The sequence below is a fragment of the Neomonachus schauinslandi genome, chromosome 6 (genome assembly GCF_002201575.2).
Source record: "Neomonachus schauinslandi chromosome 6, ASM220157v2, whole genome shotgun sequence".
NCBI lineage: Eukaryota > Metazoa > Chordata > Mammalia > Carnivora > Phocidae > Neomonachus > Neomonachus schauinslandi.
Window position 1 is genome coordinate 68,337,720 of NC_058408.1, and position 144,179 is coordinate 68,481,898.

General features: G+C 45.4%; 1 protein-coding gene and 2 non-coding genes across 6 annotated transcripts; 2 read left to right on the forward strand and 1 right to left on the reverse strand.

Moving 5' to 3' along the window:
- Positions 1–15,213: 15,213 nt before the first annotated feature.
- On the reverse strand, positions 15,214–116,374 carry DISP1 (dispatched RND transporter family member 1). 4 transcript variants are annotated; one of them, XM_021679480.1, is made up of 9 exons: positions 116,311–116,374; positions 68,472–68,648; positions 59,390–59,918; positions 34,974–35,003; positions 29,571–29,694; positions 28,684–28,811; positions 28,082–28,179; positions 25,513–25,610; positions 15,214–18,818 (listed from the first exon to the last, which is right to left on the reverse strand). In XM_021679480.1, exons 3-9 carry the CDS (start codon positions 59,899–59,901, stop codon positions 15,228–15,230), a joined length of 4,581 nt encoding a protein of 1,526 aa, XP_021535155.1. In that variant the 5' UTR covers positions 59,902–59,918; positions 68,472–68,648; positions 116,311–116,374; the 3' UTR covers positions 15,214–15,227. The 4 variants fall into 4 exon arrangements, with proteins under 4 accessions (XP_021535155.1, XP_021535154.1, XP_021535157.1 ...); XM_021679479.1 differs by lacking the exon at positions 116,311–116,374 and adding an exon at positions 87,337–87,401; XM_021679482.1 differs by lacking the exons at positions 59,390–59,918; positions 116,311–116,374 and adding an exon at positions 87,337–87,401.
- A 13,646-nt stretch (positions 116,375–130,020) lies between these two features.
- Positions 130,021–130,126, forward strand: LOC123325185. The gene has a single exon (XR_006540290.1). It is a non-coding gene; the product is annotated as a U6 spliceosomal RNA (small nuclear RNA).
- A 4,345-nt stretch (positions 130,127–134,471) lies between these two features.
- LOC123325268 lies at positions 134,472–134,614 on the forward strand. The gene has a single exon (XR_006540347.1). It is a non-coding gene; the product is annotated as a U4 spliceosomal RNA (small nuclear RNA).
- Positions 134,615–144,179: the final 9,565 nt, after the last annotated feature.

Here is a 144,179-nt window from a genome sequence, read left to right on the forward strand (position 1 = left end):
TTGGGCAGGAGGCACTCCGGGACGGACAGGGCAGGACGGGAGAGGACAGGACTGGGTAGAAATGTCCATGGAGACCTAGCTGTTTGCTTGCCCAGAGCATATTCACACCCGCAGAAGCTTCCAGAACACAGAATTTACTCTACGGAAGCACGTGGCTCAGCCGCACAACAAAACCAGAAGAGAAGGAATTTTGCAAAAGTCAAGGAAAGACCCATCTGCCATCAAAAGGGCCTGGAGAGTGCTGGTGGGAATGGACAAGACTCGGCACACGAGGACAGAGATGCCTGAAGTTTCTGGACTTCACGGGCAGGCGGTGTCCCTGTGGGTGTCCAGGTCGAGAGCCAACGATGACAAGATGTCCTCCACAGAAACCACATGTAGGGGCACGTGGGTGGCTCAGTCGGTGAAGCGTCTGCCTTCGGCTCAGGTCATGATCCCAGGGTCCTGGGATCGAGCCCCGCGTCGGGCTTCCTGCTCAGTGGGGGGGTCTCTTTCTTCCTCTCCCACTCCCCCTGCTGTTTCCCTCTCTCTCTGATAAATAAATAAATAAAATCCTAAAAATAGAAAGAAGCCACACATGTTTGCAGCCGACTTCCCGCCCGACTGGACGCATCGTCCTCATGTTTTCTTAGGGAAACGATTTCGCCCCCGGAATTGAATACCTGCCCGCAGCCATCATTGTGCAAGACGAAAGCATCGTTAGTCAAAGACTCAGAAAGTCTTTTAGTGGGAACGTAATGTTTCTGGAAGAGATTACAAGAGAATGTCCTTCAAAATACTGACAAGTGGACACAAAGTAGAGCAGTGAGATCTAGGAGCAGTATGCGGTGAAGACATGGTGGCTCGGGCAGAGCTCACAGGGACATGGGATTAGGTCACGTAACATGACTGGTACAAGGAGAAACATAAAGTAAAAACAAAATGATGAAGACACAGAGGGAAACATGTAAATAACTGACACATGACTCAGCCACTGAACGGAACGCGCTCGATGGCAGGAAAGCGTGTGAAAGTCTCAGAGGGACCTGCTCTTTCAAGCATGGAAGCGGTGGATCAAGCATCTAAGAGCATGTGGTTTTCAGTTCAGCACCGAATTTCCCAATACAGCCCCAAACAGGATGGTTTTCTTATTAGATTTCAAGGATCCATCCAAGCGAGGCCTCCAACTGCACATTTTGGAAACACTGAATGTTAAGGAAAACCCAATAAATGGTTTTCTTGCAGTAGTGGCAGAGAGAGTGACCCCCAGAGGCCCCGCCGGAGTTCTCGTTGCTGTTCCTCTCCTGGGCTGTCTTCAGAGGGCACAGGCGCACAGCACACACACCGCGGCCTTGCCCCGGTCCCCCGGACTCCTCCTCTCTGTGAAAATGTCCAGCCACAGGGGGGTGGTCGCCTTCCACAAAGACAGCTGCTGACTGCCCCCGGAGGGTTAGCCGGAGCCCTGAAGCGCGCTCTCCTCTGTGGGCGGAGCAGACATGGGCTGGAGGGCAACACTGGCTGCTTCACCGGTGGGGGAGGCGTCTCAACACGTCATGGAGCTCTACATTCAAGATGCATGCACTTGACGTGCGTGAACATCTCCAAAAAGAAGTCAGAAAATGAAAAAGAAAGGGCCTGGGAGATTCTGTTACAGGAAGTGAAGAAACGGCTTCGTGGCTGGAGGCAGATGTGGGGTCAAGGCCCAGGTGTTTATGGTGTGTTTCTTACAATGGGGAGGCCCCAGAGGGGAGGGGGTGTTGATGATACGAGCAGGGTGGGCTCAGCTGCTGAGAAGGGGACCCAGACAGGGTCTGGCCTGGAGGCACTTGGGGGGCCCAACACCCGGGCCTCACTCGGACCCTACCCTCCACGCCCCTGCTCTGTTCCTACAGCTCTGGAGGTCAGTGCCAGCCCCCAGGCCCTTGGAGGAAGACAGCAGTGATGATGAGCCCCGTGAGCCACCGGAGAAGCAGACTCCATCACCCGACACCCCTCAGGTGTTTGGCATCGAGTCATGAGAACACCCGCGTTAGAACCCTGCTTGGAGTCGGGCCCTGGGCGCCCACTGCCCTCCCTGTGGCTCCTCCGTATGGCCCAGTTGCTGCGTTCCCAGTTGGTGAGCGTGGATGCTAGGAGTTGGCCAGAGTCCCAGCTGGGGCATCTCTGTGGGGTGTGCCACTTGGGGCAGGCCGCCAGTGCCCCCCAGAGACCACACCCGCCACGTGTAATAACTAGTTGGTAAATTAAGAGCAGGGACAGAGCGAGACGCTGGCTGACCGGCTGGCTGACGTGTCGGGGCCTGAGCCGCGGGAGAGGGAGGCCGGCGGCTCTGGGGAACACAGGAGCTGCCAGGCAGAGAGGAAGGGTGGAGAGAACCTACATGGGGCTTTCTTGGGCGTTGGGCTGTTTTTGTCTGGGGTGTCATCATAAATTAACCCCACATGTAGGTGTTCCCAAAGACAGAACCGAGGAAAAATATTTCAGTTTTCAGGAATGGAATCAATGTCCTCCAGGTTCCCTCCCAGGCCCTGCAAGCTTGCCTCCCCCGGCCACCCAGACGCTCAGACCCAGAGCCACCAGGCCCTGGACGGGACGGGACAGGTGGTGGGAGTGCAGAGGGCACCCTGCCTGGCGGGCCAGGAGAAGCTCCCCGGCCTGCAGCCCCTCCCAGCCCAACAGCACCCAACCAGGCCTACTTGGGTTGGTGACACCGTCCCCAGCTGGGGGCTGCGTCTGCCCCCATGGAAATGCTCCACGGGGACATCAGCCACGGCTCACATGACAGCCACGTTCTCCTTGTGCCAGATGAGGCCCAGAGACCCCACTGCCCCAACACCCACACTTCAGGGGGCCCCTTGGACGCAGGCCTTCCCAGGGGGCAGGGTCCACAGGATCAGCCCACGCCCTGCCTTACAGGAACTGGACTGTGCTCAGCGGACCCCAGACCCCAGACTCCCTCCATGATGGCCCTGAGCTGCTTGCGGGACTAGTGTGGGACCCCTCCCCAGGACGGTCTCTCTCAGCGGACGGCCACCACACAGCTCTCTGCAGGAGGGGGACCAGAATGAAGGCCCGTGGGCTGCAGGTCCATGGGGTGCACACGAGGACCAGGCAACCATGCTGGTAGGGGAGGGGACCGCAGCCAGCTCTCCCTGCACCCCCACCTTCTGCAGCACAGAACTCAAAAATTCTCAATTCAACATGGCCTTCCAGTTGCTGTGAGGGCACATTTGTCAAGGCTGGAGAGTAGAACGCGTCATGTTTATGGCTTCTTGCAACAGATGTTAGACGTGGGCTCTTACCTCGGGTCCAACCGGGGAAGGAGGCTGCTCCCAGAGCCCACCCCCAGCTCTGGGTGCTGCTCGAGCTCAGTTGAGGTGTCGGATCTGAGGAAGTATGTCATTCCCGCATTGGTTTGTGCTGGCCACGAGTGCTGTGGCGCCCTTGGCCCCGATGAAAGGCTCTGGTGTGACCCTCGGGCCCTCCCCGGGCCCCCAGTGTCCTCCTCCCTCTTCCTTCCATTCCCGCCTGTGGGTCCTCCTCCTGCTTCGCGGCCTGGCCCCTGTCCTTGCTGACCCGGCTGAAATGCTGCCTCCACCAGTAAGCCTCCTTGGGTGGGCGCCCGCTCGGGCTCCTGCTGCACCTCTCACCCGGCCCCCGTGGGTTCTTGGTGTCCCTCTTGCCCCAGAGACCCCGTGGCTGCCCCTGTGTGGGGAGGGCGTGGACGGACGAGCGCAGGCGGACACCAGTGTCTGGGGTGCTGTTACGGAGGCTGGGGGTCAGCGCTTGGTTCTAGACCTGTTAGCGGAGAGTCCTCTCTCCCGGGGGTACTGTCCACACCTTCACAGTGGCCACAGAGGCATGGAAGTGGCTGCCACTCCCCCTCCCGCCCCCGCCCCCCGCGACGAGCCTGCGGCCCCTCCTTCACCCCAGAATGCAGCACGAGGGCCAGTGTGAGGACAACACCGGCAAAAACCAGACGTCACACCAACCTGCCGAAACGCCCCACAGGATGGTCCCAGGGGATCGTGGGCTTCTTCCCGCAGTGTCTGACCATGAGGGTTTTCCAGGGAAAAAATGCACAGAAAGGGGCCGAACTGAGAGTTGGGGTTTCTAGAATGTTCTTGGGCTCCCTCTGAGGGACCCTACAGTTGTAAGTCGTGAACGACCTGCACTGGCTGGTGTCAGTGGCTACGCTGGTAAGTGCCATCCATCCTGCCCACTGGAGCCCCGAAAACCCCAGGGCACCGCGCCCAGAGGTGTCCATCTGCTTGCGCCTCACCAGACCCCACATGAGCTCCGTCTTGACCTAACTGCCTCTCCAAATGGGGCCGTGTTCGGAGGGACTGGTGGTAACACTTCAACACCGTTACCCCTGCCACCAGAACTCCCCTGGGAGCCCCCCACCCCCGTCACCGTACCCCGTTCCAACACATGAGGAAGCTCACGCCTTCCTTCATGTTTCTGAGAAACGTTAAGGCATCAAGTGCCCACCCAGAGCACGTCTGACCTGTCCAGGGTCGGCTCCTGGCTCAAAACAACCTTTTACTCAGGACGAGCCGGACAGCAGCGAGGGTACCGGGCCGACCAGGGCTTCTCAGGGTCGACCTCGCCGTCACGGCAGCCGCGGCAGGACCACAGTCATGCCGACGCCCTGCAGACCGAAAGCGGGACATCGGAGCAGCCGGGCGGGACCAAGTGGCTGTGGGGCATCCAGGCCCCAGGCTGTTTGGGTCTTTGCTAAAAGGAGAATCTGTATGTTTAAGGTGGGTTTGTTCCTGTTGAGCGTTTGCCTAAAGACGGGAGGCTGGGAGGACAGATGTCGGCACCCAAGCTCGGCGAGTCCTTGCTCAGCCCCACATTCGGGGTGGGAAGCTCACTACCTGTCCGCTGTACCCCTGACACCCTCGCCCGTGGCCGGGATGCTGCTCCCGTTGTTCTCCCCACGTGGCGCCAAGAGTGCGGCGAGAACAGATACTGTCTTGTGTCCTGTCCGCCAGGGCCGCTGGGCGAGTCCTTCCCGTGAGGACGTGGACGCCCTTCAGAGCAGGACAGAGAGCTCCTCACGCTCAGTCAGATGCCGGCAGCAGAAAGGCCTCTGGGCTGGAAGCGAGCCGGGCCTTTCTCACAAAAGCCAGGAGCGTGAGGGGGACCAACCCTCAGCCCCCCCGCCCCCAATAGGTAAAGGCCTCTCGAGAAAACTGCTAAGGAAATAAAAAATCTCCCGTTTTTCTGTGTGGCTCTCTTCCTGTCCACGTTTTAGTGACATCTGGACCTTCCCAAGGTAGGAGCTCAGCCAAGTGTCCTCGTTCCCTCTGTCCTGCGTCCCACGTCCAAGCCCTGCAGGTCCCATGGGATCCGTGCTCCCCGCCCCTCCCCCCCGCCAGCCGTGGCATCGATCCCCCGCCAACAGACCGAGGAAGCTGTGAACCTGAATCAGAGGTCACTCTCCTGCCACGGACCCTCTGGGAGCTCCCCCAGACCCCCAGCACCAAACCTAACTTCGCTCGTGCCCCGAGATCTGCCCCGGCTGCCTCCCTGCCCCCACAGCACTGCCGGCCTTGTGTTGCCGCGGGTGCTCAGCGTGAGTCCCAGACAGTGGGATCCTGCCCTCGCCCACTGTCCACCACGACCCCTCGCCACTGGGGCAGGACTGGCGTCTGCGCTGGACCCGGACAGCCTCTGAGCAGAGCTGACCGGGCGAGGCCAAGGCTGATCAGGGCAAGCAGCTTCATCACCCGCCGTCCCGGTTGATGTTACCACCGAGCGGCTGCTCAGCATAGAGGAAGTCATGTGCTGGTTCTGGAAGCTTCTGCCTGAGGCGGAACTTGTCACCACCACCCACATTCGTTGGCTCAAGGAAGTCACACGGCCGAGCCTGACCCTCATGGGGCCCAAATGAGCGAGGCTCCTCCAGTTACTCTGTACTTCCCTGTACCGGCAAGCAGGCCTCGAGGAGAGCCCTCGAGGCGTGGGCTTGGCCTTCGTGCTGTCTCCATGGCAGGAGCCTGCCCCACACACCCTCAAGCAGGGGCGAAAAAAGAGAGGCCTCCAGCCCCATTTCCCCCGACACCCATGTGTTGGTCGGCATCAGGCCTGGAGCCCCGGATGGAGCCTGTGGGGGCCCCAGCCGACCTTGTGTCTTCCAGCCCGGAGGCCTCGGGGAAGCAATTCAATGGACCTCAGGGCAAACCCTCTCTGAGGGCATCCTTGCGGGGTCCTGGCCCCACTCTGCTGCGGGTCACAGCTGGCTGGCTGTGTGGGAAGCCCAGATGCCCCAGGACTGTTTGCCCGGTCTGTTCGCCCCGGGACCGCACGAGGGCTCTGTGGTGGTGCCTCCCTGCTGACCCGCTGAGCACCACCTCTCTCCCTAACGCCCTGCCGGCCGGCTCTTGTTGATGGCAGCTCCCCTTGAAATGCTTCGTTATTATGTTCTTCTGAAACACGGAAACACATCTTCCCAGCCAGCCAAGCTCCCGGGGAAGAAAGGAGAGGCCCACAGTTTGTACCATGAGCCTGGGTCCTGGGAAGGCTGCCCGGGCTAGGAGGAGAGCTGGCTGCCTGCTCGAAGCCGCAGGCAGGCTCGGTCCTGGGGACACGGCTTCCCTTCACTTCTCCCGGCACCCACTCCTGGCGGGGAGGGCACAGGACGCTTCCTATGTTCTTCCATCTGTCATATGTCACAATGGGCTAATTCCCGCCCTGGAGCCACTATTTGCTGGGCTCTGAGCAGGTGCGCTCTTGCCTCTGACCCTGCACGAGTGAAGGGCAGAGATGTGCTCAGAGCAGCCATCCAGTAGTGCGGGGGGCCCCGCACAGACTTGGGGACTGCGGTCCCTTCATCGTTGTTCCCGCCAAACAAAGTGCGCCGGGTGTGGGGCTCCACCCAAAGAAGCAAGCCCGTGGCTTCCAGCCGGGGGTCCCATGGGGCAGTGCCACCTGGCGCCCACTGCACACACGCCCACGACGCTTGCTTCAAGACCCATCCACCCTGACTTTCCTCCAGACCCTCAGCCCATAGAGCCTGCACAGCGCTGGGGGTGCTAACATTTCTGTGAATTGTGCCATGAAATCCATACAGAGCTCGGTTCTCCAGTGGCTGCTGGCTGTGCTTGGGTCGAGTGCCTGAGTCGTAAAGGGCAGGCATCGTGGTCTGCCCTCCAATCTGCTGGAGGCTCCATCCTGGCTGTGGTTCCAATGAAGGGCGGAGAGCGTGAGGAGTCAGCAAGCGTCAAGTCAGACCATCAGATATTTGAAGACGCAGGTGCCCAGGCCACATCCTGACCAGCGAAATCAGAATCTGTGCAGGAGGGACCCGGCGTGAGTACGTTTTCAAGCTCCCCGGGGATGTGGAGAACCTGAGCCGCACACCACGTGCATGCGCATCATGCGGGGTCCTGCCCAAGGGCAGGCTCTCCTCCCGCAGGGATTCTGGATTTCAAACCGGCACGAAGTTGCACTGCCGCCCATCCACACACCTCACCTTGTATTATAAGGCACTCGATGACATTTGGAACTTTCTGGAACTGCCCCACGCACATGCTTTGTGACTGTTGGCCACAGGCTCACGACACCCGAGACCCCCGTGATGCACAGGCCGTGTTCAAGTGCGTGCGCGTGAATGTGCGGAGAGAACAGGATGCATTTCAAAGCACCTGAGCATCCGGTCCTTCAGATGCGCCCGGGCTCAGGCCCCGGTGCCTGCCGCCTGCTGACAGTACCCGCTGTCTCTGCAGGGACAGCCCAGAGCCCACCTCCAAGGGCACCCGCCCTGGAGCCGTGTAAGCCCAGAGCTCACATCCTGCACTGGTGTGTGCGGGGAGTCGGGGGAAGGGCAGGGCATCGGGGGAAGGGCAGGGCTGGGGCCGCCCCGGCGGGGACAGAGAAAAGCCCTGGTGGCGGCCTCCCCTCCTGCTAGTCTGAAACCCTAACAGTGTGACCGCCTCGGCTCCAGCTGTTTTTCAGGCCAAGCCCTGTCCCAGCCCCCACTCAGTCCCTGCAGGATGCGGGGAGGGTCACCCCCAGCCCCCTCCTGCCCCGGGGACTCCCTGTCCCGCCTCCCTGCCCTTGGGAGTCTCATGGGGCCGACGGGCAGAGGGACGGGAGTACCTGCCTCCCTGGGTAGTGGGAGCTGGGCGCTCAGCCGCTGGGGCCGCGTGACGGAGGCAGCAGGGGTGCAGCCACCGTGGATCCCTGCCAGCCCTGTGGGGGGCCCGCCCTGGGGTTCCGTGGGGCACCTCAGTTCCCGCCGTGTTTGCACTGGACGGGCCAGGCTGTGGGAGAAGGGCCAGGGACACCCAGCCTCCGCGCCTGGACAGTGGCCTCTCTGCACGAGGTCCAGGAGCCGGGGACATGGCTTTGGCTCTGACCCAAGGGGCGTCCGGGTCCTGTGATGTCTGCAGGTTGCGCTGTCCCTCAGGAGCCCACTGCCCGTGGCCCGAGGACAGACATCAGGAGCAATCGCACTGACCCTGGAATGGCCCAGTGTCCAGGGCCCAGGAAAGGCAGCTGCATCATTTGAACACAAACACAGTCGGGGTGGTAAGACCCGCCTGAGAACATGGGGAAGCTCATACTTTATTGGGGTGAGCGTGGCGGACAGAAGCCAGGAGCCTTCGCCCAGACCGATGGGTCAGTCTCCTCTTGGCCAGTGAGAATTCCCACTCAGCATTCAATTGCTGGTCTTTCTGTCTTTATTTTTGCTTTAACAAAAGAAACTTCACTCAGCACAGAAGGAAAAATAATTCTGCCTCTAACTCCAACGAGGACACAGATCCAGAGCAGCCTTGGCCCTGCACTGGCCTTGGTCCCTCTGGGCCCAGCCCTACCCTCCCAGCAGGCCGGCTGGGTGCTCCCAGCTTGTCCTGGGTGGACAGGAGTCTGTCTTCCCTCGTGTGACAGCAACCGCGACACCCGGAATGTTCTCTCTACGTCAGACCTCCAGATCCACCCCATGTCCCATGTGGACAAAGAGCCAGCGAGGTCCAGCTGATGCTATTCTCAGCTCTTGCATTAGCGGATGAGTGAATCGACATGTGGGTGGCAGACTAATGGAGGGAAAGTCAGTATGCATTAGGGAAAACTCTACATTAGGAGATTGTGAAATAAAATATATATTCCGGGAACTGTCACTCTGGTCCGTCCATTTTACGAAAGATTCATCTTCAGTTCAGGGACACCTCGGTGGCTCAGTTGGTTAAGCGTCTGCATTCGACTCAGGTCATGATCCCAGGGTCCTGGGATCGAGCCATGTATTGGGCTTCCTGCTCAGCGGGGAGTCTGCTTGTCCTTCTCCCTCTGTCACTCCGCCTGCTTATGCTCTCTCTCTAGTAACTAAAATCTTCAAAAAAAAGATTCTTCAGTTCAGATCATTGCAGAAAAACCACTGTGGGTCTTGGGTATTGTTTTTCAATTCCTGAGCATTATGAGACCCTCAGAATGAATATGAAACACACATGCGGCAGCATTCATATATGCAAATAGCAAATACAGGACTATAAAAATGTGTATCTACTTTGATTAAGAACTAAACAAAGGTTAACAGGCTAGTAAGTAATTATGTCATGAGAGGTCATACAGACTGCTAAAATCAACACAATAGCAAGGAATCATTATACATATTTTTTAAAATGACTTTGTAATGGTGGGTTTATATCCTGGAAAAAACCCTGGACTCCTAGCTGGGCACTTTGAACTGAATGACCAAGTTAAGTCCCTCAACCTGGGTTTCATCATCTGTGAACAGGGGAAAATATCTGCCCAGATTACGTCAACGATTCGTTGTCCTTTTGTCCACTCACTCACTCAACACTTAGCAGACATATGACAGTGCATTTCATTTAATTTAAATGAATTTAAGTTGACTCCAAGAACATCCCCAGAATATAGTGGATGAAAATGGTGATGTGGGAGACTTCTGGAACATAAGTAAATACCACTTATTTAAAGCACAGCGATGTCCAGGGAGACAGACTAGAGCAGGATGAAGCACAAATGCCTGCACTGGAGACCGGCATGTACACACCCACGTTCTCTACACCACACACACCTGCTGCCCAGTGACAGACAGACAGATGGCCTCAGTGTGGTGTGAGGCCAGCAAACAGCCCCGTTGGGGCTGAGCTCTCTGCACAGGAGCATCTCACATGTCCTGTCCACCGCGTCCTCGCTGCCCTGGGAGGACGGCATCACCAGCTTCAGTTGATAGACGTGGAAGCTGAGGTCCTGCTATTCAGCCCGGGGCTTCCACATCACTCCATCTTTTGTTCATACCAGGAGATTCTAAAATGCTCAAGACATAGAACCCTCATCCCAACACCTTCATGTCTCCCATTTGAACAGTCTTCTTGTGCAGTTCCCTGCTTTGCAAATCCCTTTTCCTTGGAGGGCTTCAACTCTGCTTCTTAAGGGCGGAAGCTTCCTGAAGGCGGGGGCTGTACATCGTCAGAGGCGCTCCTCCACGCCCTGCATGCCACGGCGCTCAGTAGGTGTGTGTTGCCAGCATGGCAAGGTGCCCCTCTGGAGTGCCACAGGGCCTCTGTCTCTCAAGGACATAGTCTAGTGAGGGAGACAGGTATTCAGGCGATTGCAACACCGGGTGGAGGACCGCAAGCTGGTGCCAGAGGGACCCAAGGGCAGTTTCCTGTGGTCTCTCAGGACAGTGCACTGCATGAAGGACCCATCCACCTGATTCTCCCAAGACCCAAGTATGACACCAAAACACAATGAACAGAAAGCCCTCCCTCCTCCTCTGAAGGGGCTCAAGAATCCGGATGAGCTCTCCCACCCTGGATGCCGTGTAACAATCAATCCACAGTTTTTGTTTCCAGGGCAGGATCTGTCCCTAAATTGTTTTTTTTGAGTCACAGTAATTTAGAGGCGGGACTGAATTTTGTCCCAGTTTGCTTTTCTAACCTCTGCTTTCTCTTGGATGGTAAAGTGCCGTGTGATTTGTTATGACTGGCGGCGAAGCGTCCACGGAAGGGAAGGCCCCCTGCCTGCCATTCGAAGCCTGGGCTCTGTGATAGAAATACCCCAATGCTCAAGGTCATCCAGTCCATCGCTCTCCCCATCCGGCACACACACTCTTCCAGAAACTGAAAGCTGAGGTCTAGCTACAGGAAGGAGCAGACACCTGGACGTCAGTCTGAGTGAGGGCGTCCCAGAGATTTCGTGCTCCCAAAGCCTTCTCCAGATCTCCGCATGAGCAGCTTTGCTCCACACGTCCTCCCCCTGGAGGCACCACTGTGCACAGCCCGTGATTGCTGCTCGGATGCGGGGAACCAGAGGTCACCAGTGGACCTCAGAGCTGCCCAAGGCGGGTAATGACCCTGGGTGGGAAGCAGCCCACAAAGTTCACATTTAGGACCCTTTAAAAATAGATGCTGTCTTACTATTCTCAACCAGTATTTAAACATCTGGGCAGGTCTTGCCTTGAGACACTCCAGCTGGACCGCTTGGCGTGGAGTGAGGTGGGGGCTCGTAGTGGAGTCTCAGACTCTGGAGCTTGGCTTCCTCGGCAGGCTAAGAGGCTCTTATAACCGCTTTCAGATAGATTTACTCAGCAAATCCTTTCCCCTTTAAATGCAGAAAGTTAAGTCAAATTCACTGATCAAAAATGTCCAATTAGTGGATAAAGGCTGAGCTGCCACTTTGTCACAAATTAAAACCAGATCTTGAAGGAATCTTGCTGGGCTCCAAAGAAAAACATCTCTTGCTGAAAACAGTCCGCCCTTCATGTTTTAGGATGGCGTAGATCACATTCTATAGAGTTACAAGGAAAAAATACAAGTAGGAGGGCAAACATCAAAGTTTAACTATTCTGGTTGATTTGAGCAAGGAAGTGTAGCCCCTGTGTCACTGAGAGTCCCCGGCGGGGCTCCCACCCTCACCCACAACAGGCACCGAAGTCAAGATTTGCATCCCGTTTCTGGCGCCTGGTGGGAACAGTGGGGGCGTTGACTGGTAAAAGCCAAAGTTGGCTTAAATCCCGGAACACAGCTCCTCGTAACCGCCTGGGCCACTGACTGACCTTCTTACTCAAAAGTAGATGGTTCTCAAGGTTACCGAATGTCCCGGCCAGGAAGAGCGCTCCTGAGTGCAGAACATCACTGCTTTGCACCCTACTCTCCCCCACACTGCTAGCTGCCCCAGATCTCAGGGGGGCCTTGCTGACGTGCCACGCTCACCCGCACTGAGTGCTCAGGGGAGTGGAGGGCACCACGCTGACCCTCGCCATATGCTGTGCTTTCTAAAGCTCATGAGAGCAGAAGTTATACTCTTGGGTTGTTCTTTTTTTTTCATGAAAAATCCAAAATTTGGGCAGTTAAAGCATTAAGAACAAAAGACACAAAATTCTACTAAACAACCATGGATATTCATTACTCATCTTTTCCCTGTATATTTATAGGAAATATAATGTATATTTATGGGGAATCAAACATTGAAGAAAGTGGTTATTTTACAAAAAACACTGCAGATTAATATGACAATTGGACATAACAAACTAAATGTCAGCAAACATTCTGGAAAGATCCATGATGGTATAAAGGGTATTTGAACATGATAGTTTCTTCTGCATTTAAAAAAAAAAAATCCCCTCATGATTTCAACAAATTTCTATGTTCACAGCTGTGTCTGAATCTTATGAAAAAAATCCAGTTGAGTCTTTGGGATCTTTTTTTACATGGACTTAATTTTTTTCTTCTAAAATGACTCTCCTTGTTACAGAGAAAAGACAGCTGTTTTCAGTCATGGTTTCCTCAAATTTCCTTCAGAAACTGTCCTAACTGCCGGTAGAAAGATGGTTTCCATGTGAGAGCAGGGGAATCAGGAACATCTCCCGACAGGCTGTAAGACCCCATCTTCAAACCACCCACTACAATCATTTCACACTGAGAACCATGCAACATGCATCATCAAGAAATTTAACATAACAAGAACTCAGTGTCACCTCAGAGAACAGTGGATACAGCCCTGCAGCTCTTCTCTGACACGCTTTGTGCTTGCGGCCTGTCCCACTTTTCCATCAACTAGAGATGTAAGAAGTGACCTTGTAGGGAAGAAGTCATGGATGGATCTGGGAACACAGGCTTGAACCTGAAAGTACGTTCTGTCGCAAATACCCCCCGAACTACAAGTATTTCACAGTGAAAGGGCTCTTTCCCCACATGTAACTAGACCTCTTATCTGCTTTGCAATTCTCTACAAGAGGACTGAGGATGGAATTTCTTTGTGAGACAAAACTAGAAATAGGGACCCTTTGTTGTCCGGTAATGAATTAAAAAAAAAAAAAAAAAGATTTCTAGTTCCAGCTACCAAATTCTTTAAGAAATTCCTGCATGAAAAATATAGTCAGTTCAAAGCCCAAAGCCGGCAGATGTAATCCACGTGGGTTTACGGCCACACTCAAGGTTTGGGGTATTGAGGCAGAAGGGCGGAAAGATGGGTCCTCTGTTCCCAGAACAGGTACAGGTGCAGCGGGCCTACCGCCAAGCTGGCTGAGGTCCCGGGTGGACAGAGGACCCCTCCCTCCTCAGCTCGCTCTCTCTTGATTTTAGTTTCTCAGCCCCCGACAGTCTTTCAGGGGAGACTGTTCGGAAGTGTGTCTCGGATCATCCTTAAACTCAGTCTGTGTCCATGCCACAGCATAAAGCTGCTTTGGGTCGCCAGACTTTCACTAGCCAACCTAACGGTTACAGGTCTCAGGAAAAACAAGTCCTATTTTCAAGTGTTCTCTCTCCTGCGCTATTCCTGTAACAGAGCCGAGTGCACCGGGGATGGACACGGGGTCCTCAGCCTCAGGGTGGAGGACTAACCCGCTCCCACACGCGGCTCAGCAGCAGTCCGCGCCAGGCCTAGCGGTGGGCCTTCTCCATGCTGCGTGAGGCTTGGCAGTGATGTCGCGCCCACGCCTTACTTCCGTCCCCAAGAGAACAGACAGGAGCACCGTCCCGTCCCCGCTTCAGGGCCTCCACGCAGGCAGGTGTTGTCCGGAGGCGCTCAGTCAGCATCTGAATGGCTTACAACCCAGCAGAGGAAGAGCAGTGGAGAGAGCGGGACGTTCGTGGGAGATTAGAGGCATGTGTTTTTGCTTCAGAGAACAGAAGGGCCAACGGGTAGAAAAGCTATAGGACAACAGACTGCGGTCAGCAAGGGAGTCAGGGAGTGAGTCCCCGAACAACGAAGCCGGAAAGCTACTTAACAGAAACGTGGGTTGGAGTCAGGGAACCATAAGGTCCCTTCCAACTCCTGACTTCAGGCCCTAGAAAAATATTCGGTTCCAATTTGGAAACCTGTTCTCAGAAAATAAGCAATACCGCTTTTGGAAAGAACACTGTATTTAAAAACATTTCCACCCGCTCTCTTGGGAGGACCAAACTAGAGGCAGAATGGGAGGGACACGAGTGCAGCAGTCGGGGTATTAGCGGCACCAGGAGCGCCGCCCCCCCACCTAGGGCCCCAGTCTGATGGCAGAGGGAACGGAGCTCCATGGGACACCCTCAACCAGAAAGCTTCCAGGGCCCACTGGCCGTCTCCCCCACGTCTGTCCACGCACGCCCAACCCCAGCAAGTGCGGTGCTGTTCTCTCTGGCACTAACATACGTGTGGCCTGACACGGGACGGCGCCCTCATCTTCTGGGTGATCAGATGTGAGACCTGAATGTCCGTGGGTTTTGGCTAGTGTGGAAAAGACCCCGATTTGGATCTAAATGAGTCACTGGCTTCATGTAAGTTCTACTCCCGCAGAGGGGCAGAAAGCACCATTAATATGTGTGGAAATTAATATAAATTTTAATGTTGTGTAGTTCCTGGATCCCAACTCAAGTGTCTCTATCACAGTCAGTGTTTACGTTGGGCGATCAGAAGTCCTGCTCACTGCACCCAAGTCAGGGTATCAGGTGAGCAGCACGGCCAGAGAGACCCGACGCTTCCGGAAGCTTCCGACTCTGCACCTGGGGCTCACTGTTACCGCACAGCAGACGCCCACCAGTGCTGGTCAAGCCGGGTATCAAAGTAAACATAACACCTGTTTGAACTTTGTACTTTTTGAAAATATAAAATCCAATCATCAGCCAACACTCATGAGACATGTGAGTTTGTTGACTGTTCATAAAGAATATGAAAATACCCCATGATTTTTAACAAAGTAAAGCCTGTTCCTGCATTTTGGGGCTCCCTTTCCAATTTCACTTCCATTTCAAAGGAACAATTGAGAGGCACTGCTTCTGAATTTAACACTATATTTATTAAAGTGTTTTTATTAACAAACTTTCACCAGAAAGTTCTGAGTGTGTCAGCGCAGGGGGCCCACTGGCTTCAAGCTCTGGCATCTGACGGCCCGCAGAACCGCACGTCAGCCGGACCCCTCGGCCACAGCTCTGGGGGTCATTAGGGCAGCACCGGGTGTCCCCCGTGCCACGGTTAAATAGGGGTTTCGGTTCCTTCTGATTTGAATGTTCCGAGTCCTGTGACAGGCACGGCTCTGCTTTCCTATCTGCCTCGTCCGCCTGAGCCCCCAGCCCCGAGCCCTTGTTCCAGGCCCCTCCGCTGCCCTCCATGTTCCCGAGCTCTCTGTTTCTGGAGAGTCCCCTTTGGCTGTTTTCGGGATCACAGCAGTTCGGTTTTCGCAAGGACCCAGGGCTTCTGTGGACAAAGGACGGTGGCTCTGGCGTCTGTGGACTGGGCTCTCCCGTGCCCTGGGCGCCGTGGGCGCTGGCCTTGCCGCCTTTCTCCTGGGCCTGTCCGTGCTGCACCGGGTGGAGGAAGAGGCCTGTGGGCAGAGGACTCTGTGCTCCCGGCCGTCTGGCTCTGCCCTGCAGGCAGGCACAGTGGCGGATGTGTGGGACGGCGCACATGAAGCCTTCGGGGGCCTGCTGTGCGGCCTGCAGGGGCGCCACGCCCTTCTGCACGTGCACTAAGCTGCTGGTGGTGGCGGCGGCGGCGCATCGGGGGCACAGGCCGTCACCTGCCTGCTGGCACACGTGCGGGCCGGGGCTCAGGTGTCTGTAGGCGTTTGGGCAACCACACCTCTGACTGAGAGAGAAGAAGTGACACAGGGCGTGCTGCTCGAGAGCGGGCGGGAAGGAGGCGGAGCTGGCTTCGTGTCTGGAGCTTGGACTGTAAGCGGCGTGCACGGGCAGCCCCAGACTCTTGGCCTGGCCGCCGAAAAACTCAGAGCACATGTGGGTCTCCTCATAAGCCGCCTTCCCAGATGCGGTGCAGCTGTGGGATGTCAGAGGCTCTAATTCATAAAACTCGTGCTCCACATCGGGTTTCTGGGCCCTGGGGTCTAAATGATATGTATTCACGGCATGTGTTTTGCTCTGCCCCTTGTCGACAGGGGTCGTGGACAGGGCGTGGGAGAAGGCACTGCACCGGAGCTTCCTGGGGAGTGGAATCTGCCCACAGGTGCCCTGTGGCCCAAGGCAGCGGCACATGCACTGGAAAAAGAAGGTGGCAAAGGCCCAGCTGACGCACATGATGAGCATCATGAAGGTGCCCAGCTGGGTGTATGCCAGAACCGTGGATGGCATCATCATGGCCCCGGCCACAAAGGTGGTCAGGGCGGCCATGGCAATGGCGGAGCCCATGCGGCTCAGGGAGAAGATCACCTTCCCCTCCCGGTCGGCATCGGGGGCCAGGCGGTAAGCAACCCCGTAGTGGACGGCAAAGTCCACGGACAGGCCAACGGCCACAGAAATGATGACAGACTCCAGGACGTTCAGCTCCCAGCCCAGCAGGACGAGGGCGCCGACGGTGACAAATATGGTCCCAGCGATAGACATGATGGCATACAGGCTTACGATGACATTCCAGGTGGTAAGCAGCATAACACTGAAGGCCACGGCCACGGACAGCCCCATGGCGACGAGCGTGCCGTTGGACAGGCTATCCTGGAGGTCGTAGAACTCCAGATTGCTGACGAACCAGCCGTTGCTGAGGCCCTCGGGGGCAGAGCTCAGCTCCCGGGAGATCCAGGCGTCCACCTCCTCATAGAACTGGTGCATCTTCTCGTAGGCCAGCGTGAAGAGGTAGGTGCTCTGGAACTCCAGCACCACCGCCCGGATGGTGTCGTTGACATCGAACCGCGGCCCCGGGGTCTTGCTGTCCAGATGGTAGCCCGTACCCCTCTCCAGCTCCATGATGGCCCTCTTGATGCACAGCTCGAAGACCTCCTGCTTGTAGGGGAAGCTCCAGCGCCGGCAGCACAGGTACAGGGCGGGCTCGTCGCAGTCCTGGTTCTCCATCCACTGCTTGAACGTCTCGATGAAGCAGCTGGTGAAGTCCTGTTCCCCCGTCTGGTAGAAGAAAGTCTGGTTTCTCAGTTTCTGACAGAAGTGCAAGATCCAGACCTGGGAAGCCGGGCTTGCGATGTTAAAGCTGCCGTCCAACGCCAGCTTCCCTTTACTCTTGGGGTTCAGGGGATCACCGTTGTCTTCTGGGGACACGCCCCAGACCACAGTGATGGGCATGTGCAGCTCCTCGCCACGGTGGACGCGCTCAAACATGAAGAGCTTCTTGTACTCGGCGTCGTAGCGCTCAAAGGGGTGGGAAGGCCTGAACAGCTGAAACTCAGACAGCTCCAGGGAAGGCAGCTTCATCTTGGGGTTCACGCATACGACATAGGCCCCGCCCACAGTCAGAGCCAGGAACCACAGCAGCCAAAGGTAGCGGAACTTAATAACGATGCACGGCAACACCTTCTCAAAAAAAATGCGCGATGCTTCTGAAACGGCAAACAGCGCTCTGTGGCACGTCCGGCGGGCCACAGTCCAGCAGCTCTTGCCCTCGCAGACCTGCTGCGGTGGCTTCTTGAAGCAGCTGAACATGTTGAGGAGGTATCGCTCGTGCAGGACGACAACGGCCGGGAGCCACGTAACCATCAGCACATAGTTCACCAGGATGGCGGTCCCCGCGTACACGCCGAAGCAGCGGATGGCGGTGATGTTGCTCACGTAGTTGGCATAGAAGGCGGCGGCCGTGGTGAAGCTGGTGACGAACATGGACAGCGCCGCGTGCTGCAGAGTGACACCCACCGTCTCCGTGGTCGCCGCGTGCGGCCGGTCGAACTTGGTGTAGCTCCACACGTCACACAGGACAAATGCGTCATCAGCGCCAATTCCAACCAGAATAACAAGTGCGGTGAGGTTCATGAAAGGGAAGAACTCAAAGTTGAACACCACGCGGTAGAGAAAATAGGAGACGATGAGGGAGCTGATGACAGCGAACATGGTCATCAGCGTGATGAACAGGGACCTGGTGTAGGCGCACATGACCAAGAGGACCAGCAGGACCGCGATGGCCGGGTACGCGGTGTCCGTGAGGAGGTAGTCCTGGAACAGGCTGTGTTTGATGCCGAACTCGATGCCGGCGACAGTGGTGACGCCATCTGAGCCGTTCCAGGGCTCGAAGTTGTCCAGGTAAATGTCCATCATGCTCTCCCCCTTCTCCGTGGGAGAGAACAGCATGCTGTACTTGAGTGCCGGCGCGGCAGGGTCAGGTGCCTTCAGGGGCAGGAAGTCCTTGTCCACCAAGTAGTGCAGGATCTGATACACGGCATTGTACCTGGTGCACTTGCGTGGCACGCCCGTGCACTTGAGCTGCCCCTTCCTCCTGGCGCCCGCGTCCCAGCAGTCGGGCTCCAGGGTGCCGTTGTGGTAGTGCCTGGCGCATGCGCGCAGCAGCTTCAGGGTGTGAGACACGTCTCGCTCCACGATCTTCTGGCAGGACGACCTGTTGTTGAGGACGGCGATATAATTCCCCAGTGTCCAGCTGGGGCAGCAGGACGTGGCCGTGGCCCTCTGGCACAGGTCGCCAAACTGCGGGTGGGATCTAATCTGTGGAGAGAGACACGCGGAGACTGGCGTTTAGAACCGCTTCACCCAGAGGCCTGAATTAAGGCAGCCTTGAGGGACAGGTTAAATAGCCATCCTCCTAGTTAGGTGTCAGCTGGGACACGGGTGGCCACCCCCCAGAGCCTGCCCCGCGAAACACCCGCCGGGCGCTTCCCTCTGGACAGAAAACTGCTCAGCGTGCGGGGAACACATGGGCATGTAACCACCAGTGCTGGTTCGGTTTTAAGAAGGACACAGCATTAGCAGCTCTTTAGGAGACAGGCCTTTTCCAAGTTACTTTAAAAGGCAATGAAAAGGACAGGCCGTGGGCTCATGTACGGAATCTATAGGATTAATTTAAGAGAACAGTTGTCCAATTGATAGAGGAAACAAACTGGTGGCTTTGCCTAAAACTTCTGGTTATCGGCATGAAATTTTTGGTGACAAAGGTACTACATATCTCAACCAACCTAGCTGGAAGCAAAGATAATATTCTGCCAGAAAACTGTCAGCGAGCCCCAAGGTGACATGGGGAGCACTGATGACAGGGGTGCACGAGAGACCGGGGGTGAAACGGTTTCCTGAGAAGCAAGCACAGTCTGCATATCTGATTAACAAATACTTCAGTAGGAGCTGATGTCTTCCACACTTCCGTCAAAGCTTCCTGGAGCTGGCTGAAACTCTCTGGGTTTTGGTGACGTGGGGTCTGCTGTGTGGTGGCCGTAGGACAGCTCTGGGTGTGCTGTGGACAGTGCCTTACTTACAGCTGTTCCCGCAGGCCTTTCTTCTCTGGCTGCTCTTGTTACAGCACACTGAAAAAATCCTCCACTGCCAAGGGTGGGGTTGCTAGAATACGGCGGAGCCTTTGCAATTCCATACAAATCTGTCAACTGTGTGAGTGGCCCCTCTTTCCTGAGGCTGAGCTTAGGAACCATGCCCTTCTCTCGAGCCTGCCCAGAGCTTGTCTGTAGAAGGCGACCCACTCACTTCTACTTACCAAAGGCTGCTCCAGGAGGAGACTCCAAAGTCCAGAAAGGACAATTAAACTACTCTCTGCCTTTATTAATAGTTGACTCTACCAATCACAGGGACCGTTGGCACAAATCGTCTGTTTGGAACTTAGAATGATCCCAGAACCCCGCTCCCCATACCACTTGAAGGCCTAGCCATCAAGATGCTTTGGTGGGACCAGTCCTGGGGCGGGGTGCAGAGGACACAACACTGCCCATGTACCCCAAGTGTCAGAGCTGGGCAACCCACATGTGGGGGTTCAGTACACTAGCCTACTTCTGCATACATTTAAAAATTTCCATAATAGGGGCATCTGGGTGGCTCAGTCGGTTAAGCGGCTGCCTTCGGCTCAGGTCATGATCCCAGGGTCCTGGGATCGAGCCCCACGTCTGGCTCCCTGCTCAGGGGAGAGCCTGCTTCTCCCTCTCTCTCTGCCTGCCGCTCTGCCTACTTGTGCTCTCTGTCAAATAAATAAAATCTTAAAAAAAAATTTTTTCCATAATAAAGCATTTTTATTTATTTTTTTAAAGATTTTTATTTATTTGTTTAACACAGAGAGAGCACAAGTAGGCAGAGCAGCAGACAGAGGGAGAGGGAGAAGCAGGCTCTCCGCTGAGCAGGGAGCCCGATGCGGGGCTCGATCCCAGGACCCTGGGATCATGACCCAAGCCGAAGGCAGCCGCCTAACGACTGAGCCACCCAGGCGCCCCCATAATAAAGCATTTTTAAAGGGCCCTCTATTGAAGGTAAAGACAAATGAGCCAAAAGGGTTATTATTCAAGTGTACTAAAATGTCTACTTTAACAAAGGCTTAATTTTTCCGCTCATTTCTAAAGAGTAATAATTATTCAACATTTTATAACATAGGATAATTAGTATTTAATTGTTTCTAGGTAAAAGCATTCACACATGCTATGTCAGGGGAAACGGAACCACCTAATAAATAACAGGAAACCCTGGGATAGCACTGCTCTGGGTGTTGTGGCAGATAACCAGTTCCCATCCCACGAAGAAGTATCACACAAGCCCGTGGAGTCGGCCTGGTGAGAAGAAAGGGGGTATAGCCCCAGTGTTGGACAGTCTCAGATGGAGGAAAACTGCATCATTATGAAGCCCACCACCAGCTTCACACTTGTGCTAACGATGAAGGGAACAGGGTTGCCAGCCAAAGCCTGAAAAGAAATGACCTTGAATAAGCTTTCCCAATAGTAGCAGGGTTTGCATGTGTATGACCAAAGATTAAAAAGTTAGACAAGATAAATGCAGATCAAAGGCACTATCAAAACTAGAGACTAGTAAGCTGCTGAGAGCCAGTCCTCTAATTCACAGATGGAGTTGGCTGATGTACAACCTTCCACACAGTCCTCGAGGACTCTGACAGGGTCAGAAATAAGGAAAGAGAAAAGATGTCATGACTGATACTCTTTACCCCAAGCTGGATGCCAGCGCCCTGAATCTAACAGCATGGAGCCCAAGAGACCGTGTAGGCTTTCAGGGAGGAAAGCCCTGTGCTCCCATCCACTGGTCCGTCCATCCATCCATCCATCCATCCATCCACCCATCCAAAAGAGAAAACAATATTTACTGAGCACCTACACTCATAGAATAGGAGGGTACAGGGGTCCTTGCCCCGGAGCTGCTCACAGTGAGACAGAGAAATCAGGGTTCAGCTTGGGAAGGAGCATACTGAACGTCAGGGTCCGTGCAAAGCTGCAGGGGGGGTGCCCAAGTCTGAAGGGCGGTGGGATGGCGACACCAGCCTGGCAGTACGTGACAGGGTGGTGAGATACTCAGGCATTTGTTACATCGTGGGGCTGGAAGAGACTGCAAGCAGGTGCATCTTCACACAAAAGGCAGGTGTACTTTCTGCCATGTTTTTGGGAAAGAGATTCATTGGAATGATTTCAACATCTTTTAAGTTTCAAACTAAGAACAGTTAGTGGAAGTAATTTCTTGTAGCTCATGAGAAAGTGGTCCTTTTCATTCTAGTCAGTCACAGATTGGATGTTTTAGGGAATTATCTTGCTTCTGCGGCTATAATATGTCCATGCACACATCTGTTGCCAGACTGCAGCAGGGGTGAGGTTGATTTAGAATTGGGGGAAGCAAGAGAAGACAGAAAAAGGAGAGTTTTAAATGACACCTTAACTTTTAAAACTACTGGCGAGGTTGGGGATATTGTAAAAGGCTAAGAACAGAATAAGAATAAAGAATGGGCCCTACTACGGGATCCCATCCACTCTCCTCCCACGTGACAAACCCCTCCAGTCCTCTTTAAAACAAGCATCAGGAGGCACATTTCTGGGTCCACTAAGCTCCAGGGGGTCTCATGTGTCCACAAAACCTACGCAGTAAATAGTGTTAGGCACTAAATTTCAAATCTCCTTTACAGAGCTATTCCTCGAGCTCTAACTTCCATGAAGTGCAAAGACTAAGGAAGAGGGAGAAGGGTTTCCAGCAGTCAAGATCCAAGAAACACACTGTGGCTACGGATGGACGGTCTGCCAGGGCGTCCCTGGGGATGGAGATCCGGGGAGTTGTCTGAGGCTCCTTCTGAAAGTGTCTAAGAAAACAAGCATTCTGTGAGGACATGACGATGGCATCAGAAACAGGAGCCCTTTGTTCTGGAAACCAAAGCCTGTCGGAATCATGAACTGAAATGGACTCAGGTTGGAGCTCCATGTGCTGGAAACACAGGCAGGTGACAACGGCCACGTCTGGCTTAAGATGCTGTGCCCATTGCCGGCCATCTCCCAGAGTCATCACCCCACAGGTAAGCTCTGCTCAGCATCATTTGCTGTATGTCCCACCCATTGATGGCTGCTGATAGCCAAGTGCTAAAGCAGGACAGTGGGGAAGTCAGGGGAGGGGAAGGGAGAGGGGACACAACTTACTCGCGTCACCACCAGGACTGACAGCACTCTGCAAAGCCTCTCGAGCTGGGAGACCCGAAAAGGGTACAGTAATAATCTGCAGGCTGAACTGCCACGAAACAGTTATCACTTAGGGTGTCACCGGACATGTTATCTCTGTGACTAAGGTTTATCATTGTGCATTCACTGCAGAGGCCAAGACTGGAATACGAAGGTGTGTGCAACTGGTAAAAATAGTATTTAACAAGTAAAATGATAACCTGCTCTGTGAGGCAGAATTCTGGGGCCCTGACCCTCTGTTTATTCATTTGTCATTGTGGATCTGTGACTGGCTTGACCATTCATGCAGACACGTCTTGGGTCTGTTCCTCAACGTTTCAGAAAAGGACCATGTGCCCACCATGTTTTTGCCAGGAATCACACGCTCAAACTCAGGGCCATCTGGGCCTGACTATGAGTCCACAGAGGGAAATACTCAGACAAGGAGGCACACGCCTCCTTCCACAGTCTATACACTTTGCAAATGCCGTCAAGCTAGGCCACTGGGAAGCCACACACTTAGACTTCATTGCTTTAATTTCTTGTAGAAATAGCTTTTGCCATAATGTTCTCCTGTTACCAGTCTGAGCATGGCTTAGAAATCAGCTCAGATTCATGACTGCGCATCTCGTGAACATGCTGCTAACTAAGAATTGTATGAATGACATTACACTTCTACAGAGGCCACGGAGACGGTGCTCCCCCACTTAGTGTGAGGGAAGGCCGGCTTCTTCTAAAACCCCAGCTTGTTGCCCTCTTTGTGACTTTTGCCACCGACTGCGAATTCCAAGTTGCTCTGGCGGCCAGGGAAGGAGGAGACAGGTGTGCAGCCACCACCGGTGAGCGTGGGGGACTGTGGGCATGCATCGCTGCATACAAATCACACCTGTGGCTTTACCTTTTCCTCCCACGATTTTCCCTTCAATTTAGTTATATTACCCTCTCTGTATGCCTTTTTGTGAGCTACCTCCTCATGCTGATTTTTATCATCTGATAGCATCTGATACATACTCACATGTGTACGAAATAATATCCTGCTTCCATTCATGAAAGCATTGCTTATGGGCTTGAGAGTCCCAGTGGCACTCATAGAATCAGCTGTTGCTGGTTCAAGGCCATGAGGACTCTGTAAATCCTATTATTTGCCTGTGTTCTGGACGGGGGAGTCCACGTCGAGGGTAAGAGGTGGATGTGGGATTTGAACCCAGTCTCCCTTGAGTCTCTTTCCCACCATGCATCATGTGCAGAAGACAACCACCCTTTTTCCCTTGTCTTGTTGTATCCTATATGCTATTTCCCACTCAGGATCCTCAATTCGTTAACACTGTCACAAGGACTAAATGAAATAACCTGGTCAAGTGTTTGGGACACCCTGACAAATTAATCAGCTGTGTGGATCTGCTCACGTGAGAATCTTCAGGGGAGGGAAGGTCTAAAGGTCAACAGCAAAGGTAGAGAATCGAGGCCTAGAAAGTGTGGAGTTACTGAACTGTTCTGTGAGTATGTCTGTGAAGACGGGTCACAAGTGCCAAGGCCAGGTGCTGACTGCGGGGAGGGATGGAGAGTGCCAAGCAGGAAGTCCTGCACATACTAAGTACTGTAAGTATTTACTCCTCTAAAGTTAACTTTCTACACAGGGAGGGTTGTAACACGTTCACAGCCTCTGAATAATGAACTGATAGCTGTAGAGAGAAGACAATAAGGCAGATATAAATTGACCAGTGGTTAAGAACCTTCGTTTGTGTGGAGAGGTTGGTGACTTTGGTCTGTTTGAGCTGGGTGGAGAAAAGATGGTGCTCACAGAAAATCCTGCTAGCTGAACTGGCAGACAACACACACCATCTTTCAGAATGAAGACTAAAGTTGGGAGACCTGGGACCCAAGAGGGGAAGGTGTGTGCGTGAGCACGATGAGAGATGACCCGGTGACCACCAGGAGCCCGGTCTGCTTCCCCGAGAAGCCCTATGGCCAGCGCAGGCACCTGCACCAGGGATCAGGCTAGCTCTTAGGAGGGCGTATGATTACACTTCCTTCTAGTAGTGAGTTCCGCATTATAGTTACGCTAGGCATACAATGAGCTCCTTTTCCACCTGGTTCCTGGCCTTGGGCAGGTGCAGCAGTGACCGCAGACAGCAGTCTCTCCTGGGATAATCTGCCTCTGAGCACACAGAACTGACAGATCTTCCGAGCCCAGAGGTAGATGTCACAGTTTCTGGGGCTGACATCTTTCAGCTCCAGAGACTGAGAGCAGAGGGCTTTTTGTCTCGAATCCTCTGTGTTCAAGGTGTTCAGAGTTCAGGGCAATCTGGGCTGGATTCCTCATCATTTACACAGACACTTGCACCCCTGGGTGTCCCCTTTCCCAGCCTGTGCCCTAAATCTGCCCTAGAGACCCACTGGTTGCCAGAGAGGCAGGCTGTTCACTGCAGAGTTGAGATGCTGACAGTGGCTTCAGGAGGAAACAACCAGCTTAGGAGAGAGACCATCCAAGAAAAGGAGAGACAAAGTCTGAGCTGTGAAACACCAGAGGATGGGGCAGCAGCAAGGAAAGAGCTCTTCTCTGGAGAAGGTGGCGGGTGTCAAAGATGGGGCCACGCAGAAGCGCTCAGATCCTGGGGTCTACAAGCATGCGAGCCGGGCTCGGGCATGCGGTCCCCAGGAGTAAGGCCCAAGTAAGTACAGTCATCCCATGAGTCACCAGGGTCAGCAGGGAATGGACTGGCTAAAATACAACCTTGTTTGTTCTCAACACATTTCAGTTTTTCTTTACATACCCTTGAATTATCTACATTGCACATTGATTTAATGGCAGGTAAATTCCATAGTGTCTCCCCTCCAGCTGAAGTAAATACTACTCTGGAATATCGGTCACCTGGTGACATGAAAAAGAAAAGAAAAAGGTTTATAATTGTCCATTTCTTTCATCAGACTCAGCATTCAGGAGCAAGTCAAACTGGGGAAGCATAGGGACAAGTCATTAGCAGCAGGGAGCCTTTCCTTGATAAATTCCAGGAGAAAAAAAATAAAGCAATGCTATAATACTGTTTCTGCTCAAACAACATCTGAAAACTCATAGGAGTTATATAACAAATCTATTTCTGATCAGACTGTGTTTAGGAACAGTAATCTGTAAGAATGCTCAGCACAAAATAAACTGAATGCCTCCCTCTTAATTTTGAAACACATTATCAGAATGGTGTGTAAAACCCAAGAAGGATCCATTAGGGAATATCAAGAGTGGGTGTTCTCTTTGGCAGCACACTAGGGAGGAAAGATGGCAGGTGATCAATTTAAAAGCACTAAAAACAGTCAACCAGGTACCGAATGTGGGCCAGGGTCGCAGATACACTACACATTCTGGCTGGGTCCGTGGTCTCTCTGGTCCACCAGAGTCTAGAATAAATACTGTGGTAATCAGGGGCGCCTGGGTGGCTCAGTTGTTAAGCGTCTGCCTTCGGCTCAGGTCATGATCCCAGGGTCCTGGGATCGAGCCCTGCATCGGGCTCCCTGCTCAGCGGCAAGCCTGCTTCTCCCTCTCCCACTCCCCCTGCTTGTGTTCCCTCTCTCGCTGTGTCTCTCTCTGTCAAATAAATAAATAAAATCTTAAAAAAAAAAAAATACTGTGGTAATCACACTAACACAGGCCAGCTGCAGGACAGGCGAGCCCGGCCCTGGTCTCAGAAGCAGTGGAACCAGGTCCTGCCTTGCCCCAGCTGTGGGGATGAACAGCTCCTCTGAGCCTTGGACCCTCATCTGTAAACACGTCTTTCTCAAACAGGTGTGAGAACTAAAGGAAAAACAGTGGGTGAGTTAGTGCTGTTTTAGCTCCCTCCGCCATTAGAAGAACTTCATATAATAAAACAGAGTGGACTCACTTTCTGTTATCTAAAATGCCTAATTGTGTTGACAAAGAAAACCAATCGGCAAATTTATGAATAAAGCTTTAATACATGAGCTTTTATTCATGATTATGAAATTTTCTCTAGTAAACCCTTTTCTTCACCAAATGGCCATTATCTTATGTTGACTGACTTATAAGAATAAGACAAGCCCATGGAAACAAACATTTCCTCCTCAGAGCAGGACTGGGATGGCCTTCCTCAAGGTGGAGCCATGGCCGAGGGGACGAGTGTTGTGTGTGGGCTGTTGGGACAGACGTGGCCACATTTCATGAATTTGCTAATGTTCATCCCGGTTCAGATATTAACCAACAGATGTTGGTTCAGAAATCTATAGTGTCACTCTGAGAGAGAGAAACCAACCAGAACATTCAACTAGAGTCCAATTTTCTAAGACGACACAGAAAAAGACATGTGTGCTCCTTCCTGGGACCAGGACAAAATTCTCCCTAATCTCCTATTTTCCATCTCTCAGTTACTGTAGAGTGAAAGAGTGTCCCAAGTAAAGACCTTCAGGCTTGGCTAGATCTAGAAACATCAGAGGTCTGGTGAGGTCCTTTAACAAGACAGGAAAATACACATTTTAGGGGGATTTTCAACAACAATTTTAAAAAGCTGAATTCAAAAGAGCATTGGTGTGAAGATTCACTGAAGGAGAAGCTGTAGGTCCTCATGCCTGCTCTCCATGGCTAAGCAGCGACCTCCAGGTGCACTGGTGTCCCCGAGGCCATGCTCTACACCCCAGCAGAGGCCGGTTAGTGAATCTGCTGCCAGCATCTGGAGACCTGGTGATGCTACATTCAACTCTGGGTTCCTGACCTCAGGGAAGTTCCTACACATCTGGGCCCTCATTTCTTCAAGGCCACATTCTGTGGAGCTAAGTGGCAGCTCTTCGCGCTCTGTGACAAGTCACGTCCTGCTGCCTGATGTGTTCACGTGTTGGGCTGGCCCCCAAGGCACTCCAGCCGTGGGCTTCTGGACCGTATTCTGTTCATCTTTCTATCTCTAATGCCTAACAACAAGGCAGGCACAGGGAAGGCTATTATTTATGCTTTCTGAATGAAACAAAACTTAAAAAGTATAATTCTGATAATATAGATTATTTTAGGGTTCAATCCAAAAATATGTACTTGTTCACTGGGAATATTTTTTAAAATAATGTAAGAAATTTAAAATGACTTAAAATTTGGAGCAAGGTCAAGATTTTTTTTCAATATTTTTATCTTCCTTAAAACTGAATCTAACTCAATAATCTCATTAATTTTTATTATAGGTAAATAAATTCAGATTAGTGGTTGACTGACCTTGAGAAGTAAAACTACAAGTTAATTCAGCTAAAATCTGTGTCAGTGCCCAGCATATCCTCCCACCAGTCTCAATTTACTTGTGCTCCATCTCGAGCACAAGGAGCCCCGAGGGGCTGTTTACCTAGGATGCCACTCACTCGGAATGTCGCAGAAAAAGCTGTCTTTGTGGAAGTTCCAGTCAATTTCTCTTTTCTCTCTTTCATAGTGATCATCTGACCATCTATCATCCCGATGGCTGAAATGGAACGACAATGTGATCCTCAATAAAGCACTTGGACAGCACAGGGAATGTAGTCAATAGTCTGTAACAGTGTTGCACGGCGGCATATGGAGGCGAGCATGGTGTAGGGTACAGACTTCTCCAGTTGCTCTTATACACCCGAAACTAAACCATGTGTGTCAAGCATAATGCAATCATAAAAACGTAAAAATAAAGTACAGCTATTTCAAGTCCAATAAGCATACCAGTAACGGTATACTTTAGCCATGACCTACCTGAAATTAAAAGGATTAATATAAGAAACCAACATTAATTTTCTCACTTCTGTGAAAGAAAAAAACCCCAAACCCCCACTTTTTTACCTTAATACAACAAAATCTTAAAAGACAACGAGAATGTAAGCAAATTCAGTGGCAAAGATTTTGAGCCACACACTTGCATTTAGTCATCTTGCTCAGGCAATCCTTAATAGTGGAATTCATCAAGCAATGTTTTGTGTAAAAGTTAATAAACAATTACCTTTTGGCTTGTTCATCTGCATATTTAAAAGGATAATTTGCTAATGTTGCTTTGTATCCCGTATTTTTCACCATGTTATTCCACGTGACCAGTCTCTGGCCTATCGCAGTCCCTCTTGGCTCAAAACCCTGAGACAAAATATTACAAATTCCCATTAGTGCACTTTTCTTCAGGCTATGAATTGTTACAGCAGGTTGGGAAAGCAATGCTGGGGCGCCATGTGGCTTTCAACAGGAAGCACAGATGCTGCTCGCAGCTACCCCGGGAATGAACAGCACTGAATAAGATGGCGGCCACCATTCACTACGACAAGGCAGTTTGGTTCTCTGGTGTGTGACCTGTTTCAGCAAGGAAGAGTAACTGTGTCTGAAGCTTCGCTTTCAAAATCATACCTAAGCAATTAGCAAATACTTACTTTGATGTTATAAAAAATTATGGTGAAATCAAATTATGTCATGTATGTTATACTGTTTTATGGGAACATTTACTTAAAAATAGACCCTGCTATCTCTTAGTAAAACTGAAATTCCTTTCACTTCTCTGCGGGGGGGGGGGGGGGGCGGGAAGACATTCAGTCTTAAAGACTTTATGAAAATATTTTTATAGAATGCAGATTCTCCATTTTATTGCTTTTTAGCTTAAATGTGGGAGCCAGGAAGCAAAATTTCCAGGTCTGTAATGGCAAACAAGTTCCTTGACCTTTTAAGAATCTGAAAATAGGATGACAAGTGTTTACTTTTCAGAAAGAGAGCTGCATACTCCTGTTGGGTTGAGAAGGTTTTGAAAGAAACAGGATACTAAATTACATAATTTGACACGTATTAAAATACTGAATTTCTTGAGATAATTTTGGGCTACAGAAATTTGATGGGCTGAATTTTCCTTACCAGCAGTGGATCAGAGAAGTCGGGAAGCTCGGGCACTAACACCCCAACCAAGGCGCAGACAACGATGAACATGGTGCACATGCCCAGCACCACCACGGGCCAGTCCGCTATCAGGGATGCATAGCTGCAGGGCAGAGAGGAGCACACAGGAGGCCGCTTAGAAGCAACATGAGGCTTTGCTGCCCAAGAGAGCAATGTGTTAAATCCTCCTAGTTCAGACCTAGTCCAGTTTATCAATCAAAGATGCAGTGAGATGATAAGACAGATAGCATTTCACATCTACATCTGTTCCTGGAGAGATCTACAATCTACACCCTCACGTGGGGAGAAAATGTACTTGAACAGAGGACCCATCCTCCTGCAGTCTCGTCTGGAACTTGTTTCTCCATCCTTGTACTCTGGCAGTTCTTGGAGAAGAACTCAGCCCAGAAACAGGCTCATGTATCCATCTTAAGAATAACCAAATCAAACCAAAACTTCCCACAAACCTGCCACTTTCCTTCCGGCTGAAACTATAATGAATGCATCAGCCTGAGTTCCAGGAGAGAGAGAGATGCTTGTTTTCTAGATTCGTTTAGTGCAGTTTTAGTTCATTTAGTACACCTTTCAGAAGGTGCCCTGTGCGTACCCGCCCCTCCCTTCACTCTCCAACCAACCTCAGCAGCTGGGCCTCGGTTTCCCCTCACTGTTACCAACCCCGCCCCAGGTTGGAGTCATTTCTTCCGGGAGCCCCTCCCTTCTGTAAGATCCTGGGTCTTACTGTCATGACACTTGCAGATCTTGATGTGAACTCTGTGCTCAACAGGAGTTGACTGAACAGAATTCTTCTAAAATTCAAAAATGTATCTTGCCAACTTCAGGTTTCTTGAATTCATATTGGAGAAAAAAGGAGCATTTCGCTTGTGGACCATTACTCTCAAATCCTCCACAGTGTTAGCTTGACAGCTGTGATGGCTGGTTCTGGCTCCTTACTCCTGTGTTTGTGGGTTATTTCTTCAAAGTCAGACCAGGGGCTTAATGAAGCTGGTGGCCCTAAATGTCGCTCAGAGAAGCTGCTGTTTGTCTCCAAGACAAGGCTGCTCATGTTTCCATTCTGATGGCGCAACGCCACAGATCTGGCTTTCTGGGGGTATTTACTTCACATGAAATTTTAATATGGAAATTAAAATACAACATAATTATGCTTTAAGGGAACACCTGCCAGGGATTTTTCAGTGTTGTTCTTCTCAAGGTGATCTCAGGAGGAAGAATGATCGCTTGCACTTACCAGTGGTTCCTACGCATTACATACCTCACTTAATTCTCACGGCTTTCTGAGATGCACTGTGGCACAGTTTGATCTGTGCTCTGCACCACGGAGCAGGGACAGCCGGTGTCCTGGGCATGCAGCATGCTGACTACAGTTGGCAACACTGGACTGCACATGTGAAAGTGTCTGATAGAGTAAATCTTCACAGATCTCATCACAAGAAAACAAAATTCTATACCTCTGTGTGGTGGCGGATACTACGCAGACTTGCTGTGGTGGTCATTTCACAATATATACGAATACCGAATCATCATGTGCTGTGCCCGAAACTAACATAATGCTGTATGTCAGTTATAGCTCAATAAAAAAGTCACAAATAGGAACCCCGGTCATCTGGCTCTAGAGTGGGGCCTCCTAACCACTGTGATATCATATCTTGCTCTGAACATGAGAGAAACAAAAGACATCAGGACTAAGTCTACTTGCCACAAGTGTACGCTCCCCCAAATTCACACTGTACACTGAATTCCCAAGCCACACTAACGGTTCATTTCACAATGCAAAACCACCGAGGTCCACAGGTCTCCAAGCCCAGGCATTACTCAAAAGCCTGCAAATTCTGAATTAACAACTCACTCAGGAAAAATTATGCTAGATAAGATGGAACGATCCTTGGAACATAATTCTGAATGTAATGAAAACATATCAATCACAGACGCTGATTGGGCTTGTTCAAATGTACACACTGTTTCGGAACACGCCCAGTGCTGACAGTCTCCCCTGGACTCTGTTTCCTCCTCCACCAAATGCAAACTCAGGATGAAAGCAACGAGTGTAAAAGCAATCTAGTCCTTTGTCAACAGCACACTTGAGACTTTCTGTTCCCGGCTTCAGCCTTAAAAAGAGTCCTTTACATTTTAGACCTTTAAAACATCAGTCCTGTGCAATGAAAATGGCCCCAGGCTTAGACAATCCCTATACTTTATTTTAAATGGATCAATTTTCTTGCAAATGGACCACAAGTTCTGTGTTCTTACCTACAAACCTCTTATCAACAGGGGGCACTGGGTCCCCAAGTGCTTTAATTTCCCCAGATAATGACTTTTTGTTTTGTGTTCTTAAAAAATCTGCAGGCACATGCAACCTTAACACCCCCTTCAATCATTGCTTTTCTTCCCTTGAGCATATTTGGCTTCGATATTATAGCCCTGCCCTAGGCCATGTGCGTGCCCAGACTCACTCCATATGGAGACTTCACGGTGTTAGCGATCGCCGCTCGCTTCTTCCACATCCGCTGAGCGTCACGGTGCTATGACTCCCTCCTCCCGCAGCGCGTGTCTCAGGGGCGAACCCCTCCCAGAGACAATGTTCACACTTGGTGGAGTCACTGCACTGAGCACCGTGGGGGGAAGTCCGCAAGGGTCTCTCCTCGTTACCGCATTACTGCTGCCTACACTGGATATGGCTCAGCCATGGGCACCACGTGGGAAACAGAAGTCTCATGTACATTATGAAACCCAGACAATGTTGTAACATTAAGATAAAAATCTAATAAAGCAGGAAAACCGGAGAAGCAAAGGAAATTAAATATAGCCTGTAAATGTCACTGCTACATCTTTCACTAATTCCACTCCTGGTGAGTCTGGGTTCAAGGCCTATAATGTATCTAAGTGAAAAGAATAAAGTATCTGCGCATTCGTTTCTGAGAAGTGAACCACGTGTGCAGGAGCAGATGCGGCAAAAGGCCCACTGCTCTGTGATTCGTCCTCCTACATGTCACGTAGTCCCGTCCTTCTTGTGCCCGCTCTCATTCTGGAAACCTCTAGACAACACCACAGCCTAACTGCAAATGCTGTCGACCTCTGTACCACAGCACTTCCCAGCCAGCAACCAGGAGGACTTCTCCCTGAGGCCCTTCAGGGAGCTAAGTCTCAGAGAGGACACGGATCGGAGGCACTCGTCCCTCCACGGGACGGGGACACAAGTTGCAGCTGAGCCAGGGATCGGCGCGGGCATGCGGCCGGTGTCCTGCTCAGGCTGTTGGCACGCTGCAGTTTTCATGAGTGTCCCTCCCGCACCCTCAGAGGTCCCAGCCACCTTATTGCTGGGCTTACCCTGGGATGAGAGCAGAAGTAACTGTCCAAACAAATGCACCAAGCGTCTTTCCGGGTTAACTTTTGCTCGGGCGCCACTGTGTGTGGGTCACCACTGTGTGGGGGCCGGTTCTAAATAGGCCATTTGTACCACAATGGGCCTCCACAGGGCATTTTCCTCTCTCAGCTCACATAGCTGTTTTCCTCTGCCCTTCCTGGCCTCTCTGGAAACAGGCTCTCCTTTCTCCCTTCCCTCTGAGCAGAGAGCCGGGCTTCACACAGTGTGAGTGCCCTGGAACCAGGCCCCCCTTCCCAACCAAACACCCAACCCGTAACCCCTTGTAGCCGGGCTGTGCTCTCTCGAACCTGCCAAAGCCAACAGACTAGTTTTCTTGGTTTTCATTCTCCCTCAACTGAGCAGTATTTAACACTTTAGTTACTACCCCTTTCCTCCCGAAAATCTTTTTCCCTTGTTCTTTCCCCCTTCTATTTCTCTTAACCGTTCCTTATTCCTCTTTGTCCTTTAAAGGCAAGCATTTCAAAATGTTGTTAATCAGAATTTTCCCAGTGGCATCGGCTATCAATTTAGTGGGAGGACTGACTGAGCTTGCAGAATTTCCCAGAACACAGGATACAGAACTCTTTCTTTGTTTGGAAGTAATAAAGTCAATGCGGTTAACGTCACAGAATAAGGGTGCAGGCGTCTGGGAGTAAGAACACGGCAGACACAAATGTTGCCCTTCTGGGACGTGGAACCTGATACAGAGAATCAGACAACTTTATAAATACTTACAAAACCAGGTAAAGAAATGTGTGTTTTTAGAGGGATACAGATATTTTGTGAATTCAACAGAGATTACTTCCAGCTAGGGGAAGGGAATCAGGAAAGGCTTTTTTTGAAGAAGTTGTATTTGTATGTGTACGTACTGAAAAGAAGACACTAGGACTTGTAAAAATACCAATGTAATAACAGAAAAAATATGAAAGAATGTCTTCAAAATGCAGAAGTCTTAGTCATTAGAGAGGGTTGTATTATTTGTAGAAAAATGGAAATTCATTTTCCTCACATGCCATAGTTACTTGTATAACCTCTTCCTTTATCTCTTGCCATAAACACAGTCTATCCAGACAACGGACTGTCATTCAGACTTCGAAAGGAAGGACGTTCTGCCACCACATGGAGGAGCCTGGAGGGCATCCTGCTGCGTGACATGGGCCAGTGCACTCACGGGAGGCGTCTGTGGAAAGTAGAGGGTGGCGCCGGGGGCTGGGAGCAGGAGGAACGAGCAGCGGCAGTTTAACGGGGAGAGTCTCTGTTCTGTAGGATGAAGGCAGTTCTGGAGGTGACCGTGGCCATTCCCCACAGTAACCTGAACTTGGCGCCGCAGAGCCGTGAACTTACACTCGGTTAAAATGGCGGATTTTATGCTCTATTTTAGCACAATTTTTAAAAATAAATAATCTTTAAATGGAGAAGGAATTTACGAATGAAAGTTTATGTAGTAATTATACTGTAAAGAGAGGATAAGCCTTCTCTAGGAGGTGAGATTCAAGGATCGTTTAGTCGCCAACATCTGGAACTGCCACCTACAAGCACATCACCGAGGAGACCAGGCTTTTTTTTAAGAAACACTTATCCCTTTAAAATTCTGCTTTTTGACTGAAAAGATAAAACTTCAAAATTTCCACATAAAAGACTACCTCCATTTTAATACGGTAACCACATTTTGGAGAAGAAACACAGACAACCCCCGAAACAAAGGGCTACAAACCCAACTCATGGCAGATGGCAGAGGAGTGACTTGTCCTCCGCAAATAAGACAAGAAGGAAGGGATCCACTGCAGGAAGGAGCCAATGTGAACGATGAAACACAAACAGAATCTAGGTCACCCACTTTGGGAGAGGGCGTTACTCAAGCAGCCAAGTCAGGGGAAATGTACTTTTCCTTCATAAAAATACGAATGAGGAAGGCAGGAATAGCAACAAATGTGACCCAAGTGCCAAAGAGGACAGGGCGCAGGTAACTTCATTATCTAATGAGATGATACAGATTACTTTACCTTTTTGGCAACTTGAAAGGTCTGCGTGGTCTGAAAAAAAGCAAAAGAAAACCAATCAGAAACAAGGCATCACAACACAACATTTTTATGTGCACTTAGCACTGTCCTCGGTACCGCTCCTGCGTGGGCGCACACGGCGGGGGGTGCCCGGCAGGCCAGGGTGGGGGTGTCAGAGCGGCTGCCCAGGACGTGGACATATAAATGGATTGTTTTTAAATTGAATTAAATGACACAATTACCCAAACAGGCAGCCGGCATGCACAGGCTTGATAAACACACTCGTCAGACTCCAGGGGCAGAGGCGCATGGATGCCGTGGACCCTCGCACACAGGCCGGCGGGGCGCCAAGGGCACGGCGGGAAGGAGTGACACCACGGAGTTGGTGAAGGGCTCAAAAGGGGCTTTCATTAAAAATGGCAACTACTCAAGTAGTTATGAAGAATATTTAATTTGGGGGGTAAATCTATCCGAAAACCAAAACATTGTATTTTCAATATAATTACGTACTTGTTTTTTAAATTTTATTAGTATACAATTCACAAACCATACAATTAATCCATTTACAGTGTACGGGTTGGTGGTTCTTAGTGCCTCCACATACTGGTTTTTAAAGAATATGCTACCTGACCCCCAGTGATGAAGCTACTAATGAGCTTGAAGAGAAAACCTACTTTTACAGAGTGGGAGAGTAAGGCGCTGAACAAAGAAGCAGATCATTTAACTGGTACACGAACCCTTAATATTTTACTCACAGTGTTCAAGTCAGACATCCTCAAAACCACCTCCTGATTTTCCGTAAGAACCTAACAGACCTTGTTGTCTTTAGGTCTAACGTGAACCCTCAGAGCCACGACTCTCGGGCAGAGCGTACTCAGCAGTTGCAAAGAAATGATATTTTATTATATACATTTTGGGGTGTAACAAATGTAAATATTCTCTTTCCCCTACTCACCCCCACTAACATTTTTTTTTAATCAGATAAATTTATGGATCTATGACTAGTTGACTCCCTAGAGGCAGAAACACCCACAGACTCATCACATTCTTTTGGCTCGAATAAAGACTTCATTCTGTGTTATATTTGGGAAAGTAGAGATGGTCACATCCGTTGCATAAGGAAAATGGGTTACCACCAAGATACTTCTTGGGAACACATGAAATCCCTTTGACATGACAAACAGATGTGTGAAACGATATGACGACAGGTGGATACGAGACCCGTCCGACTGGACATCGGTGATGATGCCGGGCCACCTCTCACCCCAGAGGAGGCCAGCAAGGCGCCCCCCACACTTCCATCCACCAGAAGCTGTCCTCCACCATTTGTAAAATCCTTCCGAATTGCTGCTTTTAATCTCTATCTAATAGAACCCGCAGCATGATTTTTCACCTAACCTTAGTCTTGGGTTGATAAAGAACTCTAAAAACAAACAATCTAATCTCTATTACAGAGCAAAATAGTCTTTTCCAGAGTTCATTCACCTTGAATACCATATAAACTCATGCCCAAAACCAAACAAACAGAAATAATCTCAGGTGATTAACATAAGAATAAAAAAATAAATAAATAAATTTAAAAAAAGAAAAAAGAAAAAAAAGAAATAATCTCAGGTGGGAACATCTGCCCGTTCTTTGGTTAGGTTTTCAGCCTCTTAATGGAGGAAAAAACCCCAAAGCAGACGGCATTTGCTCCGTGACACCGTTCAAGGGATGAGCTTGAGTTGTGCACCGTTCCCAGAGGACTAGCTCCAGAACGCATTTCTGTGCTCGAGTGGGTGACAGCAACACCATTATAGGCAAATCTCCAATCTGCGTAAGAAAGCACTTTGTAAATTTGCAACTCGGGTCCTCACACATAGGAGTAAGCTGCCCGGCACCTCACACCTGAAAACAAGAACAGTTGGGGACCGTGGCTCCGGGACCCCGAGGGATAGTGAACTGTGCCGTGTGCACATCCCTCGGTCAAGAGCACAACTAATGAGCCCACAAAGTTCTCAGGACAGGAGGAGGGAGGTACAGAGCGGAGGAATCCCCATGACGGGCTCAAGGCAGATACAGAGGCAAGGGAAGTCTTTAAAAACTGAAAAACAAACTGAGGGTTCTAGAGGGGAGGGGGGTGGGAGGATGGGTTAGCCTGGTGATGGGTATTGAGGAGGGCACGTTCGGCATGGAGCACTGGGTGTTATGTACAAACAATGAATCATGGAACACTACACCTAAAGCTAATGATGTAATGTATGGTGATTAACATAACAATAAAAAATTTTAAAAAATGTAATAGAAAAAAAGAAGTATGAGAGGAAAGTTAACAAGAAAGAAAAAATCTGGAAAAGCTACAAATGGTATTTCTTTGTTTCCCTTGCGTTTTCTCTCTTGTAACAGTGTTTGGGAGAGAGTGGGGGATTGCAGGGTGAGGGAAAGAAGATGAGGAAACCAGGAATACGCCCCCCAGCCACCTAGAGCTCCCTTGTTGACATAGCTGCAGAATCAATATCACAACTTACAAAGAGACAGTGTCAGCTTCACAAATTCCAAGTCATTCTTTTTAGCAGTTGGGAAAATCAAAACCATGAGGGAAAACTGTATTTCTTTTTATTTTTTATTATTTATTTTTTTAAACTGAAGTATAGCCGACACAGGCTGCGACGTTCGTGTCCGACGCACAGCACGGTGACACGGCAAGAGTGTGTCACACTGCGGTCTCATGAGTGTGGCTGCCGTCCGTCACCACACTTCCCTGGGGCAACACCACTGTGTTCCCTGTGCCGTGCTGCTCCTCCCGGGACTTACCCATCCCATTCCTGGAAGCTGGACCTCCCTCTGCCCTTCACCTGTCCCTCCCCTCCCTCTGCAACCACCAGTCTGTTCTCTGTATTCAGGGCTCTGTTTCTGCTCTTGTTTTGTGCTTTAGATTCCACATATGAGTGAAATCGTGTATTTGTCCTTCTTTGATTGAGTTATGTCACTTAATATAATACCCTCTAGCTCCATCCATGTCGTTGCAAGTGGCAAGATTTCACCCTTTTTTATAGCTAAGTAACATTCCAGTGTGTGTGTGTACTGCATCTTTTTTAAATTGTTTTTTTAAACTGCAATATTTTATTTATTTTTTTGAGTAATCTCTACACCCAATATGGAGCTTGAATTCACAACCCTGAGATCATATGCCCTACTGACTAAGCCAGCCAGGAGCCCCACTACCACATCTTCTTCATCCATTCACCACTCGATGGACACCTGGGCTGCTTCCATATCTTGGCTGCTACAAACATGGGGTGAATGTTTCCCTTCAAATCAGTGTTTTCATTTGCTTTGGGTAAATACCCAGCAGTGCGATTACTGGATTGTAGGGTAGTTCTATGTTTAACTTTTTGAGGTGCCTCCATACTGTTCTCCAGAGTGGTTGCACCAGTTTGCATTCCCACCAACAGTGCACGAGGATTCCCCTTTCTTTGCATTCTCGCCAACACCTGTTGTTTCTTGTACTGCTGATTTTAGCCATTCTGACAGGTGTGAGGTGGGATCTCTTTGTGGTTTTGATTTGCATTTCCCTGATGATCAGTGATGTTGAGCATCTTCTCATGAGTCTGTTGGCCACTTCGATGTCTTCTTTGGAGAAATGTCTGTTCATGTCTTCTGCCCATTTTTTAATTGGATTGTTTGGGATTTTCTTGGTATTGAGTTATATAAGTTCCTCGTATATTTTGGATATTAACCCCTTATCAGATGTATCATTTGTGAATATCTTCTCCCATTCAGTAGATCGCCTTGTCATTTTGTTGATGCCTTTGCTGTTGCCCTTTGCTGGGCAAAAGCTTTTTATCTTGGTGTAATCCTAATAGTTTACTTTTGCTTTTGTTTCCCTTGCCTCAGGAGACATATCTAGAAAAATGTTGCTAACGCCAATGTCAAAGAGTTTACTGCTAATGGTTTCTTTTAGGATTTTTATGGTTTCAGGTCTCACACTCAGGTCTTGAATCCATTTTGAGTTTATTTTTGTGTATGGTGTAAGAAAGTTGTCCAGTTCCATTCTTCTGCATGTAGCTGACCAGTTTTCCCAACACCATTTGTTGAAGAGAAGTCTTTTCCCCATTGGATGTTCTTGTCTCCTTTGTCAAAGACTAATTAACCATATAAGCCTCTCCATTCTGTTCCATTCCTTCTTTTTTTAAAAAAACTGAGGTATAACTGACATACAATACTAGTTTCAGGAGTACAACCTAATGATCAATATTTAGATTCACTTGTACAATGATCATAAGTCTGGTTAACATTGACATAGCTTTGTATATTTCTGAACAATGAAAATGCTTTGAAGGAAATATATTTTCTGCTTCATGGGCTGTAGCCAAATTTAAGTAAGAAAGTGCCTAAAGTAGCACATTTTTGTCTCAATTGTCCCACGGGATTGTGCCATATTGCCTTTTTGTAAAAGGGCAGTCTGCAAATAATAACTTTTCAGTTCAGTGCTGGTATGTGAGGAAGAAAGTATCTGAAAGTAAAGAATCCACACCCTGATGAACATTCTTAAGACTTCCAACAAAAACCAAAGCATTCTTTGTCCTCCAGTATTTGCATGGATCATCATAGGGACCCTGGGGTGCTGTTGAGAAGATGAAATGAGCAACCTGTAGGCCAGCCTTTGATCCACCGTTCACACACCAGAGCTGGGTGTGCTCGGGTGATGCATTTCCTGAACACTCGCAGGACGTCCCTCCATGCGGGTCATTTCACGTCTGGAGCTGTTACCACTGAGGAGCCCCAACTACCACAAGAAGTACAAAATGAAGCAGGCGGGTGGACGAAAGGGCTGGCAATGTTAGTTTAAACTAACATTTAAAGAGAATCTCACAAACATCAAGCACTTTATACACATTAACAACGACATTTAGCATATATTAAATGCTTGAGTATGAGGAAATTGTCTTTTTTAAAAAAGATTTTTTCTTTCTTTCTTTCTTTCTTTCAGAGAGAGCAGGTGGGGAGGGGCAGAGGGAGAGAAGCTCAAGCAGACTCCGTGCTGAGTGCGGAGCCCAACACAGGACTCGATCTCACGACCCTGAGATCACGACCTGAGCTGAAACCAAGAGTCTGATACTCAACCAACTGAGCCACACAGACTCAGTCCTCTAAAGACGTAAATGTATTAAAAAAATTTGGAGGGGAACTCGGCATATCAATAACCCTCTTTACCCTGGGAGGAAAGAATCAAGGATGAGTTTCACTTTATATTTTTGAATACATGAGAATGTACTGTGAATTAGTTGTATAATTAAAAAGAAGTGAAAGAATTTTTATAAAGGAGAATTGTGTACAAATTATTCACTTAAGTACATGTGAGCCAAGTATTTTATTTGAAAATTTCTCTCACTGATACAGAATCCTAACTATAAACTAGATGAAGTTAACACTATACACAGATCATAATTTTCAAAGAACTTAAAATCCATTTAATACAAAATTAATAGTTTGGAAATTCAAACATTTACTGTACAGTTTAAGTGACGAGTAATCTGATCATCACTGGAATGAATTCCCTGGAGGCTTAATGGAAACAGGGTCCTGGGCTCCTCACCAGAGATCAGCTTCAGTAGCCTCAGAGCAGGACCTCAATGGTCCGAGCTGGGGCCACCGCTCTGGACAGTTGCCAGGAAAATGTGACATTCAAACAAAAACAGTGAGAGAATACTACAAGAAAAGAAGCAGAACTTAAAAGTATGGTGCAAACATGGAGTAGACAGGGAACAGGGAGATAAGATGAGGACAGAGTAATCCAGAGAGTAGCACTGAACTAGGTGTGAGAAGCAGAATGTGAGGGAGGCCTTGGAGGGCAGGCAGGGCTTGGACAGATGAACAGGAGGCAGACGGATAGCAAACTTCACACATCATGCAGGACCTTCCCGAGCAGACTGAGCCGCATCACAGGGACACTGCGGGGGCGGCCTAATGAGGCAGGGGCTGCTGGGGCTGAAAACTTGATTTTAGGATGAATGATCTGGGGCCAGTGTGCAGGGTGAACCCCAAGGAGAAGCACTAAAGACACAGGGAGCCCAGGCTGGGAGCTAGTGCGTGGTCCAGGAGCACAGTGCTGGGAGGAAGAAATGGAATGACTTCAATCTTCCTTTAATGAACCAGAAAACCTCTGAGAATCTTATGAATAACGGAACAAAAACTATTACTATATATTTTCATAAATATATATGGTACGACCAGAAAACATTCTGGTGAAATGTTGAATAAAGCAGGTTGATCTGTCCTATGTACCTTAGAACACACTTCCATACTCACTGGTGTTCAGGATTGATACATGATGATGTACTTTAAGGTCAATCAGAAATGCCTAAAACTACATTGAACATCTTTATCAAATGAACTAAAAATAGCAGCAGGGCCCAAGGAAGTGAAGTTAGTGACAATGTGGACGAAGAGGTTGTCCGAAAGATTGGTCTGGAGGTTGAGGGTACAGTTTTGTAAGCACGTTTTTGAGACTGACATTAAGCCTGGCTCAACAAATATATTTCATTACTCTCATTAAGAAAGACATACAAACACTTCTCACTTTCAAAATTTTATGGATCTCATCTACAAAAAAGCAAAACCATTTTGCATTTTCACTACAAACTATACAAATTATATAAATAAGAGTGTGTATGTTAATCACGACCTCAGTGAAGGGACATCTGAATTTTAAGTCAAAGTCACCAGGTTTACTGCAAGGACAGGGCCCTCCTTGGTGAGACTGAGAGCACAGCAGAAGCACAAACGTCTTTCACTAACCTGTCGGTCACCTTCTCCCTCCAAGTTCTCCTGGTCTCCAGTTTTTAGTTTGACTTGCCCATATTTGGTTCACCATAAAAACGATTATTTGAGTTCAAAACTATAAGAGACATCATTAACCTTTCTTAAAATTCATTTCCCACATATTTTGGATTACATTGCCCCTACAAAATTACTCAGTATCACACAAGTTTGAGTGTGGAAGGTTAAAAGTCACACCTGCTATAAAAAAACAAAACAAAAACAAACAACTTTGAGGGGGAGTTACAGAACTAATAAAAATCCACTGTATCAAATGAATTGCAACAGTGTAGCCAATCTCCCCCCCCCCCCCAGCCGCAGCTGTTGTGACGTCTTCATCGTGTTGGCCAGGAGGACAGGCTAGTCCCCACCATCCACAGAAAGTCTTTAGTTATGGTTTAAGAACAACAGTATATAGAGAAACAGAGTTTTCTTAACTAAATTTGTTCATACTTATCCTTTAACTTAGAAACTAAATTTACATAACTCCACTGCCAAAAGATCAAATAAATAAAGATCAAAGCAAAACTCGAACAAGGTCAGCTTTTGTAAAAATAATACTGATAGAAAAGAGATTTCTTCTCAGCTGGAAGTCCAAGGTTAAAAAAAATCAACTAAGCTGAAAAGAATCTGATGAGAACAAATGGGAATTTTCTGAGAAAACAGGAGGAAGACCCCGGCGTGGTGGGACCCACCTGTTCTCAGGCCGCAGTGAGAGGCTCCATGGCAGCTAGGCAGAAGCTTCTAGGCCACCGTGTTCAGCTTGCGGTGGAGTAGACTCTATGTCAACAGAGTTTGGATGCGTATTCTGAGGACGACGTAACAAGAAGACCACGATGACAGGTCAGGAAGCCTGTGACTAATGGGGTGCTAACCGTGGGCCCCAAGCTCTCTGGCTTCACCCTCTTCATATGTACAATAAACAGAGTTGGATTAAATGATTTCTAAGGTCCTTCCCTGCTTTGAAATTCTACTGTATTCTGTGGAGCTTTAGATCATTCAGATCACCACCTGGGTATCTGAACACCAAGCCAAGGCACCAGCTGGAAAGCCAGGCACCCTAATCAAAATTCTAGGCTGAAATACTTCATGTGAATAATCAATGGAAACGATCCTCCACAAGGGAGGGAAGAACTTATGTTTTAAACTGTTTTGAAAAATAACGCTGACTCTTTATGTGAACGGCGAGAGAGATAGTATTTTTGAATGGCTAAATAAATGGTTTAATGAAAAAAGTGCTAAAAAGGGCTTGGTAGGAGGGCTCCCCACATGTTGGCTTCAGATGAGCGTGCAGACGTGAACCCTGAGGTCAGCAGCACGCTGGAGCAGGCGCGTGTCACAGGGAGACTACAGGGACCCCAGACGCTTGAAGGCAGTGGTGTCCCCAAGGCGGCAGACCTGCAAGAGCGCTCAGGCTTTCCAGAACCTCTCACCTGAGTCTCCCACCTACTATTACAGAAAGGCAGCATAAAATCTTCATTTTTTATTTAAAAAATTTACCTTTGGGGCACCTGGGTGGCTCAGTCGGTTAAGTGTCTGCCTTCAGCTCAGGTCATGATCCCAGAGTCCTGGGATAGAGTCCCACATCAGGCTCCTTGCTCTGCAGGGAGCCCACTTCTCCCTCTCCCTCTCCTCCCCGCTTGTACTCTCTCACTGTCTCTCCTCTCTCTCAAATAAATAACTAAATAAAATCTTAAAAAAAATAAAAATAAAATAGAAACTTTATTTTTTTAAGATTTTATTTTATTTATTTGAGAGAGACAGAGAGAGCACAAGCAGGGGGAGGAGCAGAGGGAGAGGGAGAAGCAGGCTCCCCGCTGAGCAGGGAGCCCAATGTGGGACTCGATCCCAGGACCCTGGGGTCATGACCTGAAGGTAGCCACTTAACCGACTGAACCACCCAGGTGCCCCGGAACTTTAACTTTCAAAGGAGGAGCAAAGCTTTGAGGGGAGATATATTTTGTTTTAATGTTAGTTTTGTTTTCCAATTATAAAACTAACACATTTTATTTTTTTAAAGCCAGAAAATGCAGGAAATGATGCAGGAAAAGCCATTATCCACACTCTCACTACAAAGATCTAACCTCTATATTCTTTTCGATCTATTTCCTTTCAATATATTCCCCTTTGTGCCTAAATCTACACATTGAACACACACACAGGGCACACTGGATGTGTAAAGTGTCATCACCTTGGATTATGAGCTTTTCCCAAGTAATTAAAATCTTCTGAAAACATGACATTTCATAGCCATATAGCGTGCCATTGCATTTATCATCATTTAATATACACACAGAGTTGTAATCACAAACTCCACTCTTTTGTGTGTCCACATGCATGTGTGTTCATGTGTGTGCACACGCATCTCTCCTACTCACAAATGAGAGAGAACCTGTTGATGGCTATGAAACATCACAGTTGTGGAAACTTTTTCCTACTTGTGATCTGGTCTGTTTTTAACATGATTTTTGGCCATGCATCTTAAAATTTCCATAGTTGCAATTTTCCTTTGTAATTTCAGGAACTACTTTTACCACTGAAGAGTGACCTTTGACCCAGAGGTCAGTTTTCTTCCCAATTTCCCCTGAATAACGGAGGCCAGCCCTATCACTTTGTGATGCTTTGGCTGTCATCTTCTGCAAAACCCTGCTTTCGGGGGAAACGAGGGTCTAAACGTTCATTTTCATAAAACATGTGTGACGACAGCGAGCTGATCACGCAGCGCCCCTTGACACCCCCAGACCCACTGGGCACCATCTGTGCAGTTGTTCTTGGGGGTTCATCGTCAGTGGGGACAGCAGTGGCTCCTGACCGATGGCCTTCGTAGGCTACACTGGTGGTGAAGAATCTCGCAGCGAGTTGGCACCCACCCTTAGCCAGGGATGCTGGGCTGTGAAACCGCCTCCCACTTCCTCCAGGCTTTTGTCAGAAGCAAATGTTTGGCACATTTGAGAATGGGAGCTGGGCAGAAGTGAGGAGCCCACGGAGTCATCAAGAGGTTTTCCTTTAGTGAGATTTTATGTATACTGAGGTTTGTCTCATCTGTCCTGGTGGATCCACGCATTCATTGCGTTTCACAGAATCCTGTGGTTTTCATTATTTTGGCTTCAGGACAGGCAAGAGCTGGGACAGAGTGCACTTAGGAAATCCTACTCCCTTTCGAGAACTAGTGGGTTTACAGTGTTACTGCTGCATCTGTGACTTCACAACGGCTCTGGTGAGTGAGAGAACAGCAGGAATAACTAGAGGACCTCAGTTCTCCAGTGATGTGCACATCCTAGATTACAGCCCAGAACTAAGTTCCTGAAGGAGATACCAAAGCCTTTAGCTCATTCAGAACAACTTCCTAACAGGACAACGGCATGAGCCCCAAAGGCAGAATTACAGCCACACTCCCGTATGCTTTCCCCAAACAGAGATATTTCTCACAAAGTAAACTCACATTCCGTTCTAAGTCAACTGAGCACAGTAAGTTGCCCCGAACCTGACTTATGTCATAGGATGAGGTATTCTGGAAGAAAAGGCTTACATATGGAGACTCTCTCATGTCAGAAATAATAGAAACACCCTCTCTGTTCCTCCTTCCTGGCCCTAAATCTGGCTCTTCCATATGGAAAACTGAAATCTTTTTATAACGTTGGCTTACTTCTATCGTAAGACCTTTGGCAGAGGGGTGGAAAAGATGTGTTACTGTCTCCCCACGGATGGCTCTTTATTTTCTCTGTATTATTAAATCCTTCCTTTGTCATCTCTTCTCCACCCTAGAAACCCCAATTCACTACCTACTTGTTGAGTAGGAAAAGGTAGAAGATGGTTTCTACTCTCAAGCACCACAATGGGAAGATGGGCGGATGACAGACGCCAGTGGGAAAGCAAACCAGGCAAGAATGTGATCGTGTCACAAAAGACTCTACGCTTCAGCTTCCGAATAAAAACACAGCTGTTGACATGTGGTATGCTCTCTTCATATCCAGGAAAACATTTATCTACACACACAGCAAGGGGATGACTCAGGGGGGAGCTGGGAGGAGGACAAAGTCCTGGGGGCAAGCACCCCACGCCTTTCTCCTGCCTCCCACCCTCTCCCACTGCATAACCAGGAACATAAGAACGAATGGAATACTGTCCCTGTGTTCCAAAACGAGGAAAGGACATTTTAGTTTTTTAAACCCCTTACTCATTCCTATTTCACCCAGCTCATCAGGAAGAGGCACAAAGTGTAAGTGTTCAACTTGATGGATTATCATACACGTGCATGTCCATGTACCTACCACTCAGGTCAGGATACAGGACCTCCCCAGCAGCCCAGGAGGCTCACGGTGCCCCCTCCAATCAATCATCATATCCTGCCCCCACAGGTAAACAACATTCAGGCTTCTGTCACCATATGTGAGTTTTGCCTAAAGGACCGCCTTTTTTTAAAGACAGCCAAAGAGAAAAGTTTAAGGACAAACTTAGAATAAAATTCAGGTTAGCTTAACTTAGGAAAATATGTAAAAATGAAGCCCTAGTAACATTTAAATGGGTGGTTCATATATGAGTCTTCACTTGTCCTTTGCCTCTGATGAGCAACACAACTTCATTGATCAAGGCTACTCTTGGTTCAGTTTTCTGTCATTATGCTACTTTTGAATAAGCTATTTAAAAAGATGCATATTGTTCTGTTTCCTTACATTTTAGTTTCTTCACGATCTTGCCCGAGTTGACAATATCTAGTTACAATAAGCTATGCTTACTTGTGTCTAATTAACAAAGGTACATGGGCGTCCGTCTAAGGGTTTCAAAGTGCTCCCTGATACTCTGGCAAATATTCAAAGGAAATTGTCCTACACGCTACTGTGAATACACATGTCACATGAGAGATATGGGCAGGAAACGGGGATCTGAATTTTGTTTTTAAAGATTTTATTTATTTATTTGAGACAGAGAGAGCACAAGCGGGGGGGGGTGGGGCAGAGGGAGAAGCAGACCCCCCGCTGAGCAGGGAGCCCAACTCCCAGGACACCGGGATCAGGACCTGAGCTGAAGGCAGACGCTTCACCGACTGAGCCCCCAGGTGCCTCCAGGATCTGAAATCTTTTACAGGCAAGATGGGGAAGGAAAAACACAGGGACAAGGTAGGAGAGATGGAAGAGGGGCTCGGTGAGCAGTGCGAGGGCAACAAGGCCACAACACTGGGGAGAGAGGAAGCACAGGGCTGCGGCTACGGAGAGGAAGCTGTGTACGAAGGGGTCATAAGCGGGGACTGCAAGCCACAGAACTCAGGAGGAGAAAGGAGACGGGTTTGTCAGAAGAGGTCACCGATCTGGGTATCACCAGGAGAGGGGGAGGGTGGAGTCAGCCTGCAGGTCATACAGAGTCCAGGCATGAAGTATAATTACGTATTAGAGATAGCAAGAGTCAACACGTAGAGAACTTCACTACGTGCCAAACACGACGTCCTAAGCACTTGGCATAGTAAACATTTAATTCTGAAAACAATCCTGAAAGGTAGGTGGAGATTTTATAGATGAGGAACCGAGACACAGAAAGGATAAAGAACCCCCCCAAATTGCACAGAAGAGGGTGTGAGGGCAGGGTTCAGATCCAGGACTCCCTGCGGCTGGCGGCAAACGCCTCGGCTGTTCTCTCAAGAAGCAGGTGAGCTGTCCGCGTCCAGCGGCTGAGCCTAAGTCCCGCTGGGGGAAACTGGACAGAGAGGCGCACAAGGAAGCGTGCTCAGGGGTTTGCAATGAGGACGCGCTTCTCCCAGGAGGCAGAGCAGGAGCGCCAGAACCCTTGGGGGGTCGGGGGCAGCCTGACATCTAAAGCAGAGGGTCCCGTCTGGACAGCTCTTCCAAAAAGGGCGTATTGCACTTAAAACCTGCGAGATCTACTCCTTACCACTGGCATTTCCAACAACACTGTTGGAGCGCAGTGCGGACATGACACAGACAGTGGGGAAATCGGGTGGACTCTCCCTCCGGTCTGTGCGAGAGGCGTGTGAGGAGCTGCCTCTGCCTCCCGGCCTGGAAATCTTCCTGCAGCCCGAGGCCCATCGTCTGCATGTGATCTGTGACCTCAAGGGCCTGCCGTGCTTCCAACACAGCAGTAACGGACTCCTGAACCTCTGCTGACACTAAGACGCCTCGTTCTCTGATGCCGGAGCCGCACATGCAGGCGAAAGACCAGGACTCACCCCAAGCCCGTCTTTGTAAGCCCCTAGTCTCCGAAAGGGCACTTCATCGCTTCATCTAGCGATGGAGATGAGCAACAGCTCTGAATTCCGGGCTATTTAGGATTAAATCAGAGAGCGTATGTAAAATAGAGCACAAGGTCTGGTATATAGGAAGGGTTCGGTAAAACCACTAATATTGTTATAAATTTGAGACTTTATGCCATTGAAATCCAGTTTCTTGGCTAAAGACACAACCAAGTCCCATCTCATAATTCCGAAGGAATTTTACTCATTCATACATTTACTCAAGCTTATTATTCATTATTTTGGAATACCTTAGAATATTTGTGGTAGTGATGAAGCTTACTGTTAAAATTCTTAGAAAGATAATTTTGTTATGACATTATGTAAAGGAGATAGTCATGTGATAGCAGAATAAAAATAATTTAAATGTTACATAATCTAAATTGCAATGCTGATGGAAAACTAAATTTTCTCAATTGTGTACATGACCAGACGTATTCAAGGACGCCATTAACACAGAAGCCACTGGTAGCTGACCATATTTCCACACAGAGCCTGCATCTCCAGATGAGAGAAGGGGAGACACGGCTCCTACCGACCGTCTCATCACTTCCCTTCTTCACACCTTGGTGCACACATGAAATGCACGTGAGTGTGCTCTACGTTTTACAGACTTGATTCACAATGACAGAGAACTGCTTTTCTTTTAAATCATGATTTTTAAGCAGAATGTCTTAGGTTGGTTATTTTAACTAATGAAAAATAAGATATTTAACTTGCAAATTACGTGACACTAAAATCCTATTTCAAACCATGTTGAATTTACATCCAAGATACATCTAGACTCCTGATTATGACCGTTTCTACCTTCAGTAATCAATGTCTACACTTTTAACATACAAGTTTTATATTCTCTTTATGACTGATAGGAAACTCTATGGGAGAAAATAAAGCATATTTTCCGAAATGACCGAACTGCTAAGATGTCTGGTTATGGGCAATCCTGCTGCTGAATCTCCTTTGCTGTCTTTCACTTCTACCCACTTGGAAGCCCAGGTGAGCATCCAGTGGCTACTGATCAGCTGAGAAAATCCCAGCTCCAGTTGAGCTGTGATTTGCAGTTTTCCCCCTGGAGACATTAAGAATTTTGCAGAGATGTAATGAAAGATTCAGCAGACACAATGACAGGAACATGCATTTTGAACGTATTTAAGGATCCCTGAGCCAATTTAATTGAAACTGGCAGAAGAGGAACAAGCTGACACTGAAGGACATATGTCCAGTGGGGACACGGAGGGAAGAGCGAGAACAGTGGCCCCCACTAGTAACCGAGCCTGGGGACCCGTGGAGGCATCTCTATGTGATGTTCCAAAAGGGAAGTATGTTTGTGCATGATATACGTGATTCCCTGTCTGTCCCACTGAGACTCAAAGCCCCATACACTGAACAAATCCCACTTCCATGGAACAGCCTGAGTTCCAGTTTCAGTTAAAAAGAAATGTCTTATCAGTAGAGCCTGGTCCTAAGCAGCAAGCAAGACATGATGCTATTTTTTCCCCAGCGATTTCAGTAAACAAGAAAGGAATTGTGTTATACAAAACTGGGGACGATGAGGAAGGATGTCTCTTCCTCTTCTATTATTAATTAATTATCTCCTCTTTAGAGACCACTAGCTAAAAGGCAGCTCTTCGGCTGCTCGCTGAAAGGTGAGGGAAGCAGGTCGTGGGAACTTCATTTTCAAACACATTTTGTCTCTGCCACTTAGAAGGGGGAAAGAGGACAGGCAGTCACTAAAGGTCAAAATACCACGTGGCTCTGGTCCCACGCAGGGCACACCCCAAAAGAGGAACCCAAGAGTGCCTTATGTGTTAATAAGGAAACTATTAAAAGACATTCCAACACTGAAAAGCACAATCGGTTCATTAAAAATAGTTTTAAATGGCTGAGAAGTAGCTTTGGTTAAGAGAAAACATTCTTCCTCAGCCCATGAAGTTACACCTGCACGGGTTAGCTGGAAGTTATAAAGCAAACAGCCCCATGCATTACAGTTAAAATAACACTAAATTATAAAGCACTTGCCCTTAAATGTGAGCCTTCCCACGCAAGACTATTGCTGGGGGCCCCGCACCAAACATGCTAAATAAGAGGACAGCATATACTTTTCTTACTAAGATGTGAATGATAATCACTAATAAGAGACCCAAGAAAAGCTCACAGAAAGCCAGCAAAATCTTATTAAACTTAACTAACTTAAGAGCATGGAATGCTGGAATGAAGTCTAAAATCCTCAAGCCAAAATACTCACCAGACACAAATGCTGCTCAAGTAGAATGTTCTTTGGGACAAGAGGATGAGGGTAAGAAAGTAAAATAAGAAAAAAAATCAGTACAATGTGGAGCTCAAGGTGGGGTTTAACTCTGCGTCCAAGGGGGACATTTTAACAATCGGATAATACATTTAAATGCATGTCTGCTAGGGATTGCTTTACAATGAAGTAGTTTTATTTTCTGGCAGTCAATATGGTGGCCAATGGCTGACAACTAAAAACTCCTAGGCTAATACCTAAAAAATAAAGCCCCAGAATATTTAGTGTTGGCTGGGATCCCAAAAATTCTAAGTCTCAATTATCTGTAAGTGGAAACAAAGACCCAGGCCATCATTAATCAGACTTCTATTTAAACTGCTGAATGGCAGGAAGAAAATCTGTTATAGTCATCTCACTGCCTGAGATCTGTCACCCTGTTCCTGTCCAGGGTTACAGACTTTCCCCTGAACTACCACCCTTCCTTCCTCCAGCAAACACACTCCCTCCCAGACTCCAATGCCAGGTCAAGGAGTTGGGGGAAACCGTGCAGGATCCCTGAGCCAGGGCCAAGAGGCATAATGAAAGCAGTGTCTCAGGAAGGGGAGGTGGGCAGGCCCAGGTGACCACAGACACACAAATATGGTCTGAAGGAATGAATGTGCTAACTGTCCATCCTTACTTCTTACTAGACACACAGAATAGTGCTTAGAAGCAGTAAATTGCTCACATTCCTAGGAAAGCATCATGCTTAAATCTCAAGCTACTTGGTAACGATCAGAGCCCCGGATTGTTCAAACCACCTAACTCACAAATCTACATAGAAAAAGGTATCACATTTGGTCCTGCACCTTCTTATTTGAGTCTGCTTTCTAAATCCATAAAATACATATGAACAAAGAAAAGCCCAAACTCTTATTCAGGAATTTATGGTTCATCCATCAGCTTTATAAAGTCACTCTTACAAGACCTGCAAATATCCTGGAGGTGGCTGGAGCCGAGCAAACAGAAAGGTTATTCCTGGCCAACTTCCCGGAGCAAAGGCTCCTGGCCCCGTGTGACTTTCTCAAAGGGGCTCCAGAATCAGGTATGAAGGCAGCTTGGGAACTGTATGAGGCCCGGGTTTCTACATGTCCTCCCTCTGCTCTTCACGAATGAGTCTGCGATTTTTTAAAAAAGATTTATTCATTTGAGAGAGAGAGGAAGAGAGAGAGAAGAGAGAGCACGCGTGGGGTGGGGGGGAGGAGGGCAAAGGGAGAGAGAGAATCTCAAGCCGCCTGTGCACTGAGCATGGAGCCCGATGAAGGGCTTGATCTCAGGATCCTGAGACCATGACCTGAGCCCAAACCAAGAGTCAGACACTTAGCCGACTGAGCCACCCAAGTGCCCCCATTTTTTTAAAAGTCAGACACCAATGCATTTGCAGGGAGATTTAAAGAAGAGAAGGAGGCATCCCCCCAAGTAGACTCAAACAACAGTAATAAGAGTGTTTTTAGGGAAACAGAACCTGTGGAGTCTTCCTCCACTATTTGGGAAAATATCTTACTACGTTAGACCAATAGTTCCTGATTTTCATTATCAAATTATCACATCATACAAATAAGCTCTGCACAAGGATGTGATGGATGCTCAATTATTTAATAGCCTGTTAAACAATTAATTTGAGTGTTTACTAAATGCCAGGCACCGTGCTAGGCCCTGGAGACACACAGGAGTACCAAAACCTGGTTCAGCAGGCCCAGGGAAAGGTCAGTGAATCAAAGGTATGAGAATTATATAGCTGCTGTGTGTAAGTCCTTAGTAAGTTCTTTATGATGCTCACACAACAATGGGCACGTGCTGCTTGGGCACGGGGGGGGGCAGTCTCCTTGGAGCACTGCAGCACGCTGTGCTTCCGGCATTCCATGAAAGGAACACACCCTGCACAACGTGCTGTCACCCCTTCTCTGGGTCTTTTTCCAGACAAAGGAGACCACATGCCACGCCCCCACCACGCCCCCACTCCCAGCCCCTCCAGACCTCCTGCTCCTGCAGGGCAGGCTGCAGGCCATGTGCGTTTAGGCAAGGCCCCCCGAATCCCTCTCTGGGACTCACATGACACTCTAGAATATCTCTGTGCTCAGACAGCACCTGAGTTTGTCTTCATCATCTCTACCCTCTGAGACCATCATGGTGCCTGATGCCAGTGACTGGTCTAACTTCATGAGGTTTCCTTAAAAAGTTTAAACTCTGTGAGTTTTTCATTACATAAGATATTCCAAGAATTACTGTTTTTGTGATCACTCAACAAATATTTACTGAGTTCCAGGGCAAATATTTACTAGGTACGCCCCAGGTGTAGTTCATATCCAAAATACCAACCCACTGGTTAGATATCTGATTTGTGCTTAAAAAAAAAAGAGATGCGTTTTTATGGAGTCAATTTGCTGAAAAGAATACAAAATAGTATAGCAATCAAAATTCTCCTAATAAACATTAAGTTATATAAATTCTTTTAAGTGACAGCTAGCCAAGCACTTAAGTTTGGAAATAGGATGCCCTCAGCAAGCAATTGGGGTCTTCCTGAAGAGATGTACCTGATCCTTTCATTAGGGTTTACTGTTGGTCTTACCAACTTCTTACCTTTCTTTAAACTTTTTTTTAGCCAAAAGAAAAGGAGAAAATTTGAACCATTTCTTTTTTTTTCTCTTCAGTCTCTAGTATCTGCTAAACAACGCTCACTGACACGGAAAGGAGGTGAAGAAAACATGGTTGCCTCACTCCAAAATGTCATATTAACTAATTAATTTTCAAGTAAAGAGGGCATTGTTTGCTGACATTTACTATGAAAGTAAAGGATGAACAAGGTCCAAAGTCTGAAATGTGCGTTCCATGGCACCCTCCGAAATCTGTTCCCTTATGCACACTAGTCTCTAAGACAAGTCTCACCCCATCAGACTGCCAAACGGACTGACTTTGGCAAGCAAGCTCGGAACATTTTAGATTCTACAAACATTACCCTGTTTTAAAAGTAAATTTTGACTACTTTAAGGAATTTAAAAATAAACCTCGCTTTCAATGAAATCAAGATTAAATCTTACCAGACTTCTAAAATTAACCATGCAATCAGACCATATATTAGCATTAGTACAGCGGCTCGGGTCTCTGGGGCGGGAGAGGCCCGCTTCTTCTCAACAACCCTCTCCTTGTCCAGACGGCGAGTCCATGACCATCTGCTACACTTGCTCTTCAGGGGGTCGGTGGGATAAGAGTGAAAAGCAATACATCACGTACCTATTTCCGCCAGGGTTCAGCCACAGCCTGACTTCTGAAACAAGACTAATGGAGTGAAAAACAGAAGGAGAAAGAGAAAAAACAGAAAGGAACACAATCAGAAGAGGAACAGTTCCTCCCGTCTTTACAGGACAGAAACGAAGGCTGAGAGAGATGAACTCCTGCCAGAGACACAAAGCCAGCGAACGGCAGTGCCAGGACTCACACGGGCATGTGCACGCCAAGCCGCGTGCACACCCCTCATCTGGCATGGGGAGCAAGGGAGAGGGGGCTGGAAAAGAGAAACACAAGCCGTAAAGTAGCACCAGTGGTGCCTCCAAGTAGGGCTGTCTCCCTACCCCCAGAAAAACTGTCTGACGTATTGTATACCCGCTGGCTACAAATTAAATACACCAGCACTTTTGCCTTCAGACTCATCTAAATAACGTGGCAGGTTGTGGGATGGAACTGGGGCCTCTAGAGGATACTGACCCACTACAATTTTTTATAGTCTGGGGCTTTACTCCTTTAGATTTTTAAAGGAAAGGGTTTTTATCTTTTGACATTTCTTTGTGATACAGTAAACAAAATACAAGCAATCAAACCCCAATTAACCAGAATCATGTGGACAAAAAAGGGTATTATTCACTGTCAAATATTGTTGCTACCCTACATCACCGGGGCTCCATTTGCTGCCACGGAGGTTGGAAGGGACCTCAGTTGCTCTAAGAGAAAAGAGAGACGGCCTTGCCCAGGAAAACTGGTAGAATGGGAAATGCCAGAAACTGCTGGAATGGGAATGTCCAGTATGCGAGCCCCTGGCACAGGGGACTCTGGAGCACGCGAACGGTGCCCAGTAGGACTTAGAACTGAATTCTGCAGTTTACTGGGCCCTGTGAAGAGTGCCCGTCTAAAGCACACAGTATGACCATCCCTTCCTGCAACACGCCTGCTCAGCAGTCCTACAATCTGTATCAGTAGGATTAGGATTATGTCGCTATTAGTAATCTTCCGTTGTAAAAGAAGAAAACAGGAGGGAAGAATTTATACAACTATGATCTGGTTGTCTTTCTGAATTAATACATGGACGAAGAACACCGATGTTTAACTTCTGTACCTCAGACAACACAGTGGACGACCTACCTAGAGTCTGCCCAGGCCGAGACCCAGCTCTTGCCCTGTCCATATCACCTCTGCACCTCTGAAGGTAAGGACCATGCCATTTTTACCTCTGTTTTCAGCACCTGACACCATGTATGCAAGTACTCATTGAATACTTGCTGAATAAGTGAATAACTAACTTTGAATTTGTCCACTCATCGTTTCAGCATCTTAGAAAAGCCATGTGGTTTGAGTCTAGTGATTGGGGCAAATCAGACACTGGGATCTGCGTCAATGCCAGGCTCATGCCACAATGCTAATGATGTGTTCAACGTGATTTCTGTTTCAAATTTCCCAGCTAAATAGAAATAACTCCATTGCCAGGGCTCAGGAAAGGGGAAAAGCGCAGATCACTGCAGAGCACGTGCATCATAGGAAGACAGTTTGGAAACCAATGCTCAGAGCTGTCATCTGGCCCCTGGGTGTTATGATACACTGTATACAAAGAAACCAGATTTCAGGAGGTAGATTCTCTCTCGTAACATAACACAAGAGTTCTCAATTCTTACTTTTTTAAGAAAAAGAGTTGAAAGCAAGTAGCGTCCTAGGGGAGAGCAAACACCTCTGAGCAAGTGAACCACACGTTGGAAGAGTCAGGAGGACGGCAGGAGAAGGCGACACAGGCCACAAACGGCATAGGGCACAATGTTCAGGACACGGACAAGGGTGTGCTCGACTGTCAGCCCCTTTCACAGGCTCCTCAGTGCCAAGCCTGCTCAACTGCACAGCTCTCAAGCCTCCGGCCATGGGGGGACATTCAGAGTGACCATTTGTCCATGAAACCACCTTCAGGGAAGTAAACCTGTGTTTGGCAGGCACCCAGAACCATCACAGGTTCCCTACCACTTGAGTATGGGACTTGCCAAGCATCATTCATGGAGTCCTCCGCCACCATGGAGAACAGCTCTTTGCAGGGCTTGGATTAGGAATCTGTCTGCTAATTTCTGGAAGCAGAACTTTCTTAGTTGTGTCATAACACAATTACCTTTCCATCTTCAGATGGCAGTAAGAGCACCCCAAACCAATCCCGCGGAGTTTGAGAGGCTCCAGGGGGCACTTTCCAGATCTAGATCCAGGATGCTCCAGCAGGGCCGCTCTCATGCCGCCACGCCTGCGCGCACTCATACACACGCACGCACTCATAGACGTGTGCACGCACACGCACACACTCCACTCCCGCCATGCTGTTCACTCTACTCATCCTTCCACACGCTGTCAGTCTGCATGCACTTCCTTCACCCTTTCCCAGCCACCCACGCTCCGCCCCCGCTCCGCTCCCCCTTGCATGCTCCAACCCCGCCCTTCCCCCTTCCATGCCCTGCCACTGCTCCCCTACCCCTTCCATGCTCTGTCCCCTCCCTCCACCCTCCTTCCACTCTCCGCTCCTGCTCCCTTCACCCCTACCCCCCCTCCCTGCAAGCCCTCCCCTGTCAGAGGGCCTCTCACCTCATCAACCCACAGGGTTCCTTCCCTCCTCTGATTGCCTAGAGTTATTTTTTTCTACTGCAAAGGAAACATCATTATTATAATACTTATTTAATGTTTAACTGCCCAGATGATTCAGATGGCCAGTGGGGTGTAGCCTTGTCTCTTGGTAGGGAGACATTACATCTTGCCTTTTTGAATTCCTTAGTGTTCTCAATTAGACCCCGTAGTTAATGGCCAGACTGGCGGTATGAAGATGGGAATCTAGAAATGAACAACTGGAAGCTTTAAAATGAGATCTACGTAAACTACCTCATATTTGGTGATAAATGGAATTAAAATAGGGTATTACTATAATTCGTGCACTGATCTTAATTTTATCCACCAAAAGATTAACAGATAATGTTACAAAGCAAAAAAGCACACACACATTGATCTAATGAATCTTTTCGAGAGAGGTGCTGGAGCCTAAAGGGCCAAGAAGGGATAAGACAGAACCTATCACTTTATAGAAGGTAAGGAAAGACAGCAGCGTAAATGGGCCAGGATAAAATTACAGTTTCCACTTGACTGACCCTTTAAAACATTCTCTATGGCTTAAGTGTTTTATAAACAAAACTAAAAGACAAACGCAAACACCAGTCAGGTGGGCCCATTTGTGGCGTGGGTGCAGAGACACGTCTTTGCGCAAACCCTTCCCGTCCCCACTGGTGACTTCTATTCGCCCACAGCCCATGAGCTCCTTCTCGGCGACACGTCTCATGATTTCGTAGCAGTGGCTGGCTCTTCTGTCTCCCATCCTACCACCTCATAGTCTCATCTTGTTCAGAATTACATCTGTGATGCCCCGCATCACAACAGTAAGTACTGTTGATCATATAAATAAGTAAATGTATAAAATAAGGAAGTGGCTTTGGCAGGACACATTTTACAGTGAAGTATATGGCAGACCCAACTGCGAACAGACGTGCCTTTACAAGCATCTGTAAAAGGTTCTATGTTATACATAGTTGATCAAAAGGCTCAAATTCTTGAGAAAAATTCTATATGAAAAACTTCTATTCTACTTTTTTCTACAACTTTTTTTGATGGACAAATATGGCATTTTTATCTGTGTTTTTTAATGCCATTCTATTTATTTTATTTTTTATTAAAGATTTCATTTATTTATTTACTTATTTGCGAGAGAGAGAGAGAGAGTGCGAGTGAGCTGGGGGAAGGGCAGAGGGAGAAGGAGAGCATCTTAAACAGGCTCCATACCCAGCACAGAGCCTGACACGGGACTCAGTCTCATGACCTCTCACGACATCATGATCTGAGCTGAAACCAAGAGTCGGCCACTTAACTGACTGAGCCACCTCAGTGCCGTCCTATTCAAAGTTGTATGTACATAGCACTCTCATCCCTTTAAGAATAGGTTTTTCAGAAACGCTAAGCTAAAGTCATGAAAATACTGACAGGCCTGCTGTATTAAAAGAATTGGTTCCCTGCCCATAGCTTTAATATTTTCTCAAGTTTTTTAAAGGAGGGATCAGCCTCAAAATGTAGAACTATCTGTCTCCCCTCACACCCTGCAACCATATAACTGATGATTCTAATGCATCAATATCGATGACCACATAATTTCAAAGTCAATTACTTCCTCGATTTAATCCAAAGTGGTCACGCAGCACAATGCTATCAGGATTAGCGTTCTGAAAATGGCTTTGGCCAGTCCTTCCCATAGTTCTGTGACTAAAAGACTCTTGCCCCTGACGTGGAAAACGTATTTAGAAACTGCAGAAACACGCTGCAGAGGAATGTCCCCCAGTCCCCGAGCCCCACTGTCTTTCCCCATCTCTCTCTCTGCCCTCTTTTTAAAACAGTGAAACCAGATAATGTCAACAGCAACCCAAACCTGATAAAGGTGAAAAGGATCCATCACGTAACCCCTTTCTGGATCTGACTCCTTTTTTTACTGAGCTGTAACTGACATACAGCATTATATGAGTTTCAACATAATTTGATATTTGTATATATTGTGAAATCATCACAATAAATCTGTCACCACCCATAGTTACAAAAGCTTTTTCTTGCCATGAGAACTTTTAAGATCTCCTCTATTAGCAACTTCCAAATGCACAGCCCAGTGTTCTTAGCTACAGTCAGCACACCCTATGTACGTGACGCCCCCAGGACGTACTTCACAACTGGAGGTCTGATGGACTCTGTAGGTGACCGTGAATCTGTCCCAGGTACACAGTGGATTGTGGCTCAGCAACAGAAAGGAAAACTACGACACACAGCAGTTAGACGAGTCTTCCAACACTACGCTGAGTCGAAACTGCGGGACACTGGAGAGTACGTACTGTAGGACTCCATTCGCACAAGATCTCAGAGCAGGCACAACCAGCGCGCGGTTACAGAGCTCAGAGCAGCGACCAGGTCGGCTGAAGAGAGCAGGAACGAGGAGGAGGCAGCCGGAGGGGACGTTCTCCATCACCCCGGAAAGAAACGTTCCAAGTGGGCCGAGGTGTGGACCACGAGGGTCACCGCCGATCAAGCTGTGCACTTCAGACTGGCGCATCTCCCTGTGTGTAAACTCTAGCCTCATCAGAAAAGAAGAGTGCTCTCCCAGCTCACCGAAAGCTCATTACCTACGAATGCGAACTCATACTTGGTTGCTCCAAAGCACTCAGTATTTCCTAAGATACACCAACATCACTCACCTGCAGTGCGCGTGGAGGAGACAGCGGAAGACACACAGAACAGAAAGCACACGCTGGGACAGGGCAGGAGCCGGCCATGACACAGACCCAAAAATGTTTCACAAAACATAGTTTTCAAAGATCTACGCTACAGATCGACAGGTTCCCCCCTCGAGGAAAGGTCTGGTCTCCACATACTGATGGTCACCCAAACCACACGAACAGAGCTGGTAGACGCGGCCGCTCGGAAGCGTGAGGAAGCAACTGCTTCATTGTCATAAAGGTTGATGACCATCAAGACTCCTGTTCAGGCAGCCTCGTCACAGATGTATCCCCCACCAGTAGTAACAGCAACTGCTGATGGAAAGTTTTACGGAACTTTGTAAGTCAAGGCCACCAGGACACCGAACCAACTGGTAGGCAGGCAGAAAGTGCACGAGTGTCTGACGAAGAGCTCAATGGATGAGACAGGGACACATTATTTCATGTGCATTCTGGTTTTCCTTCTCTGACACATGTATCCTCCTCCTTTTGGGGCAATCAACACAAGCAGGGGCACTCGTGTGGGCTTGGTTGGATGCGAAGGCGAGCAGAACCTGTGCACACTCACCTGAAGCCAGCCGCATGCTGCTGCATGGGCTGGTGTGGGAAACGGCCGGGCCACGCGTGGTGCAGGCAGAAGGACGGAGAGGGCTGCAGGCAGCACGCAGTCTGGTAGACGGGCGAGTGGCTGGGACACAGAGGTGCAGAATACTCGGAGCGTGGCTGCGTGCAGCATGAGGCCAGAGCAGAAGGCGCGGCCGGGCCAGCCTCAGGGCGGCCCTCTGGGTGACTGCTCTGGCCGGCCAGGGGCTGATGGAACGGGCACAGGTGGCAGCACGGGGACAACATCGTGGGCACTCTTTGGTGGCTGTCCACGGGCAGAAAGGAGGACTTCACGGTGCCATTGACCTGCAGGCATCCATTCAGACTCACTTTTGTTTTTGGTGCCTCTCTGGGTGTGAGCTGCTGGGAGGCAAGGTCCCCATCACAGGCAGTGAGGGCGCCAGGCTTGGGGGCACTGGTTGCGCTGCTGCTGTTGCTCAGAACCACAAAATCACTGTTCCCGTTGCTCACAGCCATGTTCCAATTTCTTGGCCCTAAGAGAGAAAATGATATAAAACCAGCCAGTGCCAGGCAGGCAGGCAGAGACGCAGACAAGACAGGAAAGTTACTGGAAGGAGTCGAAATCGTGGAGGGAACGCAGCAGCCTCTACAAGGGGCCCAGCGGCCCGCAGCACTCGGGCCCATAGCTGCTCTGTGCACCCACCTGTCCCTCCCCACCTCTGCTTTTAACCCTTCTCTCCCCGTGCTTGTCCTTGGTGTGAAGTATGGAGTAAGACTTGGCGCATTTTAGGAGAGGACAGGGAGAGAGAGGGCACCAACATCGCCCTTCGACTCCTCACCCAGGCATGGGGTGTTAGGACACAGGAGTAATGACAAAATGAAGGGCCACCATGAGGGCAGTGAGTTGTCAAGGTTAAGATAATTTGAATAATCTTAAGAACATCTCATGTCTTAGAAAGATCTCAAGAACATATGATTTTTCCCCTAAGTCTCTCAAGTCCTAGAATAAGAAGAAACAAAAGAAAATATAAAGTAATCAGCTAAGCCAAGAATTGCTGCAGGCAAGATATCAGACACCAGAGTTTTTCCTCCTCAACTGATGACTATAATGCTTAAAAAATGAACAAGCCACGTAGGTTGCCAAGAACTTATTGCTTTGTCTTCTACATTATGTAGCATTGCTTGCACATGAGAAAATAGTATGAGCAGGATTTGTTTGAAATGAGATTTTTGTTTTTAACTTTTCTTCCTTTTACCAGAAGGTCCAGGCTTTCAATGTAAAGGAAAATTAACAAATTACCAGTAGCATGTTTCTGTCCCGTCAACAAATGAAAGCAAAAACACACAAATTCCTCCCTCCCCACTCACCCACCTCACCTCTGACCACATGCACAAAATCTGGGAATTTGCAGTAAGAACAACGGGTCACCCACTGCCGGGAGTCTGTTTAACCAGCACGTGAAAGCCAACGAGAAAAAAGCAAGAGCCCGAGCAGTTCACTAGCCCTTCAGGCAGGGCACTCCTCAAGCAGACAGAATAGCCTCCAGAGCAGTCTCTCCCCGGTCTCTCCCCGCCTCCTGCGGTCACACAGGCACCAGAAGAAATCACCTTGGCTCAGTCTGAGCATATGGTCATCCAATCTGGCAAACCTGGGCCCCTACCAGGAAGGTCCCGTGTGCATTCTCACCCAACACCTGCCCCATGGCAGGGGCATTTCTGAGCAGAGCGCACCACAGCGATGCGCAGTTCCAATCTGATCCTGGTGCCCAGAAGACGCTGGGCACAAATTCAGCATCATTACTGTATTTACCTTTTGGACAGAAAAAGACTACTCAAACACATGCACAAATTCAACATCATAAGAGACAGAAGAATTACATGGATGTCAAACAATTTCTTTGTAAATTATTTTAGTGGAAAGACAAAGAATCTATAAAACATCAGAATATACATAAAACCGGGTGGATGTTGACTTCTCTCCTCCTGTCTTATCACTTCTGAAAGTGGTCACAGGTCCCAACCTCCTCTGCAGGGACAACGGGGAGGGGTCCTGAACATGTAGTAAAGGCAGTTTCCCTCTCTGGGACAGGCACCCGGCACAGTATGCTGGCAGGCCCGCTGTCACCGGGCAGGGCCTCCCCTGGAGGATCTGTCACAGCAGCTTCCTCTCACCAAGAATGTATCCTCCCTTTTGCTAACAACAAAAAAAGCTGCATGCAAATGTCTGAGAACAATTAAGACATGAATCAGGGGGCACCTAAAGAGGCACTAGACTTTTCCAAAGCCAAGTGAAATTTAAGATGCTTGTTCGTACGCTAAAGTGCAAGGCAGCCTAGAACGTGTAAGAAGCACTAGCCACAGGACATAAATGCAGTCACTTCCCAGAACCAGACACTCGTGGACAAACACTCCACACAGAGACATCACGGGCTCCTCTCCCCCCGACCTGGGACCCTTGCCTTCTCTCTAGAACTCAGCCCGGCTGCCCCAGCTTGTGGGGTCTGCAGCTCCACTGACCCTGCCACCCGGAGGACCAAAGGGGGGATGTTTTCTCTGATTTGCTGGTTGGTTTTTACCATCAGGTTCGTTAATATCATCTCAGATAATCTATGTTGTCCATCAGTCCTGTCGATGCTAATCACAGCTGTCCCGGAAGTTATGCCGGCGCCAAGTGTCTAAGAACCACCTAATCCTCAAAGTTTTAACAAGAACCTGGGCTTTAGACAGTGTCCCAGCCTCTAGCAGCCTTCACAGCACCGTGATGTCCCTGTAGACTCTCCAGTTCCCTCTGTGTCCCCATCTCCCAACTGGACGCTTCTCCGGGGAAAGAGTTTTCTTCGTAACCAGAATCCCACGATCATTCTCTTACTTCTACTGCAAATGCATCATTAGGTGGTTACATAAGAGCTAAACAGACTTCTGTAAGCCGGCCAAGGGGCCTAATCACAGGTTATTAACATTTCCCCCCACCATTGGTAAAATGCAGTCCAAGTGCCAAATCATGACTGACAAATGGATTTTTGGAACATAACCTGTTTTTTAAATTGGAGACTTCTTTCAATGCAGTAGGAACTAGTAGAGAGTAAACAATCATTTGAACTCTGACTGGCTTGTATTTGAAGTAAGTCACATGAGCTTCTTATGATTCAGGTTCTTTTAATCATAAAATAGGAACAATCAAATTGACTAAAGTTGTGAATTATAAGCAAAAAATAATTAAAAGCAAAAACAGAAAAAAATTATTCTAAGAAATGTCTGTGGATTAAGTTCAGTAGATGTATTTGGCCAGGAAAACAGCAAACTTTCGATCTGAAGTCAAGAATGGAGCCTACACCCTTACAGAGAAACATCTTATTTCTTTAGAAAAAAATTTGGTTTGAGCCTAAGACAGAGAGAGCTAAGGGGAAAGCAGATGAGACAGAGGAAGAATCAACATAATAAAAAAGGAACTATCATGACAGATGTAATGCCACGTGATTATGTCTGCAGTGAAGTTTAAAGGAAGTTCTGGATCAAATGCACTGAACTGTTAAGTCACCCATTTTCCTCGCCCGTCACACACACAGGCAGCCAAAAGAAAGCTGTTCCTGAGCCACTGCTGGCCTAAGGTGTGACAGGGCCCCGTGGCCAGAAATTTGAGTGCATTTTCCTCTTGTTCGTGAACATAATGCACCAATATCAATACATTCAAAGCCACTAATCCCACATCCCTTATTTTACCTCTTCTCCTAGCGTTTTTATATACTGCTTCCGCAGTTTGGGGGCCATAAGGCCTTTGGTCAAGGACCATCTTCTGATAACATTTTAAAATTTAATTTCTTTTTTTCACTGAGCCTCAGTTCTTCCCATGTATTAATCAGGATAATAATCAATGTCCATCTCATAGGACCACAATGAGAATGTAAAAATGTTCTGAAAACCATTAAGGGCTTAGAAGAGGAAGGAAAGCTTCCACGTGCATTTGCGAGGCCAGCATTGCCCTGACAGTAAAAACACACAAGGACACTGCAAGGAAAAGAACTACAGGCCAATATCCCTGATTAACAGAGAGGCAAAAATCCCCAAGAAAATATTAGCAAACTGGGTTTGACAAAGATTAAAAGGATTATACACTGTGATCAAGTGGGATTTATTCCAGGGACACAAGGATGGTTCCATCCTCATAAGTCAGTCAGTGTAATACACCACATTAACAGAATGAAGGAGAAGAATCATACGGTCCTCTCAATAGTTGTAGAAAAAGCTTTTGACAAAATTCAACATCCATTGTGGTAAGTACTCTCAACAAAGACAGAACATATCTCAATGTAATAAAGACCACATATGACAAACCCTCAGCTAACATCATCCTCAATGGTGAAAATCTGAAAGCTTCTCCTTTACCATCAGGAACAAAAGAAGGATGCTTACTTTCGCCACTTTTATTCAACACAGTATCAAAAGTCCTAGCCAGAGCAATTAGGCAAGAAAAAGAAAGAAAAGGCCTCCAAGTCAGAATGGAAGAAAACTGTCACTCTTTGCACATGGCATGATATCATATGTAGAATACCCTAAAGACTCTACCACAAAACTGTGAGAATAAGTGAATTCAATGAAGTTGCAGGATATAAAATCAATACACAAAACCATAAAGGGCTGTGTATTTATAATGGAAGAATTATCATAACTGGCTGATTGAGTGTTAAGAATATAAAAAGATAAGGAATAAGGCTTCCTAGCTTTAAAGCCAATATTATGCTTTAAAAGAGCAGCTGAGGGGAGCCTGGGTGGCTTAGTCAGTTAAGTGTCTGCCTTCGGCTCAGGTCATGATCCCAGGGTCCTGGGATCGAGTCCTACATCCAGCTCCCTGCTCCGCAGGGAGCCTTTCTCCCTCTCCTCTGCCCACCCCTCTCCCCCGCCTCGTGTTCTTGCTCTCTAATAAATAAAAAAATTATTAAAAAAAAAAACCAAAACAGTGGCTGAGACATCTGTAGCTTAGAAGAAACAGTGTGGGTGGATCTGAGTTTGAAAGCTGACTCCACTGCTTTCCACCTTTGAGAATGTGGGTCAAATTATTTACACTCTTACAGTCTCTACTCTTGGCTCTTAGAGTTAAATTTCAAATGCAAATTAGCACAACCGTCTAAGAGAGCAACGTGGCACTCCTAATGAGAATTTTAAATACCCCCATCCTTTGACCATAGTACTACTAGGAATTTATCTTTTGGATATACTTGAACAATGTGTAAAGATAAATGCACAAAAAAAAAAAAAAAAAAAAAAAAAAATAAATGCACAAAGATGTTACAGACTGCCCCACTGTCTGTACCAGTGAAAACTGGAAACAATCTAAAATATCACCAATAGCAGACTTAAATTTTGTCATATCTGTACACTGGGCATTCTGCACAATAAAAAAGAATGAGTTAGATCAGGCTATATTACTATGCAGAGAAGTCCAAAGTACATCTTTAAGTGTAAATAAAACCTAGCTACAGAACAGCCTAATATGGTATGAATCCATTTCACTGAAAAAGGAGAGAGATACATATATATGGTTAGGATACACAGATAGTTTCTAGAAAGACATACAAAATGCTAACATTGTTTCCTGCTGGAGAGCTGGACTGGGAATTTTGGAAGGGTGGCGAAGACTTCCATATTTCATTTTCTGTAGCACTTACAACTTTTGCTATAATTGTGTCTTCTTTATAGTAACAAAATATTAATAAAACATATAAAGTGTCTAGCACAGAGACTAACATTGCACAAAAGGTAATTATCATTAAAATGTAAAAACAGAAACAAAGTTATTTTACCTTAAAGGATAACTAAACATCTATTCAGTGGATGTGTTTTACATTGTTTATCTTCTGAAATATATCTGCTGTTACAATAACACCCCACACAATATACTGAGTAACTGGATGAAGCAGGAAATGAACAGGAAGCTGAGGAGTAAGAACAGATGATACAGAGTATTCAGGACACGTTTCTATGTCAGGTTTCTGGAAACACACATGACGATCTATTGGACCAAAGCTATCTATGAACCAAGAAAAAGAACCATGACCAGTTCCACAGGTAGCTGGCAGACACCGTGGACACTGCAGAGACCCTTCACTCATGTTTCAACATAGAGAGAAAAGTCATTGGAGTTCATGTGATAACAGGGATCACACGAACACCTCCTACTCTGGTTTGAGACCCAGAAAACTTACAGATTTAGCTGTAGAATATATAATTATGCATAACATACACAATTGGTATAATAAATATAATAACATAGTAATACATATTTTTATAATATAAGGAAATTATATTTAAAAGACAGAAAGTAGGGATGCCTGGGTGGCTCAGTCAGTTAAGCATCTGCCTTCGGCTTGGGTCATGATCCCAGGGTCCTGGGATTGAGTCCCACGTCGGGCTCCCTGCTCAGTGGGGAGTCTGCTTCTCCCTCTGCCTCTGCCTCTCCCCCTGCTTGTGTGCTCTCTCTCTCTCTCTGACAAGTAAATAAATAAAATCATTAAATATAGATATTTTCTTAAAAAATAAAAGAAAGTAGTAGCTCATTGGATATATTATTGTATAACCACAGTAGGACCTGTTTGAGTTATGAAAATTTTATTCATCAACATATTGTATACGAAATAAGTTACAGGACACAGGGTCACAAAGGGGGCAAGCAAACTATTTAGGTGGTCAGCAGAGCACAGAGATCTCTAAAGCATTGCTATGCAAACCTCATTGTAGCTACCTGGAATTGAAAGTCAGGACTGTGAGCATGGCCAGAAAACTGCCAAGTTAAAATCTTTAAGGCCATGATGAAGAGAATACACAGATCTGTTCCAATCACCACAGTGACCTCTAGCAAAGCCAGCCCGACCTCTAACAAGGCGGGGCTCACCAGCTGGAGGAGCACCACCCCCACCCCCATCGACAGCTCCAGCATTTCACACGCAGGATCCCACTTGACTCAACTCTCAGAAAAACAGGTGTGCTAAAGAGAACTGGAGATCCAGAGTCTCAAATGGTAGGCCAGGAAGCCCGAGGCCCAGGGTTTCAGGGCCTTCTACTAAAGGACTCCATAAGCTCTATCACGTGTTCTAGAAGAACCCTCATCTTCGTCAGATGCATATCACCAAACCTAACAGTAAAGGGCAAGACAGGATCCCTAGCACGGTCCCATGCTCTAGCCAGTCACCTTTTTCAGAAGAGTGATGCTCCCCACAGCACAGTTTCACTGAGTAAAACAGAAAACACTAACCCAGTGCTTCTCAAACACAAGCATCACTTGGGGATGTTGCTACAATGCAGATGCAGATCCAGTCCACCTGGAGCGGGGCAACCTGGAACACACCTCACGCAGCAAGGCAAACCACAGACTCGCCAGAGCATCAGGCCTCAGTTACGGCAAAAGGCGCACAATTCAAGCAGCACGAGCCAAACAGGGAAAGGACAGGAGTGACAGAAACAAAGGTCTGCTGTTCCGATGAAGGCAGAGAAAAGTAACACATTTTAACAGGAGAGATTCTAGTTGGTAACTAAGTTTAAGTACAGCTTAACAAAGCGCTATGGGTACAGATTTTAATCCTTCGGGTGCAACTCACAAATACGCATTAAAGCACCGTGCCCAGTTAACTGGGTGAGACAGTCTTTTTCCCTCAAGTGGTAGCAGATATTAGGGGACGGATGTATAAAGACACACCAGGTATAAAGGCATTCAGTCACCTGTATCCATTACTTATCAAATTTGTTTTAACATGAAATCGTTCGTCTAAAATGGCTTGATGTTCATCCCAAATGATGGCCTCGTTTCTGATCACTATTAATACTTGGTGCTGTGGCCAGAGCATAGGTAGCTTCTCCAACTGCGCATGGACAAGGAGTTGTCCTGCAGGCTCTTTCCTGGAGGGGCTGCTAAGCTGGCCTGCAGAAGGCCGTGTCTCAGTCATGTTTTTCCCCTTAAAGGGCTATTAAAACTGGTTTTTTTATCTTCTGTGTCAAGCGCTTTCCTTACAATACCTCTTTGTAGATATTACTAAACCCACTACAGAGAACCCGGGGGTTCAAAGTATTGAAGTGTAACTGATCTAAATCACAGGATTGGGATTCCGCCCCGGACCAGCCCGCTGAGGCTCTCCGGCTACCTCAAGATGTCTCCAGGGCAGGGCCCAGCTCTGAGAGCTCCGATAGGACCCCTGGAAGCTAAAGAAACAAAACCCAGTCTGAAGGTCCACATGAAAAATAGCCTCTAAATTCAAGATTTCCCAAGACATTTTCAGAAGGTACAATTCAGAATCCAAGAGTGTCAGAGACATATTTCACTGAACTAAGAAGTGTTTTCCCCTGCCCTGGACCTGTGACTTTCGGGACTAATTCTGTTTTCATTTGTGGCTGGATGTAACACGTGTACAATAAATCATCTCTTCTGCTGTCTTAGCTGAAGAAAAAAAAAAAAAAAGAAGAAGTGTTTTCCATCCATGCATCATGTTATGCAAACCTGAAAAGCAAGTCATGCAGCGTTTGAACAATTTCAAAACGTAACTGTGACCTGACAGCGAAATCTGTATCTTTAATCAAAGACGCAGGCTTGTTAAGGAACTGACAAGATCGGTCATACGTGAGGAAATAGAATCTTCTCCCCTTCTGAGACAAGTTCACGAACTTCCTACCACTAAGCTCTCCTTCAACAAGAACACCTAGCAATATCTTCACTTAATCACCGATGAGGATTTCAAATGTTACAAAGAACTCTACAAAAATAAGGGAGTGTTGCTATTGTTCCCCTTCCTCAGAGATGGCGATAAATTAGAAGTTATCTCCCCCGAGAGGCAGTGGTACACACTGGAGCGCCCGTCCCCTGAGCACACATTCCGCGAGAGCCCCCTGGGTGCTACACTATGCTCTCCCCACACCAGGAAGAAGCAAACTGAGTCTGATAAAGACATCAATAAACTGTAAATGTGAAATGTTTCATCATTACAACTGTTCATGACATTTACAAACAGCTTCGTGATATGGAAAAAAAAATGGTCTGATAAATTGTCCCTCCCAGATTTACAACCCAAAAATATAAAGGTTACATAACCTTAGGCAGATCTTACAGTGTCACAGCAAGTCTGAAAACGCTGTTTGGGAAGCAGTCCTACGGCCAGCTAAGAGTCCAGTCGTCCAAGCAGAGACCCACGCGGGCAGGCGCCAGGGCCTTCCGGGCTGCAGAAACGCCAACCTCTGTTTTCTCGTGTGTTTTACGTCCAATGTGCCTTTGGTAACAGGTCTACCTGGGAAGGGGAATGTAAAATAAAGCTTCTGTTTTACATCTGGGATACATGATAGCCAAGAACATCTTTTTAGCATGAACGCTTGTCTCCTGAAATTCCTGTTTCACAAGAACTATCACTGCATTGCGGTGATGAGGACAGTTTTCAGAGATCCCTTTTCCAAGTTCATCCACAAAAATTATCAGTCTGCACGATATGCACCACGTCTCCCCACGCTCACGATACAGTGCCCTCTCCACACATCTATGCCCTTCAAAAAGAAAGGCTTCTTGTATCTCTGGGTTTCAATTTCACATGAGTTCACGGGTAAAACTAAGACTATGTAAAATAAAACCAGAGGAGTCTTCTGTCATATTAGTATTAATCAAAGGTCTTTGACAAAAGTTCTGGAAAGCCCTCCGATAAGGGTTCATCTAACCTAGGAGCCAGCCACGACCGGCCTCTAGACTTGGCCACAAGTCTGGAAGGGAATGTAATATATACAACAAATGTTCACAAAGTTATGAGTCTATTACAGCGCTCTCAACCCTTTCTGCACTTTAAAATCACTTTAGTAATAAAAAAAAAAAATTACAGACCAGGGCCTTGGCCCCAGAGGTTCTGACTGAATTCATACTGGAATGGACTGTGGTCATTAGCACTTTTTAAAAGCTCCTCAGATGATTCCAATGTGTGGCTAGGGCTGAGAATCACTGATTTACACTTCTTATTAATTACTGCTGATCAAGTCATAAGAGCAACCAACGGTCACTCAAAATACTCAACAGGCAGAAAATATTGCTTAAAATGCAGAGTGCTGCCCTCTACTCAAACACATTTGGAACCGGTACTCCACGTGAGATGTGCTTTAGAGCATTTAGATGGTCTTTCTCTAACAGTGAAGAGTACTTCTGAAGCTGTAAGGGTGGGGACGAGGGCGCAGTAAGGACAGCGCCTTTGCCCCACAGTCTGAGAGACAACGGCGCAGAATTCACGCGCATGGACACTGAGAAAAGGTGAAACGTGGCATCACGTGGCCTCAGACCCACGGATCATTTGACTGAAGTTTAGGATACAGCCCATTTGACTAATGAGTTTATTTAACCTTCAAGATAAATTAGGTCCCCAGCCTCTTGTCAATCTTCAAAATGAAGTCCCAAGCCCTCGTATTAAAAGAGCATGTTCCCTGAAGTTTTGTGCCAAGAAAAAAAAAAAAGAAAGAAAAGAAAAAGATAGTGCATTTTAAGCATCTTAAACGTTCTAATTCTTAGATCAGACAGCCTTCAGACACTGATAAGAATTACAGGGCACTCTGGCAATAAGCAGCAACACCACCCCCCGACACACCCCCCACCTCCCACCCCCTGGTGACAGGTCTGTGTTTAGGCCACAGGATTTCATCTGAAACTACTGCCTCAAGTAAAATCACACAACAGGCAACCTCGCAATCAGCGATCTCTCTGGGATACTGTAGCTCTTGCCCGGCAGAAACAGGATTATATTACGGAGCTTAACTGATGTGTTGAACAGATCACAAGTAAGCTCGAGGACACCAGGAATGTTAATACTTCACACATCTCAGAAACTTAAAACTGAGCAGCTAGCTCAAAGGAAAAACACGCCACCGAGATAAATCAAATCAAGAAAATTCAACTCCCACATATTATGAGGCAAAAGAATGTGAGAGAATTTTTCAAATGTCTTCCACAACACAGAAACCGAGATCAATCACCATAAAGGACTCCGGGTTGTCTGGTTTAGATGGTAACTGTTGTTTTTTAACACCACTCTTGGAATTATCTAAGCTTTCCCCACAAATGCTAACATGTCTGATAGCAGACTCCACGCCCTGCTGTTCTGTGACGTCTGAGCAGTAACAAATCCAATTTCCCTAGAGTGGCGTCCCAAATGGGCTCTTTACCCAGAGTCCAGCAAACAGCGTCTCAAGGGCATCCTTCACTCTACTGAGCAATCCCTCCAGGTACTTGTATCACACACAGTTAAACACACCCTTTTACTTAAAGAACTCTGAGATTTACCTGAAGCTTAGGAAAACATCAAATTCATAAAGCCTTTTTTTTTTCTTCCTTGCTTTGGATCAGTAAGTTCACTCTTCCTGAGAACCTGGGTGAGACTTTCATAAAGCTGTTTGTCTTTACTGACGTTATCACTACAAATGCTTGGGAGCTCGACTTGCTCTCCTGCAGGCAGCAGATGAACTGAAATCACAGTGACCGGCCATGGGGGATCCTTGTTTGCCCACAAAGGGAATCAACTCACATTTTTTCAGTGAAATAGGTGAAGGTCCTTTTTCAGCAAGCATTTACTAAGCAGCTACTATGTTCATTGCGAACATTTCTCTTGGAATCTGCATATGTGCACCTGCAGGGTATAAGCCTGCTTCCTGGTGATTAAATCGATAAAGCACAGAAATTCAGACGGAGCCAACAAAGGCCGCCCTCTTCCCAGTCATGCTTCTCTAAGTTTTACTTGAGCTACTTTGTTTTGTACTTTTTCTAAAAAGGCTGACAGGCTAAGCACCTTGTCTATCCAGTCCTAAACACCCACGTGTATTTCCTGTGTTAGGGTGTGATCAGGACTTGCCATTTTAAAGAAGAGACAGTGTTCACAGAGCCGGTGTGCCAAGGCTGCCGGCCGTGCTCTGGGTTACGGGCGAGGCGGGCAAGGCGTGTGCACCGCTCCCACCAGGCCAGCAAAAGGCACGAGACAGGCATGTGCAACCCACTGGCGCGCGGTTCCCCCCCAGTTGCCAACAAAGGCTGACCAGTTCAGTAGAAACTAAAGACAATGGGCTCAAGGTAAAGTGTGGGATGCTTCAGTGCTATGATACATAGATGCAGTGAGGTTTACATGTGTTTTCTGAGCTGCTTTGTAGGTCAACCATTTCAGACACTTCAACATTTTTCATAATCAGTGCAAACAGTTCCTGATCACAATCCTATAATTCACATCTAAGATGGAAGCTAGATGAAGCATGGAAAACACATGAAAATACTCTGCCTTATTTGTGAACACTAACACAAGAAGTTACAAATGTAGTAATAAAGTACTCCAATGTTCCAGATTGGCAATGAAAGCATTTAGCCTAGTTAGAGATGTAAAGTGTAGAAATAAATGACATAATGCAAAAAGATTATTTTCGCATTTTAAGAAGCAGAAATGTGTCAGCAGACATTAAAACCACGGGAAGCAGTAAATCCACTGTCCACAAGTGAAACATGCATTAGTTTGGAGTTTATTTACATAATTTAGTGACTCCTGAGGCTTCAAAGGGAACTACAGTTTTCTTAATTATAAATACTATGATCAAAAATAACTTTCATGTGGGTAAAAAGGATATATTCGTTCTTTTTCTTTCAATGAGACTACCCGTTAGAGAAAATTTTACTGTATCGTAAAGTGTGCTCTCAATTTCTTACATTACCACTGAAGAAACTCATTTATGGTCAATGATTTGCGTGAAATACCTCAGTTTTGACAAAGTTTTTATCTCCTAATTGCTTTAAAATTTACATTTTACTCTCAGACATATAAATATTTCACAAGTTAAACTAGTCTGAATTTCTCTGCCAGTGGCATAGAAATTATCTATTCTACTGTAAGCAGAAGTGAACACAGCAGGGATAAAATGGATGTTGTTTAAGGTATAGACTTGCAATGGGCAGTAAACAAGCCAGAGAACTCACGCAGGGCAATGAATCCACACAACAACACTGAACCACCATCATCAAACCTGCGAAGACACTAAAACTTCACTACCCCCGACACTGGACAGAAAGGGTAACTATGTAACGGGATAGCAGTGCTAAACATCACTACAGCAGCATTCATTGCTACAACATATAAATGTACCAAATCAACACACCTACGTCTTCAATTTACACAATGGTAAATGTCAAATGTATTCAATAAAAAAGAAAACACGTAAATGTGGCCCACGTATTCTGACTTCCACTCTGAGTGGTAAATCCAATTATAATGCACGAAACGTGTCATTGACTCAAACACAGCCTGAGGTCACACACAGCCTGCATATTTAAGATGAGCATTGCCATGACTTACGCTTGCTGTGGACCCTTAGTTCTGCGGTAGGTATCTTCACCAGACTTCTATCCATATAGATTGGAAGATGCTAATATTTTACCATCTTTTTCCGATATTTAATTCACACAAGTGAGTAAAGTAATTCCTAGGGTTCTACACCTAGTTTTCTAACAGCTAGTAACAAGAGAAGCACATATTTTCAAAATCCTCTCCTTTAGACAGAGGCTAAAGAAGACTCTCAAAGCATGAAACAACTACTTTTTTTTTTTAAGATTTTATTTACTTATTTGACAGAGAGAGACACAGCGAGAGAGGGAACACAAGCAGGGGGAGTGGGAGAGGGAGAAGCAGGCTTCCCGCTGAGCAGGGAGCCCGACGTGGGGCTCGATCCCAGGACCCTGGGATCATGACCTGAGCGGAAGGCAGATGCCCAACAATTGAGCCACCCAGGCGCCCCCAACATAAACTACTTTATTTAATTAATTTATTTTATTTTATTATGTTAAACTACTTTAAATCTGAGGTTTCCTCCTGACTTACTAAAGAAAGCACATTTTAATAAACCCAAGAAATGGCTGACCTTACCTTTCTGTGTCAGATCAAAATTCAAATAACCTTCATAAGATTTTTAATGCATTTAGATGCCATTCAAAGTTCATACCAAGAAAAAAACCTAGGAGTTGAAATTAAAATTCGATCCTAGAAGCAGAGAACAAAGTTCCATTTTTAAATAAATTCTCAAACAACTAATTCACGCATGCAGAATAAGTAAAGGTATTACCTTCACGTGCAAAGAAGAACGGTGGCTGGCTCGGTCTGCTCCTCTGCTCCGGAGGGACGGCCCCAGCAGGAGCTGCAGGAGTGGAGGTAGACGGAGTGCAAGCACAGGCAGAGGGCTTTGAATTCTGCGTGTGAGGGGCCGGGGCTCTCAGTGTCTGGGCTCCTACAGGACAGGAGCGCTTTCTCCCAGCTCCCCATGGAGGGGCAGGGTCTCGGCTATGGGAACAGCTGACACACGGGCTAGGGCTAGATCCGAGCACAAGGTCAGCAAGCCAGGATATGAAGGTGACATGTAATTTCTAGCCTTTTCCTGCTTTGGGCAAATTGCAACAAGGACTGTTTTTACTTAGAACTTCCTTTGATCTTCTGGATTTAAAGTTACTTAGTAGATAAAGCCATGTTAGCTGATATAATTTGCTTGCTTAGACTAACTTAAGCGTTACAGATTCAGTTTTCTGACACATGGGGCTACTACATTTAAACTAACACAAATAAACACCAACCCGTATTTATTTCCAAGTTCCGGGATTCTTATGTTTTTTCACGAATGTTGAGACTCTCCTTTTAGGGCAGAAAGTTCAGAGTTTTTAAAAGGCAGAGTCTTCTTTATTAAAGAGGAAAGTATTATTTAAAGCAGTGATAAGTGTTTTCCTTCAATTTTCCTAAGCAAAACAGCTGTTTGTTAAATGACTTTGACACTACTTTATGGACTTGTGGCCCTGATGATGTCATTAAATTCCACAATGTAAAAACCTTGTAAATCTGATATCTGCAAACAAATACTTTCCATTTACAGCCACTGGCAAATAAGTAATCATTTATTGAAACCCTGAAATCTGAGTCTTCACGCTCTCTAATTTAAAAAATGCATAAACTCTTTTAACAGGTTGTACTGATTAATTATGTAAAGACAGCACTTCCAAAAATAAAGAAGTTAACACCAAAAGCACAAGTAATCAAAGAAAAAATAGGTAACACTGGACTTTGTTAAAAGAAACTTTCGTACATTAAAGAACATTATCAAGAAAGGGAAGACAACTTACAGAAGAGGAGGCGGTATCTGCAAATCGTGCATCTAAGAGGCTAGTATCCACAATATAGAAAACACAACTCAACAATAAAAAGACGAGTAATACAATCTAATAGTCAAAGTTTTTGAAACAGTCATTTTTTCCAAAGAAAATGTATGGATGGCTAATATTCACATGAAAAGTTGCTCAACATCACTAATAATTAAGGAAATGCAAAATAAAAGCATGCCTATACCACTGGATACCCACTAAGATGGCTATAATGGAAAAGAAGGGAAGAAGGGAGGAAGGAGGGAGAGAGTTGGGAGGGAGGGAGGGAGTCAGGAGGGAGGGAGGGAGGAAGGGAGGAAAGAGTGGGGAAGGAGGGAGGAAGGAAGGAGGGAGGGAGGAGGAGGGGGAGGGAGGGAGGAAGGGAGGAAGGAGGGAGGGAGGAGGAGGGGGAGGGAGGAAGGGAGGAAAGAGTGGGGAAGGAGGGAGGAAGGGAGGAAGGAAGGAGGAGGGAGGGAGGAGGAAGGGAGGGAGGGAGGAGGAAGGGAGGGAGGGAGGGAGGAGGGGGAAGGAGGGAGGGAAGGAAATAGGTCTGGGGTTCCCTAAACAAATGGAACAGTCACAGTCACTGTAGGACCGCAGTGCCATGCCTAGCACAGTGGATCCTCAGTGTTTGTGGATTCCATATTTGCAAATTTACCTATTGGCTCCAGTTTATTGGTAACCCCAAATCATCCTGGCGGTGGCCTCACATTACTTCCAACATGGTTGTGCACAGAGTAGTGAAAAATTTGAGTCCTCCAACACGCATGCTCCCACGTGATACTGAACACCGTGACGTCCTGTCTTGTTTTAGCTCACATGCGGTAAACAAGCGTTCTTTTCTCTATTTAGTGCCATGTTTTTTCACATTTCTGTGCTTCTCATGGGCAATTTCACTGTTTAAAATGGCCCCAAAGAGCAGTGAGCAGTGCTGCCTGTTGTTGGTAAGCTCAAGAAGGTGTGATGTGCGTGTTAGGTACGCTTCCGTCAAGCAAGAGTTACAGTGCTGTTGGCTGTGAGCTCGATGTCCACGAACCAACACGTTAGATAACGTGTCTGTCAACAGAAACACACACAAAACAAGGTCATGTACTGACTGGTCATCCAACCTGAAGCAAGACGCGAAGGCACCTAATCCTGCATTTCCCTTTATTTGGTGTCAGTGGCGACCGTATGGAATAGAACCACCGCGAGCAGCAGAGGACTGAAGCACTGGTTCCTACAAGCACTTGCACATGGGTGCTCAAAGCAGCGTTGCGATCGTAACAGCACGGAAGGAACTCAAACGCCCATCAGTGACGCATGGACAAACAAAATGCTGCACGCACACAACGCAACGTTATTTAGCCATACAGAGGAACGACATGGACGGACCTGGGAAACAGGACGCTAAGCGAAAGGTCACACATTGTATGGCTGCGCTTATAGGAAACGTCTGGAAAACTCAAATCCATGGAGACAGAAAGCAGCCGAGTGGTTGCCAGGGGCTTGGGGGGTGGGTACGGATACGGGAGTAACCGCTACCAGGGAGGCGGTTTCTTTTTGGGTGATAAAAATGTTCTGGAATTCAACAGTGGTGATGGCGCATGACCTTGTGAATTTCTGGAACATGGATTTTTATCTCAATAAAAAAAAAATAAGTATAAAGTTCCAGCCATTAGACCAGAGACCCTCCAACTTGAGAGTGTGACAGAATGTCCAGGACAGCTCGGAGAAGGCAGACTGCTGCATCCCATCCCCCCAGGGCTCCAATCCTGAGCGTCTGGGGCCTGAGTCCCCAGGTAATGCAGACCCTGCTGATCTGAGACCACATTCTGGGAACCAGCATATTAAAGACACTATGTCCCGGGGCGCCTGGGTGGCTCAGTTGGTTAAGCAACTGCCTTCGGCTCAGGTCATGATCCTGGAGTCCTGGGATCGAGTCCCGCATCGGGCTCCCTGCTCAGCGGGGGGTCTGCTTCTCCCTCTGACCCTCTTCCCTCTCGTGCTCTCTGTCTCTCATTTTCTCTCTCTCAAATAAATAAATAAAATCTTTAAAAAAATAAATAAGTAAAAAATAAAGACACTATGTCCCTATGTTGTACACCTGAAACTAATATAGTAGTTTGTCAATTACACTTCAATTAAAAATAAAATAATTGTAAACATCAAAAAAAAATAAAGACAATGTATGAGCTCCTCGAGGGTAGGAAGGTAACTTTTTCCCTGTTTCCTCTAAATTTACATATGGAAGAGCCAATCCGGGGGAGAAGAAGATAGGAAGACAGAAGAGGAGAAACATTTACTCAAGTAAATACATTAAAACATTCGGTCTCTGAAATCGTAGGGTGTGTGGATTCCATGTCATACGTATGCCATATGCTGTAAGACCAAAAAAATCTCCAAGAAAGAAAGAAAAGAACTAAAATGAACACGAAGGTATTTTAGCATTCTTTGATGGTTTGAACAGGACTTTGGTTCAGTTTATTAAAGCAGCTAAACCCATTGCATCGTGCTTGCTGCGCAAGAAATGCAAATAAGGTTCTAGAGTTGTCGGTCCCATAAATTACCTCAAGAAACCCATTAAATTAGTTAGGGTGCCACAGAAACCAAAGACCCGAACTGTCATAAACTTGCAAAGTCTTATTTATATTTTTCACCAATATTTACTTTATTTAAAAATGTTGGGTCCATGTTAAAATAGACAATTTAAAGTACCCCTCTGGTATTGTCAGATGGACTACATTACTATTTTACAATATTACAATAGCTTCAGTATGTTTCTCAATATACTATTTAGAGTATAAAGCGATTGCTAGTAAGTTTACAAAGTTCTCATGATCTCTGAAAACAATATCCCTTTTCTCTGAGGTCCCATTATTGAGGGACCTATCTCCCTCCAGTAGTAGACAGACGGGAGGGTGTGCGACAGGACAGAGGCAGGAGCGGGCGGGGGGGGGCACAGCACAGGGCACTCGGCAAAGGGAAGACGGGTCTGCTGATTTATCAACTCTTTCACACTGGAACTCAATCCAAAATGTCACTCCAGGTCTTGCTGTATTTATGAACAAACCCATCCGATAATCTCCGGCGGGTGCCGCAGAGCAGGCACGATGCGGTGAAGCACCGCGTCAGCACAATCATCTTAAAGGACCCGTCTGGAGAAGGGGATCATAGGGACATTCTGAAAGTCATACCCCACATCGTACTTCAACGTCTCTGCACATTGCTGGGGACACACTGAGGCCGTCAGCCTAGAGCATGCGGCTGCCCCCATCACAGCCACTAATGAGGATCAGTGCCTCCTGCCAGCCCTGTGACCCTCAACTATCACGCCCCCAGATCAGCAAAATCCACACACGGCACGCATAGATGGTCTCACAGATCCCTCCCAGCTCTGAGTTCAGTTTTTATGAATTTGGGCATCACTGCAGATGAATAAAATAAGTCCCAGGTTTACTCTTCAAATCTACACATTTGACGCTGAGGTAGTGAGTTGGGAGCAAGACCAAACTGCACGCAAACTGGAGCAAAACCAAGCATCAGCCTCGTAGATTCCTCTCACCGGACACATTTCTTAATGTTAACAGCTTCTTTTAAAATCCCGTTTCTTGTTGAAAAGCCTGCCACCAAAATCAACAACTCTTACAAACGGACACTTTATGACCTTGCTTACCTTCCAGTCTGACATCCAAGGGTCTGCTTGGCGAAGCGGTCCGGCCCTCGGCCCTCACTCCATCCTCCTCCCTTCTCACTGGCTCCTACCTGCAGTCCTGTGGTCAGCATTCACTTACTTCGCTACCCGCCCCGGGCCGGCCTTTCCACGGCCCCCGCTCCACTTCATCTCCTGCTCCTCTGGTTTACTCCCAGGTTTGGCAATGCTACTGAAAAGCCACCAGACAGGGAAGCAGAGACCTGACCCGATGCACACTCTCACCTCCAGCAGGCTGTTCTGTCCGTGCTGCTGAGATTCACCCCCCCCCCTTCTCTGAAATCCCGCAGGGGCTGCTGAAAGCCTTTCCCGTGCTCCCTACCTTCACCCTCTCCCCAAACAGTGCTACCTCTTTAATGGAAAATAATGAAACTATTTGGCTACGGGTTCCTTCAAATGTTATCATCTTTCCCTTGAACTTTTTTGGGAACTCCTCCCCATCTCTCACAATGTCTGGTCCACTTTCCTAAATTAACTACTTACACACTGTATCTCTGCCATCCAATAAGGGGGCCACAAGCCACATGTGACAATTTACATTTAAATTAAAATTCCACGAAACTGGAATTTCAGCAGGTGCCCCGCAGCACCCCCCAAACACGCACAGAGCTAGCAGAGCGTGCACCTGGCCCCCCCAGCAGCACGTATCGGTCCCCCTCTCTCTCCTAGGTCCACTTGCATCCCCCCAGCCTAGGAAAGTGAGCCTGGTGTTGCCTGCTGGTGCTCAGGCTGCTGGTCCAGCATTCCTCTCCTTGCCAGACAGCTCCTCTCACCCCTTCTCAGTCCTACCCATCGTCTGACCAAACCCTTCCTTCAGAAACGAAAGTCGATGGTCCTTTCTCAATACTCACTTTCTTTAAATTTCTTCACCTCCGGAGTGCCTGGGTGGCTCAGTCGTTAAGTGGCTGCCCTCGGCTCAGGTCGTGATCCCAGGGTCCTGGGATCGAGCCCCACATCGGGCTCCCTGCTCAGTGGGAAGCCTGCTTCTCCCTCTCCCACTCCCCCTGCTTGTGTTCCCTCTCTTGCTGTGTCTCTCTCTGTCAAATAAATAAATAAAATCTTTAAAAAAAAAAAAATAAATTTCTTCACCTCCTAATGCCCCTGGCAAGACTCTCTTCTCCTTGCTCAGTCTCTGCTGTTCTCATGTCCTCTGCATCCAGGACCTCGATTCCATTTTCCTGGAGGACCCTCACAGTCCTCTTATTCTAAATCTTACCGACAGCCCAGGCTCTTGTCAACTGTCTCCTGCCTGTATTGTCACATTTAACTTCTTTTCTTTTCTTTTAAGATTTTATTTATTTGAGAGAGAAAGAGAGCATGAGCGGGAGGGGCAGAGGCAGAGAGAGAAGCAGGCTTCCCGCTGAGCAGGGAGCCCGACGCGGGGCTCGATCCCAGGACCCTGGGATCATGACCTGAGCTGAAGGCAGATGCTTCCCGGACTGAGCCACCCAGGCACCCCTGAACTTCTTTTCTAAGTTCCATTTCTGCAGCTCTTGCTGCCTCGGGACATTTCAATATATGAGTCCTGTCAGCAGCTCAAACTCAATACAGTCGTCCCCCCAATCCATGGGGACACGTGCAAGACCCCCATGGGCACTGAAACCACAGACAGCACGGACCCTGCGTGACCATTCCTACACAGACACGCCAAGGATGAAGCCTCATGTATGAACGAGGTACAGGTGGGATGAACGACAGTAACTCATGATAAAATAGAGCCATCACAACAATACGCAGTAATAACAGCATGTGGACGCGGCCTCTCTCTCTAAACACCTTCTTCCTGTGACATGGGCGTGTGACACCGTGCCAGGCCACCCCTGACCCTCTGGCCACAAGTCAGCAGGAGGGTCATCTGCTTCCAGACCGTGGCTGACTGCAGGGAGCGGAACCCTGGGAAAGCGAAACCCAGGAAAGGGGGGCGGGGGGACTACTGTATAATTGTCTCATCATCCTCAGACAGCCTCTTGATTTTCCTGTTTATTTATCCTCTCAGTCACTTAAGCCCCGAACTTTAAATATGTATTTATGAACACCTGCCCTGTGCGGGGGTCCTGACCCTCACACGGCTGTCTGCCCACACTCATCTGTCCTTGAGACGGAGCCACTGCTGTGCACACCGGAGCCTCTCCTTTCCAGGCTGCCCAGTCTGCCCTCAAACCACTGCTGCAGCCTCAGCCATGCTCTCCCTCATTTAGGCAACCCAGAGCTTCCAGATTCTCCATCAGAACAGGCAGATCTGGTCACGCTGCCCCCAGTCCAGGAAACACCAGCAGCTGCTCCAGGCACACGAGGTCAAGTTTAAAGTCCCTGGCCGGCACGCAAGACCTTCCACTCTGGCCCTTCCTACGCGGTGCTCTTGCCAAACAGAATGTGCTCCAAACACATGCACACACACAGCATTTCAGTGCTTTTGCCTTCCTTCACCCGTGGCAGCGACCTCTGCTCACCTTTCCTGCGGCCACATCCCATCCATTTTTTATAATACATGACGGGTAACATGCTTCCACGAAGCCTTCCCAGACGACCCAGCCTGGAACCCTCTTGTCCTTCTCTGAGTTCTATGACCCTGACATCTCTCTTACAGCATGTACCACACCTTAGTTCTTTATCATGGTCATTTTTAATAAAGATTTTATTTATTCCAGAGAGAGAGAGAGAAAGAGAGAGGAGGAGCAGAAGGAGAGGGACAAGCAGACTCCACACCGAGCCCAGAGCCCCATGTGGGGCTCAATCCCACAGCCCTGACATCATGACCTGAGCTGAAACCAAGAGTCAGACCCTTAACCGACTGAACCACCCAAGCGCCCCTATCTTGGTCATTTTTATACCTCTTTCACCCCACAAACTCTATCACCATCATTTTTATACCACTCCGGAAGATCTAGTACATGGCAAGTACCTGACAAGTATTTATGGAAAAGAATGATGTTTTAAAATTTTTTACCATCGTACTATTACTTTGGTACATTACTACTACTTTGTTAAACAGAATAAATGTGGTTTTGGAATGCAAAATAAAATTCGGTATACAAAATCTTTTTTTTTTTTTAAAGATTTTATTTATTTATTTGAGAGAGAGAGAGTGAGAGACAGAGAGCATGAGAGGGGGGAGGGTCAGAGGGAGAAGCAGACTCCCTACCGAGCAGGGAGCCAGATGCGGGACTCGATCCTGGGACTCCAGGATCATGACCTGAGCCGAAGGCAGTCGCTTAACCAACTGAGCCACCCAGGCGCCCCTACAAAATCTTTTTTTCTTGCTGATTTCTATGGGCCCCAAGGACCACTTCACTTCCACTGTGGTTATGGGAAAGAAACAGCCAAGATTCAACATATTTTAAGTATAACTGCAATATGTTGCACTATTGTCTGCTTGTAAATTTGGAATAAATTGCTGCTGAATGATAAGAAATATCAGCGATTGGCTTTTCATGCTTTTATCCAAACCAGTGGAGGTCACTCCAGCAGCTAATATGCAAGCTTATTCTTGGGAAGTTTTAAAAGTTTATCTTTATTTTGTTTCTAAGGTAGGGTTTTCCTTGGCATTAGCATAAATATTCTTAAACAATTAACACAAACAAAATTTTTCTCTCATAGTGAGCCATAATTCAACTTTCTGCATAACTGCCAATTGGTCTTATGCTGGCCTAAGTGATAAAGTGTCCTGGAAACAAGGGGATCTGGGAAGTCTTAGTTTTCATTCACTACATCCTTTGCTTGATTTGATTAAACACAAGGAAACTTTACACATTTTATCAATAATCCAGAAGGCATTTCGGTCATCAGGAATGAAATTTACATATTAATCTATATACTTCTAGAAATTTTAGTGAAGATCAGAAACTGGGGTACATATTTCAAAGCAAAATGCAAGGAGATTATTAGTAACTTTCACAGAAAAGGTAGTCTTCTATTTTCCTGTGGAGAAAAAAAATCTGACCATGCAATACTAAAATAGACAAAAATTCGAGCCCTCCTTAACCTAACCAAAAGTTAAAAACCTTTTTAGGGGCGCCAGGGGGGCTCAGTCATTAAGCGTCTGCCTTGGGCTCAGGTCGTGACCCCAGGGTCCTGGGATCGAGCCCCGCATCGGGCTCCCTGCTCAGTGGGAAGCCTGCTTCTCCCTCTCCCATTCCCCCCCGCTTGTGTTCCCTCTCTCGCTGTCTCTCTATCTGTCAAATAAATAAATAAAACCCTAAAAAAAACCCCAAAAACCTTTTTAAATGTGAATACCAACTCAGGTAGGTTAGTTTGGTTGGATTTCAGGAATTTTGGTAAACATTCAGTCTTTGGGTGCGCAGCCTATTTCAGCAACAGGAGAGCCTCCTCCCACTGAAAGCATCCGGAGTGCGTTATGTTTTATAGGAGGGGAGGAGGCCCAGAGCGGATAGTTTATATCAAAAACAAGCCAGAACATTTCAGCCATAACAAAGTAACTAGACTATAGATCATCTAAGAATATAATCTTGTCATGCATAATGATTTAAAGGCAAAGCATAATGCACCCATGGGCTCTGGAGAGTTTCCAAAATATTTTTGGTCTGTGATATAGGATTTCAAAGGAAGATACTTTACTTTCACAGTTGATGCTCCTGCTATGAGATATACTCCTCAAATGAAGACCACTGTGTCTTAATTCTTAATCTAGTTAGAATATTATTTTAAGGGTTTCAGCTGCACTGCTACCAAATAAATCTAAATAAATCTAAAAGAATATGGTATGTGTAGATTAAGAGTGGGATTATGACTAAGAGACAGAAATTTTTTATTAGAAGCCAGACTTCTAATATTTATGGAGAAAGTTACACTTACTTTCTGCATGTCATGAAATAAAAATACAGGCAAGTTTGGGGCACCTGGGTGGCTCAGTCGGTGAAGCATCTGCCTTCGGCCCAGGTCATGATCCCAGGGTCCTGGGATCGAGCCCCGCATCGGGCTCCCTGCTCAGCGGGAAGCCTGCTTCTCCCTCTCCCACTCCCCCTGCTTGTGTTCCCTCTCTCGCTGTGTCTCTCTCTGCCAAATAAATAAATAAAATCTTTAAAAAAAAATACAGGCAAGTTAATTTTCCAAAAGTCAGACTTTGTAGGAAAATAGATGTGTCACTCACATACAGACACCTGTCTTCGCTGCCGAGGGCTCCCGAGTTAAGTGACACTGTGACACACTGCATTCTCTGACATAAGTCATACAGAAGAAAGTAAATGAGAATCCTGGTCCTATTTATGTATCCTTTTCATAATGCCTGGTAATATTATTTTTGGCAAGCAAAGAACCTTAAACTATCCAAACTCTGAGACAGAAAACAGCATTAGGAGTCTTTCACAAACGCAGGGGAGTAGTTTCTTATGTGGAAAACACACTAATCAGTGATTCAGTTGAGTTCAGACAGTCCAAAATTATGAAACTGGTGCCATGTCTGTCTTCAGAGAGCAGTTGATATGGAAAAAAGTTCGGTGACATGCCCCTAACAAGGTAAGAAAGGAGGTAGTAACAAAGGAAGAACAGGGGTATTTATTCGTATCAGAATCCAAGACTGTGAGACATACTCTAGTATTTTTGGCTTCCTTCAAATCTTCTGCTATATCACAGAACGGCAGTGTTGTTAGACTCAAATCACAGGCCTGGCTGGAAGAATACGTTTATAAATGGGGTACATCAGAAACTAGGATTAGGTCACGGAAGGTAAAAGGGCTTCTTAACATGTTAAATGTAGCATGTCACTGAGCTCAGCAAACGCCACTTCAAAGCATGGAGACAGAACCCATAAGGGTTGGCATGCTCCACGATTAGTCCACAATTAGTCCACGATGAGGTTCCTCAATAACAAGCCACCTTTGGCACATTCGCTGCAAACCCCAAAGGTGAATGTGCCTAAGCAAGTCTAGCTGGCCATGACCGTCCCTGGCAGGGAGACTTCCGGGCTATCAGCCAGGACGGCCCTCATGGGTATGGCCTGGTAAGAGCTCCAGGAGCTCAGCGGCTGGGACGTGTGGCCATGGCAAGGCAGGTGTCCTAATGCCCATCCCAGGCCGCCAAGTACGTGCCGTGACATGTGCTGCTATATGCTGGCATCCATAAAAGACCCAGAGGGCTGTGACTGGGGGGGGGGGGGGGTGGAGCTAACCTACAGCGGCCACCTGCTGCATCCTCAACCCTAACCATCTGTAGAGAAGAAAAAGCCACAACTGTTAACCTGTTCTAGGTTCTCAAATAACCAAGGATCACAAAACTCTTGACAAAAATGTAGTGGGAAAATACTTAGAGTAAATATAAACATTTCTATTCCTTTACAACAAAACTCGCAACCTAATGGGTATAAGGAAAATTCCCAGGACAGACATATAACAAGCCGTGGCTCAAGCACTGCATTTGCACAGAGACACCAAAGGAGAGGGGCATGGGGTGACTTCATAAGGGACATACTTTATTTATTAAGCAGGTCATTGTATCAGAGTTTCAAGTTATGCTAACAAAAGCTTACCACCAACATGACCTCTGCCTTTAAAAGGAAACAGAAAAGAGATAGTCATCACAATGTCATTAGAATGTCCAGTATTTAGATTTGCAAAGATCTGTCACCGGACAATGAAAGATGAAAAACAAACAAACAAACAAACAAACCAAAAACATGGGGGAACTGGAGAAATGGAACCAGGAAGTTATTTGCTTCGTTCTTGAGTTAAAGCGTCTGCCTTGTCCAGTCACTGAACAGTCTCTGCCTCCCTGGATATCTCCAGGCATGCCTAAGTGCGTCCCCTACTTAATAACCTCAAGCCACATTCCCTCACATAGCACGGTAACACCGCCCTGAGCCACAGAGAGGGAATGCTGTGCACTCTCCCGCGCCATCCCTTTGGGATATTAGGCAACTCAGTGCTCATTCCTTCCTCTGCCAGTGGAATGCCTTAGTAACAGGCATCCACACCCTGCTGGCTTTCCAAGGAGTCAAATCCAGCAGCAAGGGTCAAGCTCAGAACCCCTGCACAGAAACAAGTGGGACTGTCACAAATCTCTGAAATGATCCCTTTTAAAGCTAAAATGTACTTACTTAGATCAAAGAAGCCTATCTTGGGAATGACTGCTTTTCCTAATCTCTGATATTTGCAACGATGGCTACAGTGTCCAGGACAACTGCGGCTGAGCTCAGATTCTGGGAAGCCAGGAGGACACGAAAGATGCTCAGTCTTGGGGCGCCTGGGCTGGCCCAGTCTGTGGAGCAGGTGACCCTAGATGTAGGAGTCATGAGTTGGAGCCTCACATTGGGTGTACAGATTACTTAAAAATAAAATCTTAAAAAGATGCTCAGTCTTTGCTCCTATGATCTTAAGTTCCCACATTTTTGACACTGTCAAAGACTAAATTTTACAAGATCTCTCAGCATTATCTCTTATGAAGGGGGATAGTATTTACAGAGCTTATTCTCACAGTGACAAGTAACTCTGTATCCTTCTCAAGAGGGCAAGGAAAAAGCCGGAGTGAGAATACTGAAGGAAGAGGTCCTGGCGCTCACGTCTCATTTCTATGGCAAAGCCCCTCGAGCTGGCCCAAAGAAACCTGAATCTTATTAATAATAATGCACACACCTCATGGGGTCACAAAAAAATTTTTTTTCTGACCCCAACTTCAAAGCGTAAAACTGACATCCCATTGGTGTAATATATTTCAAAAGGCAACTAAGTTTGTATATAGTAATACACTTTCACTTCTGGATCCTGGTGCTCTATCTGAAAAGTTCAACTGTGCATTTGCACAGTCTCCCTAAAAGAGTTTTTATTTTTAAAAAGTTCCTTTTAAAAATTTAAATCCTGGTGTCTTTGATCAAGACTGACTTCAAATAGCGGGGCAAGCAGTTTTACAACAGCCTGAAGATTTTCATGATTTTCTTTGGATCTCAGGCATCAGAGTAACTCTACACCTGCCTGGGTAGGAGGACTCAAGAGCATCAGTTATACATACAGCAGACCTCACCCAGGCTTTATGCAGAGCATTTCTTAAAAAATCAAGTACTCCTACTTTCAAGTACAAATTTGGGAATGAAACAAGTGTATCCCCACTTGGCTCTGGAGCAGACCAATTATCCAGGACCAAGGAGTGTATGAATCTCAAATTTTATAAAAGTTATCCCAGAGACAGATGCTAATAACAGATCACTATTTCATGTTTCATCTGCTCTTTCACTGAATGTTTAATGCTAATATCTTATGACTTCTTTTTTAAGATGAAAGGTTAAATAACAAAAGCAGAGGAAAAGAGGGGGGAAAAGCCCACAGGGTAAATCTTATTTCTGAGCAAATAAAAAATATAGTTCAAGTTATTTGGATATTTTGTGAATCAACTTCCTTTTCAAATAAGCCATTGAACTTGGAAGTTCAGACTGGATAATGTAGGTCTTAATGGTTAACAGCTGCACTCTAAATTGATACCTACATGCTAATGGTTTGATATATGAAAGCTAATTATTTTATTCATGAAAAATAAACTTAAGCCATTAATTTCTTTGCTTAATTCTTTAATATTTTATAAAATGATTGTCTTAATTTTGTATTTCATTTCTGACCGTGTTTGAGGTAAACCTTTAAGAGACAGGGTAGGGCAACACTTTTACAACACTGAAATAAATCTTTTTAATGTGCTAAGTTCCAATCACTACTTTCTACGTTATTCCACCACTTTAAAGTATGGTTCAAAGTTTTTTCAAAGTATAGGTTTTTTTCAGCATTCCTGCTATAAACACATAGTCCTGCAGGTCGAGAGTCCCGCAAAAGTCTCGCGGTCCAAGATCACACAGCTGCATCTGGCAGTGGGGCCTCCCCTCTTGCCCCCATTCCCGTGCACGCCAATACTCAGACATGAAAGCGCTTCCCTATCACTCGGCCATTTTTCTAGCTCACATTCTTTAGTGAAACCTCAAATACCAAACAAGTTCAACAAAAGTTTACCGGAGCTTATGAATATAGTGCGACTGGCTTTTATTCCTCTGCTGTCTAATGAGCCTAGAGAAGAAAGTTAAACAGCTTGGTTAATATAGGGGTCAACCCCCTAAAATGGTGAATGCATATGGGAAATGGACAATGACCACAGCGTCGAGGGGGTGAATTTAAGACGTACTCACCAAATACCAGGGAAGAAGGGCAGCAAGGGAGGACTCGGGCCATCTGAGGGGCACATAGGGAGCTGAAGGGAGAGGACAAAACATACCACTGAATCTAGGAAGGCAAAAGGGAATTTGGGTGTTTTATGCTGTAATCGAACACAGAGAGGTCATCTTGGCTCCTACAACAATTTACTGGCAGAAGGAACACGACTGGAGCAAACCGTGTCCCTGGGCAGACCTAGAGAGTCACCGCAGGGGTGGGACTAAGCGTTCTCACGCATCGTGGTTCTTTCCGAGATTCCAACTTAGTTCTCTTCTTATGATCCCTAACACCAGTTATAACCCTGGACACCAGGGCTGTAGTTGAGGCATGTTAGTAAGAGCCTGTGAAACTCAAGGCACTTCGGGGATCCGGAGTCAAGATGCAGCAGGGTCCTCTGAAAGCCACGGCACCTGCCCCTGCTACCCCCTGCAGCTGTCACGGCCACCTCAGTCCCTCAGGGGTCTGTCTCTTCCCCCTGTAGGAGACAAACAGCCACCAGATGTGGCTGCCCTCCTCCAACAGCTCCTTAGCCCTTGCTCTCCCTGGTGTTCCCCTTTGAGCAGAGCAAATGCAAGCTATCTCAGTCCCTTTGCTGCAGATACCTTATCTTCTGGACAATTTAAAGAGAAAGAGCAACAGGCTTCCATCTGGAGCAGATACTCTGTGCTGCTAGGACACCCTTAATTTATACTAATCCCTAAGCAGCCTTTATTCAGTCTGAGGATCACCTGAGGGACAAAGGAAAAATAGGTTTTAAAAGTAAGTAAAAATAATACAAGGAGATGAACCCATTTCTCCTGATACAGAGACACTCCCATGCCCATCAGAAGGGCTCCAGAAAATTCAAAAGCACCTCCTCTACCACTTTCTTACATAAATCCTCACATCGGGCCAAACTACCGTCAGCATGAGTCCTGAACCTCATTACCTGCACACACTGTGCTCAGTCCCCTGTGAGAGTAGCGAAGCTGAATGCTCCGTTTCTTTAAGGTACAGCTAAATCTCCTTTTCTCTGTTAGACTGTGGACTCAGAGATCCTTCTCTCCTTTGATTGCCTAACAACTCGTTTCTCTGCCTGTACTGGATATTTGCAGGATCGTAAGGGCTTCTATCTTTGTAGTTGGAGTAACTGAATTAATGCTGTTTAGCACGTCATGTTCACACATTCTCAAAGGAAGGTCTGACTCCCACTTTGACGTATTCTCCCCTCCTGTACTACTGTTGGATTTCACCCAAGTGTTCCCTCTGGGATAACGTTTCTTCTGGTTGAGTCTATTTTTTGGTATTTCCTCTGGGAGGTTATGTGAATGGTAAACACTCTTATTTTATATATTTTAAATTTTCTTAATTTTGTTTTCATCCTGGAGCAACAGTTTAGGAGGGTGCAAAGTTCTACGCACACTGTTCTTTTTTTCTCAGCTCAGCCCAGTTATTACTTCCCTGTCTTCTGGCATCTCACCTGCCAAGGACAAGTCTATTAGGGGAAGCCTTTCCCCCAGTCGTTGTACTATTTTCTATGTCTGAGGTAGTTCTATTACAGTGTTTCAAGTGTGAATTTACCTTTACTTGCCATTTGGTCCCTGGAGTACGTTTGATCTGCTGCCTCCTGACTTCCACCGATTCTGGAAGCCTTGGTGTCAGGTGCCCAGCCCTTCTGCTCGCTGAGCATCCCAGACACACTTATCTACAATCTTCGTGAGAGAGTTCCAATAGTGGATTCAATGTTCCAGTTTCTGCTCTGTCTTCCTTAACAGATGCTCTGGCAATTAGGTTTGCAGGATCATTTTTGAAAGGGAGGTCATTTTTGTTTCGTTTCGACCTTGTTCTCCTGACAACTGCTTTTGTGGCTTCCTGCTCTTAGCTCCTCTCCCAGCCTGACTGGGTTCACATACTTGCTCTAAGACAGTGCAGATATTAGCAGTTTAGAGATTCAGTTCAATGGTGGTATCAGGAATAACACAGAACCAACAGACAATCTGCCTTGATTTCTGGCCAAACCATGTTTTTATCCCACTTTCTTCCCTTGGTTCACAACTTCTAATGACGCTATGGCCCCAACACACTGGCAGAGTTGGCGACTTTTAGCGTCTGGCAACAACAGTGATGGAAATCAGGTGGGGGAAGGGTTCTCGCTTCTGCTCTTCCTCCAAGCAAGGAGCCCGGCTCCATTGCCCCATCCCTGTGCAGGAGCCAAGGAGCCCTCGAGCACCTTCCCGCCCTGGCCAGGAGACTGGCTGGCCCACAGTTCCAAGTTCCAGTCCGATCATAACTTCCTATCTCTGAGCACCTTATGGTCTTTGAGGTGTATGTCTTGATTTTCAGGCTGGCCAAGTCCCTTCAGTTTTCTCTCTTCTGCTCTGCCATTGGCATGTGGAGGATGGTGCTGAAAACAAGGCCTACGGAGCTGGAGCCCTGCTGACCCGGGCTCTCCTGTCACTCAGTGTGGTGCCTAATACACAGTAGGGTTTTGATAAATAACCTGCACAAGGTAAGTGCACACCCCCAAATGTCGATGGAATCTTGAATCATCACAGCACAGCACTAACAGTCACTGTGGCATATATATTTTATTTACTTTGATTAAAAATAGCCATGTCTATGCCAGCCACACGAATGTGAGAATTTCATGTGTAATTCATAACGAGCCTGAAACAGTTCTAATTCTAAGAACACCAGTGAGCTAATGGCTATAAAACACTAAACACAGGCGCTGACCCATCTCTTCCTGACTTCCTCTGCTCTCTACATACATTATTGGTGATCCTGATTGATTCCTGATCCTAAGGAAAATGTTTCTTGGATCCGAAACTGAAATTAACATGAATTGACTCAAACCCATTTAGCCCACATGATTCTCAGAAGTAAGGCATCCCGGGGCGTATGGGTGGCACAGTTGGTTAAATGTCCGACTCTTGGTTTCAGCTGAGGTCTTGATCTTGGGGTCCTGATCTCGGGATCATGATGTCGGGGTTGTGGGATGGAGCCCCATGTCTGGCTCTGCGCTCCATGTGCAGTCTCCTTGGGATTCCCTCTCTCCCTCTGCCCCTCACCTCATGTGCACTCTCTCTTTTTCTCTCTCTAAAATAAATAAAATCTTTAAAAAAAAAGGCAGTAAGTCATCCCAAGAAGCTTTTTTTGTAGGAAGTATATGCTGTAAGGAAAAACAGTGCCTCCCAACCAATCCTGAGGCCATCAGGATACAATATATTTGCAAAACATAGCATATTAACACCACAAAGGGAAGAGTAATAATCCCCAGGAATTCTCAAAAAAAAAAAAAAAAAGGAAGAAAGAGAAAGGTCAAAGAATAAAAATTTTTCCAAGGTCTTCAGCACTGACCAGGAGAAAATGGTCTTTGATTTTTTGAAAAGGCTTCCATTTATTTTACATTGAAATATTTTTGGTATGGAAAAATTAAATTAGGCTACTGATTTCAAAATAAATAATGCTTAAGAATATCCAGCTGCCGCTGATTTAATTCTCTGGGCACCACACAGCTGCTTTGATGGATAGTTTTACCTTCCAGGAAAATAAACACATCACATGGAAGTGTGTCATTCTGGTTTGAGCTAGTTTTGTTCCACTATCCCATGATATCTTGACAATGTACTTTACAAAGAAGTCTCTGGTTACTTCTGGGTAAACTGATAACCTGCAAAGCTGAAAGCCTGTGGTTACTACTCCATCAAAGTACAAACATCTCTTTCTTTTAAAAGTCTGTACATTCAAGGACTACTAATTTCCCGACAGCTGTGCTAAATCATCAAATCTTGAAACCATCCTGTCTTCTGTTGGAAATGACCCTAGTGGTCATCTTTTCTATAGAATTCCTGATCCTAAGCTGTTCCCTGATGAGCCTGCTGAGACCAGCATCCCTAGAAGGCCCATTTAAAACCCGGCTGTGGCTGTCCTTCACCAGCAGATTCCTATTTAAGGATGTGCATTTCTAACAAGCTCCCAGAGGATGCCAAAGCTGCTAGTTGGAGAGCCATACTTTGAGAACCATGGCTCCAGCTTCTTTCCCCTTTCACTACATCCAACAGAGTTAAACCAACCCTCCTCAGGCCAGACATCAGTGTACCAACCAGGGCTGTCACATGAAAGCTAAACCAACTCCCTTCCCTACGTTAGTCCCTCTGTTAATCAGGTCCCTTGTCTATCCCGACCTCATCTCTTGTCCAACCAAGCAGACCCTTCCACAGCTCTGGCCACCGCAGATCTCACTCTGCTAGAAAGCTCTCCTTATCTGCCAATAAATGGCCACTCTTTTATAATTCCTTATTTATTCACTCAGTAATTCAATTTATGAGTCACTATACTTAGTGCTGTGAAAAATACTGAGGTCAAAACCTGCCATAATTAGCTTCAAATCAACAAATACCCCATGACTCCATATCCGTCTTAGAAATTAAATTGTTTCCACAAGCAAAAAATAAGTCCCCCTAAAGCATTTTGAACTGGTTTTTCCAGGAGTGGAAATGGATACTTAGCGTATCTACTATAGTCTCTTTCCTGGCCCTCTTCTAACTTAGTATCCATTTTAAAGAGTTCTAAAAAGAGTTCAGAGTGTAATAAAGATTCCACTATGTATATGCTAAATAGATTTGCAACCTCATGCAGTAGGCTTAAGAAAACTAACTGCTGGTAATTACAAACTGATGCTGGGTATTCTCTCTACATAGGAAACTAAAGTATTTGAGGGCAGGAAATAAGCCTTCCCCATCTTGGTATTTCTGGAGTTTAATGGCGCACAACAGCTCAAGATCTAGACAAAAGGATGAAACCACTCACTGCCTATTAAATTTTCCAGATGAAATATTTTTACAGACAACACCACGGCGATATATATTTAGTGGTAACATTTTACTCTTTTGAACCAAACAGACATTTTTCTAATCCTCAAAGTCCTATGACTACATTTTTAAATTTGCTTTTACTTGTGCTTAATTTTTAAATAGTATTTATTCATATTCCAGTGCAAATCTTAATGAAGTCATTCAAGTTATCCAAAACTAATAAGCCCATGGAATAAATGAAATTATTAATGATAAAGGAAGCTTTCACACAGACCCAATTAAGTCAATTTTATAATTTTATTAAAGCACGACAGAAGAGCCCATGTAAGTGCAATAAAGTTTAATGGAAACTCAGTCTGGTACTAAGGGGTGGGCATGGTATGCAATGAAAGCATAAGTTATAAATAAGAAACAGTCTTACAAAAAGTCTCTATTTCCTCAGAAATTAGGCAACATCTACTCATGATCAAATTTATGCACTCAGAGCTTGTGGATAGCTAAAATGATGCTATATATTGCTTATATAGTCTGCATTTGAAAAATGAAGTTATTCTTTAATTAGCATTTCTAAGCCAAAGTTAACGGCTGTTTGAAAATGAGGCTCATTACATGATTCTGTAAATGTACTCATAATAACTGACATTACCACACAGCTGTATAAACATATTTACCATGACATTTTTCTTCTTACCGCAGGTGTATATTTTCCATTCTGAGCATTAGTAATATGTATCTCAGACTAGTCTGGTTTAGTATTAACACTGACGGGAAAAAAATATTTCTTAAATTATTTAACTATTTGTAAAATAAAATGTTAACTTCACAGAACATTTCATATGTCATAATACATCTTATTTTTTTATTATTATGCTCCAACTTATCCCTGAAAGGGTTTATTGTAGCTACTTAATTCTTTTTTCTTTCGGATATATTAACAATAAAATCTTCATCTAAAAACTCAATAAAATCAGTCTCAAAAGAAATAATCTGATTTGCATTACCAGCAGACATTACTTGCAATATGAGTATATTTTATGTTTTTCTAGTAACATAGTAAAATATAATTTTAAAAAGGTAAAATATTCCATAATATAATCATATAACTAGGAATCATTTTATTAAGGTAAAACACGAGTCCCCGAACAAGCTAAAGATAAATTAGCCTTTCTAAATTTAATATAAAGTATCACATTAAGAGGAAAGGTTTCGGGAATGAACTTTTGGCCTTCTTAACTATTTTTTTTATTATTATGTTATGTTAATCACCATACATTACATCATTAGTTTTTGATGTAGTGTTCCATGATTCATTGTTTGCATATAACACCCAGTGCTCCACGCAGAACATGCCCTCTTTAATGCCCATCACCAGGCTAACCCATCCCTCCACCCTCCTCCCCTCTAGAACCCTCAGTTTGTTTTTCAGAGTCCATAGTCTCTCATGGTTCGTCTCCCCCTCCGATTCCCCCCCTTCATTCTTCCCCTCCTGCTATCTTCTTCTTCTTCTTTTTTTTTAACATATAATGTATTATTTGTTTCAGAGGTACAGGTCTGTGATTCAACAGTCTTACACAATTCACAGCGCTCACCATAGCACATACCCTCCCCAATGTCTAAACTTTTGGCCTTCTTGAACATCAAGAATGGTAATGTGTTAGGTGATCAAAGTCTACAAATATTTTAGCATACAAATAGCATATTTGGTACTGTTGAAAACAAATGGCTTAGTAACAACTTATGATGATCACTTACAAGCAGAGGTTTAGGAAACTCCCAGAAAATTATATTTTCTAACAATTCAGAAACTTCAATCTTGGGAGATTACTTCTCCACACAGAGCACAGAGCCTGATGCGGGGCTCAATCTCACAACCCTGAGATCACGACCTGAGCGGAAACCAAGAGTTGGACTGAGCCTCCCAGGCACCCGCAATGATTTCTAAAGATGTTTAACCCTTTACCTAAAGGACATGAGAATATTTTTCAGCTGTTCCATGCCTATTAGCTTTGCCCTTCCTGAAGGAAGGAATAGGCAGACTTTTCTTCCATAAAAGGGATCTGAATTGTGGGGAACACAGCACACATGCTAGGTTTTATCTGATCTGAACACAGTGGAGGAGACAAGGATAATAAAAAATGTATTTAAGGGGCGCCTGGGTGGCTCAGTCGGTTAAGCGTCTGCCTTCGGCTCAGGTCATGATCCCAGGGTCCTGGGATCGAGCCCCACATCGGGCTCCCTGCTCCGTGGGAAGCCTGCTTCTCCCTCTCCCACTTCCCCTGCTTGTGTTCCCTCTCTCGCTGTGTCTCTGTCAAATAAATAAATAAAATCTTAAAAAAAAAAAATAATAAATAAATAAATAAAAAATGTATTTAAGCACAAACTCAACGTTTATTCGCACTGCTGTCTCACGCTGAGCGAGCACCCGAATACACAACTTCCAACGCACAGGAGGGGTACTCTTCCCTTCTCTGCACAAACATCCCGGAGCCTGGGAATGTCTTTGGTGTCTGATAAATCCAGCATTTAGAGTATTAATGTTTAGCATACTTGGAAGGTAATGTCAACTATCTCCGGCACCTTCTGATTTTACACAGTGCAGTTCGGGTCCCACCATCCCTACCATCTCTAAACAGCGATCACAAAGGCAGCTTAAGGGGCAGGAGCTCACGGGGCTTTCTATGTCCTCATTCATTCCAGAGGGGAAAAGCACAGTAACTGAAGCAATTTGTTATAGTCAAGCATATGCTCCAAATTCTTCCCACTGTAATATTAGTAGATATATTTAAATATATAATGTTACATTTTAATATTTACTTTTACAATTAATGCTTCTTTAGATATACCAAAATATCTACCCACTTCTTTGCTCATATTGATTCTTACCTCTCACGCTTGCATCTGGGTTCAGTTTCCTTCTAGTTGAAGCATACGGTTCTGCAGCTCTTTTGGCAAAAATCTATTGATAGTATACATCCTCAGTCTCTGCAGATCCCAAAATGTCTTCTTTTCACTTTTACTCTTAAATTATTTCCCCCCAGCACTTTGAAGGGTTAGCCCACAGCCTTCTAGCACCTGCTAGTAAGTTGGCTGTCAGTCTTAGGAAGGAAACCTACCTTTGTCTGCAGTCATTGTTAGCATTTTCTTTTTCTCTTTTTTAAATTTTATTTATTTATTTGACAGAGGGAGACAGCGAGAGAGGGAACACAAACAGGGGGAGTGGGAGAGGGAGAAGCAGGCTTCCTGCCGAGCAGGGAGCCTGATGAGGGGCTCGATCCCAGGACGCTGGGATCATGACCTGAGCTGAAGGCAGACACTTAACAACTGAGCCACCCAGGCGCCCCTAGCATTTTCTTTTTGATGACTATTTCATACCTGATCCCGGCTCTTCAAGCCTCTGACAAATCCTCCCCCATTCTCATGCTGGGCCAAGGACCTGAGTTTCTAGATCCCTGGGGATACACTAGTAATCAGCAGCAACCCTCACTGCCAAGGGCCCCGCAGCGTCTGCAGGCAGGCCAGCTCTCTGACACCTGCCTTCTCCTAGAGATAAGTTACTCTCACATGTAAGGATAACCCTACACTTGTGCCCTAGATGCCATTTCCTCGCACACTACAGAGCACTGTCCAACACTTCTCACAAAATCTTCCCTCTCTACTGGCTCACTCCATCAGTTCACAAATAAGCTCTTAGTTTTTCTGTTTTAAAAATAACAAGACAAACAGAAACTCTCCCCTCTGCTCATGCCCAGATTTCCAGACAGCACCCTAACTTCAGCTCCCACTCATCACTCTGTTCATAAAATATTAGCTTTGATCACAAGGGAGATCATAGTCAAGTTTGTTGGGATCACACTGAGATCACTTGAGATCATGGTTCACTACTGCCATATTGATATATCTCTAATTTTTCAGGTGAGTTACTATCTTGCCTTAAAAGTATGTTCTGGGAGGAACCACGATGTGTTTTAGTAGACGAATGGATAAATGAACAGACATCGACGCAGACAATGGAACATTACTCAGAGCTAAAAAGAAATGACCTTTCAAGCCATGAACAGACATGGAGGAATCTTAAATGCTTATTACTAAGTGAAAGAAGCTGATCTGAAAAGTCTACATGCTGTATGGTTCCAACTATACGACATTTTGGAAAAAGGAAGAACTATGGAGACAGTATAAAGATCCATGGTTGCCAGGGGTCGAGTGGGAAGGGAAGGATGAAGAGGTGAAGCACTGAGGTTTATGAGGGCAGTGAAAACACTCCGTGATACTGTAACGATAGATACACATCATTGTACATCTGTCCAAATCCCCAGAATACACACCACCAAGAATGAACCCTAATGGATACAACCAAGGCCTCTGAGTGATTATGATGTGTCGGTGTAGGTCCATCCACTCTAACAAGTCCCATCTGGTGCGTGCGGTCGGGGGGGCACATGGGAGGTCTCTCTACCTCCCTCTCCATCTAGCTATGAAACTAAAACTGCTCTAGAACAAATAGCATTTTTTTAAAAAAGTAAGTTCTGGGTGATTTTGGTAATTGCTGTTTTCATTTAAAGCATAACTACAGTCAAGTTTCAGTCTTTCAGACTACCCAGTGATATATCATCCAGTTTGCAAACTTGTTGAAGAATGCAACTTTTCCATATTCTGATTAATTCCTTACTCAGTAGGATCCCCAACAGACGAAAGAAAACAGAAGCCAAGAACAGCAACAAATGAAGGGTACAATGAACTGAAAGCCACTCACCAACTAGATTTTCTGTTTTCTGTCTCATCTACTGAGATAGATAATCCAAATTCCCTGCATCGTGTGACCGTATATGGATGACCTAAATTATTCACATGAATAAAGCTTGTTTAATCCTCATTCTTCCCTGGAGAAGCAAGCACCATGATTATCCCCATTTCATCAACGAGAAAATGAAGATTTACCAATGTTGCAGAGCTGACATTAAAGCCTGGCATCTGAGCCCAGAGCCTAGACTCTTACGCACTGTACAGGTCAGTCCTAAGGACTCAGGTTCCTAAGGTAACGTATGCCCTCCAACACGTGAGCCCCGTCAGGGTTTTAGGAACTAAACTACCTGAATTTTACTTGCTTTAATTCATCTTACGAATTTACCTAATTGTACTTTTTATTAAACTTTATAGTAAAATTAATTGAACTCTTGAAGTCAGCAACCTTTTGGGCGTGTAAAAACAAACCATTACTTTTTGAAAAGCTGGATTAAGGCAACAGACAGTTCTACATAGAAATTAACATTAAATCTCTTCTTGCTCTGGGGTGCCTGGGTGGCTCAGTCGGTTAAGCATCTGCCTTTGGCTCAGGTCATGACCCCAGGGTCCCCAGGGAGCCCGCATCGGGCTCCCTGCTCCGTGGGAAGCCTGCTTCTCCCTCTCCCACTCCCCCTGCTTGTGTTCCCTCTCTCACTGTGTCTCTGTCAAATAAATAAATAAAAAAGCTTAAATAAAAAAAAAAAATCTCTTCTTGCTCCAGTTAAATGATCTCATTCCTTTAAGCCAGATAATATAAAATAAGGCCCTCACCCTTTGCAATGAGAACATAATTAAAATGGAGATTTTATTATTGAAAACTTGGTCAACAGAAAAATTGAGATTGAATGCCCACAACTTAGAAATCATAAAAGATAATTCATCAACTAAGAAGACACCTTAGTCTTCATCTGACATCTGCCTGAGAAAATTGATACTGAAGGCAGAGACTGAGGGAAAGCAAATTAACTTTTAAAACTGCTTTAGATATCCTCTTACCATTAGAATCTAAGACTCTATTGTCTTGATTCCCCCCGCCCCCCCCAACAATCAACAGGTTGAAAATTTCAGGAGACAGCACAAGGCTGTGGAAAGACTGTATGAAACATAATTCTTGTGAACTTTGGTTTTCTCATGGCCTTATTGTACGAATCAACTGAAAAAGCAAAAGACTGTATTCACACCAAGTGTTATTTCAAATAGAAGCTGCTCAAAAATGTATCTGCAACTTATTTTCTAAAAAGATATTTAAATCTTTTCTCAGAAGCATCAAAGATTAAATGTCACAAAAGTTAAACTATTTCAGTGTTAATTACGTAATTAGATAAACCGGATCAGGGTCCCAGTATGCCAACTAGCTTGTCTAATTTATTTATTTATATTTAAAGATTTTATTTATTTATTTGACAGAGACACAGCAAGAGAGGGAACACAAGCAGGGGGAGTGGGAGAGGGAGAAGCAGGCTTCCCACTGAGCAGGGAGCCCGATGCGGAGCTCGATCCCAGCACCCTGGGATCATGACCTGAGCCAAAGGCAGACGTTTAACGACTGAGCCACCCAGGCGCCCCTAGCTTGTCTAATTTAAACTAGTCCAAAATGCAAGCTCACATATCAGGAGATGTAAGGGAATGAAAGTAATGTAATGTGTATTATATAACGTAACCCTGGATGCAACCTCACACAGCCTCTATTAAAAATGGAAACTGTGCCTTCCCAGCCAACCCCAGCGGGCTGTTGGGGAGCTCATGAGAGATGCTACATTTGAAAATGGTTTAGGGGGTGCCTGGGTGGCTCAGTTTGTTGAGCGTCCAACTCTAGATTTCAGCTCAGGTCGTGATCTCAGGGTCCTTGAGATGGAACCCCACATCCGGCTTTGTGCTCAGTGGGGAGTCTGCTTGAGATTCTCTCTCCCTCTGCTCCTCCTGCTCACACTCTCTCTCACTCTTTCTCTCTCAAGTAAATAAACAAATCTTTTTTTTTTTTTTAAAGATTTTATTTATTTATTTGAGAGGAGAGCACATGAGACAGGGGAGGGTCAGAGGGAGAAGCAGACTCCCCGCCGAACAGGGAGCCCAACGCGGGACTCGATCCAGGGACTCCAGGATCATGATCTGAGCCGAAGGCAGTCGGCCAACCAACTGAACCACCCAGGTGCCCCAAATAAATAAATCTTTAAAAAAGAAAATGGTTTAAAGTATTAGGCACTTTTTTAATTGAAAAAAATTTTTTCTTGTTATTATTAAACCAAAAATTCAACAGGAAGGGTTTCAAGAGCTATAAATTACCTAATAATTTTCATTTGTTTTTCAAAAGAATCACTTTCCCTCTTCAAAGAACATTCTATGCCACATAAAAACCAAGTTGATACCTCAGTAATTGTGTCCCTCTTCCAACTGCTGTGTGAGCTTGGTCTTTTAAAAATAATTCCCTTCACCACCTCTGAAAAGACATTTTGATACTAGCTTAAACTTTTATAATACATCAACTGGTGCAGACTTTTTCCACTCAAAAAAATGTCTATATCCCTGCAGTTAAATTTCTTCCATGTGCTATAAGCTATAGCCAACCCCTGAGAAAGTGACCAGAACCCTACAATAAGGCCATTTCATAAGCAAGCTTATGTTTTCCCTCCAAGAACTCGGCTAGTGAAAATCAGATGCCAATGATGCATCTGCAGGACACGGAGACACAAGGCAGGAGAGCAGGACGGCACACGCTCACAACTCCGGTGACACAGGGAATACTTTCTCGGAAGGAAATCCAAAATGAACACATTCATGTTTTTAAGGCACGTGTAATGTAACTGAGACACCAAGGACTTGAGCCTCTAAAGATACAGGAAAGTAAATCTAATAACACTGGTACGCATGTTAAAAACTTAAGTCACTCAACTGGAAGTAAGAGCTGCAGAGGTTAAGAAGCTTTTCCCGGAGGTAACCAGGCAGACCTTGTTAGTTCTCAATCGCACCACAACTATTAGGTGCAACATTCAACTATTCATGACCGGCTCACAGAATGGCGTCCTTGAAGGTTTAATACAACACCCTAGAAATACAGAACGGTTCCTGGTAAATTTGACTGACCAAATGCTTTCTAACAAATACATTAAACTAGATGCTAACAGTATTTTAATGATTTAAAACACAATTTCATGTTCTTATTTTTAAACTGCTTTGTTGATGTATCATTTACACAAATAAAATGTACAGATTGCAATGAGTTCTGACAAACAGGTGGACTCATCCACGTGACCACTACCAGGCTCAAGCTACAGAATGTTACTCCTTGCACCCTTTCTAGTCAGTCTCCCGACTCTATGCCACTCCGGACAAGCACTGATGGAACTCCTGCGTTCACAGAGGACTCCTCTCCGCTCGGGAACTTTGTGGATGGAACCCTGAAGACGTACTTTGGGCCCCGTCTGTCATCAGCAGAAGCCTGGGAGACCCCTCCGTGCTGATGTTGTGGTATCCGGAAGTCTGGTTTCCCCGCACCGCGGAGGGAATGACTACATCACAATACGTTCACACGTCCTCCTGCGGATACACATGGAGGTTGTTTCCAGCTTTTGTCGATCAAAACTAAAGCTGATGAGAACATTCATGCACAAGTCTGCCTGTGGGCATCTGTTTTCACTACTTCTGGGTAACTATGTAGCTGTGGACTTGCATGTGTGTTTACTCAGAGCCTGGCTGTTGTGCAAGGGATGACACCACGTTCGTGCCTGTCGAAAATGTTCCACTTTGTTCTGCTTTCTGTCCAACACTTGTCCTTCTCAGTCTTTCTAATTTTAGCCATTCTGGTGGCTCTAAGTGGTATCCTGCTGTGGATATTATTTTATTTTTTTAGATCTTATTTTTAAGCAATCTCTATACCCAACACGGGGCTCAAACTTACAGACCCGAGATCAAGAGCCAGGAGCCCCCTCGCTGTGAAGTTTAAATAACTGAAGTTCTTTTCGGGTCTGCCCATTTTTTAAAAATCGACTTATCATTGTATTGTAAAAGTTCATTAAATCTTCTAGATACAAGCTCTGTCACATATTGTTTTACAAATATTTTGTCCCACTTTATGCCTTGCTTTTTCATTTTTTAAATAGTAACTTTTGATGCCCAGAAACGTGTACAGTCTTTAAGTCCAATTTATTAAAACTTTTTTTTTATCATATGAATAGTGATTTTGTCCCAAGAAGCTGCTATGGTCTGAATGTTTGTGTCCACCCCTCGCCAATTCATATGTTAAATTCGAATGTGATGGATTAGGAAGTGGGCCTTTAGGAGGTTGTCAGGTCATGTGGATGAGGCCCTCATGAATGGGATTAGCACCCTTACAGAAGAGAACCCAGAGAGAACCCTAGCCCCCTCTGCCACATGAGGACACAATGAGATTTTCACCACCAGGAGGACGGCCCTCACCCGACCACGCCGGCACCCTGATCTTGGACTTCCAGCCTCCAGGGCTGTGAGAAATAAAATCTGTTCTTGGTAAGCCACCCCTGCCTGTGCTACTTTGTTACAGGAGCTTGAATGGACTAAGAAATCTCTGTCTACCCTAAGTACATAAAGGCTTTCCATGCTTTGTTCTGTAAGCTTTGATTTTAGGTTTTACAACATTTAGGTCTACGATCGATTTTTTAAAAACCGTGGTATTTGTCGTGAGACAGAGATCAAGGTTATTTCACCCATCCCCCAAGGGAGCCAGTTCACCCAGCATCACACGTTGAAAGGCTCATCTTTCTCCACAGAATGACTTTGGCACCTCTGTTGAAAAATCAATTCGCTATATATGTGTGGGTCTATTTCTGGACTCTTCTGTTCTATTTATCTGTTTGTCTATCAATCATGTTCTCTTAAAGAGGTGAATTGTAGGGGCACCTGGGTGGCTCAGTCGGTTAAGCGGCTGCCTTCGGCTCAGGTCATGATCCCAGGGTCCTGGGATCGAGCCCTGCATTGGGCTCCCTGCTCAGCGGAGAGCCTGCTTCTCCCTCTCCCTCTGTCTGCCGCTCTGCCTACTTGTGCTCTCTCTCTCTGTTAAATAAATAAATAAAAATCTTAAAAAAAAAAAAAAAGAGGTGAATTGCACATTATATCCTCTGTCTTAGTATCAGGAGTCAGAACCAAGGCAACCGCTGATGCTGATGTATTCCTTCAACAAGGAATAGCAACAGATTGAGAAAAATGGCAAAAGTTTGTATTTTGTTATTCTTTAAAAATGATCACTTATTGGGGCACCTGGATGGCTCAGTTGGTTAAGCATCCGATCTTGGTTTCAGCTCAGGTCGTGATCTCAGGGTCATGGGATCAAGCCCCCTCGTCAGGCTCTGCACTCAGCGGGGAGTCTGCTTGAGATTCTCTTTCCCTCTGCCCCTCCCCCACAGGCACACACCTGCAAGCAAGCACACACACGCACGCACACTCTCTCAAATAAATAATAAATCTTAAAAAAAAAAATCACTTGTTCTTAAAACAATAAATACAAGTCAAAGTAACACTAAAATGTGTTAAACTAGTTTTCTAAGTTGACTATTATTTAGTCAACTATTTGGAATGAATACAGAGGCAAAAAAGTACCAAGGGGGTTAGCTCCACAAAGGGTCATCAGTAAGCCTTTCAAAATTTCCCCAAAATGCTTCCCCTGGCCTTCGACTGGATGGTGCTCCCTCAGACTCATCCCTGGTCAGCTCTTCCCAACTATAACCACCCCACCCTGGCCGCCCAGTCCAGCCTGCTTGCCCATCATAATCAAGAGGTATGAGTTCACTCCTTCTTTAGAGAGAAAACAGAAACCATCTTTTAGATTTTGAAATTCATATATATTTCCATGCATCTTTTGTTCCTTCCCAGGAAGGAAAAAAAAGGAAAGAGATGTCCCCACTCAGACGCTGGTTTCTCTACCCATGTCCTTCATCTTAGCCTTTGGGTCAAATCCGTGTCTCAGGTGGTGAATCCCTGATGTATCTGAAACCAGAAACTGGAATCCCCGAGAATTCTTAATACCATACGTTAGTCTGTATTTTTCATACATTTATGTTTAAAATAACAAGTGACATAAATCATACACAGCGAATAATTTTTCCAAGATAGGATTATATTAAAAGTTTCAGAGATTTCCTGTAACACAAGAGATTTAATAACAAAGGCATGTTTATTATTATTATTAACCAATATATTATAATAAGATTATATATTTCAATAACATGTAAGAATAATCTATACCTCATAGACATCTAATAACAGAAAACAAATGAAATGAATATAACATAAATGTCCAATAAAAATCATTTAAAAATGAAAAAAATATATAAAAGTCATCATATTTTATTTATTTTTTATTTTTTTTAAGAAGGCTCCACACCCAGCATGGAGCCCAACATGGGGCTTGAACTCATGACCCTGAGACCAAGACCTGAGCTGAGACTAGGAGTCGGATGCTTAACTGACTGAGCCCCCCAAGCGTCCCAAAAGTCATCATTTTTTTTTTGAGAGAGAGAGAGCGCAAGTGGAGTAGGGGCAGAGAGAGAGGGAGAGAAAATCCCAAGCAGACTCTATGCCCAGCTTAGAGCCCAACTGGGGCTCGATCTCACAACCTTGAGCCCCTGACCTGAGCCAAAACGAAGACTCAGATGCTTAACCGACTGAGCCAACCAGTGCCCCAAAAGTTATCATTTTTTAAATGAAAATTTTAAAATACACAAAACAGTGACAGTCTTAATCTCTGTTTCATGAAAAATTTCTTTCATTTTGCACAGATGGTGTGGTCTTCACGCTGGGCATTCGGGTATATTTTGCTTCATTTAAACTCATTTCCGTTTTTTGTTTTCCTAAAATCCAGTATAGTTGACATACACAGCAATACTAGATTCAGGTGTACAATATAGTGATTCCACAGTTCCAGACGTTACCTGGTGCGCATCACAGTGCTCATCCCGACAGGTGTGCTCCTTCATCCCCATCACCTGTTTCCCCCATCCCCCACCCACCTCACCCCTGGTGACAATCAATGTGTTCTCTAGAGTTAAGAGTTTGCTTCTTGGTTTGCCTTTTTTTTTTTTCTTTATTCACTTGTTTTGTTTCTTAAATTCTACACCCATTTCCCTTTTTAATGATGAAATTATTTTGTCTGCTTGCCCTGATTTTGGTTGTGCCAATGAGGTCAGTATTGCTTTGTGAATTCAGATTACACATCAGTTTCAATCCCACAGCCACATTCACACCTTCTCTGCATTTGTTCTACTAAAGTATTGGCAATAATTGCAGCCCGTAGCAAGTATCAAGCTCTGGAAACCATCAGCAGACATAATGAGGTAGCATTCCAATAACATCATTTGAATCTCCTAGAGAGGAGACCAGCGTGACACAGAACCGCAGGTCCAGACCACCAGTTTGCTGTACTTGTTAGTTCTTGGAACACCGTTCCCTGGAATCATACAAAGTGATGAACTATGTGAATGAACTTATTAATATTTATTTTGTGGGGCACCTGGGTGGCTCAGTCAGTTAAGCATCTGCCTTCGGTTCAGGTCATGATCCCGGGGTCCTGGGATGGAGCCCCGCATCAGGCTCCTTGCTCAGTGGGGAGCCTGCTTCTCCCTCTGTCTTTGCCTGCCACTCACCCTGCTTGTGCGCTCTCTCTCAAATAAATAAATAAATAAAATCTTAAAAAAAATACTTACTTTGTTTGCAAGAATGACTCACTGTTAGCAGCAGACATGGCTAAGAATACACACGAAGACATGTAACAGCCACAAGGGAGAGTGTGAATCTTTCTCTCCCGCACGATGCTGTCCAGGTTCCCAGGAATGTCCTCCCTGGCCCGCGATCCGTGCGCCCATGCTTCCTGCTCTCGCTCAGGACTTGATGTCAGTGGGACCCTCTGAATCATCAATCTATGCCTTGATTGCTAAACCTTAATTTTTACAGGAGAGTTACAATATTTTCCCTATTTTCCTGATTTCCCCACCATTTGGGGTCTGGGAAAAAGGACATAAATTGTGCAAGGAAACCCTTCTCTTAGGTATCTTCATCACCTGCCCCTCCTCATTTCCTGCTCTTGGCTTCCAATCATGCTATCTTCCACCACATCTGGGTGCCACCTTCCTTACCCCTTCCCCTGCCAGTGTTCAGTACATTTACTATGTATTTTCACGCTGTAGTATAAATGTATACTATATAAAGATACTTACTAATGATTTACTCCTGCTCCTCCTCAACACACAACAATCAGGTTTCCACTCTCCCCTCCTACAGAGCCTGGTCTTTGACCTCCGATCTCTTCTCAGCTCTCCTTTTCCTCAACTTCCGCGTAGCACCTGCCCCCACTAACCCATCCTCTAACTTGGTTTTCTGAGCAGGGCTCCATCCAGGTACCTCCTACTGCCTTTCTGTGGGCTGCTTGTTCTGACCTCTTCCTCAAATGCGGGTTCTCCTCAGGTTCTAAGGAGCCCAGCCCTTCCACCTGAGACACTGTTCCTGAATGATTTTAGTTAACTCTGACCCAGGACGCCCCGACCCTGAAGTCCTTCTCTGCAACCACAGCCTCGCTCCTGACCAACAGACACTAACTTCTATCTGCTGGCGTATCAGCACCTGGAGATGGCAATCCTGCTTTCCTTCAGGCCATGCTCAGGGCCCACGCGGCCTCTGTACCCGTCCTACCTTCAGCATGTCCTGGAGCCACCTCACTGCACTGGCTCCCATGTCTGTCCCTAAGTGAGCCAGGCTTCTTTCCAACATGAGACCTTCACATGCTGTCCTCACTTCTTGAGAAAAAAGGTTTCCCCTCCCCTCTTCACTTGGCTGGTGTTGTGAGCTGCCGTGTCCCCCCAAGATTCACACACTGAAGTCCTAACCCCAACGCTGCGGAAAGACCTCATTTGGAAACAGGGTTGATACCGAGTAATTTCTTCAGATGAGCTCATACGACTGGTGTCCTGATATAAAGGGGAAGCTTGGACACACACCCACACAGAGAGAATGCCCATGTGAGGATGAAGGCAGAGACGGGGGTGATGTGTCTACAAGCCAGAAATGCTGAAGACTGCCAGCAAATCACTATAAACTAGGAGAGAGGATGGAAGAGATTCTCCTTGGAAACCTCAGAAGGAACACCTTGATCTCAGACTTCTAGTCTCCAGACCATGAGACAATAAATTTCTACTGTTTAAGCCACCAGTCTGTGGCACTTCATATGGCAGTCCCTTGGAAACTGACACACCTAGTCGTCGTTCAATCTTAGCTCAAATGTCACCTCCTGCAGGAAGTCCTCCCTGTCTCCCTCAAAATGGACTAGTCCCCAGCTCCCTGACTTACATGGTCTCACTCCACCCTTCCTTCGTGGCATTTATCGTATTCATCTGTGTGATTAACTGTACTCGCATTTATGTCCTCTAGGCTGTAAAACAGATCAGTCCGTGTCCACAGTTACTTCTCCCTGGCCTTGAAGCACTGATCCCCATCTGAAACTGGCTGCATCATCTATGTATGTACTTATTTACTACTTGCTTCTTCCTCCACGGAGCATGACCCCAGCCTGCAGGACAGCGCCAGGTACGTGGCTGGTGTGCAGTGAGCGAGTGTATCAATAAACACCAACAGCAGAACCCAGGACTGCTCTGCCCGCTACTGTGTCCCCAGCACACAACATCAGCCACACAGAAGGCAACCGAGAATTCTACATGCTGAAGAAATGACTAAATGAGCCTATTTAATAGGGCAGGCAGTTCATTATAAGGGTGTTGTAATCACTTAAAAACAGTAAAAGTTTTTGGGCGCCTGGGTGGCTCAGTTGGTTAAGCGACTGCCTTCAGCTCAGGTCATGATCCCAGAGTCCTGGGATCGAGTCCCACATCGGGCTCCCGGCTCAGCGGGAAGCCTGCTTCTCCCTCTCCCACTCCCCCTGCTTGTGTTCCTGCTCTCGCTGTCTCTGTCTCTGTCAAATAAATAAATAAATAAATCTTTAAAAAAAAAAAAAAAAAAAAAAAAACAGTAAAAGTTTTGGGGCACCTGGGTGGCTCAGTCGTTGGGCGTCTGCCTTCGGCTCAGGTCATGATCCCAGGGTCTTCGGATTGAGCCCCGCATCGGGCTCCCTGCTCCGCGGGAAGCCTGCTTCTCCCTCTCCCACTCCCCCTGCTTGTGTTCCCTCTCTCTCTGTGTCTCTCTCTGTCAAATAAATAAAATCTTAAAAAAAAAAAATAGTAGAAGTTTGAGGATTGTAACCTTCTATAGTTAAAGGAAATCTCGTTTAGTAATAATACATTATTCATCAACTCACTTCTGCTTTCCACCTAATATTTAATATTTAAGAATGTTTGCCAACAAAAGAACTCAAAAGGCACAGCTCTTAGCTATCACTGATTTAAAAATGATTTAAATTTATGGACTGAAGATAAAACTTTAAAAAACTTTCTTCATTAAGGTTTCTGCTCTGAAACAGCAAAATGGAGAAGGCCAAAATGTTTTTTTCAAGATTGTCAAAAAGGAAAAGTGTCTTCCTTGGACTATTACATATTGCTGAGGGGTTTTTTTTGTTTTATTTATTTATTTATTTATTTATTTATTTATTTATTTATTAATTATGAGAGCAAGCAGGGGGGAGGGACAGAGGGAGAGAGAAGTATGGAGGCTGACATGGAGCTCGATCCCACAACCCTGAGATCACGACTTGAGCTGAAATCAAGAGCTGAACACTCAACTGACTGAGCCACCCAAGTGCTTCACAACATGGAGAAATTTTTAAAAATTATTTTTATCCATTATCCTAAGTTTCTAACAGAATAGGGAGTTTCCTTTTTTTCTATGTTTCCTGTGGTCTTTGCCCAAAACACATACATTTCATGTAGTTGTAATAATATATGGCTATGACTATGAGAAAAATGATAAGCCAATTCAAAACTATATTTGGAAGAAAATCAGTATCACACAAACCAAGAGATAGTGTCCCAAGTGCTACTGTTTGCATTCTGTCATCTTTAATCAGAAAATCTCTCAAAAGAGCTCCTTTTGGGGGCACCTGGGTGGCTTAGTCGTTAAGCGTCTGCCTTCGGCTCAGGTCATGATCCCAGGGTCCTGGGATCGAGCCCCGCATTGGGCTCCCTGCTCGGCAGGAAGCCTGCTTCTCCCTCTCCCACTCCCCCTGCTTGTGTTCCCTCTCTCGCTGTGTCTCTCTGTGTCAAATAAATAAAAATAAAATCTTTAAAAAAAAAAAAAAAAGAGCTCCTTTTGCATAGGAATCTTCAGGACTTGCAGAAAAGCGCTTATTGGGGGGGGAAACAGACCCCCTATCATTAATCAGCTCAGCGGACAAGGTAACTGAACACCAAACAGAACCCTGGCTTTCAAGGGATTAGACGTCAATTTAATACTCGCTTACTTGGATTTTGACGTTTCTTCCCTCATTCTTAAGGTAAAAATTCTTGACCTCAAAAAGGATCCTGACACTGTTTTCCAAAATACACCATAATCAGAAAAGCATGACTTGAAGTATAAAAATCAGAAAAGCATGACTTGAAGTATAAAATGTATTTTTAACAAGAGTTAGAATCTCAGAAAAAAACAAACTACTTACCTAAAAGGTTTCAAGGCTAAAAACAAGTAAACAACTAAATAAACTAAGAAATCTCATAACAAAAACCCACCAAAACACAAAACATAAGCAGTGACTCCAGATAAGGTTGTCACTAAAATAACATAAAAAGAAACTTTAAAATGTTTGTAGTTCTCACAAAAGTTAGCACTGTGGATGTTGTGGAAGTCTGTGGGAGAACATAAGCATTGTGGGAACACCTTCTGGTTTCCCTGTTACCTTCAATGAACAGCAACGATAAAAATACCGGAACACTTAACGTTTCAGAGACTCTCCCACTCTTGTGGACGTGGGATCACCCCACCAAGCATGCCTTTCTTCAGAAAAAACTAAAAGTAGTTCTAAGTCTTCATTAAATACACTACCATGAAAAATTTTACTTTAAAAACTTTTTCTTAAGATTGGCTTGTCCAACACATGTAATGGCCTGAAATTTTACTCTTCAGAAGATGGTCTGTTTCATTTGCATGTGTGAACACCATACACGCATGTATGGACCTGCTCCATGCCATTCACACCCATGCAGCGGCTAGCCTGTGTCACACGGGGGGGGGGGCTCACCGTGATCGGCTCTCCCATTGAGATCAAACTGTACCAACGGCCTTTCTCTGCACTGCACACACATCACTCAGCACCGACTGGGGCTGGGTGGGGGGGCGCTCGGCTCAAGGAGAGCCATGCTGTGACCATTTGGGGTAAGTCCACAAAGCTAAACCATCTACTAGAAATGGTCTTCAATTAAACAACTGGTAGGAAATGCCAACTTGCTCCTCACATTCAGGCAGATCCACTTTGCAAATCCACCCCAACTGTGAACTCCTTAAAGTTCCATAATCAATATTTCAAGGACCACACAGTCAAGGCCCCAGGAGAGTCCCTATCTGAACCCAAAATCAGCAACTGGAACAATCAGATGATAAAGGGTCAGCAGGGTCACTTCTCTGCTATTGTGACCTCTGAATCCCACTCCCACCTGCTAAATTAGGACAAAAGCTCTCTTTCCATTCTCAAAGACATCATTATTTTGAACACGAAGATATTCAAAACAAAAGCAATGCAATATTTATAAATAACAAAGCAAAGGAAACCATCAACAAAAGGAAAAGGCAGCTGACTAAATGGGAGAAGATACTGTAAATCATGCATTTGATAAGGGGCTAATATTCAAAATATATAAAGAACTCACACAACCCAATAGAAAAAAAAAATCTAATTTTAAAATGGGCAGACAACCTGAATAGCCATTTTTCCAAAGAAGACATGCAGGTGGCCAACAGACACATGATCATCATCACTGATCATCAGGAAAATGCAAATCAAAACCACAGTAAGATATCACCTCACACCAGTCAGAATGGCTACAATCAACAACATAAGAAACAACAGGTGTTGGTGAGGATGCGGAGAAAGGGGGACTGTTGGTGGGAATGCAAACTGGTGAAGCCACTCTGGAAACTGTATGGAGATACCTCAAAAAATTAAAAATAGAACTACCCTCTGATCCAGTAGTGCTACTTCTGAATATTTATCTGAAGAAAATGAAAACACTAACCCTAAAAGATATCTGCATCCTCATGTTTACTGCAGCATTATTTACAACATTCAGGGTGTGGAAGCAACCCAAGTGTCCATTGACGGATGAATGGATAAAGATGTGTGGGGGTGTGTGTGTGTGTAATATTACTACTCAGCCATAAAAAAGGATGAAACCTTGCCATTTGCAACAATGTGGATGGACCCTGAGGGTGGTATGGTAAATGAAGTACGTCAGAGAGGAGAGAAACACAAATGCCCTAGGATCGCTCTTACTTGTGGAATCTAAAGCAAACAAACACCCCAAGCTCACAGGTACAGAGAACAGACTGGTAGTTGCCAGAGGTGGGGGAGTTAGAGGGTAGAAGAAATGTAGTTGTTGTTTTTAGTTTAAATAAATGGAATTTTTTAAAAACAAGATTAAAATTTTTTTAAAGACCAGGGCACCTGGGTGGCTCAGTTGGTTAAGTGTCTGCCTTCGGCTCAGGTCATGATCCCAGGTTCCTGGGATCGAGCCCCGCATAGGGCTACCTGCTTCTCCCTCTGCTGCTCCCCGTGCTTGTTCTCTCTCTGTGTCAAATCAATAAATAAAATATTTAAAAATAAATAAAAATAAGTAAATAAAAATAAAAAATTTTTAAAGACCAATGTGATATTTACAAGTATTACTTGGTTCAGGAAACTCTTATGCCTGAAACTACTAGGCATTTTGACCTAGAAGTGTCAGAGTAATGAGAGAAGAAAATACTCTGACGGGTTTCTTTTACTCTCAACTGGTTGAGAAATGTCCAGACAGGCGCCTGGGTAGCTCTGTTGTTAAGCGTCTGCCTTCGGCTCAGGTCATGGTCCCAGGGTCCTGGGATCAAGCCCCACATTGGGCTCTCTGCTGGGCGGGAAGCCTGCTTCTCCTCCCCCTCCCATTCCCCCTGCTTGTGTTCTCTCTCTCGCTGTGTCTCTCTCTCTCAAATAAATAAATAAAATTAAAAAAAAAAAAAAGAAAAAGAAATGTCCAGACGCCCTGGCTATGATCAGAACAGCCACTCAGAAGGATGACAAGCCGCAGGAAAATAAGGCTTGTAATTCAGGTATTCAAACAAGTATTTAAAAAATGTGCCTGTCTTAACAAGCAAGGTTTTAAGGTGTGAGACAGTAACACGAACCAGCTTTTGGTTTCCGATTTCCCATTAACCTGACCTCAGGGAAGAGAAACTTGGTAACTCCATATCTCTGAACCGAACCATCAGCTTCTGTGATGATTTTTTCACACCCAAAACCCTTCTTTAAAACATTTCAACCGCACACTTGGTGCGTGTGCAGACTTGTGCACTCATCCATAACGTGGCCCTTTCCAGAAATGTCTGCAAGGACACAGGCCAGAGCCCAGAGGACTCGGAGGGGGCACTGCAGCTCGTCCAACTTCCCGTAAGGAATCCTCTTCAGCAACTAATCCTCTGCCTGTAGGGAAACTACATTAACTCCAAATAATCTCTCTCAAAACTCTTCAAGTCAACATGATGTTTCAAATAACCCACAGCTATTTTCAACTCCCTTCTGGCAGAGGATTTTTCTTTCTAGGCTTTTCTAGGTCCCCTGATTGGCCCCGTGTATGCCAAGATTGCCTTGAGTCATTCTGCTTCAAAGGAAGTGCAACCTCAGATGGTCTCACATGCAGCTTCCTCTACCGCTGGGATCCACAGGCCGAGTCTACACAAGTTCAGGAACTTCAAAGAGCTGGCCCCCAGCCAGCCACATTTGTGCTCAGCTGCCTCCTATCCTAGTCAATCCACCTTGAGGAAGAAATGCACACATTATTTACCAGAGAGATCCAAACGCTGTCTTCCTACCATCAGTGTGGATTTCTCTGAAGATAAGTCTTAGTGTTTTCAGACCTTGTCAGTGTAGTTCTGAAGCACATAGCAGGTGCTCAGCAAACACTTCCTGACTGCATGAATACCTGAATCAGGCAGCTGCTCCCCATCCTGCCTCTGGTGTTCTCCCAGCACTCACAACTAGAGGACCTGGCCCCTCGCTCTCTGTGCCATCAGCATCAGGAAAACGTGGAGGAGAAACGTCAAAGGAGCATGAGCATCAGCTCCAGTGTCTGAGTTGGAGAGGTCCCCCCACAGCTGAGAGGGAGGGACTCCACAGGCAACATCACACCCAGCAGACGAAGCCTAAACCCACCGCCTCCCAAGTTGCCCTCCGCAGGGGTTTTCATACTTTCTCATCGGGCAGAACATACCAGAACATTATGGTGCTCTTTTTTTGAAGTATCACGCTGAGTCTGCGTGAGATGGCACAAAACAGGATCTATTCAATACGAATTGTATTTTTTCAAAGATTTATTTCTTTGGGGTGCCTGGGTGGCTCAGTTGGTTAAGCACTGCCTTCGGCTCAGGTCATGATCTCAGGGTCCTGGGATCGAGCTCCACGTCAAACTCCCTGCTCAGCGGGAAGTCTGCTTCTCCCTCTCCCTGTTCCTCTCCCTGCTTATGCTCTGTCTCTCTCAAATAAAAAAATAAAAAATCTTAACAAAAAAAAGAACAATAATAAAAGCAATAATTGAAATACTTCCCTTTAAAAAATTAAATTTAAAAAAATTTTTCTTAATTTTAGAGACAGAGAGAGAGAAAGCATGAGCAGGAGGGGCAGAGGGAGAGAGAAACTTTAGGAGACTCCCCGCTGAGTGTTGAGCCTGAAGGTGGGGGGAGTGGGGCTCAATCTCACGACCCTGAGATCATGACCTGAGCCAAAACAAAGAGTCAGACACTTAACCAACTGAGCCACCCAGGCACCCCATATGTGTATATAAAATATATATATTTTAAACAAAACTCAACCAAGGGCCTATATCACAACAAAAAACAAGCTTATGAATTTTAATATGATCATTTCAAGGTCTTGCATCAATAATAATATAACTGTTCATTTCTTTCCACATAATGTTTACGAACAAAAGGTAAGAACAGATATGAATAATTTATAAGAGAAAAACTCAAAACTGAGCAAATTCTATCCACTTAGCCTATTTTTCAGCAAACCTGAAAGAGACCAGGTTTACCGGATGCAGCAGAGACACACCTAGGCAGCGTGTGGGGCATCAGGGCGCCACAGAAGCTGATTTGAGAATGAAACCATGACACAGCAGGGGAGGCTGAAACAGGGGAGATGGGGCTCCACACACAGCCCCTAAAGGTGCCCCTGCCAAACCTCTCCTGAGAAGCAGATTCAGCCCCACACAGGCCTCCGAGAGCCATGGCAACCCCCTCCTTAGCTTAGGAAGAAGGGAGACCCCGGATCCCACAGACCCTTCCAGGGCACCTGCAAGGTCAGTCCCTTTTACATTCTTACTCCCTCATGAGTGTCCAGCGCAGTGTTCCAGAGGCTACATGATGAGCAACACTGCAACAGACTGAGTGTAAAAACAGACAGAAAAGTCCAGCTGCTTCTATTGAACCAGACAGTAAAGAGATCTGTAAACAGTATAAAACAATGCCACTATTCTCATTTTTTTATTTGCAGAAATAGTTATTTTTTCACGAAATATGTTATTTATGTTAACGTGCAATAGTTTTATTTTTTAATGAATTAATGAATATTTTAAAATTCTGGGTTTTTTTAAGTTTTTTTTTTATTTATTCATTTCAGAGAGAGAGACAGAGCAGAAGCAGGGGGGAAAGCAGAGGGAGAAGGAAAAGCATACTCCCCACTGAGCAGGGAGCTCGACTTGGGGCTCGATCCCAGGGCCCTGAGATCCCATGACCTGAGCCGAAGGCAGACGCTTAACCGACTGAGCCACCCAGATGCCCCCTAAAATTCTGTTTGAATTCCTACTGTGGTAAAGATTGATAGCTGTAACTCACATAAACAAAAGCTCCTGGAGGTCCTCAACCAATTTAAAGAGTGTAAAAGGTTCTACAGGTCAAAGAGTCCGAGCACTGTGGCTCAGCTAGCCAGAAATGTCTAGGCAAAGACCGAGAACAAGGGAGACCCCAAGCAGCTCGCTTCACTACAATGCCAGGGTGGGCTAATCCGTTTATACTTACCGCCATAGACCTCTAATAATTATTTTGTTTTGAAGATTCTGGAACTCTTGTTCATTGGGAATAGGTTAATCCCATTTAATTAATGGAATACACTAATTGGTCACTTAAATTCTGAGATCCCTTACCCTCTGTTTTGGGGAGGGGAGGGTTGTGCTGCCAGACATTTAGATCCCAGTGAAGGGCCCCCAATTCCAGCTAAACTACATGGAGTGATCACAAAGAGTTTCTCAGTGTCAGATATCCTGGAAACACCCTGAAGGGATCTTTAGTTAGTCCCCGTGGCAAACCATTCACATCTGCCCTCAATATTGTTTTCAAAAGAAAGTCATTTTTTCTCTGCTACATAGCAGTAAAATCAAAACTTTTTTCTTCCACTCCTTGTACTCCTCAGCACATACCCCCGATTTAGAATATAAATTACAGAAATGTACTTTTGTACCAAAACATTTGTTAAATTCAAAAACACACAAATTAGACATTAACAGGACAATGTAAATAATACATTAAAGTATTGCTTTATTGATTGATGGTTCAAAAACTGTTTCACTATAACATTTTTATTTATTATTTATATATTAACATAGTAAGAACAGTGTTATTATATATATGTGTGTGTATATCTATACATTTTTTTTTTAAACCTCTGGTCTGGGGCACCTGGCTGGCTCAGTCAGTAGCGCATGCAGCACTTGATGTCAGGTCGTGAGTTCAAGCCCCATGTTGGGCATAGAGCTTACTTAAAAAAAAAATAAAATAAAAAACAGGGCACCTGGGTGGCTCAGTCTGGTAAGTGTCCGACTTTTGATCTCAGCTCAGGTCTTAATCTCAGGGTTGTGAGTTCAAGCCCCAAGGTGGGCTCCACATGGAGCCCCAAAACAAAACATAACCAAAACCAAAACCAAACAAAACATAACACAACTCTGCTCCTAATTTCAGTTTATTTAGGTACTTAGTTTTAGTGGCTGTCATCATGGGGAAGAAAAATCCAAAGATAATATGTAGATCCAAATGGAAGAAACACATCGTTAGCTGCAATACCAAATCATGACGCTTGCTTTTCAATTCTACCAATGAGTTTTTAGAGGTCTGTCCTCACATACTACAAATTTAAAATGCTGATATGATCCAAGCGGTGACTTCAATAGCTAATAACCTAAAGGTGCAATATGCTCAGAGTGAGATCAATCACTAGTAAGAGGCACATACTTAATAAGTTGAAGAACTAGGATTCAACGCCAGAAAATATGATTTCAAAGTCATGTAATAACCGTTGTTGCTCAAAGTGTGACCTACAACCAGCTACATCTGCTGGGAGCTTGTTATAAATGCAGAGTCCCAGGCCCCAGTCCAGACCTACTGACTGATTCCGCTTTTTAACTAAATCCTTGGATGATCTGTATACAAACTAAAATTGAGAAGCACTGCTCCAAAACATTTTCATATATGTTTAAAAAATCTCCTGAATGGCTAGTATCCAAGAACTCTGAACACCTGAATACAGGTGCTCCCTAGAGAGTTCAACTTCGTACAGTCTGCTATCTAGACATCCTTAGAAGCCTGAAATGACATTTGAGAGAGTCGGCGACACAGAATGATCTGTTTCTCTAGATTGCTGAGTTTTACCACGACAGCTCACCAGAGAGATATATACATAGTCTGCATCCATCCATCAGGCCTTCTAGGGAAAAGCTTCCACATCGATGTAAGAAATGGCCATTCTAAAACTGCCAAGAGGGGTGCCTGGGTGGCTCAGTCGTTAAGCGTCTGCCTTCGGCTCAGGTCACGATCCCAGGGTCCTGGGATCGAGCCCCGCATCGGGCTCCCTGCTCGGCGGGAAGCCTGCTTCTCCCTCTCCCACTCCCCCTGCTTGTGTTCCCTCTCTCGCTGTGTCTCTCTGTCAAATAAATAAATAAAATCTTTAAAAAAAAAATAAAACTGCCAAGAGCCCCCTGAAAATGTGAACCCCTCAAAGGCATGAATCAGGTCTTACTTATTTTGTCTCACTGGGGAGCAAGTATAGCGCCTCGGCACACGGTAGCATCGCCGCCGTGTATGTGTTAAACGGATACAGGAAAGAATGAACACAGCTCTCATCTGGGCTCCCACTTTGTGCAGACATTTTGATAAACACCGCATGTATACTTTCATACCTTCATGACAACCCTTGGAAGTGTAGGCTCAGGGAGGGAAAGTAACTTACCCGACATTACATACCTGATAAGAGACTGGATGTAAATTCACGTCTGACTTCAATGCCCATGAGCTACACCATTGGTTCTGAAAAAAGGTGAAAATCAAAATCATCTGAGGACTTGTAAAAACAGATCCGCACTTTTGGAGCACATCCTTCCGTACTGGTCTGACTTTTAGAACATACATTCAATCAACCAAACCCCAAACTGAGTACAGACAGTAACAAAGGACCCTAGCTGGGTTACAAGTGCATCACAACCATACTGAAGGAGGTAGAGGAAGGAACTGGTCCTAATAAACTCAGTAACACTGTTTTGACTGAATATTGTAAGACTAAAGAAAAAGTAACTACACAAAGATTATGTGTTTCTCATAGGGGTACAGGCTGGCCATTCTGAAACCGCTTGATGCCCCAGGTTTCTCACCGTGGGCACTACCAGCATTCTGAACCATTTAATTCTGTTGTGGGGGCCGTCCTGGGCATGGCAGGAAGGTCAGGATGTCTCTGGCCTGTCCTCACTAGATGCCATTAGCACTCCCCCGCCTGAACTGGGACAATGGACAGGGTCTCCAGACATTGCCAAATGACCCTTGGGGACAAAACTGCCTGCAGTTAGAATCACTGCTTTTTGTGTCTACAAGATTTGAACAAACAAGTATATGTATTATAGATAATGGGTGCCAAGTCTCTCACTGCTGGAGAAAATAGGCTGCCACTAAGAAAGGCGGTGACATTAGAAAGAACCCTGTCCTACGGGATTTGAGACAGAGGTAGGTAGATACTGAAACGAATGTGTGCAGCTGTGCTAGCATACTTATGTGCATTCACTAGCTCTGTCCACCAAAGGGCCTACAAGCAAAGACACCCAAGCAGTAGGGAGCATGTCCAGCACCCTGATCTTGGTTTCTAAATACAAGTATCCAGTACAAGAAACCCTTGGAGCTCTAAAGCCATTGCAGGAAAAATAGAGGACGAGCCTAGAATACCTTGTGATGTCTCAAAGTACAGATGTGCTAAAAAAAAAATGCGGAGAGAAGTCAAAAGCTAATTCAAAGGAGTTCTCGATGGCCAAGGCTGCAACTATTTGAGCAGGAAAATAAATTAATGATGGTATTGGATGAAAACCCAGAGAGTAAAATAAATACTCCTGAGGCCATACTGACATAAATAAGTAAACGAGGGAAAAGGGACAGTTCTTCCTTAGAGTCACTTTCCAATTACTGAATGTGGAAGGAATAGTAAAAATAAAAAATTAAGAAAATACCATAGGAATGATTGTTGCAGGCAAGAGTCACAGTGGTTTGATGAGAATATGGATATTTGCAAAGTCATCAAGCCACAGATGCTCTTGCCTGCAAGAATTACTACTATGGTATCCACCTAATGGTAATTTTTGTTGAGAAACAGGATATTTGCAAAGCATCTCCTCACAAGATACTTAATTACAAAGGAAAAAATAGTAACTATACAGAGTAAAACAAACTGGTGGATACCGTAACTAAGAAATCAAAGTTACCATCACCAGTAGTAAGACTTGGTGACATCATATACCCCTGATATGATGTACTAACAGGTGTACAGCTTTTCTCCTGTGGTATTTCTGCCCCAAATGCATAACCTCAGTCTAATGACGAGAAAACATCAGATATACCCAAATTGAGAGACATTTATACACACACACACACACAAAGTGCTCTTCAAAACTGCCAACATCGTGGAAGATAAAGACTGAGGGGCTATCATCAAACACAGAAAGAGACAGGGAAAATAAGACAACTGAGTGCAATGTGGGACACTCGATCAGATTCTGGGCCACAAAAAGGATATAAGTGGGAAAACTGGCAGAATTCAAATAAGGCTTGTAGATCAGTTCATAGTATTAAGACAATGTTCATTTCCTTGTTTTAATAATTGTGCTATAGTTAGGTAGGATGAAGAAAAGCTGGGTGAAGGGTCAAGGGGAACTCGTTAAAGTTTGTTTTTTAAGATTTTATTTATTTATTTTAGAGAAGTAGCGTGAATGGGGACAGGGTGGGGGCAGAGGGAGAGGGAGAATCTCAGGCAGACTCCCCACTGAGCGAGCACAGAGCCTGACCTGGGGCTCCATCCCTGGACCCTGAGATCATGACCTGAGCCAAAATAGAGAGTAGGATGCTCAACTGACTGAGCCACCCAGGCGCCCCTCTAAGTTTTTTGAAGGTTTAAAATTATTTCAAAATAAAAACTTGTGAAAATAAGCCCACATGAATGAATAAGAATTCCAGGGAATGGAGATCTAGGCATCTATGTTTTTAAACATCTCAAGTGATTCTGGTACAGTCACCTGGCAGGAATTTGGAAGCCTGCACCAGCAATCAGTTTAAAGAAAAGAGTGACAAACGAAACATGAATCCTTGACTGAGAGCCGGTTACAGGACAGGTCCTCTACTGGGGCACCAGGATGAAAATGACAGGATGGGTCCCTATCTTCAGAGCTGTCGCTCTGCTGGCTCTCCTTATAATCAGATCCCCTCTCCCCTTACGGTGTGTGACCGGCCCCCACTGCAGTGCAGGTGCATATGGCATTTGTCTACCTGTAAGCACAGTTAGCATACTGCCCAGGTTGGCGGTATGAATACAGCACCGTGACCCTCCACACTACCCCTTTCCAGATCCTTGGCTGTATTTCCAGTGAGCCTTGTGAAGCATGTATACAAGTCCATCTGTAGAATTAACAGCCCTGTGCGTGCTTGTGGCTGAGCGCCTATGTCTTGTAACTCCTGCACAGTTTGTCTCTAAACAATCAATACGGAAAGTGGAAAAATAAGGTTTCTATACAACACTTGGTCCATGTGTACACCCTTGGTTCCTGTTGCAGCTGTGTCTAAGTCTTTTAAATTATTTTCTTAGGATAAATGTTTATGCTTGGAATTACTGGGTCAGAGGCTATGAACGTATTTACAATATTTAAACTTTTTTTTTTTTAGGTTTTATTTATTTGAGAGAGAGAGCACGCGCACTAACGGGGGAAGGCAGAGGGAGAAGCAGACTCCCCGCTAAGCAGGGAGCCCGATGTGGGGCCTGAGCTGAAGGCAGACGCTTAACCGACTGAGCCACCCAGGCGCCCCATATTTACAGTACTTAAATTGCCCTCTGCATCCTTCAACCTGACAAGGTCTGGGCCTCCTCTTCTTTAAAAAACAAAAAATGTCAGTTTAAAAGACATGAAATTATTCTCTTGCCTTATTTTAACTGCCATTTCTTTAGTTAACTGTACCCTCCCACAAGTCTTGCTGTATGGACAGAGACATCTTTGCTAAAGGCTGGTCCAGTCATAAAATCTTACCTATTTCAGTAAAGCCTTTATATGTGACAGACTTTGACATTCTTTCTGAAAAATTCCTTTGGAAAACTTATCTTTTTTTATCTTCTCTGATAATATTTTTAATTTCTCTAGTGTATGTTAGTTTCCAAGTACCTGGACAGATCCCCCATGCTGATGTTTAACATACTGTCAATTGTTGCCATCATCATTTATGTCCAGTGAGTCTGGCCTGTCATAGAAACATAAGGAATTTATGTAATTCCATCATAAAATGTTTTCTTTGTTCTGTCAAATTCCATGGAAAACAGAGTCAGACAAATGGGAAATGCCCTAAAAGTGGAACACATAGGAAGTTTTAAAACTAGAACAAAGGAAACAAACAGAGAACAGTTTTCTCCATTCACAAAGTTACAAAGAGAAAAATTTGGTCCCTTTGCATTAGCCTGCAAATTTGCAGTATTTCTTCTTCCCTCTCTGGACAAAGATACTTTCCAATGTAATGCAGACAAGATCCCACCAGACATCAATCTCCTCCTTCTGCCACTGTCCTGGAGTTCTCCCAAATATCTGCCACTCCCAAATTACTACACTAGCAAGAGTGCGTTTTGCTCCTTCCTTGTGCAGATGATTGGAATGGCCCTTGAGAAGTAAGGAAAAATTCACATGCCTGCAAGGAAGAATTAAATTTAGAAGCTAAATCTTAAAAGATGAGAAAAATCATTGCAAAATAACATTATCATATTTATTTGCAATGTACATTTTATCTTAAATGATCTGCAACGTACAAGTATTTTATCATTTTTTTAAAAAAGATTTTATTCATTCATTTATTAGTCAGAGAGAGAGAGAGAGAGCACAAGCAGGGGGAGCAGCAGAGGGAAAGGGAGAAGCAGGCTCCCCGCTGAGCAGGGAGCCCAACACGGGACTCGATCCCAGGACCCTGGGACCACGACCTGAACCGAAGGCAGACGCCTAACTGACTGAGCCACCCAGGCGTCCCACAAGTATTTTATTCTTACGACAAGAACACATATGGTAAAAAGACCATGATGGAAAAGATTAAGAAAAGCTGAAAATTCTCCATGTCAGTCGCAGAAGGAAGTGAGACAACTGTGCTCATGTAGTGCTTCCTTTAAAGATGTGTCAAGGTTCTATTTCTATAGAAAAGAAAGAAATGCTGTTTTTCTAAATGTTAATTATTATTAAAGTCCCCAACTCAAAATTTCCTTTAACTGCCTTCTCAAATGCTTAATTTGATAAAAGTCTTATTTCAGGTGTACATGTTGGATACATAAACCCACATAAATATATATGAAGGTACTCACTCAAAAATCTGTTCCTGTTTACTCTTCCCAAAATAGGAGCATCTTTTGTGTCCCTTTCAAAATCCAGAATTAAAGAGTGTCAAAGTAGTATTTTTCCTTTAAACCAAAACCAAAGGTACAATGACTTGTAAAAACGTTCAAGCACAACTGAAAATACTGTGTTGCTAATTTTACAAGCTCAAATTATACCCCAATGCAGGTGGCTTTGTCAATAAATCCAGGACAGGAGCTGCAAATGTGGCCCCTCCCCACCCGTCAGGAGAACTTCAAGAAGAAAAGATAGAAGCACTTGTCTGAACATCCAGTTCCTTCCTTAAAATCCATGGATGTGCACAATGGGAATGTATCTCCAGTGCTAAAGGGGCTGGAGCAGTTCCCTATAGTGGGGCACAGCAGGCCCGTAAGTTCTCGAAGTCATGTGAGGTCAAACCAGCCTCCTGTACTGCACATTCTCCTGCTATTCTTCTAGAAGGCCTCCACACCCGGGAAAGCTACACTTCCCCCAGAATGCGTCATCCCTGAGTGGTTCACACAGGAAGGTGTTGCCCTCTCTTTGGAAAACCTACACGTGTTTCTCTGGGACAAACAGCCTTTTCCTGCTAGGAAGGCTGAGGCAGACTGCGTTCCCTCGCATGGGTAGATGTCACAGAAGTGATTTTAAGTAAATACTGTCCGCTCTCTTTCTGGGGACGGACGTAGTGCGTGCATACTGAAGAAACACTGCGCCACGCAGAAAAGCATGAACACTGATACAACAGTCACACATGATCCCAAAGCCGGGATGCTCTCTCAACAGGCCCGTGTATGTGCCCATGTTCCTCTTTTTACAACAGAACTGGGATTGTGCTTCCTGCTTCCTCCCCAGTGCTCAAGTTAAGCTTCATAAATATAAATTTTAACAGCTGCATAACCAAACATTCCCCTAATAACCATTTAGATTGCTTCTGATTTTTACTATTAAGAAACCTCAATGAATTAACCTTCATACATGACTTTTTCTACATATATGTTGTCATTTCCTTAAGACTCCCAGCAGTGGAGTCTTGATGCTTATTGTAAAGCTGCATGGTCTGTCCATCTGTACTCCACAAGCAAGGCATGAATGTTCATTCTGACAAACCGTCAACATTTTTTGTTAAATCTTAACAGGTGAAAGGAGTATCTAACTTTAAATTTACATTTCTTTGATTACTGGGAAAAGTAAATCTTTTTTTTACATATGCTAATAATATATATGTCCTCTTTTGTGAATTGTCCTCTTGTCTATGAAGAATTTGGTCTTCTTATCATTTTTAAGAATTTATAATTCATGGATATCAATCTCATCATTTTTGATGAAATTATAGTATTACTAGTTTGCTTTTTGTCTTCTTTTGTTGTTAAGTTTTATGTCCTATAAAAATGACCTTATATTTAAAATATTCTTCATGATCAATAGGGGAAAATGCAGACAACTGCATTTTACAGAAATTAAAAATTTTATAATATATGGATATTCCTTATATAATTTCCAAGTCTGTCTACCAGTCATTCAAGTCATCACATGGCATCACGTGAAGTCACTAAATACAGGACGCATTTCACTCAGTTCCTTCACCAACACAGCAACTCTCACTTCCCAACAACTCACACCACACACACTCAAGTATGACCAACGCACACGAAATGTGCTTGTCCGGGAGGAAAGCCCGCGACAGGTTTCATACGGCAAAGGAAATGGGAAAGTGAAGATGTATCACTGAGGTCCTCCTACACAACTAAGCCAGGGGTCTTATCACCAGAGAATGAACTGTCAGTTAAGATACTAAATGATTTTGCTTTTAAAACAAAGGTTACACTAACAAGCATAATTAAAACTAATGGTCTTCAAAAGTCCTTCCCTGAGCAAGCCAATTTCAGTTAAAGGTATAACTATCAGGGCCCTAATCTATTATAGGGCAAAGTCTTTGTTCAGAAGGAGAAAAGAAAAAACAAAATCCTGAGCTGCCAAATAAACATACAATAATTAAAATGCTGCTTTTATTTATACCCCAGAAAGCAAGTATTTACACTTAGTTTCCTTACACATAAAATCACAATGCTAATCAATATTAAAGGTCAGAAATCAGCTTTCCTGAAATTAATTTTCCAAGAGCACATAAGGTCCCTTTTTAAGAATCAGGGGCACCTGGTGGCTCAGTCAGTTAAGCGTCTGACTCTTGGTTTCAAATCAGGTCATGATCTCAGGGTCTTGAGATTGAGCCCTGAGTTGGGCTCCACGCTCAGCAGGGAGACTGCTTGAGATTCTCCCTCCCCCTCTCCCTTTACCCCTCCTGCCACTCACGTGCTCTCTCTCTCAAATAAATAAAAATCTTTAAAAAATAAAATAAAAAGATCTTTTTAAGAATTAAAAAAACATTTAAAGGTTTTGCTTTCAAAAGTAAGTAAACTTCTTAAAAGTGTAACACTGTATTTCTACATGACTTCAGAGTTTACAAAAATGCTTTACCATAATGTGTTGTAGTTGCTCATTATAAGCCCTATCTCTCACCTAGGGTATCTGTGCCGAGAATATCATACTGATGAGGGAAAAGAAGGCAAGCTGAGGACAAAGCAGAAGCTGACACCCCCACAACCCCCCCCCATGGGATATATGTGTCATTCCTAAGGCACTCCTGGCTGCCCTAAAGGAAAAACAAATAGTTAACTTATAGAGATCACAATCCTTTAAAACAGGAGTCTCCCTCAGTTCACAAATGTTTTAGCAATCTACAAGAACAAAGCATTCCTATCATCAATAACCTAGCTTCCAAAAGGAAATGGAGATACAATTAAATGCCCTTATAATCTGCAGCCCATTGAGAGATAATTGAAGTGGGCAGAGTGTAATGTTCCTCCAGGAAGCTCCCAACTATCTTAATGTTAATGCCTTACTAGAGGGGTAAACAACCTTAACTTGACAATGGCAAGGGCTCTGGTATCTCATAGGTCCTCTTTAGCATATGAAAGTTCTTTGGAAACCTCCCTTTTTCCTTACCTCCCCCAATCCCATAGCATATAATCGGTCACCCCTCACAACCCCGGGACAGCAGCTCTTTCTGCCCACAGGTCCCATCCCCGAGCTTTAATAAACCACCATTTTGCACCAAAACGTCTCAAGAATTCTTTCTTGGTCGTCGGCTCCGGAACCCCATCAATATGATTCGCTGTGAAGCTAATCACAGAGCAGAGCTCCTCCCCTGAAGACCTTTCCATAACACCCACTGCGCCTCCTTATGAAGCCACACGTCTGTAAGCGTAATGGGACCCACAGCACCTTGGAGCCAACCAAAGCATTAAACAATTAAGGACTCTGGATTAGAACTGAATAAAAAGCATTAGCCAAAAAATGTGAGGTTAAATAATAATAATAATAAAGGCAAATTAACTTACTGATAACTAAGTTACGTTCAGATCAAAACACTCAGATGCTACTTTTACTTTCAGCTAGGCTACATTTAAGCCTGCCGACACCCGGGCGGACAATGGTGTGGGTGTGGACACTGTCAGACCCAGGGGAGCTAACAAAGGGAGTAAACCTTTCCAGAGGAAACACAATAACAGCTATAAATATTTTTAATACACCTTTAAAAATACCCTCTAACCCAGAAATCCCATTGCCACAATTTACCCTATGACTAACCTAAAGTTCATCAAAATAATACAAGTATATTTGTTGCACCATTCTCTATTTATCGAAGGAGGAGGAAGAGGAGAAAATAGAAACACACACAGTCTCCATCAACAGGGAACCAGCTGAAAAAAGGTCCATTCCTATAACAGAATTTTATGCCAAATGTTTATTTAAAAATGTTTATCTTTATACGTCTCTATTTTTTTTAACTTACACTTGAAGTCCTTGATTCTCTCCCGGTTACCTCCCAGTTTTCAGAATGAGTTGGTCCCTTAGCACCCTCTAAATGTGACCAATGAGGACTGAGATCTCTTTCTCTTATTAACCAGTGCCTGGAGCCCAGCCCACACCGTCTCCCCTTCTCTCCTCTCTCTGGCTGTCCCTTTATTGCTGGAGGAGACACAGGAACTGCCCCAGAAAGCACGGGGAACAGCTCCATAGCCAAGGGTGGGTGGAGGGGAGTGATCTTGGGAGCAAGCAGCAGCACACCAATAAACTCATCCATCCATCCATCATGCACCACACACAGTGCTTTGGGCACAGTGAACCCTCAACAAGTATTTGTTTAACTCATGAATGTTGGAAAACACTTAAAACATTCATGTATTAAGCACTTCAGCTGGGGGTGGCAATGAGTAGGAATATCATTGTCATTTTGGTAACAGTGGTTATACCCAAACAATCTATGTAGAATACTGGTAAATTCCTTGGTATTTGTTCACTATTTATTTTAGGCTTTAGCTGTGTTTGTAGTACAGTGTAAACTTAGGAATGCACTCTATTATATTTAAAGATGGTGACCCCTTAGGGTGAACAGCTACTGGCAAAAAGGAGTAAGGGAGAGAGGACCAAAACTCTTTTCCAATCGCACAGATGTTTCAAAAAACTACCCACGGGTTTGTGGATGCAACTTATGCCTCCCAATTCTCATCTTCTTTTAAAAAGCCATCTAAACTCTGATTACTCTGGGTCCTTCTCTCTAGGCAGATCGATTTGTAAGACTTCCTAACAATGCCCATTGTTTACAGTTGTTTCCAAACCATCCTTCAAGAATGTCTTTGGTTCACCCTGATTTTCAGGGACTCTAGTCTACCAGATTGTCTTTCACTGCTCTTTTCATTCATACCCAGCTGGGCCTTCAGAGTGCTGCACAGCTGGCTTGGAGCTTCGTAGCTTGTCTTCAGCCTCTCCCCCTGGAGCTCTGCACCCCGTTCCACTGGCCTCCTTTGGGCTCCTTCTCTAACTGTGCACCCTCCAGCAGCATTTCGGGGCTGTGCCTTCAGGCTGGACCAGCTACCCTCTCTTCTTCACTGAGCTCCTGCTCTTTTTCTTCAAAGCCCAGCCGTAAGGCACTTCTCAGGGAAGCCTTTCAGGACCTTCCCAACCAGCTCTCGTTCCCCAGTCCTAGTCAGTTTGCAGGACTGTAGCCAGAATCTCATAGGCTGGGAGGATCAAACAACAAACATTTACTTCTCACATTCTGGAGGCTGGGGAGTCCCAGATCAGGGTGCCAGCATGCCAGAAGGGGGTTGTGGTGAGAGCCCCCTTCTTGGTTTCCTCACATAGGAGGGGGGATGAAACAAGATCTCTCCTGTCTCTTCTTACTAGAGCACTAATCCCATCATAAGGATGCCACCCTCAAGACCTAACTATCTCTTAAAGACCCCATCTTCAAATACCACCACATTGGGGATTTGAGTTTCAACATATGAATCCAGGGGGACACAAATTCGCGGTCCATAATATCCACTATCAGAGGGAATCACACGGCACATGTCTTTCAAGACACAGATTACAGGTGTCATTTACATTTGTGTGGGTGATTAACTGATGATCTACCTCCCCCACAAGACTCTGCAGTGATATAAGAGCAAGGACGATGTCTGTTGTTGCTCAGACCTTATTCCCAGTTCTTGGCATTTCTGCATCAACAACTATAAAAGGCCCTTTAGGGATGCTATTAATTCCTAACAAACTGGGCTAGAGACACTATTTTTTAAAATTATTTTATTTTTGGAGAGAGAAAGACAGTGTGCGTGTGAACGGAGGGAGGGTGAAGGGCAGAGAGAGAGAGAGAGAGAATCTCAAGCAGGCTCCATGTCCAGTGCAGAGCCCAACACAGGGCTCGATCTCACGACCCTGAGATCTGAGCTGAAATCAAGTGTCAGACACTTAACCCGCTGAGCCACCCAGGTGCCCAGAGGTATTATCCCTACTTTAGAGATGAGGTCGCAAGCTCAGAGAAGTAAGGCAAGGAGCTGAGGGCCAGAATCCAAAGAAGCAGAGAGGACAGACCCGTGCCTCTGACTCCAGGGGCCACACTGTCTCTCTCTCCTTGCTGCTTTTACAGTCTCTCCACATACTTATCTTAATTTGTGTGCACGTAAAGTATTTCAAACATAAGAAAAAGAGATGGATATAATGAGTGCCCATGCCCTCATTTACCAGCTTTATAAACATCTTTAAAATCTGTCTTATCTGCCTTTTTCTCCCCCATAAACTGTTATAAGTGGATTCCCCTGCGGAACATTCCGCAATTCTATTCCCTTTCTTCACGCCAAAGATGTGACCACTATCCTGAACCTGGGGTTTTCATATGCAAGTATTTCTTGGACTATTGCACCACGCGTATCCATACACAACAGGGTACCGTCGTGCACGTCCTCAAACTTCCTGTAAATGCCGTCACATCACGTGCACCAATCCCAAGTGATGGCTCGCACACAGCTCTACTTCCTCCTTCTAACTGCTACGGTTTATTCCACAGTGTGGAGCCATTAAGCTCACTCCCCTATCACTTTCGGTGGACACTGAGGAGTTCTGGTATTTTACAACTACTGACAGTGCTTCAATGAACCTATTTCTGCCTCCCATACATGCAGGTGATTCTCCAGCGGAGTGACCTTGAACAACGCGGGTCTGAACTGCATGGGTCCGCTCGTACACAGATGTTACAGGACAGGACTGTTTATGTTCTCTTCCTTATGATTTTCCTAGTAACATTTTTTTTCTCTAGCTTACTGTATTGTACGAGTGCAGTACACAATACATACAACAATGTATTAACTGACAAGGTATCAATCGGTAAGGCTTCCAGTCAATAGCAGGCTATTAGTAGTGAAGTTCTCTGGAGTCAAAAGTTACACAGAAACTTTCAATTGCCTGGGAAGTCAGCGCCTCCAATCCTTGCATTACTCACTAAGAAGTGAAATTGCTGGTGTGCACAGAAGAATCCGTGCACAGAAACTGCAAACCTGCCCACCAACATACGGGTAATTCCTTTCATTTTAATCGATTAAAGATACATCACATTATATACTCCAGAAGCTGAGTCTTTTCTGGCCCCACCAACACTGATCAACCAAACCTCTCCCCATATACACAGAGCAAGTGAGTAACTAACGTCTATGAAATAAAATGAGTATCCAAACCAGGAAATTTATTAAACATTTGTTCTGTGTCAGTCACGATCCTAAGAATTTTACTCATTCATTCATTTAAGTAAGCCCCATGCCCACCGGGGAGCCCAATGCAGGGCTTTAACTCACGACCCTGAGATCAAGCAAGAGTTGGACACTTAATCGATTGAGCCATCCAAGCACCCCTATCCTAAGAATTTTAAATAAAAAATACCTTTTCATTCTCATGACAACATTAAGAGGTTGTCTTTTTTTGCTATCCCCTTTTGCTATCTGATAGATCAAGTTAGATAGGTAGGTGACTCTCCTTTGCAGAATTCTCCTGGCTGTTTTCACGTATTTTTGTTTTCTTCCAGGCAAGCTTTACGTTCATGTACATATCTTAAAATGCAATAGCAAGATCAAGAGCTCTTCATTTTAATTCATAATGACAAGCATCTACCAACTGTCTTCTGCTACTATTTCCTGCCTCCTTGTCCCTCCAAGAGGCCAAAAGAAGTTCTTGCCACTTTCACTCTTTGTAGGCTCCAAGTACATAGAAAAAGAATGAAAAAGAGCCAAAATAGAGCTAGGATAATGTATAGTATGTTCTATAGTTTAATGTTTTCAACACAGAGACAAAAAACATACAACTATACATATAACCTTAATTAGAGATAAAACAAAAAATTTAAATTTAGGGCCCTCCATAAGTGCCAGGCCCAAGCTAACTGCCCCAGCGGCCCACCCCATTAAAAGCCCAGAATTCTCCCCCATTTTCCATTTTCATAGTACCCGCTCCACAAAATCAGTAAACCACAGTCACGGTTTCCTCTGGCCTGATAATGGTCTAATTCTCCCTCAGCTGTATTAGGAGCAGGTATTGGAGCTCCTCCTGAGGGGCTTGCCACACCAGCTTCATCTGAAAAGCTACAATGTGAATTTAGGTGCTCCCATCCCTCAAAATGTAGAAAGATCAAGGAGAAGATAAGACCTCTGTTTTTCTTTATAATTGTTCCATCCTGTGTAATTTATTTGTTCTTCTGTAGCATCAGTCAACTAACCCTCCAGTTATGAGTTTATGCATCAGCTGTTCGTGGTTCCTGCAGGCTTCAGCAGCTCCTCGGAGAGAAAGAACCCCCTGTCCACAGGCAGTGCTGGGTCAGGTCTTGGCTACACTCTCGTGGTCTTTTAAAGATACTAATTTTGTGCTACTTTAATGAAAAAATAAAAGCCTGCCACAAGACCAACTGATTACACACAGACCTTAGCCAAGAAAAACGTATTTTGTTTTCTCCATCCTAAATACACTCAAATTGTCACCAGTATTTTTCTTCAAGATTTAAAATTGACTAGTTTTTAAGTTTTATGTGAATAATGGCTTTGTTAGTGCTATGGGAGACCTATGACTAACAAACTTCCAGTAAATATTTACATTCAAAAATATTTTTCTTTTATTAGTACCTGTGATTTAAAACAAACATCTTAGGCGTGAGGCATCCCTTCTGTTGGAAAATTACAAAGGTATCTGCACTTATTTGGATTACTGAAGGCTCAGAGCCTTTGAATTTAAGAAAATTTGCAAAATGCAAAGAGTTTATGTGGTTCTTTCTTTAAATGAAAATTGTAATTACACTAAGCAATTCATTTCTTGACAAAAGGAAGGTTTGAGTCTTCATTATATCATGGGCATGAGAATTTGAGTCTTGGTTTCACATGGAAATAACATTCATCTTTTATTGGTAAATATACTAATTTAATCAGTTTACTGCTAAATACAAAAGATTATGAATTATGTAAATGCTTAAAATTATGTGAATGAAGAATGTAAGCATTTGAAAAATGTGATCTTAGGGAAAGCACATCTGAAAATTATCCTCAAGATGTTCCCTTCTGCATATATTATTACTGAAGAATTTCAGTGTATTAGAAACCAACCAAACAGAGCCAACAGTAGCCAGGTAATCTATGATTTTCTTCTATGGGAAATTCTACTAATGGACCTCACTGTTATAAGTTCATTTAAAAAAAAAACACTACCAACAACATCAGTGCTTGCTTCAGCAGCTCAAACACTAAAATTAGAACAATACAGAAAAGATCAAATGGCCCCTGCGCACAGATGACATCCAAATTCACGAAGCATCCCATATTTTTTTGAGAGAGAGAGCATGTGCGTGTGTGAGCTGGGGGGGGTGTGCGGTGCGTAGGGAGAGAGAGAGAGAGAATCTTAAGCAGGATCCACGCCCTGTGCGACACAGGGCTCAATCTCACAACCCTGAGATCATGACCTGAGCTGAAATCAAGAGTCAGATGGTCAACTGACTGATCCACCCAAGTACCTCTAGCAACCCTAACCCTAAAAAATCATAAATACACAAAGCTATAGGTTGATTTTAATTTTTCTTTATTAGGTCTTTTTAATAACAAAAGTTAATAGATGCTTCTTTTTTTTTTTTTTAAGATTTTATTTATTTATTTGACAGAGAGAGACACAGCGAGAGAGGGAACACAAGCGGGGGAGTGGGAGAGGGAGAAGCAGGCTTCCCGCCGAGCAGGGAGCCCGATGCGGGGCTCGATCCCAGGACCCTGGGATCATGACCTCAGCTGAAGGGAGACGCTCAACGACTGAGCCACCCAGGTGCCCCAATAGATGCTTCTTGAAACAAATTAAACAATATAATGATAAACAAAGTAACAAACAACAAGGTTTCCAGATCCCATTCCAGGAGACAATTAATGCTCCATACTCGTTCACAGATAAACATCTCATATGTAACATATATGTATATATGTTATATGTGTGTATATATCCCTACATTCCTCATATGGAGACATACAACACATAATACATAAACATACACATGCAGGGTTTTATTTTTTTTTAAGATTTTATTTATTTATTTGACAGAGAGAGACACAGTGAGAGAGGGAACACAAGCAGGGGGAGCGGGAGAGGGAGAAGCAGGTTCCCATGGAGCAGGGAGCCTGATGCAGGTCTCGATCCCAGGACCCTGGGATCATGACCTGAGCTGAAGGCAGACGCTTGACGACCAAGCCACCCAGGAGCCCCTTATTTTATTTTTGATAGGATAATACATACTACTCTGCAACTTGCCTTTTTCACTACCATCCTGGCCATGCCTTTAGTGTTAGATGCAGAGCGTACGCAGTCTGTGATGCCCCCACAACTACCTTTATTCCCTTTCTTGATGTACGACGTTCAGACTCTTCCCAAATGCTTGCTGACCCTAGCCCCTTCCCTGTGGGCCTCCCTCTCATTAACCCCCTCTGCAACCAACACTCTGTGAGCGCTAGGGAGAACAGAAAAGTTGTTTTTTAAACCCAATTTTACATGTAAGGCTGCCCCTCAATGTCCCATATTTGAACATATTTAACATATTGCCTAGATAAATCTGCACAGAAAGACACTAACTTATGTTACATAGTAGTGAGAAGTCTATTATTTACAAGAAAGATGCCCGAGACAGAGAACCATAAACCCCAAGCTCTATTTCAGGTTTGAGATGAGCCACCAATGTGACACTGAGCAGTTACATAACTACGTGGAGGGCCATTTCCTCCCCCAAATAATGAACTGCTTGAACTAGATAATTTCTAGTCCCTTCACACTAAAATCAATGATCCTATATTGTTCAATGAATGCAGCCTTTATGTCAGCCCAGAGAGGATAATTTACTAAAAGAATGTCTGTGTAACTCCCACAAAGAGTTTACTAACAAATGAACAGTGCAAACAATATTAAAAGAACAGGTATTTTAACAACTCAAGAAAGCAAATTGTTTAAGTACTTCCATAAGAATATTATAGTTACCTATTTATAACTTATATGCTAATCACAATTTTTAGTATGACTAAAAATCTCACATTATTATGTATGTTTGGGTCAGTTCCAATTATTACAGATTTTGAAGATGATAAAGTGTAGTCAGTGCTGAGCAGCTACCGGGAACCTGGCTGTATTTCCATCTCAGCTATTCAGTTTCTAGATTAAGTTCCTTCATTTAAAAACTTAAGAAGTACCTGAAGCTTTAGGATTCACTCACTCAGTAAATGATCTTTATCAAGCGTGTCCAGGGTGCTGGGCAGACACTGTGCTGTTCCAGGGCCACCACTGTGGGAAAGATCCACGGCCCCCGGGCGGCCCCCCACCACTGAGACGGCATAACACCTACAGATCTGCACCCCAGACTGTTTTCTTTTCTTTTCTTTTTTTTTTTCTAAAGATTTTATTTATTTATTTGACAGAGAGAGAGAGAGGGAACACAAGCAGGGGGAACAGCAGAGGGAGAGGGAGAAGCAGGCCTCCCGCAGAGCAAGGAGCCCGATGCGGGGCTCGATCCCAGGACCCCGGGATCATGACCTGAGCCGAAGGCAGACGCTTAACGACTGAGCCACCCAGGCGCCCCTCCAGACTGTTTTCTAATTCAAACTGGCCCCTCCATAACTGGACTTGACTCACTTAAATTTTAATATGTTTCTGTTAAAAGATTCGTGTGTCATTTTTTACAAATATTCTGCTGTATTCTCTTTTTTGAGAGAGAGAGAAAGACTGTGGGAGCAAGCGAGAGCAGAGCAAGAGGGAGGGAGAGAGAGAATACTGAGCAGGCTTCATGCCCAGCGTGGAGCCCACCCAGGGCACGATCTCACAACCCTGAGATCATGACCTGAGCCACAATCAAGAGTCCCACGCTCAACCAACTGAGCCACCCAGGCGCCCCCCTCTGCTGCATTCTTAAAAACAGAAAGGAAAGTTAGTGTTTACTTCAACTGGCAAGAGAGGCTTGGCTCCCTGCAAATTTATAGGAAAGGGTGACAAGAAGTTACTTATCCATGAGTACCTTTAGTTCATGAGTGAAATGAAAATGTACTGCATCTTAATTTACTTGATGTTTGTCTCATTCAAAAACATGTAAAACAGAAGGAAATACAACACGAACCCCAAAACACTGCATGGATCCCATTTCTGAGGCCATGTTCTCCTGTGAGAGAAAGCAATGAAGACAAAGCCACCACTGACAAGAGATGAGGGTGTGCCTAGAAAGTGGGGGGGGGGGACAACATCCAGCCTGGAGAAAGACCCCCACTGGCCCCTCTGCTCCCCCCTCCCTACAGTCCTCCTGCTTAAGGCAAGGAACAGGTGGGCAGGCAGAGCCAGACACAGACCCACCGAGGCAAATACGAGTTTCCCTGGGTAACTCCTGCCAGTCCTCATGTGGGTCCAGTTCCTGGGGGACCCACTCCTTGAAGAAGACACTGCATTATCATAAACCCAATAGGGGGCCCTGAAGTGACAATTCAAAGAGAAAACAAAAAAGTAACTTTGGGTTACAAGTGCAAAGACATTTTTGTCTTGCTAACTACACCTGCCTCTAACAGTTACTACCATGAACGCGTGTGTAAATCAGCAATACTAGGATGATGCTGGAGCAAACTCCTCTTACCGAGATCAGCCAAACTAGGCAGCAGGGAATCTATGATACGACAACACTTTAACCACCCCCCCCCAAGTAATTCTTAAACAACAGTTTTGGGATTTTAGCTTTGTACGTCTATACAAAGACAGAAATCCAAGGGCGCCTGGCTGGCTCAGTCGGTTAAGCAACTGACTCTTGTTTCAGCTCAGGTCATGATTTCAGGGTCGTGAGACCAAGCCCCACGTCGGGCTCCATGCTGGGTCGGGAGTCAGCTTGGGATTCTCTCTCCCTCTGCCCCTCCTTCTGGTTGCACACATGCGCACGCTCGCTCTCTCAAATTTTTAAAAAAAAAAAGAAATCCAAAAAACTTTATACTTTCAAACATTTAATCTTAGAAAAGAGTATGTAAACTGCTGTTTAGTTTTTCTTTAAATAGGAAGGGCTTTAGAGACTGAAGTGCTTTAAATGTCTTGATTTTTCTTAGTTTTAAAAGATACAGAATCCTGGGCACCTGGGTGGCTCAGTTGGTTAAGCAACTGCCTTCGGCTCAGGTCATGATCCCAGAGTCCTGGGATCGAGTCCCACATCGGGCTCCTGGCTCAGCGGGGAGCCTGCTTCTCCCTCTGACCCTCTCCCTTCTCATGCTGTTTCTCTCTCCCTCCCTCTCTAATAAATAAATAAAATCTTTAAAAAAAAAAAAAAAGATACAGAATCCTGGCACTCTCCCCTTTTAAGCAGGGGGACAAAAAATTTAAATGTTTCTGTAAAGGGTTAAGGAAACCATGTTGGAAGAAAACTTCTTTAAAACAAAAAATAATCAGGGTGCCTGGGTGGCTCAGATGGTTAGGCGTCTGCCTTCGGCTCAGGTCATGATCCCAGGGTCCTGGGATCGAGTCCCGCATCGGGCTCCCTGCTCGGTGGGGAGCCTGCTTCTCCCTCTGCCTCTCTCTCTGTCTCTGATGAATGAATAAAATCTTGAAGAAAAAAAACCCAAAAAACAAAAAATAATCAATTCCCAGCCAACTGTATGGAAGTCTTCCTGAACATAAAACTAACCCACTTGTAGCTTTGCACACTGGCAGTATCGTAGCCAATGAGGTTTATCCGAGGCACGATTATTGCTAATTGAAAACTAACCCACTTGTTTCTTTCCTAAGTGTCTAGTAGTATGACTCATTAGAAATTATACTGTGAATTCTATCCTAGAGATTACAATGCATATGCTACACTTAATACCCTCAGGTGGAGAGAAAAAGCAAATACATAAAAGGATAGTTTCTTATTTTTATTTTTTTTTTAAGATTTTATTTATTTATTTGACACAGAGAGAGAGAGAGAGGAATCACAAGTAGGCAGAGTGGCAGGGAGCGGCAGAGGGAGAAGCATGCTCCCTGCTGAGCAAGAAGCCTGATGTGGGACTCAATCCCAGGACCCTGGGTTCATGACCTGAGATGAAGGCAGACGCTTAACGACTGAGCCACCCAGGCGCCCCCGGATAAAGTAGTTTTTTAAACAAGTTCTAGGAATAAAATAAGAGTTTATGAGCAAGGAGTTGTTAGTTTTAATTATATCAAGACAAAAATAGGCATTTCCTGAGGTTTAAGAAAAAAAAATCCACTTCATGAAAGAACATCATTAACAGCTGTCCTAAATTGTAAATCTACACCCTTGAGGGCATTGGTGTATGAAACCCTACTGTTTTTTCCCCAGATCATTCACAGTTAATATAACTGGCAATGAGTCTGCAGGTTATCAGAAATTTCTAATCACTTGCTCCTAAAGTTAGCTGCCAGAATTTTCTTTTTCTTTTTTTAAAGATTTATTTATTTGACAGAGAGAGACACAGCGAGAGAGGGAACACAAGCAGGGGGAGCGGGAGAGTGAGAAGCAGGCTTCCCACCAAGCAGGGAGCCCGACGTGGGGCTCGATCCCAGGACCCTGGGATCATGACCTGAGCCGAAGGCAGACGCCTAACGACTGAGCCACCCAGGCGCCCAGCATTTTCTTATAGCAACTTAAAACAAGCAGCAGTGACATGGAAATTGTTTTTGTCTGACAATGGAGGCTGACAAATGTGAAAAGTGTGCCAGACTCTGCAAGCTACAATTTCTGTAATTAGAAAATCAGGAACCTTTACAATGGTGCTGCCCAAATCTGAGGTTTTTCAAATAAAAGAACTGTTTTTCGTACAGAGTAATTTTATTTTTATTTATGACTTTTTTTTACTGGAAAATGATTGTTCCTATTAATTGAATAATTTCTCTGGATTCAAGCTTTAAATGGCAAAAAACAAGAGTACTTGGGGCACCTGGGTGGCTCAGTCGGTTATGTGTCCGATCTTGGTTTCAGCTGAGGTCAAGATCTCAGGGTCATGGGAACCAGCCCCATGTAGGGCTCCACGCTCAGCTCAGAGTCTGCTCGGGATTCTGTTTCCCTTTCCCTCTGCCCCTCCTGCTTGTGCTCTCTAAATCAATCAGTCAATCAATCTTTAAAAAAACAAAAACAAATAAAACCAAGAATACTTACATGGAGTCATATCTCATTTGGTTTGAAAATAAAATAGGAAGATATTGGAGAGGAAAGAACCACTTGTTCAACAAAATTTTATTTACCATCCACCTCATGCCAAATATTGGTTACAGCAGTGAGAATATGTATAGAGATAACACTGTAATGACTGGATTTACTCATTCATTCACCCAAATCCTTAAACATGGATTTACCACTCAATGCCAAGGCTTAGACAAGATACTAGGGACACGGAAAAGCATCACGGAGCCAGGTTTCCACCACTGGGGGTTACAAACATGCTGAGACTAGAACAAATTGTGGGCTGCTAGATTTGAAGTGGAATGATGTGAACTGTTCACTTAGACACAGAGCTTTAATTCAGACACAGACGGAGGTATATTATACTCACACAGGTACACATATTCCCTGGCTCAGACTGAGAGATCTGAGACCTAACAGGATCTAAAGCCAACAACATATTATTAGCAATGTGCATGCCAAGCACCCAGATCTTGCTTTTAAAATACCATTTCTCCACAAAAAGGAACCAAGTCACCCTAGAAAAAGGCTGAGTCCAGGGCTGGGGCAAAGAAAGTACATGAAAAACTTAGAACATCTTGTTATACACCAAGAAGCAAGAAATTCTCCAAGAATTATGAAGACATTTCCAAAGGTCAGAGGAACAGTTAGTAGGTAGGGGTTCCCTCAGACCGAAGCTGGAATAATTCAAGCATTGAAATAATCAATGACAGTAAGGAATATAACTCCTTGAATAAAAGAAGAATCTATGAGCTTGAACTAAGACAAATTTTAAAAAGAAGAGAGGGAAGCTCTTTCTTAGAGCATAATACCAACTAACAGGGAAGTCTGGAAGGATGGATGCTACAACTATTGAGTCAAAGTTTGATGAGGAACAAGATATTTATAGCTTCAAAGCATCTCCCCACAAATTACATATTAATTACAAAGGGAAAACAGTAATTTTACAGTGGAGAAACTTGGTGGATACAATCTAACCGACTGACCAGATCAGTAATATTGGTACTGACATCACGAGGTACGAAGAAGGCCCAACATCCCTTGTCTGGCTTTCCTGCCAAAACTAGCAAACTTCAATTGAATCATGAGGACACATTAGACAAACCCAAATTGAGGACTATTCTACAAAATAATTGATCCCTACCCTTCAAAATATGTTAATTAAGGTCAAGAAAGTAAAGAAAGACTAAAGAACTGCTCCAGATTGAATTAAAGGAGGACATAAGACTAATGTGGACCGTATGGCTTTGGACCCGAAAGAAATGGCTGTACCAGGCAGCATGAGACCGTGGACTGCAGGGGAGAGCACAGTAGTATATCAAGGCTAAATACAGAGGACTGCACTTTATAGGAGAATAGACTTCTTGGGAACTACGTACTGTATTTAGGGGTAAAGGGGCATAATGTCAGCAACTTATTCTCAAAGGGTTCAGAAAAACACTATGCATATATAAAAAATTAAAAATGGGGCACCTGGGTGGCTCAGTTGGTTGAGGGTCTGGCTCTTGACTTCGGCTCAGGTCCTGATCTCAGGATCCTGGGATTGAGCCCTGTGTCGGGCTCCGTGCTCAGCAGGGAGTCTGCTTGGGGACTCTCTCTCTCTTCCTCTCCCTCTGCCCAGACCCCCATACGCACACACACGCAATCTCTCAAATAAATAAATAAATCTTTTTAAAAAAATTAAAACTTAGTAAACAATTGGTAAATCTGGGTAAACAGTATATGGGATTTCCTTGTACTAATTTTGTTAACTCTTCTTTAAGTTTGAAATTATATCAAAATAAAAATTACAAACAAATGAAACACTATAGTTTTAATCCACTCATGAATGTAGTCCTTTGGTTGACAGTTAAGACTTTATGAATGTCACACAGTGGACAAAGATGAACGGAACACAGATTACTACCCTTGAGGACATCTCAGTCTTGAAAGGGTTGCTCAGCCTTTCAGAAAAACAAATTGTAAAATAATCTTTTTTTTTAAGATTCTATTTTTTTAGGTAATCTTTACACCCAACGTGGGGCTCGAACTCACAACCCCAAGGTCAAGAGCCATATGCTCCATGGACAGAGCCAACCAGACACCCCTAAAATTATCTTATTACAACTCTCTTCTAATGCAGCCAAAATACCTCACAAGGAAAACATATTGTGAAGGACATGAACATTTCCCCTACTGTACCAGAAGTTCTATAATAAACATTCCTAAAAATAAATAAATCTATCTCCTGAGAAGAGAATTTTTGCTTTAAAAATATTTCTGTTGTAACATGATCTATATTACAATAACATTAGCAGAGAATTCAGGGCATGTGGCTTTACTAACACCAAATATTTTTAAACGCCCAATTAATCATTCACTGTGGTGAATAAATTTTGGAAGAACAGTAGGATGATGACCAGGAACACAACACAGTGAGAAGGTGAAATGTTTGGGAAGGAGAGGGCTTGTCGGTGTTAACTGGAAGCTGAGAGAGAGCACTTCAGCAAGAGACGGGTGCAGACATCCACCAGAAGGACAGCTGAAGAAATGTGCCCGAGAGTCATTAACACGTGCGCACGTGCTGGGCAGCTCTGACTTCATAACCAGACCGAGCCAAGGGCAGTGATGGCCCCACAGGGAGGCAGAAACAGCGCCGTGAGCAGTCTCGGGCACATGTTGTGTGCTGAGCGGGGTCCCTGTCGCGCCCCGCACCCCCATCCTGACACAGAGGAAGGGACCAGGCCAGGACGTGACAGCGATGGGATTCAAATCCAGGCTCACTGACTCAGAAGCCATGCTCTTAAACACTACATACCCTACGTTTCATGGCGTAGGAGAACTTGTGTCAAATACCTGAGGATCTCCCGTGTGCAAAGACTGACAGACACTCCGTAAGAAACAGAATCCCTGATACTGCAGAATTTCCAGTCTAGAATATGTAAATGGCTAGAACAATAGTCAAAGCACTAGTAGGCTTCTCTAGAGTGAAATGTGTTATCAGCAATTGGAAGTTAGGAGAAAATAACCACTAATGGCTTATAAGTCGGGGGTGAGGGTGGGGGTGCCCTTGGGATGAAAATGCAGAGTCACCACAAGACCAGAGAACTAGGGGTGGAATGCTCCCAGCCACTCGCTGGGTTACGATTGGACTGACTGTACTAAGGTCTCTAAAGGAACACAGTAATTCAGAAGACAGGATGGCAGCCACGGAAGCCGAGAGAAGACAGGGGCTGTCCCAGAGGAAGGGCTCCTTGGCCCAGAAACAGCCACACTCTGGGGACAAGTGTGGCCTCAGTGTAGGAAAGGATGGAGCCTGGTTTCATCAAACATCTGAAAGTTAATTTTTACTTTCATCAAAACAACCTATTTACATAGTTTTAAAGGTAGTTCTACAGGACCTGTATTGGGGGCAAAGTGGTCCCCTGTCCCTCCTTGCTTCCGCTACACTTTCTCCTCGTTCAATGTCTGCAGGTCACATGTTCATAACTGCTTTCTAAAATTTTTTAAGTGGGCTCCACGCCCAGTGTGGGGCTCGAACCCAGGACCCCAAGATCAAGAGTCATGCACTCCACTGACAGAGCCAGCCAGGCGCCCCATGCTTTTTAAGTCTTTCTACTCCAGGCATTACATACGGACTTCATAGAGACGATATGGATGTAGCGCTCCAGAGCATCCCCCCACCTTCTCCGCACATCACACCTGTTCACCAAATCAGTACTGTTCACATTACAACTAAATAGCACCCAAATATTATTCCCAAAGGAATCGCTTATAGAATGACGATCACATTTCCTTTTTTGACAACATGTTTCCTTCTGATCTGTGGCCTCCTACTTTTTTCTGCACATATTCTCAATACAAGGATGATTTGGTGACAACACCTCCAGGCCTGTGACATGTGTACATTGGACAGTGACACGCACCTGGACAACAGTGGTCTCCCTGAACCTGTCCCGGAGTGCCTCCTGTCCTGTCCTGTCCATCCTGGAGCTCCTCCTGCCCAACAAACACCAGCCCGGCTTCCTCCAGCTGCATGCACCTTGTTACCTCCATTTCCACTTTATTGTCTGCCTCCCCGCCTGTTGAAATCTACTTTGGGGAAGGTAGTCTCCATTTGATGTCCCAGCCCTTCTACTGAATTAATAATCTTCCAATATCCAAGAGCCCTATTTATTCTGTGAATGATCCTTTCTGGAGCCCCTGTTGTTCCGTAGACACAGAGTCTTCTCTTATCTGAGGATTTTAATTACAGTTTCTTTGAAATGTCTTTTGCTCCTTTATTGTTTCTGTTCCTTTCACATTCTTTTTTAATCTTCCTCTTTGTTTTGGTTTCTTTCATGTGAGAGACTTTCCCCCAGCTCGTCTGTCCGAGTTAAGAGTGAGACAGCAGAGACATAAGCAGTGGCCGTATGTCGATGGCAGAACTGTTTCTCTTCCCTAGAGAGACATCCTCCATTCTCCTGTGTGTGTGTGTCTGTTGGGGGTGGTGGGAGGGGGGAAGCAATAAGCCTGGGAGCCTCTGTGTGTTGGCCAAAATTGGGCAGAGAGCATTGCAACTCAGTATGCAGACTCTGATTCGATTCTGTTAAAACGTTAAGTCAGAACGTGTTACTCAAACTCATTCTGAGACAAAGCAAGTCCTTACAATAGCCAGCAAGGCCCTACGTGATCTCCACTGCCCGGTCCATGGCCCTTCAGTACTTCTGACCTCACCTCTCACTCCCCTCCACCAGCTAACCTCCTTGATGCTCCAGTCTTGCGTCCAACTCAAGGCCTTTGCTCTACCTGTTCCTCTGCCCCGAACACTTCCACCTCCAATCAGCAAAACTCTTTCCCTCTCCCAATGCATTGCTCAAATAGACTCCCACTCTGCCACCTCGTTTTAAACTACAACCCTTCCCCCCACCACTCACAACTTCCCTTATTCTAAGTTCTTCTGTATTTATCACTTCTAACATCCTAGGCAAACCACTTTACTACATCTACTGTTCACTGTTTATCTCCTCCCACAAGAACAGAGCTTTTTTGGTCTGTTTAGATCACTCACACATACCCAATACCTATTGTGGTATTCATCCCTCTCCTTAACTGTGCCCAGCTGAAGGGTTCTGAAAATACAGCACCAGTCTTCTGCTAGAGTGGGGAAAGGCAGTCCCCTGGCCACATGCAGCAGAGACAGGAGCCCAGGAACCCAATTTTCAAACAATTCTCCTGTTCGCAGCTCCTGCAATATGTTCGCCCTCCAAGATACCCCATGCCCTCCATGTCTGTGGCCTCCAGGGATGCGCCCTTCAATTACCTGCTTCTACCCTGTTCTGTCTTCTCTGCTCTGCTGAACCCATCAGTGCTGGTCCATCCACAATCCAGCCTCCAAAATGCTGCTTAAGTTTCTTCTATGGTTGTCACCCTCTATTCCATTACAGTCAGTTCAGCGAGAGTTCCGAGTTTTGAGAGAGAGGGCGCAAGTAGGGGGAGGAGCAGAGGGAGAGAGAACCCTCAAGCAGACTCCCCAGTGAGCATGGAGCCCCACACGGGGCTCGATCTCACAACCCCGAGATCATGACCTGAGCCGAAACCCAGAGTTGGATGCTTAACTGATGGAGTCACCCAGGCACCCCCAGAATACAGCTGGATTAAAAAAAGAAGGGGGAAGCCTAAAAAAAAAAGATCTATAAGATAAATATAAATAGATAGGCAAGTAGGTAGGCAGGTGGATGGGTGGGCAGGCAGACAGAATGGACGGAGATAGACAATTCACAATAAATATAGAATGGATCATTTGTTGAGTACCAAATATGCCCTAGGCCTTACATAGGCACCCCATACCTACCATATCATTAATCCTCACACCAACTCTGTAATGTTATGCTATTTTATATATATATATATATAAAAAAAAGACTAAGACTAAGACTCAGAGATCTTACATCACTGGCCTAAGGTCAGAGAGCCAGCTGAGACAAAGCCAAAACTGCCCAATTCCAAGTTCCATGATTTTTATTCTCTACACACAGTTAATACAGTTTAAAATGTGAAATGAATACATTCCGATCTGATTTTAACAGAATGTTAAATGGTGATAATATTTTGAATGTTTGTCCCAAAGTTCTATTACTTTTATAACTTGCAATAAACATTAAAACATACTATCCACCCAATTCAACATTCTGTCCCAAAATGGCCATTGGCATCAGTCGATACCCTATGGTAGGAAAGAGCTGCTTTCCATCACACTAGCTTCAAAACCTTAGGGCCAATCCCCAACACAGTCTTGTTTTTCTGGAAGACCCTGCCCCACGCCGATCCTCTGCTGCACCGAGTCTACGAGCGAGCCCACACCCACCAGCCCGACAACAAAGCCCAGTTATGTCAGGGTAGAGAAGGCCTCCACCTCCAGCCGCTGGAATCTCCAGCACATGATCACGCCTTCTCCTGGGAAAAGGCAAACACTGCCTTTGGGTTCAGAAAAAGAAAATTAAAAACAGTGAGCAGCCAGACCTGGATTAGTAATAAATGACAGCAACACAGCCAGCAATTATTAGTTTCATCTGGGCCAGAAGGAGTCTCGGTGCAGGAATTCTTGGCTGCAGCTCTGCTATTTGCTGAGAATTCTGAAAATTAAACACTGGTCCCCTCAGAGTGGAAGGTGCTATGCAGATCTCAGGAGCGCGCCGGCCGTTGCAGCCAGGGGTTTATATGAGATCTAATGAAGGACTACACGTCAGAATAAAATTTTCAATTTTTCCATTTGAACTCAATAAAAAATAAATGACAGTCATGCGTTCAAAATATTCACACCCTGGAGCTGCCAAGCTAAATAATTTAGTATCTTTTTGAACAGAAAAATATTTTCCCCCAGGACATATTTTTCAAAATGCTAAATGTTCTGTTAGCTCAGCCGTCCTTCTGCAGCCAGCGGCATACTGTTTTTGAAATTGGAGAATGATGGTCTGCCTCTCCCATAACTGGAGAAAAATTCCAGTCCCATTAGGTAGGAAGCATTCAAATCACATATCCTTACAGCTTACAAATTATGATATTCTTAATATTATACAAAATCTGAATTAGTGAAAGTATCTTCAAAAGGTGGGGAGAAAAATGTGCTTTGAAATAAAAAAAAGGAAGCCTTCCATACTGCAAAATTAAGCAAGTCAACTCTTTAAATTTTGTTTCATTAAGCATGAGAAGCACTTAGTAACCAAGTAAGATTAATTGCAAAAATCAGGACGGCCTGGTTTAACGAAGACCGGGCCTGACTGAGGCAGCCCGGGACGGGCATCTATCTGCTGGCACCTAATAACCATCTCCACGTGCTGATCCTGCAAAGGTTCAGACTCATTAGTGGCTAAAATCTGCTGCTTTCTACATAGTTCTGAGTGTTGGTTACTTCTATACATATTCTTAATGAAGATGACGCAGTTTTTCACTTAGTGAGAAAATTGAAGAGTATCTTTCAGGGCTTTCAAACGTTAATCAACGTTTAAATCCATCATTTCTAACAGCTCTTACTTTCCTCGCTCTCTCAGTGTGGAAGTCAACTCTTACACTTCCTTTCCCTACTTTCCTTGTGTGAGAAGGGCCGAGGAGGACAGGACAGGGAAGCCCAGGTGAAAAGGTCCTGTGGTGGCTCCTTGTCACATGCAGGAACTCCTCGGGAGCTGGTGCACACGCTCCACGGGGGAAGGGTCCGTGACAAAGAGGCAAGAACTTGTCCACTGTTTTCAAGTTCTTTGTTTGACTTTGTAGCAGCTCCCTAGTTAAGGGGAGTGGGGTGGGCAGAGCTCCCCTCTCCCCCACGTCTCTGCACACCTGCTCTCGTTGGCAACCCCGAGGGTCGTCTGGGGGGGGTCCCTGTGCCATCCAGACAAATCTGAAAATGATTTACACTGAACTGTCCCAGTTCCTCAGGACACAGACAGGACTGTTAATGCTCTGGAGCAGCCACTCTCCTAGTCCCCCAAATTTTGTTCATCGAAAGCATTTCAACATCCCCACTTATCCCTCAATGCTCAGCTTTCAAAGCACAGTCTTCTGGATAAGCAAAATATTACCCAAATACCACAAAAACAAAAAAAAAAGGAAAGCAAACAAAACAGTGAATTGGAAAATTTAGGCTGGACAACAGGATCTCTTCTGATGAACCAGAGGGAAGGCACTGAAGCTCCCGTTTCAGCAAGTGAAAGGCCCACACTAGACTGGTCGGCAGAGACTGGAGCAGAGCTGTCTCCAAGATGCAGCTC

Bases quoted from the DNA above. Each gene is read 5' to 3' on its own strand.
- DISP1 (XM_021679480.1), bottom strand. From the start codon at position 59,901: ATGGCTGTGAGCAACGGGAACAGTGATTTTGTGGTTCTGAGCAACAGC. The intron at 29,695-34,973 runs GTAAAGTAATCT...TCTGCCCTGCAG, and splicing joins CCTTTCAAGTTGCCAAAAAG to CTATGCATCCCTGATAGCGG. The intron at 28,180-28,683 runs GTAATTGTTTAT...GTTCCATTTCAG, and splicing joins GCAGATGAACAAGCCAAAAG to CCATCGGGATGATAGATGGT.